At 38.9% G+C, this 144,179-nt stretch overlaps 7 protein-coding genes, 1 long non-coding RNA gene and 2 other non-coding genes across 14 annotated transcripts in view; 7 read left to right on the forward strand and 3 right to left on the reverse strand.

Moving 5' to 3' along the window:
* The first annotated feature begins 1,806 nt into the window (after nt 1–1,806).
* Nucleotides 1,807–57,202, forward strand: abcg4a (ATP-binding cassette, sub-family G (WHITE), member 4a). Its single transcript, XM_017701744.2, has 15 exons — nt 1,807–2,520; nt 16,801–17,038; nt 42,693–42,810; nt 43,330–43,462; nt 44,011–44,061; nt 44,267–44,412; nt 45,565–45,688; nt 47,201–47,315; nt 47,687–47,832; nt 49,344–49,442; nt 50,705–50,873; nt 51,117–51,217; nt 52,930–53,088; nt 53,828–53,946; nt 55,017–57,202. The coding sequence occupies exons 2-15, from the start codon at nt 16,810–16,812 to the stop codon at nt 55,240–55,242; spliced, it is 1,935 nt and encodes a 644-aa protein (XP_017557233.1). The 5' UTR covers nt 1,807–2,520; nt 16,801–16,809; the 3' UTR covers nt 55,243–57,202.
* Nucleotides 52,949–93,144, reverse strand: LOC108429754. Its single transcript, XR_001858030.2, has 3 exons — nt 93,102–93,144; nt 74,954–75,123; nt 52,949–53,082 (listed from the first exon to the last, which is right to left on the reverse strand). It is a non-coding gene; the product is annotated as an uncharacterized LOC108429754 (long non-coding RNA).
* pdzd3b (PDZ domain containing 3b) lies at nt 68,504–92,747 on the forward strand. 3 transcript variants are annotated; one of them, XM_017701746.2, is made up of 11 exons: nt 68,504–68,565; nt 73,066–73,093; nt 74,600–74,661; nt 74,883–75,094; nt 77,363–77,567; nt 78,438–78,574; nt 79,701–79,905; nt 81,378–81,574; nt 82,266–82,505; nt 88,313–88,537; nt 91,472–92,747. In XM_017701746.2, the coding sequence occupies exons 1-11, from the start codon at nt 68,544–68,546 to the stop codon at nt 91,514–91,516; spliced, it is 1,578 nt and encodes a 525-aa protein (XP_017557235.1). In that variant the 5' UTR covers nt 68,504–68,543; the 3' UTR covers nt 91,517–92,747. The 3 variants fall into 3 exon arrangements, with proteins under 3 accessions (XP_017557235.1, XP_017557234.1, XP_017557236.1); XM_017701745.2 differs by having other exon boundaries at nt 68,529–68,565; nt 74,597–74,661; XM_017701747.2 differs by having other exon boundaries at nt 68,544–68,565; nt 74,619–74,661.
* Nucleotides 76,492–76,545, forward strand: LOC119262309. Its single transcript, XR_005129539.1, has one exon. It is a non-coding gene; the product is annotated as a U7 small nuclear RNA (small nuclear RNA).
* Nucleotides 93,145–93,452: 308 nt separating the features above from the next.
* Nucleotides 93,453–95,303, forward strand: atp5l (ATP synthase, H+ transporting, mitochondrial F0 complex, subunit g). Its single transcript, XM_017701742.2, has 3 exons — nt 93,453–93,611; nt 94,482–94,642; nt 95,110–95,303. Exons 1-3 carry the CDS (start codon nt 93,560–93,562, stop codon nt 95,206–95,208), a joined length of 312 nt encoding a protein of 103 aa, XP_017557231.1. The 5' UTR covers nt 93,453–93,559; the 3' UTR covers nt 95,209–95,303.
* On the reverse strand, nt 95,267–98,275 carry ift22 (intraflagellar transport 22 homolog (Chlamydomonas)). Of its 2 annotated transcripts, none has more exons than XM_017701741.2 (5): nt 97,957–98,275; nt 97,778–97,860; nt 96,980–97,069; nt 96,003–96,205; nt 95,267–95,853 (listed from the first exon to the last, which is right to left on the reverse strand). In XM_017701741.2, the coding sequence occupies exons 1-5, from the start codon at nt 97,993–97,995 to the stop codon at nt 95,705–95,707; spliced, it is 564 nt and encodes a 187-aa protein (XP_017557230.1). In that variant the 5' UTR covers nt 97,996–98,275; the 3' UTR covers nt 95,267–95,704. The 2 variants fall into 2 exon arrangements, with proteins under 2 accessions (XP_017557230.1, XP_037389110.1); XM_037533213.1 differs by having other exon boundaries at nt 97,778–97,876.
* Nucleotides 98,276–100,806: 2,531 nt separating this feature from the next.
* On the reverse strand, nt 100,807–109,187 carry ftr82 (finTRIM family, member 82). Its single transcript, XM_017701740.2, has 7 exons — nt 108,310–109,187; nt 106,363–106,458; nt 105,703–105,936; nt 104,937–105,096; nt 103,224–103,283; nt 103,030–103,098; nt 100,807–101,740 (listed from the first exon to the last, which is right to left on the reverse strand). The coding sequence occupies exons 1-7, from the start codon at nt 108,904–108,906 to the stop codon at nt 101,220–101,222; spliced, it is 1,737 nt and encodes a 578-aa protein (XP_017557229.1). The 5' UTR covers nt 108,907–109,187; the 3' UTR covers nt 100,807–101,219.
* On the forward strand, nt 104,117–104,170 carry LOC119262310. The gene has a single exon (XR_005129540.1). It is a non-coding gene; the product is annotated as a U7 small nuclear RNA (small nuclear RNA).
* A 17,295-nt stretch (nt 109,188–126,482) lies between the features above and the next one.
* Nucleotides 126,483–136,349, forward strand: ftr83 (finTRIM family, member 83). 2 transcript variants are annotated; one of them, XM_017701739.1, is made up of 8 exons: nt 126,483–127,197; nt 128,796–128,891; nt 129,725–129,958; nt 131,323–131,482; nt 131,645–131,701; nt 132,206–132,292; nt 134,139–134,211; nt 135,445–135,526. In XM_017701739.1, exons 1-7 carry the CDS (start codon nt 126,622–126,624, stop codon nt 134,198–134,200), a joined length of 1,272 nt encoding a protein of 423 aa, XP_017557228.1. In that variant the 5' UTR covers nt 126,483–126,621; the 3' UTR covers nt 134,201–134,211; nt 135,445–135,526. The 2 variants fall into 2 exon arrangements, with proteins under 2 accessions (XP_017557228.1, XP_017557227.1); XM_017701738.1 differs by lacking the exon at nt 134,139–134,211 and having other exon boundaries at nt 135,445–136,349.
* A 2,534-nt stretch (nt 136,350–138,883) lies between these two features.
* The window catches only part of ruvbl2 (RuvB-like AAA ATPase 2), a 12,717-nt gene continuing 7,421 nt past the window's right edge, over nt 138,884–144,179 (forward strand). Inside the window, exons 1-7 of the mRNA XM_017701649.2 lie at nt 138,884–139,006; nt 139,700–139,754; nt 139,947–140,002; nt 140,144–140,285; nt 141,502–141,631; nt 142,070–142,136; nt 143,084–143,190. Coding sequence (XP_017557138.1) covers nt 138,995–139,006; nt 139,700–139,754; nt 139,947–140,002; nt 140,144–140,285; nt 141,502–141,631; nt 142,070–142,136; nt 143,084–143,190 — 569 coding nt within the window. The 5' untranslated portion in view covers nt 138,884–138,994. The remainder of the gene's footprint in view (nt 139,007–139,699; nt 139,755–139,946; nt 140,003–140,143; nt 140,286–141,501; nt 141,632–142,069; nt 142,137–143,083; nt 143,191–144,179) is intronic.

Raw genomic sequence — 144,179 nt, forward strand, 5'->3', positions numbered from 1 at the left:
GACTCTTATGGGTAGATAAAAAGAGGACGCTGACTGTGGAATGATCCAGTGCATTTAGAATCACTAGTCACCTGTTCAACCATTAGGATCTTTTATACTGTAATATCGACCCATTTTAAAAGCCAATATACATTATAAAACCAGCTTGAGCCAACAGATACATTTAATGGTTTCTATGGGTTTTCCTCAGCAGGGCTAATATTAGCCTTCCCTTCATTTTTATTTGGTTTTGAAGTAGCTAGGTAATTAACATTTTTATGTATTTTCACTTGATAGGATGATTAAAGAGAGCATTCCAGCCCAAACAAATCAATCGTACAGTCATTGTTACAGTATGCAAAAGTTTGAGCACCCCGTGTCAAATTGTATGTTTAACTGAAAAAAAAAAATAACACAGCCAGTTGGGACAGAATAAAACAGGAAAAAGGCAACAAGATTTAATACTTCACAATAGGAATTTGTGTCATGCCTCCCAGGAGAGTTTCATTTTAAAAAAGCAGCCACACCAACTACAATAAAAACTGAGTACTGAGCACGCATCTCAGTCACACTTATTTATATTGAGAACACAATTCCAGGTGTTATACATTGTTTTAATGCTTTTTCACTACAACACCCAGCATGCACTACGCAAAAACAGGACAAAACTATTGGGAATCTCCACCATGGCAATAAAAACTCGGCTGTGATGTGGAGGCTAATAAATACTAGCTTGATATTTGACTTCCTTTAGGAACATTATGACACTTTCTGCCCTCGAGTGTCCAAACAGTTGTTTTTCCTCAGTTGAAAGTTCCTCCCACCTTCTAGGTGTGTCATCAGAAGGGGGTTTCTATTTTTTAAACCTAGTGAGTGACTGCAGCACCACTCTAGGATGCTAAGAGGCATGTTTACAACAGATGGTTCTTCAGTGAAGGCAGTTGTTCTATTTAGAACTGTGACAGAGCTGCCCGGACCATCACAAGAACCATGAGTTGTATGTACAATCATTTCATGCTTAAGTGATTCTTTGCATGATGGAATGGTTCTTCAGTTTAAAGGAGAACATGTAGTATATGGTTCTATAGACTTTCTTGAAAATGACTCAGTAGAACCAATAACCTCTTTCAAAAAGGTTCTATTTAGAACCATATATAAATATGCTACTACACAATCTGAAGAACCATTGCATCACGCAAAGAACCATTTAAGGATGGAACGGTTCAATATAGAACTCATGGTTGTAAATTTATAGAACCATATACAACACAGTCTGAAGATCCATTTCACTATGCAAAACACCACTTAAGCATGAAATGGTTCTTTGCAGAACTCACGGTTCTAAATAGAACCTTGGGTTCCTTTTAGAACCTCAGACAACACAGTCTCCATCAATCTGAGGAACCATTTCACCATGCAAAGCACTACTTCAGCATGAAATGGTTCTTTATAGAACTCATGGTTCTAAATAGAATGGCGAGTACTTTATAGAACCTTACACAACACATTTTCCACCAAGCTGAGGAACACTTTCACCATGCAAAGAACCATTTAAGCATGAAATGGTTTAACATAGAACTCATGGGTAAAATTTCTAGAACCATATACAACACAGTCTGCATCCATCTGAGGAACGCTTTCACTCTTTAATGCAAAAGTTAAGCATGGAATGGTTCTTTATAGAACTTGCGGTTCTAAATAGAACCTTGGGATCTTTATAGAACCTCAGACCACACAGTCTCCATCAATCTGAGGAACCATTTTACCACGCAAAGCACCACTTAAGAATGAAATGGTTCTCTGTAGACCTTATTAGAACCGTTCCCTTCACTAAAGAACCTTTAAGAACCACCTCTCCGAAGACTGTAATCGTATGCAGACTGGTGTGATTAGTGTCCGTGTTCAGGACCTCGCTGTTCGGCTTCAGTCGGAACGGAAGTGACCGGAGGGAAAACGCCACTGCGCGCGCCAGCGAACTGCTGCGGTTAGTCTACACTCGCACGCACGCGCGCGCACACCGTCCGGAGCAGCGGAGGAGGGAAGCAGCGCGCTATAACGGGGAGGTGAATCGGGAGTGCACGCGAGGCCTCTCGGTTTAGCGCACGCTGGACTGTCCGGTATCGGGAGCGAGCGTCTGAAACCCCGCGCGGGACCCCAGAGCGTGGCGATGGAGAAGGATGCTGCTGCATCTGCTTAATTATTCATAACTGTCATGCCCGGGTTTGGATGGGGAGCGCTGCGGTGCGGAGGGGTAAAATGAAGGCTGGAGTGGAGCTGTGGGCTGTGGTGGAGGAGAAGAAGGCCCTGCCCGTGCCCGTGTCCGTGTGTGTGAGTGTGCGTGCGCTGAACGGAGCCTGCTCTGCGAACTCTGATGCTCGCTGCTTTTCTCTGGACGGGACTGCTGAGGGTTCCTCTCCTGTTGCATAGGCGTCTACCTAGGCTACGTGCTGCAATTGGGCATGAACCGGATATCTCCATAAACAACAGCATCAGCCGCTGGAGACGAGCAGACTCATCTGGATTTGACCAAAATAAGACAAAGTAGGTTTCAGCACTCCATCACTATGTGCTTGTTCTGGTGCCTGTAAAGAAAAAAGCCCAGTTTTGAATTAATACCTAGTGTTGAACTGACAGTGTTATATGAACACCTGTCATATTAGATTGGCTCTTGCAGTGCTAAATTAATCCCAACACTGCTATAGTCAGTCGTACAGTCTCAAAAAAATAGCATCTACATTATTGTTTCATACAGAGCTAATTCAATACATGCATCATTAGACTGAGTCTCACAATCTGAAACTAACGCCCACATTGTTAGATTGTTAGAGTGTTTCTTAGCGTTAATCCAACACCTGTATCGTTGGGCTTAGTCTTAAATGAACACCCACATTGTTCAGATTGTCTTTTACAGTGTTTAGTCGGCACAAATGTCATTCAACTGTGTCTAACAGCCTTCAGTTAACACCTACATTGTTAAATTTACTCTTACAGTGTTAATTCAACATCTGCATTGTTGGGTTGTTTCTTCCAGTTTTAAAAGAACACCCTCAGTTTTTAGTGACTCTCACAATCTTAAAGTAACACCTACACTGTTGGATGGACTTCACAGTCATACATTAATACCTACAGTGTTTAATTTAACACCTGTGTTGTTTGATTGAGTCGTACGGTCTTAAATTAACACCAGCATTGTACAGATTGACCTTTATAGTCTTAAATGAACACTTACATCATTGGATTGTGTCTGATAATCTTAAATGAACTCCCGCTCTGTTGAATTTACTTTTCCAGTAATAATTCCAAACCTACGGTATTTGATTGATTCTTCTAGTCTTAAATTAGCACCTATGTTGGTGGATTGTTTCTTACAGTGTTAATTCAACAGCTGTGTTGTTGGTTTGAGTTTTACAGTCTTAAATTTACACACGCATTGTTAGGTCGTGGGTAACAGTGTTAATTCAACAATCACCTTCAGTGTGGGATTGACTCTTACAGTCTCAAAGTAACACCTACACTGTTGGTTGGACTTTAACAGTCATAAATCAACACCTGCAGCTTTAGTTTAACACCTATGCTGTTAGATTACCCCTTACATTGTTAGAATTAACATCCACGTTGTTGGGTTGTTTCTTAAAGTGTCAATTCAGCACCTACAGTGTTGGATTAGGATGTACAGTCATAACATAATACCTACAGTGTTGGGTTGTCTCTTACAATATTAAATTAGCACCTGCAATGTTGGTTAGATTCTTACAGTGTAAATCAACACCTGCTGTGTTGGACTTGATCGTATAGTCTTACTTAGCTCCTACATTCTTACAGTGTTAATTCAGTGTCAACCGTGTTGGATTAGGATGTATAGTATTAAATTAACATTTATGGTGTTAAGGTTGACTCTTACAGTCTTAAATCAACACATATACAGCTGAAATGACTCCTAGATTCCTAAAATTAACTATAATGAACATCTAGAGTGTGATTTACTCTTGGGATGTTAAATTAACACCTGTAGGGCTGGTTTCTCAGACTCAGATTAACCAAAAATCTAGACTAAGAGCGAAAAGGATGAAACACCATTTGCACTGCAGTGTAGTCCAAGACTAGCTGTAAAACCAGCTGACAGTGTTTAAATGATTCCAGTGTTCGTGTCCAAGATACACACGCTGGTGATTTTGCTGTGTGTCCTTGTGTAGAGACACTTGTAGATGCTCTCTAAACAAGCTCTACAGGGCACCCAGATGAAGGTTGTAGTGAATCATCATTATTTCTGTAGACTACCAATACTGGTAACAAGGTTACACTAAAGCGAACCTAAAAAGAGCCACTCAAATGGCATGGTTTTGACACAGCAGGTTAGATGAGGAATGAGACTGAATCTGTTTTATGCCTATATGTGCCACATAAGGCTGTGTTTGAATGCCCATATTGATGGTTCAGCGTAGGCTCTAGTAGCTCTCCATCCCACTGTAAGAGGCTGAGCGGTAAGCACCCTGCCTGCATCTGACTACCTGCAGTGTGGGAAAACGTGGCTTAGCAGTAATGGAAGCCCTCTAATGGCAGGTCAATCAATACAGTCCCTCAACTTGAACTTCCCCTACCACTCTCACCTGGGATTCACAAACACACACTGCACTATGAATCTTAAAGGCATATCATGCTGTCGGTAGCTGGGCAGGTGGATTTATTGGTGGATTTATTGCTTGTGTTTCACGTATGAATTCACCCAGATGATTGGTGGCCTGCTAGAGTCTGCTAGAGTTAGAGTCTGTTTTTCGGTTAGATGCACCAGCATGGCTGACACTATAAGCTCAAGAGCGACATGGCTTTTGTTTTGCTCAGTTACAGATTGCATGAAGCACCGCCTGTCTTTGTATAGAGCCTAAAACCTGAACTGTCATGTGAGTCAACCAGCCAGCCAATCTCTCTGAAAAAACATGGCTATAAGAGCCCTATTCAGCACCAATGGGATTAGCATGTGTTAGAATGAGGATTTTAGTCCTTGAAGGGTTAGTGCACAATAGTCTCTTTAAATCAGTGTTTTAAGTCAGTCAGTAAGTAAGTCTTCCTTTTGCCTGCCTTAAAAACATCTTGACTATGTCTCCATGCACCATGTCTTCTTTAATAATGGTGGCCGCTACAGTATATTAGCCAGTAATATGATGTGTTACCTACTACTCAAACAACCTTCATGTGAAAATGCTGAGCTAGCCTGATAACCTCCCTAATACTGTTTCACTTGAAAATACATCATGTTATCTTTTCTGATTCACATTGGCTTTAAGTGCTTGTCTCTTAAGAAATAAGAACATCTTCAAGTTCTTGGCCTGGGGCCAGATTCTCAAAACTTCATGAAAGCTGCTAACAACAGCTATCCTGGTAAGCTTATGGCCCTTTTATCCTATGACCCTTCTTCTCAAAGGAGGAATAGGACATGATACATACTAAGATACTAATTGCTAAAATGCTGAAATACATGCTAACATTTAAAGGGAAGGTGCACATCAGTGCTGGGGAGAGCGTGGCACAACCTAACACGTCTTGTTTTTTGTGAAATAATTTTTGAAATGTTTTAATACAAGCAGCATATACATCTCTGCTACATACAAGCACTTGAACTTTGTTTCTAGCATCTACCATTTATTTACACTTCCACTGAAATGGATGACTATTGTAACAGACAGAGGGTTAGTTGTAACGCTTGCTAGATAAGTCTGATGAATTAGTGCAAACAACGCTAATTCAATATATTTCTATGTTGTAAGAAACAAATATATTTTCCAACCACACTGCATTATACAGGGTGCTTCAAAAAGATTAATCTGATTTCAACATGATTTATTTCACTTGTAAATTATTACAGAACAATGCAGTAAATTATAAAAGGTTTAATTGAGCATAAAGTTTATTATGTAATTTTACAAGTGCTCAATATGAACCTCCTCCAGCTGTACGCACAACATCAATGCCATAGTCAATTTATCCCCTACTCGATTGAGCATGTCGGGTGTCACTGTACTCAAGGCTCTTTCAATGCGATTTCGAAGATCATCCAGTGTTGTGGAACCAGTGACGAAGGCTCTGAGCTGCTGGAGGTTATAATAATCACGACAATAATCACATTGCATACTAATACTAAGATACTAATAAAGTAGAAGAAAATCCCTGTTTTCAGATTTGTTTCTCGTTTTCATTTTAAAATCTGTGTAAACACGTTGAACAAAAAGATACAGTTTACCTTATTTGTGTTTGTGTACTAAAGGTGGCTTAGTTGTAACAACTAACCCTGCAGTACGATGTTGGTACTTAAGCCAAGTTAGCCCTTGCTGTGAGTTTGTCACATGCTTCAAAATGGTGCCATGTTGTAGGCAATAAGATGGTGATTAAAGTAAGGTAAGCGTGGATTTTGTGATTTACACAAACAGTAACCGTAAAATACTTGCATGCACTGAAAACACTCATATCTCTGGTGAATTTCATGCTGCTTCATTTAGCGCTCATAAACATGTGGTCTACCATGATAGGACTGTTCTGAGGCGGCGCTAGATTTTAGCACATTTACCCCCCAGATAAGATGGACGTGTGACAATATGGTGCCTAGAATCTCTTAAGCAGCCAGTTATGAGAGCGATTTGGGAAATATGATTGTCCTAGCAGATTATGGATGTCCTATATGTTTTGGGAATCCGGCCCTTGGGTTGTAGGTGAGTTAGGAGTGGGTGATAAAGCACAAGTATTATATCACAATTCTCTTAGACATTTCCATGGTACATAATACATTTCACAATAGTTTAATACAATGCACTGTAAGTACAATGATTTCCATTTAACATTGTACATATTGTACTGCACTAAATCCAATTAAACAGGACTAATTGTACTTTAATGAAACATGCAGTTGGTCCACAATATGCCCAGAAAAGCATACTGTTGATCACAGTATCAATAAAATATCATCTTACTGCACACCTCTAGTGAGAGTCTTACGTCATTTTGTAGTCTTCTTGATATCTTGAATGTTGTAGTCTGGCTAATCAGTGCTTTAATCGGTGCTAGCTGGCAGTGTCTTTTATATGCACTCTTCAGAGCAAAAGAGTTGAGGTGCTCTTTAGCACAATTGCAGGAACTGCTTTAGACTGTGTTGAGGCCTAAGTGCATTGCTATCGATGCGCATCACTATAACACATTTGATGCTGTGGCCTCTTCAGTGCGGTCAATAGTGTTTTCCCCAGTACTGCTTCTGCCTTTGTTTTCCTTTTGCCATGAGATGGAATATGTGGTCTGATCCTATGTGGTTGCTTCATTGTTTTTACTCTGGAAGCTATGTGAAAAGAGAATTGCCTGAGAACCGAAGAGCTGTGGGTTTTGTGCTTTTCTGGTGATGGCCCATGCCTTATTTTCATGTCACGTTTGTGACCTTTTCTGCAGTGTCTTCCTGCTGTGCTCTCATCTGGGTGTATAGGCATTCTATGTTCTCTATAAAGTTGTTGTGAATCAGCACTATGAGGATGTGAGGCTGTAATCGGATCCTCGCTTTTCACGCAACGCTCCTGGAATTACGACCAACGCACTATAACATACCGTTCATCTCTCGGCAGCAGAGGAAATGAGCTCTCACTTGTCTGATGTGTTCTTCAGTCGAAAAGCTAAGACCGCAACTCTAAATGCTAATTGCAGATTGATCAATCGGAGAAGCGTCTATATGGGTAGATGTTTTTTTTTCTTGCAATGTTTGAAAAATGTCAAGTAATCTGATAATTTTACTTAATTTTGTTTGACAAGCATACACAGTACTTGAATTCAACTGGGTAACTGGCATTGACATATGGTTGTGCTAGCACTTGCGAATGAGATCTGATGCAAATCAATTCAGGTTTGTTTTTCATAGTATAGGAGCACATATGGTGGGGTTTTAGTGTTTGGGCCTTAATCGACCATTTGCAAAGTTCTAAGAAGTCCTGCCCCCTCACCCCTCTTCTTGTTTACTGTTGCTAGGTCTGTCAGACTATTGGCTTACGCTACCTGGTAGCATCTGTTTTGCTTGCAACAAAAAAGACAAAGAAGTTGAGCAGCACCGTGGAAAATTTAAGGAGGAGTACACTTTATATATTTCATACATTCAGAAATATGGTGGCTTTACAGGATGTTCTTGTTTGTCAGACAAAATATAAATGTAGACCAATTTAGAACATTCATGTATTTATTCTGTTAATTTACAATTATCAAACAAAGGAAATCTGTTAGCCACTGAATGTTAAAGTAAGAGGTAAAAACAGATATTATATGCCCTTGTACTTAACTGGCCAGTTTGACTAGAAAATACATTATATATATATATATATATATATATATATATATATATATATATATATATATATAAATATATAAATAATTATATATGCTCTCTGACATTTGCACAGGATTGTGGATTAATTCAAAACTTTTTCATCACCTTCTAGATGATCAGGATGGCACAGGTCTGAATATACATTCATCACCAACACCTATTCAGCTCTCATAGCTGAATAATAATAATTATAATAAAAAGTAGATCTTAGAGACTATTGTGATAGGCAAAGTAATTGGTAACTGCTGAAGCTGAGGATGAATATGGGTGTGTGGTAAATTATGGTCAGTGTAGCTGTTTATTGAGTTTTTTCTTGGTTACTTGTTTGCTAACTATCTAACTTTGAGTTTATTTGAGACAAAGAAATTAGGTTAAGTTAACAGTAACGTTAGCTAGCTAGCTGACAAACCAATGATTTTAATCTAACATTTTGAGCAAGCAAGCAAAGTTTATTTATATAGCGCCTTTTACAACAGGTGATGTCACAAAGCAGCTTTACCAGAATGAGTGTTGCCAGTGGCGACAGTGGCAAGGAGCATAAGAGCAAAAAAAAGAAACCTTGAGAGGAACCAAGACTCAGAAGGTGTACCCATTCTCCTCTGGTTGGCACCGGATAGCAAACATTGTTAGTGTAAAGTATCATAGTACAAACGGGGAAAATAGGTGGAGCAACGATTATTTAGATTAAAACACACAGAGAGTTAGTTCTGTAAAGAGTGACTGATCACAGATTACAGTATTAACAGAGCAGCAGAGACTCCATCAGGTCTAGTTATTACAGCCCTTTACTAAAATGGAGAAACCAGACGGTAACAGAGACATGAGGGTTCCCTGAGATGTCAGCACCCCTCCCCTCTACCGTCAGCAAATTTGAGTGAAGCGGGATGACAGCACCAGCATTCAAATTTTACCGTAATACTCTATGACCATGAACCCCCATATCTGCACCTTTTATCTGACAGGGAAAACTAATTACCAAAGGCTTGACTAAACAAGTACGTTTTTAGCCTAGACTTAAAGACTGAGACTGTGTCTGAGTCCCAAACACTGACAAGAAGATTATTCCAAAGCTGGGGGGCTTTGTATGAGAAAGCTCTTCCTCCCGATGTAACTGTATTAATTCTAGGTACTAATAGTAAGCCAGCAGCTTGTGATCTAAGTAGGAGCGATGGTTCATAGTAAGAGAGAAGTTCACTCAGGTACTGAGAGTGTAATGAATGGGAAACATAGAAATAGTATAATCTACAACTTTATTTATTTATTGTTTTTATGTATTTGGAAACCGTGTCACCAGTATTTGCCATATATTGTTGTTTACAGTAAGTTAATGTCAGTTAAGGTTAAACATAATGCACTTTGACCATACTGATCATTGCAATTTTATATCCCTCAGTCATTTAGCATGTAGATGGAAATTTAGAGGTAGCAGCTCAAAAAAATTAATCGATTGATTTCCAGTTATTTACTTGAGTTTTTGAAAATGTCACTAAAACCAGAAATTCTGCCACCTAGCTTATAAGACAGTCCCACAGAGCAAAATCACACTTTTTGTGATTGCACCAACTGAGACTGAACTGAATAATATATTTAGGACCTTGCAGATTATGAGGGACACCTGGGGACAATGCCCCCAGAGCCCCCTAGTACAGGCTTAGCCCCCCCCCTTCCATGAACCTCTAGTGACTTTGGATTCAGCCATGTGTGCATAATTCTACACTGGACACAAAGTGCAGTATTTGGGTGTACAGGGAGCAGTGAGCCGTTTAAGATTCACCCTTAAGATTTTCCGAGGTGTGACCATGGATTTTTAATATTGTCCATTAAGGGGATTTTTTTTTGCAATGTTTAGCAATTTACCTGCTTGTCTTATGTAAAAAATGTTAAATATTGCAGAAATTGGGTCCACTACATGGATTTGTTTAACTTTGAAGCACAAAATGACCATTGGAGTCATCTGCTTTTGGCAAAAAACAAAACAACAAAAAAAGAAAATTTAAGTTACCTGTATTTTATTGTTATTTTATTAAATCAAAATTTATATTAACTGAAATCCACAATAAACAAATAGGATTTATCATTTATTTATCATTAAAATGGAGATCTGTTTTTGCAAATGAATGTATCTTTATGTGGAACACAGCCTTTACATTGTGTCATGTATCTTCATACTCAGAAATCTCTTTTTCAAACATGGTTCTTTAGGGAAGCAGAAGTGGTTCTTCTGAGCATCTCTCAAAAAACCCTTTAAGAATGTAGAGGACTTTGAAGTATTAAGTACCAGTGGAGAGAATTATCCTTCACTTTCCTTTATATAACACTACGATCTTTTTTTGTAGAGACCATTTAAGCATTTCTGCTGTTGACATTGTCCCATGCATTCAGTCACATCCAGTTTAGTCTGCATTAAGCCAATGAGGTCGCACAGTATTATCAAATTAGGATTAGCTGAGTAGGAGTAATATTGAAGAACACAGTCACTAAGACTCAGACCTGGAGCAAAAGTAACTGCCTGAGACTCAAATGAAGTGTCTCAAATTAAGTATGTTGTTCTTTTGTGTTTTGTAGCCATAATTGTTCTTTTTCTTTTGCCATCTCCTCACATACATACAACACTGTCTGTGAAATGATGTCTTCTTTATATTAAGTTGTTAGCTCACTCTGGGATGTCACTTTGTATAAATTTTTACTATGTTTATGTCAATTTGCATTTATCCTATATATAATATAAAAGTTGGGATGGGGGCCCCCGGAGAAGAGGAAGATGATGGATGGATGGGGGCATGTTTACCACTGTGTTTCATTACCTCTTCTTTTAACAATACTCTTTAAGCATTTGGGAACTGAGGAGACCAATTGTTGTTGTTTTCAAAGGGATGATTTGTCGTTCTTGTTTGATACAGGATTTCAGCTGCTCATCAGTTTGAGGTCTTTGTCTTATATTTCATTTTATAAAGTGCCAAATGTTTTCAGTGGTGGTCAGTTTAGCACATAGCCTCTTTTAATATGCAACCATGATGTTGTGATACATGCAAAATGTGATTTGACATTGTTTGAAATAATCAAAGCTTTACCTGAAAAGACGTCATCTGGACGGCAGCATATGTTGCCAAAACATATGTCATTCAGCATTAATGATGCCTTCACAGATGAGCATGTCACACATGCCATGCACACTAATGCACAGTTCAAATGTTGATTCGTCAGACCACAGGACACTTTTCTACTTTGCCTCAGTCTAGTTTAAAAGAGCTCAGGCCCAGAGAAGTTGGCAGCGTTTCTGGATCCTGTTTATTTATGATTTCTTCTTTGCATTTAAGAGTTTAATCCTGCATTTTGTGGACACAGCGACAAGCTGTTTTCACAGACAGTGGTTTTCAGAAGTGTTTCTGAGCCCATGCAGTGATTTACGCTACAGAATCGTCCCTGTTTTTAATGCAGTGCCGCCTGAGGACCCAAAGATCAAGGCCAGCAAATACTGGTTTTTGGCCTTCTCCCTTGCATACAGAGATTCCTCCAGATTATCTGAATCTTTTAATGATATTATGTACTGTAGGTGATGAAAGGCAAAAGTTTTTTGCTATTTTATGTTGAGAAATGTTATTCTTGAATTATTGCACTATTTGTTCAAGCAGTTTTTCACAGTGATGAACACTTCCTCATCTTTACTTCTGAAAGACTCTTTTTTAAGCATTACACAACTTACTAAGCATTACTAACTTTCCCAATACATATACATACATAACCAGAATAAACAATGTGCTGATCAGTGTGCTTAGGTCTGTAAGAAGCTTTCACAGTATTGTAAAAATAAATTATATCAGTCGATATTATCAGTTATCAGTTATTGGAATTTTTTAGCCCCTTTAAATTGGTATTGGAAATTTCTGTATCCAGTCTGGTCTATTTGAAATAGTGATCATTTCATGAGATCAAACCAAACAAAGCCCAAGGTTCTTGTGGCTGTCTCACTCTTACACATTCTTCTGTGAGATCAAATTCGGTGCTTCTCGCTTCACATACATCAGTTTTGTGCCCCAAATGCTGCCAATCTGAGAGCCAATAGCCATCATAATTAGCACCTTTTGTGTTTGAGACTTAGCATTAATAGAACTGCTGCAAATCCGAGACCACAGAGGACAGAAATATTTAAAACTTCAATCAAGCAATTTTCTCTCGCTTTCTTTCAGATGAATTGCCGGCATAATTGAATTTTGTTCGGGAGGTGTTCGACTCAAATGTGGCGGGGTCCTCTTTCATCACTGAAAATGATAAACCCGTTGGACGACACTCTTATCTCTCTGCTCCTCGTCTTCTTCTCTTGGATCCCACGTGACCTCGCAGCTGTGGTGCTGTAGATTCAAGCACGCACTCAGAATAACTCATTACTCATCAGAGTTCTGCCCCTTAGAAGAGTGTGTGTGAGATGTACAAACCCAATTCTAAAAATGTTGCGACAATATGTGAAACGCAAAGCAGTGATTTGTGTATCCACTTTATTGACCTTCAAGTCAGTAAAGGCTGTACAAAGACATCTTATCAAATTAGTTGTTTTGTAAACACATGCTTGCTCTGAAATTCATGCCTGCAACACTTTATAAAAAGGTGTGAGAGAGGCAGTTTAAGACTAGGAGTGTTGCTGTAATTATGCAATCATGCTTTGGTGTAAAAGCATCCAGGAAAGCCCTTGTCTTTAGGCGCATGGATGGGTCAAGGCTCATAACTTTGAAAAAGCAGTCCAACTGTTAACACCCTTCCTCAACAAGTGTTTGCATGGATTTAAGGTATTTTACCCTCTATGGTGCATAATATTGTCAAAAAAGAATCCGGAGTTGATATTTTTCTGTGATGGATATCACCACAGGAACATGGGAATATGTTGTCAATAAACACTGTTTGCCGCTGCATTCACAAATGCAAGACCTTTAGCACTGTCCTATGCACAGTGGAAACCATATATCAGCAACGTCCAGAAATGCTGCCAACTTCTCATCAGCTCATCTGAAATGGACTAGAAAAAGTCAGGGTGTGTCATGGTATGGGGGGTATTAGTGGGTAACTTGCATATCTGTGACAACACTATTAACATTGAAAGATATATTTTTTTTCGCAAACTGTACTTTTAGACACAATCTTTTTCCTGGACACTCATGTTTATTCAGACATGACAACGGCAAGTCACATTCTACATGTGTGTAACATGGTGGGAGACGAGCTGCAAGTAGGAGCTGCAAGTTTCATTTGTGTCCGTAATAAAGGCAGCACAGTTAAATCTGAAACTAAAAAGACAGAAAACACACTAAGAACCTAAAAGAGCTACTACAGAAAGTAATGAAACAGAACAGAACTGTAGTAATTCTATAAACAAACTAAAGGGGTATAAATACTGGGGGAATGAACAAGAAACACCAAGGAAAAATTACAGAGCAAGGCAACAGATCGTACACACATGAGGGGCAAAGCAAAGGTTCGAAGCCGGGAAGGAGCAGAAAAAACAAAAGAAAACAGTGGCACATGGCCAGAAAAGTGACGGGAAAACAGGGCAAGACATGATGTTACAGTGTGTAATAAAATTGTGGCTGTGTAATCAGAGAGTCAAGTGCTAGACTGGTTTCCTGTCTTCTACTGAAAATATGTGCTACATTATTAAGCGTAAAATATGACAATGAAGACCCCCATACGTTTGTGCAACTGAAGACTTGTTTTGGATGAAGAATGGCAAAAAGTTACACTTCCATTACTGGATCAGTTGGTGTTTTCAGTCCCCAAAATGACATTTAAGTACTGGTGAAGTGAAATTTGATGTAATACAGAAGTACATATGCTCCTGTCCCGGCTTTTATGGGGGCTGTTGCAGGCATCAAATTTAGAATGTGCATATAGTAAAAAAAAAAGCATAATGTTGTTTAGGTAAAATATCAAATATAGTGATTTTGTACTGTTTTCAACTTTGTTAGAGTTGGATTTGTAGTAGTGGACAACAAACACAACTTCTGAACTTGAGTGAAAGATTAAAAATATTGGTAACACTATATTACACAAATTAAGATTGTTTAGTTACATAATTAATTATCTCGTTAATAAGTCATTAACTACTCATGATTTATCTAAGAAAAAAATTGATGCCTATTATGCTTCGCGTCTACATATCTATGAGCAATCTGCGCAGACATATAGTCATCAGACAAAACACACTTGAACATAATTTGAATATGACCATCCAATATGACCAAATCCAATATGTTTGTCTGTATGTATTTTCTACAGAACGTTGCCAGATCCATTGAATTACAATGTTGTTAAGGAGAAGAAATACTGCTACATGCAAGCTAACACTGCTGTGTACTGAATTGAGATCATGAGCCTGGCAACCTCACCAAATTACCCCACGCAAACCTGTAAGCTTTGTCAAATGTGGTCATTAAGTTGCTTTGGCAGCAGCAGCCAACAGGTTAAGTAGCTGATGTTATATAATAGTGCTTCGGTTAACCTCTTATGCTCCAGGATATATGACCACATGATCACATGACCAGATATTAAGGCAAATTATTCAGTAACTGCATGAAATAGATGCATTTTTAATTTAATTTTATTTATTTATTTATTTTGGTAAAAGCTCCCCTCAAATTAACAGAAAGTGTGTTTTATGATCACACATAGAGGTGGGAATCTTTAGGCACCTCACGATTCGATTCAGTTATAATTCAGAGGGCTGTGATGCGATTATAAAACGATTATCGATGCATCTTAATGCATGTTTTTTGTATATACAGGATTTCTATTTTCCTAATGTCTGAGGACTTGGTAGTTTTAAAGCAAAGTATTTGCAATGACCTATGATGAATTTACTTCCAATATCTTTTTTTAATAAAGCAAATGGAAGTGATGTGGCAAATGAACTGGAAGACTCTCATTCACTGAAAAGCTGAAGCCACTCATCTGCGATAAAATGTGCTGTTAGGGTGAAATAAGATCCAGTGGTAATGGATGTCCATGCAGCACGTTACAGCCATCCTGCCCGTTTTCTTTAGTGATTTTATGACTTTGGTTTTGGTCTTGTTGTAGAGAGGGTGGGTTTGGATGGGGATGTGACTTCAGGCTGGTAAACTTTGAGAGACATTTTACAAGAAACTTCTAGTTTTGAGGAAAAGTTTTCTGGTGGAGATGGAAGAAAAACTATAGCTGAGCTGACATTAAAGTTTCAAGCAGAGCAAAGTAAATCTGTGCTCTCGATTATATATTTTAGCCTATACTAGGACATCAGCACATACTGAGACATACTGGATATTAAATGCTGTGGCTTCCAAGGTGGTTTGACTTTGTTGAAAGGACAAAATATCTCTTCTTAACATTTGGGTTGTGACTCCTGATCTAACCTGATCTTTAAAGCAGAGGGAGCTGGAGGGATTTTGCACTATAGAAAATCAATTTTTGACATTTATGAGTCGATTCAGAATCATTCATGTCCACGTTGCGATGCATCTAAGAATCGAGTTTTTCCCACACCCCTTATCACACATATTGCTATATGCTTACAATTTACTGCTGAAAGCCAAAAATCTGTGACGCTCTTTGTATTATTTTCTAAAAATAATTTTTACAGAGTAGATCACTGAAGAGACACCATCTGTTTATAGTTTATAGCCCAGCTTTGTGGAAAAATGGGTCGACTTTCAGTAGACAAAAAAAATTGTGAGTTCAGCTTCTTTTATTATAAGCGTTTAAATTTACATTACCCATCTATTTGACTGGAATGAAGACAGTTACAGCCTCTTATAACACTCACTTTTGGAATGTAGCTTATGAAATATGAAAGTTATGAAGAAAATGATTAAGACTTTCATGCAACGTCATTCCAATACGCAGTGGTAATGGTAGCTTGCTTGTAGTATGTATAATCTATTTCTTCTTACTTAGACTGCCTGTTTTCCACAGGGTGCCTAATTAATTTTTCCATAGATAAATCTGCTTCAAACCCAGTTACCTAATATAAGCATTAACCAACTACAGAATGACTTCATTCCACATTTTGTTTTAACATTGAGAAGATCGTTTTTATTAATATTTTCAATATCACACCTCTTCTGACATCCTATCCTGGAAATGCTGCATTTGATTTTTGGCCAGTTCTGATTCAGCTCACGTATTGTTTGGGTCTCTTTGGGAATGAAGTGTAGCTGACATTTTTGGAGGACTGCACAGTGTGGCCTCTGCGAGCCTCTGTGAGCACGCTTACCCATAAACCCATCTTGACAGAGATATCTTCACAGGCATATGAATCAACCTTAAGAGGGTGTCAGTGCAAAACAGTGTAATGGACAAACTTCTGTTCTGACAACATGTTGTGTTATCGTAACTGTTAATCATGTAAAACCAATGCTTGCTTCCATTCTTTTGTCATGCAGTGTACTTTCCCATTACATCTGATTATGCTTATTAGTAAAAGCTTACTCACGATCACCTCACTTCCTGTTTTTCAGGTCGTTGGTATGGCAGAGAAATCTTTAGAGCAGGGCTCGGTCTCCATCCCCATGGAAGAGACCAGGCGAGCTGGAGGAGCCCCTCCAGATGCAGCCCTGCTGACCCACCTGAAGAAGGTGGAGAACCACATTACAGAGGCGCAGAGGTTTTCTCATCTGCCCCGACGTTCAACGGTGGACCTGGAGTTCACAGAGCTCTCGTACACCATCCATGAGGGACCCTGCTGGAGAAGGAGAGGTACTGCAGCAGTTTCCCTTAATATAATTGAGGGCTTTAATGGCTGCAATTAATCCTTTGAACTCTACGAATGTGTCAGTGCGTCCACACTTCAGTTCCTCACTGCGTCCACACTTCAGTTCCTATATAAGCTACATATTAGTTTCATAGTAGTTACTGAATAATTGATGGTTATTGAATAATTAAGAGTTAAAATCCAAGTGAGAACCTGCTGACATAGCCACATTGGTGGATTTATTGTTAGGGAGTATAATACATATGTGTAAAATGATTCAGTAAAAAATATAATTTACACCATTTGTCACTTATCCCAAAGCAGCGAAAAATATATTTTTGCAATTTTGTTCCCTTTCCCAAACCATTGTACAAACTTCAATTCTAAGTCATCATTAAACTTAATGGATAGAAATGAACAAAAACAGGAGCAAAGTTCAGACTTCATAACTGCTACTACTGTTTTTGGCAGTGCAGTGCACTTTTGTCCCGCTAGATAAGTCTTGCCCTTCAATAGCTGCCAATTATGGGGGCACTGGGTCAGGGCACCACCCTTACAATCATAATGCAAAGCAGGAAAAAGCCATTGTATACCATGTGAAACTGCACAGAACCTCCTGCAGTGCAACATGCGTTTGTCCCACTGGCTAGGTCTCTGGCTAGGTAGTAGTTTAAGGGGTGAACCAGAATATATCTGACGCTCACTGTGTAAAAGTATTAACTGTATCTCTCATACCAGACAAACAGAGTCCTCCTTTTATCCACATTTAAACTGAAAGCAGTGCTTTTGTGTCTTGTTTGATCTACAATATTATCAATTCGGCGTGTTGTGCGAGTGACGGAGCGCTGCTTCAAGTTAGTTAGCTGGAGGCAGGATTCAGTGTTGCAGCATTATTTTTATTCACCCAAATAAATACACACAAACCAAACACAGCACTAAGATATGCTGGCCACTTTTCAGTGGCTTAAGCTAGAGTTTTCAGTTTCTGTCTCGAGCTTTTCAGCTTTTTCAGTCTCTACTGCTGCTCGTCCCTCTCTCGCTCTGCTCCCTCTCAGCTCATTTAATTTTTGAGCATCAGAGCTGAGAGGGAACGAGAGCTCACCACTCTGCCTCATCCATTACCACCCCCAGCTGGCAGCTCAGCCGCCTGGGTCGAACATAGTGGCCTCGCTGCATAATAGGGGGCAGGGCTCGGGCATGATGCTCAGGACTCGCTCCTTGCTTTGGTGCCTCTCATGGTCCTCCTAGCTCCCGCCGTCACTCCTGTGACTCGTGTCTGTCTGGGGAGCTCAGGCTTTGCGCTCCGTCCCTTCCACACTTGCGGCTCTCTTCCCAGCGTCCTCGCTGAGGTGCGTCACCGCTGAGTGTTTGGGCCTCGCCTTTCTGCCGGCTCTCTTGGCCGTCATCGTCGGGGCCCGGGGGGTGGGCGCATGCCACAGCCTGGAAAGAGCTTTCTCTTGCTTTCCAGTGCCGCTACCTCGGTTTACTTTCATTTAAACCAGGGCTGTAACTCACGTTAACCCACTGAATTCTTTCACTTTCATTGCTCAGGAACGCACTAATACTAAAATATGACTGAGCTCTGTAATACAGTGTTGGAGTTGTGTGGTGCGGACGTGATTTAACACTGCTAAAGCTTGTTAGGATGTAAGGAAAGAGGTGAGTTCACTGTAGGTCAGTACTGTTACTCTACTTATCACTCAGACTTGGTCACAGGAGAACAGATCGCTGGGCACTGCACTGAAACAGGGAATATATAAGTCCACGTTTCTGCCGTTGCTAAAATATATTGCGACCCATTTTTTTTACTCGTAAATTGATCAAAAATTATCATAATCATTTTATCACCCAGCCCTAATTGAAACACTTTTTTTGCCCAGCAGTTGGTGTCCTATGCAATAATGCAACTAAGCTTAGGTGAAGGCTAGTGTGAAGCCAACACCACATCTTTTTAAACTGCTGCTTACACAAACTCACTGGACAGCTCAACATGCTTAGAGAAGAACACTGAAAATTCTAATTCTATAACTTCAAAAATTCAACTCTATAACTTCACGAAACAGACACCCACACTGACTAATATCACGCTAATATCATGGTGCTGGCAGGACCTATTCTACCCACCCAAAGAGAGCCAGCTATACTCTCTTGGACTCCTGGCCATGGATGGCTGTGGCATTCCCAGAGATTGAATCCATAATCTTAATGAATGAAGGCCAATGCTAGGACATATGGTGGACCATCAGAGCATTCTAGGCCTTTAGAGAAGGCCTAGTAATTTCTGGGAAGTAAAAAAAAACATGCCTCTAATTTAGTTAATAAAACCATGCATATATTTAAACTCTGCCAATATGACAGTACTACTCGTGTTTCATTAAGTTTTGGAAGAAAAACAAAAGGGTTAAATTTTAGAAATGTCTAGGTGAAATTGATCAAAGATTATTTGTTTTTGTCAGTGGTATCTTGGTAGATGTTGCCCACGTCTTTGATATAGCTAAGCTCTCTCCTATCCACCTCATTTTTCACAAGATTGTGGTATTTCAAGATTATAGCCAACACATCTGGTCGGGAAACAGAAGCATTGTTCATGACTGTTTTAGCCAAGCCATGGAAAATATGATCATTTGTAAGTTATCATTATTTGTCATTTTATTGTTAAGCGTTTCTGAAGCGTGTTTGGGAGATTGTGCTGTTTTTGGCTGGCATGACAGCCAAGTAAATCTGAAACTATAGCAATAATGTGGATGTTATGAGAAGGTTGATTGCCAATTGAACACAGATTGCTGCTGGCGGACTCCATTTAACTTGTTTACACCTCCATTCTTTGTAACTGGAACCAGGCTGAGTAAGTTAGGAGAAAGCTAACAGGCTAATGCTTGGATAATGAAAGACAAATTTCGAGTTCAAGCCTTAAGAAAAAGACTTACTTTAAAACTGAAACACAAAAAGTACAAGGTATAATTCTTACTTGCCTGTTATGAGCTCAAAATGTCTTGATTTAAACTGGAGCTGACATCAAAATCAACACAATGCTGAGCTAACCCTGCTAGCTTGATGCTAATATAACATATGAGAAACTTTATCTTAGTACTGGCTTTAAAAAAAGCAAAATAAACAGATTTTACATAAAGCATTGTTTTTTGTTTCATGCCTGTACTTAAAAGATGTGAACAAAATTAAAAAGCTGGAATGAAATGATTTTATTAAGATAAGTAAATGTTGGCTCTAAACAGAATCTTCGGACTAAAGTGTTTCATGTATGTTTAGGTTTCTGGACAGATTGATTATAAACAATGGCACAAAAGCATTTGAGCATCCCAATACTAAAGATTATTTACATGTTTTCCCCACATTTATATGATGTTAGGATGTCATCATCATTAAACAAAAATGCCCAGTTAATGTTTTGCACAGTTCTGTCCTCATAGATGTTACAGAGGCCTTATAAAGGAGGAGACCAGTCACTGGTTGAAATATTTGAATGGGAAAACTTGTTATACTCAACGTGGAGTCTGGCTGTGGAGAACATCCAACCCTTCCAAGAAAAGGGCCGATCGGCTTCCTCATTACGTCGCATCATTGTGGAGATCTGCACAAACGCAGTAGCCAGAGCATCCCAAAACTGAGAGCATACCAAACACTACAAATTACTCATGAGGTTCAAATATACTTTTTGACTTTCAGTTTCGACAATTTTAGTTTCTCCCCATTTAAAGAGGTAAGACTCTGGTCTTGTATGTCTGGAAATAACTGCCCGGCAGCGTTTTAAAGATGGCAACAAACAGTCTTTCTTATAAGGACTTTGGTTCAGACTTCAAGAGCCTAAGAGAAGGACTAACGCATTAGATTACCCATCAGCATAATCATGAAGAGGAATCAACCAATCGTGTTTTGATTTACAATGGATGGGAGGAATTTCATGAGAAAATCATCACTGTAGGCCTGGAAGTTCTAGATATGCCACTCACTATGAATATGAGCAGCAGCCTAATTGAAAGATTATTAAAAACCGAAAAGAGCAGCAGCAGCTCTATACCACTGCTACACTGCTAATATGTCACCAGCAAATAAAACATGTCTTTTAGAAGCTTCAAATATCTGTATTTAATCTATAGCTACACAATAGAGGTTGACGCAGCATTAGAAATGCAGCCCTCCAGTTTATTTCAGTTAGGACACTGCGTCAGCTCTGTCTGACTAAAAATGAATCTAACTGATGCACCGTTTAAAGTGGAACAGACATTTTGAATAAGAAACTAACTTTAGCCTCATCAAAAAGTGTTTATGTGAATCGCTGCTGGAATTCTGTAGCAGATGTTGTGGTAAGTTTTGCCACTTGGGAGATGTGGTAGAAGCCACTTTGCTGCTTGAAATTAGTCTGTATTTCTGTCCATTTTTTAAAAATAACAGTATGCTATACAGAAACCACAGAGCCCTATTTGAGACTAGATAACACCTTCATGAGATCTGGGTAATGTGTAATAATATAGGCATAACGTAGTATGCAAGTTGTGCACATTACATATTTTGTTAATGTTCTAAAAATGAAAACATGTGAAACTTCTAAACACACTTCTTTACATTTTAAAGCAATATTACTGTTTATTTGCTGAATTTATGACTGGGAAAATTGAAACATAAAATGCAGCCTGTCCATAAGTTATGGCACGTTTTATATGTTATGCTTTATTTTTTCCAAAAAGATAAACTCAAATTGTGCATAATATTTAGCCATATTTTAGTGTGCTCCCTATAATATAGATGGGGTTAACTCATTTTACTCATACTTAGACCATCAAAAAAACATGATTTGATCTGGAGAGTGCACAATGCAAACTGATGTACATACTCTTCCATTACCCATTAGCTACTTTAGCCTCGGCATTCAAATGTAAAAGAAGTCACTGGACAAATTATGAGTGGGCAATTGTGAATATTTCTAATTACTTTTTACATTAGCATTTATTAAAATTCAATATTAATAGGAAATTGTAGTGCCTTTTCTTTTCATACTGAGCTAGCTGAGCATTTTTGCTTAGTTAATACATGGGCTTGATGATGGTAGGCATGAAACATGATATTATTGTTTTTTTTTTGTCATTTGACCAGGAGTGTTCACACTTTTGCATTCTACTGTATAAGTAAAGAGTTTACATTTACAAATATGTATGTGATATAACTGTTTTGTTCACACTAATATCAATGACAAATAATAGCACAGAGACTAATATAGCAATTAATTTAATGAGCTGCATTGTTTTATTTATGTGGCTTCTCTTTGGTTCAGTGTTGCTCTCTAGTATAGTTTCAGTGTAGTTTTTATTGCTTGTGAGACCTGTTTCGTCCCTTGTACTACTAAAACTGTCCACATACCAATCCCCAATGGATTGTTTCTGCAAAAATACTGTTCCTGCTGGTACAAGTAACCTGCTTAAGTTAAGCCAAAAAGCATCTGTCAGAAAAAAAGGTGGTGGTAAAACATCATTTTCTTGCAGCGACACAAAGTAAAGGCAATGTTTTTGCTTGCTCCCTACTGAGATCAATACTAATGATTTATTGTGCATCTCTCTCGCTCTTTCTCTCCTTCTCTTGGTCTCGATTTCTCATGCACTTGCAGCTTGCTGCATTTTCACACATACAGACTCTGAGTCACATGCAGGATTAGATGCACGTTCACACACAGCCTTGTGTTTTCACACTCTTACACATTCACCATCCTGCATACACCCTCGTTGCTGGGGGGTCTATGTAGTGCTGCACTCAGCAGACTTTCGACATGGTAAATAATTCACTCTCATTCACCAACACTGAGTGCTGAGCTGTCTGCTGGACTGCTTAACTAACACTGGCCTGGAATAACCTGGCCTATTAGCCATTTACTTACATACATATACTATATACACACATATGTTCATTAAAATAGGATTCTGTATAATTCAGTAATTGAGATGTAAACAGACTCATTCAGACTGGATTGATGTGACATGGTTCATTTCAGAAACTTACTGGCTCAGATTTCTTTAGTGGCGTTGATAGGAACCAGGAGTCTCAATGTCTGCAATACAAATATGGATCACTCTACTGAACTGGTTCAAAGTCAGAGTTCAAATCACCTTTTGGACTTTTAACTGACTTGGACTTTAGAAGACAAACAAATGAATTGAACATGCATATTTTGTCACTACCAAAACAATCATAAAACTACCAAAACTTGCCCAATGTTTCAGTATGACTGTTTACAGTGCTGGAGATAGGAACCAACTAACATTGTCACCGTCGTGACAATGTTAGTTGGTTCCTATCTCCAGCACTGTAAACGATAAGTAAATACGTTTCTTTAGTATGGAGCATTTTGCATCAAAATTGTTACTTCTTAATGGTTGAATTATACAGATCAGTATCTCATTGGACTATGTATATATATATATATATATATATATATATATATATATATATATTTTTTTTTTTTTTTTTTTTTTTTAACTTGGCCTGATCGAGAAACATCCCTAGAGCACATAGCCTTGTCATTTTTATTTAAAGCAGCACTATGTAAAGATTTTTTGTTAACATTGGAAGAAGTTGCATTACTAAGTCAGGAGAAGAAAACACAATAACGTATGGTTATAATAATAATAATAATAATAATAAAAAATTAAAAATCAGAGGCGTCAGGCCAGATTTTGCGAGAGTTTTTCAGACTGTGCAAGACTAGTCTATACATATTAACATTACAATGCACAGGTTCAAAATAAGGTCCATCTCGCTGTTTAGGTCTCAAGTACAAATCCAACATTATTTTAATGAAGATTTGTTGACAATACCAGATAATTCACGTACACCTTTTAAGGCAAAGATCCTTCACAGTTTTGACTGAGTTCTCTTTGCATACTCTTTCTTCTTTTTATCATCAGATTCATCCTCTTGAGGAAGAGGTTCGAAACACAGCTGACATTGTGAAATGTTCTTTCTCATGTTGTGTGCAATTACACCTTTCCACCAGAGAGGTCTCCAAATCTCAAGAACTTCTATAGTGTAGCTTTAGTATAACTCTGCAAGTATTTTAATTCTACTCTTATTCTGTGGTTAAGTTTTGGTTGGAAACAACAGGGCTAAATTTGTGAAATACCCAACAGATTTTTTTGTTGTTATTGTAGTATCTACAGTTGTATGCAAATGCAGACAACTGACCTGTTTTCTAAGTGAAAAATTATTCTTTAAAAGTCTGAAACATGTAACTTTTGTAAGAAAACACTTTCCAAAACTAGGGCAGTTTTTTTGTAGATAAGCTTGGCTTTTCACTGTTTTTTCTACAAAGTGAGGACATTTTTATAAATGTACAAAAACAAAAACACATGCACATGCTCATGTCTTCAGCAGCAGACAATACAGGCTGGTGATTGGAGTGCTGACTTAATGGTGGATAAAACCTGCACACAAAGTGGCTGCTTTAGCTCCCGGCTATCCTGCAGCCAGTGCAGAATAGTGTGAATAATGCCATGTCATATAAGCCTACACGTAAAGACACAGACATCCATATTCTCTCTCTCTCTCTCTCTCTCTCTCTCTTTCTTTCTTTGTCTCCATCCATCTATATCTATTGCTGTATCTCTGCAATGCACAGTATGTGTGTGACACACTGTTTACAATCATAACATACGCTTTCTCTCTCTCTCTCTCTCTCTCTCTCTCTCTCTCTGTCTCTCTTGGAGCACCTATTTGTTTGTTTACCAGTTTAGTATTCATGTATTCATACTGTATGTGTATTTATTTGGCAGCTGCCTCAGGGTGTGTGTGTGTGTGTGTGTGTGTGTGTGTGTGTGTGTGTGTGTGTGTGTGTGTGTGTGGCTTGCTTGAAATCACCCCCCTCTTGATTTGTGGAGGGCTTTCTTTGATTTGTAGACTGCTATTACACACCTATTAGTAAGAGGCCTTGCTTCAGTATGTTTTCCTGTCAAGCAATGCTCTGAATACTGAAATATATCCTCAGAAAGATACAGAAAGCTGTTTGGAGATTTTAGTACAATTGTCTCAACCTCACTGCATGAAAATAGTCCCAATTCAAACTCTCATTACACTCATTTAAGCACATATTAGTTTCTTAAGGTTTGTTAGTAGTTCTTATGTAAACACAATGATAACTACTACTACTACTACTTCTAATAATAATAATAATAATAATAATAGTAATAATGATGATGATGGTGATGATAATAATAATAATGTAATTATTATTATCATCGGTAGTAATAAAAAATAAACTTGTTGACCTATGTAGCATTTTTTTCTACCTGAACATGAAAATTGAAAAATATTTGTTTAAAATAGTTTAATATTTAGTTAGTAAATCTAAAGTACTGCCTTAGTACTGGAGACACATGAAATACAAATAAGCAACTTTATATACTGCAAATTGAATTGTGCGAGACCTAAAATTTTAGTTAACAAAAAGGTTAATACAATCTGTATCTTATGTTCAGTAACTTTATTAGCTGATGTTGGAATTTAAGTTAGCAATAACTAACTTCTAACTTAAGTTAGGAAATCTTTTTTTCACAGTGACGTTTTTGGACACAGAAATTAAAGTGGTTTCAGGGGTTCCCAAGTACTGTAAGCACTGTCTAAGCATTAACCCACTTGTCAGAAGAATGTGTGCTCAACCCCCAGTGATGCCACAGCTATCCTGAACTAGTCCAGAACTAGACCAGAAAATGCCTGTTGGCATTTTGTGATAGGAAGAGCAGTGTTAAAAATATGGGTTAGAATTTTAATAGGAGTTTTAATTAAACTAAGTATGAGTGGGGTCAACTCTAGTGTCCTCATATTGAGTAAACTCACAAGACGCAGTGTAATAAGTTAAGCTGACATTTTTTACAGGACATCAGGCGGAAGGCAGGACACACCCTGGACAGGTTAATATAAACACATACAATGTTATTCAATATTTTATTGTAGGATACTTTTAACAGTAGGATTAAATGGGACTTTATTGTGAAAGCACTGGTGATCCTGCTAATGCAAATGCAAGTTAATTATTGGCTAAATGAGTATTAATTCTAGATTTCAGTATAGTAATTTTATAAATTCCATCCATTTCTTAATTCTGACATGCTGTATCTATAGCTGTGTCCTAAATGAGTCCACAATGGCAGATTTAACTTACACTCAATCTAAACTACAGTAATTGCTAAATTTGTTATGGCTAAATTACAACCTTTCCCCCTTGCATTTTTTTTTTTTGCATTAAACAACATAAGCACCAGCCTCAGTGCTCTAATAATCTTGTAAATGCCTTGGTAAATGTTTAAATAGCATGTTTCAGTTTTTTCCAAAATGTTAAGTTCAGCAAATAAACAGTAATTGTGCCTTAAGATATGCAGAAGTATGTTGCATATAGGGAATGTGTATTTATTTTAACCTAAAAAAATCCATAAAAAATGTCATTTGACCAAAGATTCCAAAGTTTTGCAGAAGACTGGATGCGCTCTGCAGGCTGGTAATTTGAGACCCCTACTTTAGCACTATCATGCACACTCATATAACAGACACATACAAATACACACACATGCGCATAAACACAGCCTGTCACTTCTGTTGATTCACACGTTGCCTCATTTGCATTTTCTCATGAGCCAGGCTACAAACACAGTCTTGCGCAGTGCCAGCCTGAAAAAATTTTGCCCATCCAAGAATAAACACTGTTACCATTAAATATTAAAGTGATGATTAAAGTATGACAAACATTGGTAAATTTTCCCTTTGCACTAAACATAGTAGATCAGCCATGACATGCTTGGTGTCTAATGCTTGCTTCTGTAGTTTTGTGCTGGAGCTATGAGTCTAAAGTGCCTAATAGAAGTTTGTATATCATGAATTTGCATCATGTAATGCCTTTTTCTGACCCTAACATAATGTTCTCTAAAAAGTGAATAAATGTACAGAGAAAATTCAGGCTTCAAGAGGCCCGTTACTGCTGTTTTTAACTATGTGGCCTACTTTCATCCATTATAGGCAATATTCAATAGGTCATACTAATTCAGAAACCACATAAGCAAGTCTATTTACCTTTTTCACCGAGAAAAGCTCTTCTTTTTAGCTAAGCTTTAGTAGCATTCCATCGCTTTTGCCCCAAACAACTACAGTAGATGGAATATGACACTGCACATACATAGCACAAGGCTCAAACACCAACCTATAAAATACACTGGAAAAAAATAGAAATGCAATCATTTTCTGGTGAAAATGTTTTACCGGTGTTGTAGTATTTACGTCCAGTGTCAGAGTTGAATACTATATGAACCACTGAGGGTTTTTGTCTGAAACACTGCAGACAGGTATACTGGTGCTGCAAAAAGGGAGCCAAACCAGAAGTGTTGTATTTATATTTTTGTTCATTATATTTTAGTTTTTGTGCATTTCCAAGTGCCACAAATGGTGGTAGGAAGAAGTGGATTCAAGCAAGTCAAAGCTCTTAAATTTATGCACAATTAAATAGATGTAGGAGAATCACAAAGCATACATACTACAAAACATGGAGCATTCTAGGTCTAGTAGGACATATATAAAAGAGGAAGTGTCTAGTGAATGAAGGTTCTGTGCTCATAAATGAATAAATAGGTGCATTCATACTTTTTTAAACAACCTTTGCAAAAAAAGTAGCTTAGCAATAAAAAATTGATAGTCAAAAAATGTGAGTACAATAAAGTGAGGTAAAAAAGATATTAAACTGAGAGGATAAGGCATGAGAATTAAGACTTTCTGCTCTCTTATTCTGGACAAACTTTATGCAAATGAGCTGAGTGGTGACCATTTAGACTGTTCATATGCAGACTTAGGTTGGCCTATAACTCTGCATAAGTTTTCTTTCTTTGAATCTCAACCTGCATGTTTGAGTGTTGCACCTGCAAACCAACCAACAGTTTCACTTAAACAGTGCAGGGCTACTGCAGATTATGGAAATATAAAACACATAAACTCAACTTTAAAACACATGAGTTTTGGGTCTTTACTACCCTCAAATTATTATAAAGTTCATAAAGTTTTTATTATTATTATTATTATTTTTGGTAACACTTTCTATGAATGTCACATTTGTAAGCATCTATAAACACATTTCTAACATGTTATAATGCATTCATAAGACATTAACATGGTTATAAATATTTATAAAAATGAATAACATTGATTTGCACATTATAGCCATGTTTATTATACATTATGAATTGCTAATATAATGCATTATAAGTAGGGTTATTAATGTGTTGTACTGTCAGTGCCAAAGAAGTCAGTCCCAGCGTGGAGAGCATATAGGGTAAAGACAAATACAATTTTTATACCCTGGGATTTATAATATTTCATTTCTCAATACAGCTGGTTCTGTTAGAGCTGCATCTTCAGGGCTTCAGTCCTGAATATTCAGATGCCCTAGACAGGCTGTCCAGCCTAGAGTCATTGCTACAATGTACTTTTCTTAACCAGCACTCTCACTTTCAATGTTTCATCACATCACAGTAAGCCAAGCACCCATGAGCCCCACCACTGAACCCCCTCTAACATCACACTGAGCATGAAGTTACTGTGGAGTGAAGGCCTGGAGAGGGAGATGTGAGATAGTACAGCACTGTCATTGTAATTTGTTCCCTCACTGGTTCAGTAATGCTAATTTCTGATAGCATTCTATTGGACATGCAGTGTTAAGTTAGTGTTAAGCTAGCGGTGGTGTACATTGACTTTCTCACATTGGGTAAACTTACTGCAGCATTAGTTTAAAATCTCACATTGCGCTTTGTTCTATTTTTTATTGTTTCAGTAAATTCATCAGTAAAGACTTGAAGCTTGACTTGAAACTTGAAGCTTCCCTTTAAAACAATAGGAGGCTTTAGTACAGTATGCTTCACTTAGCTCAGAGCAGACTAATACAACTTACAAGCTCTTATAATTTGTTATGAACAGTACTTATAAAGCACTATGTTAACAATTCATAATGCATAATAAGTATGGCAATAATGTGTAATGCATTTTTAGAAATATTTATAGCCATGTTTATAATGCCTTATGAATGCATTATAACATGTGAATGTGTTTATAGATGCTTACAAACATGGCATTCATAAAAAGTGTTACCATTTTTTTTAACAACAGTAGTATTGAAATCAAGGGGGTGCTGCAGACAAGTGGATCTATACTTTTAATAGCCTAAACCATTTTTTATTGTTCTAAAAGACACTTCTGGTTTACTTGAAGCATATTAATAACATATTAGCATTTATTTTACCTTGTAGCAGTTTAACATGGATTTAACCCTTTAGTTTCCATTTAAAATCTTACAATGGACTAATAGTGGTACTGCAATATGTGCAGAGTTTAAATACAAATATGATTCTGTTGAATTAAATCTTAAATAAAAGTTACAGACATTTTTTTTTAGATCTCAGAAATCGTTAGACCTTCTGTGAAAGCTTGTAAGGCCCTGAGAGTTCCTCTCTGGATATAGCAGTGATCATTTGAGGCATACGGTGGTAATAATGTCACAGTGCAACGGTCCTTGATAATGAACCTCTAATAAGAGCCCCATCACTTTCCCATCATGTACAGATGGTCAAACATTTTACTTTCATCCAACAATACATTGAGCCCCTGTGTGCAAATATCATTATAGTGCTAGCAATTTATTAGTTGCCTAATATTTGGACAAAATTGAATAGTACAGCACAAGTGCTGCCATAAAGTGCAGGAAATTATGAGAAAGTGAGAGGAAAAGAGCTAATTTGCCCAATATAACATTTTTATTTTATTTTATTTTTTTTTTAAAGGAGCATGCTTATTTGATCCAAACATCTGGAACTGTTAAAGCGTCAACAAGGAGAATGCCACCTTACTCAGCTGATTCTGATGCTGAGCAATGCATATCCTGCATTGTTTAGAGTGAAATTGTGTGAGAATGTTGATAATGGACTTTTTTGTTAAGAGCCCACAAACGTTTTGAAATGCCACTGATAAAATTTTATAAACTCACTTACAGGAAAGGTTTACTGAAAAAATCTAATTTGCAAAATTGACCTCCTTATCCCAAAATGTTTCAGTCAGCCAAAGACATTTATTGTCTAAATTTTCCTCCTTTAGTTTTGTACTAGAGCTGTGAGGCTAACATAGCTAACATGTAATGGAAGTCTATGTCACCTAAAATCTTTCTTGGTTTTTGGTTATGTGGACTTTGGTTAAACCACATTTTTAGATATTTAAATTTCAATCGAAAGGCCATTAGCTATTTTTTTCAGCTTTTCAGTTACTCAGTTATTTTAGACAGAAAAGGATAATTTATCAGAATATTTCACCAAAGCCTCAACAACTAAAAATAAAATGTATTTATCTTCCTCCTTCTGTAGGCTTGCTTTTAATGAATCTGCAGGGATGTTTTTCCACACCTCCAAAATTTAGTTTTAGAAATTGGTTGCATTCTGCTTCTAAATAATTCCAGATATTTTGAGATCCAGGCTCTGAAGTGGGCCATTGTTGCATCTGAAGTCCATTGTTCTGAGAGCTTCTTTCTTTGATTTGCAGATTATTTTTTCTCTTTGCTTTATTGTCTTTTCTCCGTAATGGCATCTCGACAGTTACACATCCGTTAACACCGATAGCACTGAACTGTCTTCTCGCAGTGGAAGAATGGACAGAAACACCTGTGGATTTTTTCAGTTGTAAAGCCACTTGATGAAAGCTTTACAGACTGTTTAGCTGATGGTGAGGGTTTTGGTGGTCTACCAGGTCTTGCATGGTTATTAAGAATCCCATTTTCTCTGTAACTTCAATTTTCTGAGCTTCAGATCTAGAAATTCCTGTTTTTTTAACTTCTTGCTTTTGACTCTCCCTTTCCTTATGCAAATGGAGTACTTCATATGTAATATGCAATATCTTACATCTAATCACCTCAGACATAACTTGTACCTAAAGCTCCTTTAAAAAAACAAAAAAAACAACGAAAACCAACACATTTGCATATACCTGCCCACTGTCTACAGCACTGACACTGAAGCTATGAGGAATATTTTAGTTTGGACTGAGGCCAATCAGAGCAAAGGTCATTTACATATATTAGTCTATAAGGCACAGAAAGAAAAACAGCCTGTTTAATTGTGTTATAGGAAGGCTGGAAAATGTTTATATAAGAATGAATTATGACTGTTTTTGTACATAAATGCACACCAGAGTTATGAGTGGACCTCAAGGAGACAAAGAAAATGAAAGGTAAACGTCGGCTATGGGCCACTTGATGGCCATTTTATCTGGAAATTAAATAAATGAAGGGTGGTCTCTGCTTTTTGCAAATTGCTGTATATTAGCCCTGTACCTCCAGTGCAAAACTAAATGAGTCAGGCACAAAATATGTCTTGATTGAGGGACTAAATATGGATAAGAGGGGAAAATTGTGCACATTTGATTTTGCGGTGAAGCATTCTTTGAAATAATAGGGAGCTTTTAATGTCAATCACATGGGTCTAATGAAGCAGGTCTAATTCTCCTCAGTGTCTGTATTTTTGCCATGTGAGGTTATACTGTTGAATCACAAATGCACTGTGGGCATCATTAACGTCTCTGGATTTGTGCCTTAGCCTAAGCCCACAGTATCCCACACACAGCTGCTGCCATTCATGCTCTACAACACACACACACACACACACACACACACATGTGGGACTGTCACATTTCTCGGCAGCTCCTTATCATGAAGTGTGCTCAATTCAGTATGACATCAGTTCATCCATTCAAAATTAATTCAAATTATTCCTCCGAGTCACTGAATCTGGTTATCTCTATTCCTTTAATTTATTACCGTAAAATTACATTCCAGAGATCTCATCACGTAAGGATTTCATCTCCTGTTCAGAGCAACAGACTAAAAGCGATGGGAAGGATATCATGATATCTCCGTCTTTTGTTTCTTTTCCTTTTGAAAGTGCAGCTGAACACTTACTAAAAGTCCCAGATCATTTCATTTTATATTTTATGCTGGCAGATAGTCAAAGGGTGCCACTGTGACTTTATTAGGTTAGATACTGAACATGTTTAAAATGAGCTTGATCAGATTTAGGACTACAGTCACTGCATGAAAATGTCAGAGATTTTCCAGTAACAGTTTGGCAAAAAAATCAAGTTTACACAATTTTCTCATTAGCCCAGATAGCATCTGCCAAGATACACTGTATGCTTGGATGTATCCAGACACCTATTCTGATGAGGGAATTCAGCTACTTTCACGTGCATCTATTGCTAAGACAAGTCAAGTTTATTTTTATGGGTCATTTCACTAAATTGGTCCATTTTGGACTTTTAACTGACTTTAACTTTAGACTAAAATCCTGTTGCTTTGAATGACCTCATATCTTAGTTATGTTTATTTTATTAAAACAAAATGATTGAACATTCAATTTTATGACTACCAAAACAATAATAACACTACTGAAATCTAACCAAATGTTTCAGTAGTGATGTTTCAGTAGTGACAACTTTCTCATTTTGAGCAGAACTCAGAAACGCTGTCACGGATTCTCCCTATGTCCCTCTGAGTGTCTGTTTCTTCCCCTCTGTTGTAGCCATGTGCCATTGTTTTCTAGTGCCATGTGTTTTTGTTGCTGTTCTGTGTCTCCTCCCTGGTCCTGCCCCCTTGATATCTGCTCCACCTGTCTGTGCTCCACCCCTCATTAGTTCCAGGTGTTTATCATTTTTCCTCAGTGCATTTATACCCCTGTGTTTGTTCAGTCTTTGTCTTGCATTGTGGATGTTACCTTGTCTTGTGTTTTCTTGCATCTTATAGTTTGTTTTTGTTGTGGACATGTCTTTTTTTCCAATCCTCTGTTATTTTGGATTATAATTTCAATAAAAGCAACCTGCATTTGCATCCCGCCTCCATGCCTCAGCCGTTACAAACGCTAACCAGTATTTGACTAGCAAACACAGCTTTTAACAGTTGTATGCACATAAACACAAAACACAAAACATTTACCTAATTACAGAAAATATGTGTTTCAGTGGTGATAATTCTTAATATTACACAGTGATTTTCAGACTTTGGGACACATTTAATTCAAAACAATGGTACCAAACTGCTCACCATGTGGCTATGAGGGACAGAGATGCAGTCTTACTTCCTGCTATAAAACACAGGAGTGTGGCTAAAATAAGGCCCCATCTATAGTCTAAAACTCTTTGCATTTTGGTGACATGCAAATGCGGGACAGCAGTTTTTAGTAAATAATAAATAAAGTAAATAAGCAATAAACTTTTTTTGCTGTAGTTGCTGCAGTTTGAACTAATTTGGTAGAATGATCCATATAGCATATTTCATAACTATAACATAAAATGTAATAGAAATGAAAATGGACATACAGTATCTCACAAAAGTGAGTATACCCCTCACATATCTGCAAATACTTTATTATATCTTTTCATGGGACAACACTATAGAAATTAAACTTGGAAGTAACTTAAAGTGTACAGCTTGTGTAGCAGTGTAGACTTACTGTCCTCTGAAAATAACTCAACACACAGCCATTAATGTCTAAATAGCTGGCAACATGAGTGAGTACACCTCACAGTGAACATGTCCAAATTGTGCCCGATTGTGATATTGTCCCTCCCTGGTGTCATGTGACTCGTTAGAGTTACAAGGTTTAAGGTGTGAATGGGGAGCAGGGCTGTTAAATTTGGTGTTTTGGGTACAATTCATTCATACTGGCCACTGGATATTCAACATGGCACATCATGGCAAAGAACTCTCAGAGGATATGAGAAATAGAATTGTTTCTCTCTACAAAGATGGCCTAGGCTATAAGAAAATTGCTTATACACTGTAACTGAGCTATAGCATAGTGGCCAATGTCTTACAGCAATTTTCCAGGACAGGTTCCTCTCAGAACAGGCCTTGCCAGGGTCGACCAAAAAAGTTGAGTCTATGTGTTCAGCATCATATCCAATGGTTGGCTTCAAAAAATAGATGCATGAGTGCTGCCAGCATTGCTGCAGAGGTTCAAGAAGTGGGAGGGCAGCCTGTCGGTGCTCAGACCATACGCTGCACAGTGCATCAACTCAATCTGCATGGCCATCGTTGTACCAGAAGGGAGCCTCTTCTGAAGCTGACGCACAAGAAAGCCCACAAACAGTTTGCTGAAGACAAGCAGCCCAAGAACATGGATTACTGGAACCATGTCCTGTGGTCTGACGAGACCAAGATAAACTTCTTTGGCTCAGATGGTGTCCAGCGTGTGTGGTGGCACCCTGGTGAGGAGTACCAAGACAACTGTCTCTTGCCTACAGTCAAGCATGGTGGTGGTAGCATCATGATCTGGAGCTGCATCCGTGCTGCTGGCACTGGGGAGCTGCGGTTCATTGAGGAAAACATGAATTCCAACATGTACTGTGACATTCTGAAGCAGAGCATGATCCCTTCCCTTCGGAAACTGCTGTGTTCTTTTGGTGCTGGTTACACTGTTGCAGAAGCATTCTGTATGAGCTGCAGCTGTTTAATGGTCTTAATGGAGAATTCCAAGTAAGAGACCATTACAGTAGTCCACCCTCCTGGTGATAAAAGCATGGATGAGCTGTTCTAGGTCTTGTTGGGACACCAAACATTTGATTCTGGCTGTATATTTTAAGATAACAGAAGGCTGGCGAAGGTGAGATCTGAGTCTATTAGAATTCCAAGATTTCGACTTGCACTGATTAAAAAGTCTGTTCTCTTTCTTCTTGCCAAGCACAATTATTTCTGTTTTGTCTTCATTTAACCTCTTAAATAGAAGGGTCTGCTGATGGGCTCAAAGTTTTATCACACATTTCTATAACCTAAGAAAAGCTCACGTAGTTTGCACTGAAGTCCCTGTAGTTACTGAAATATAGACCTTAAAATGTAATAAGTCTTGAATTTTAAGGGGTTAATTCAAGAAAATAATCATCTAATAAAAGAGCCAGTTATATATGTGTATCATCTGCATCTAATAAGGTTATCAGTGTTGTTGTTCTGTAGGGTTTTTGACAAAGCGGATAAACAGATTGAACAAAAGGGATCTGAGAACTGATCCCTGGGGAACTCTGCATGTCATAGCCACCCTGTCAGGTTTCAAGTAACTCTGGCCTTCTTTATAAGAACTAATTAAGGACTGTTCCAGAAAGTCCAACCCAGTTTTACAACCTGTCTATAGCATTCAGTGATCTACAGTATCAAATGCAGCATTACGAGCTAGCAATCCCAGAACTCTTACTTTACTAGAGTCAATATTTCGTATATATATCATTTGAAACCATTAAAGGTACAATTTTAGTACCGTAGCAGGGTGAGACACCTGATTAATATTTGTGAGAATAGCCATTTAAATTTGGAAAATGCTTATGTGTTCAATTGTGCACACACAGCTTGTATAATCTTCATAAAAACATTGCCCATAGAATGGGAACTCCTCTGGAGTGGCCTCAAATAAACCAAGGATCACTGTGCCTGATGCCAAACATCAAAGAGAGGGTTATAAAGCCTCCAAGCAGTGAGCTGTGAAACAGTAGAAATGTCTTCTTTAGAGTGATGGAGCATCATCTAGTACCTCTGGGATGAGTTAGATTGAAATATGTGATCTAGAACTAATCATCCAGCATCATAACCTGACCTCACTAATACCCTTGTGGCTGAATGCAATAAAATCTTCAGTGCAATGTTTGAAAATCTATCTTTAAGTAAATCCAACATTTCAGTTTTGAGTAATACATAGAAATAACCAGTCTGGTTAAATAGAACTTACTCAGTTTAGTGTGATTTACTTGAATTCATTAACTACATATTAGATCAAGTACAACTGCATCACGTATCTTAGAATCTACTTAACACAGTTAATTTTTAAGTAAAAACATTTTATTTTTTTAGTGTAGTGTAAAGCTTTTCTAGAACAGAAGAGACTGTTCATGCAGCAAAAGGGGACAAACTCCCTGTTAATATCCTTGATGAAACCATGGATGAGTGGATGTCTACAAACTATTGGACATATTATTGATGCCTCATTAGTTTTGCACTGGGGATGTTATTTATAAAAGTGGACAAGAGTACAGATAAAATCCAGGTTTCAAGATGGCTACTAGCTGTGCAGTGTACTTATGTATTATGTTATGCTGTGTCAGAAATTAGGTAAGATGGTTTGCAGTTTGAAGCAAGTGTCTGATGCAGTTTGAATGATGGTAAATGATCAGGTGTATGCTTTTGTTTGCATGACGCTGTTGATGAGGAGGAAATCGTGCACTGTGACAGCACTTTTCTTTTTAGCAAATCATCCAGCCATCCAACCCAGTGTTTTTATTTAATGACGTCCCCTGACTCTGCCATGTGACTGGTACACTGGCTGACAGTTTCCTTTCAGGCACTAAGCTAATTTTGCATGTGTATGCTAACTGATTAAATGTGTTCTCTTGACTTTACTCAAATCCTAGCTAAGTGTTCAGAAATCATAGAGGAGAGAAGAGTGTAATATGCAGAATTGGAGATTGTCATGCACAGCGGTTTCACTCTGATCCCTGCAAATCTGCACAACTGAACTTGACTTAAAACATAAACACAACTTGAATTCTGCTCTATCTATCTAGATAGATAGATAGATAGATAGATAGATAGATAGATAGATAGATAGATAGATAGATAGATAGATAGATAGATAGATAGATAGATAGCAGTTCCTTGACTTTAATAACTGAGTGAACCTCCATTGGCAGCAATCACCAAGTGCTTGCTTCCTGTAGTTGTACATCAAACTTTCACATTCAAGAAGCTCTTGCATGCTTACATGTACACACCATAGTTTCATCTACATACTGATCCGTTCTGTTTTTAACTATTTTGCACTATAAAATTATTTTACATTTGTCTTAATTATCTATTAGTAAATACATATCACTATTGTCAGAGGAGAACCTCGTATGTCCAAAATGATAACTTTACAGGAAAAGGAAAAACCTACTTTAGCTTCAATGTAAGTCAATCAAACCAGAACAAATGGCCCAAAACGAAAAAAAGTCTTTTTCGATTGACTTACATTAAAGGGCAATGAAAGGGCAACAGACACTTTTAAATGGTCAAAAACTGAAAAACGCCAAAAATGGAGACGATATATTAAGATTAAGAGACCTTGTTAGTCCCACAATGGAGAAATTTCACCTCCGCATTTAACTCAGTGAAACAACACATACACCCTAGTAAGCAAACACACTAGGGTGAAGTGAGCACACTTACCCAGGGCGGTGGGCAGCCCTATCCGCAGCATACGGGGAGCAGTTGGGGGTTAGGTGCCTTGCTCAAGGACGCCTCAGTCATGTACTTTCGTATCTAAGGATCAAACCAGCAACCATCGAGTCACAGGGCCAGTTCCCTAACCTCCAGCCCATGACTGCCCCATATATTTATGGATCTATGGAGATTACACAAGCTCTATGCGCAGTAGTGTTTGCCTGTGTCAGCAATGGATGCACAGTGACTCTGGAGGTGTCCGGATACTTGTGGATATAGACAGACAGATATAGTCAATTGAATAGTTAGACAGAGAGAGAGGGAGGCAGAGATAAAGACAGAGAGAATGCTTTTACAAATGCAGTCAGTAGGATGTCAGGCTGAGTGACATCATCCTGAACCAGAGCCTAAATGAGGATATTATTAGACTTTATCAGCTGCATCAGAATGCAGGGCATGTAGCACAAGGGTGGGCCATCAGTATGCAGCACACACACTGTACCGCTGAATCATCCGCATGCAACGTAACACACGGGAAGTTTATAAGGATGTATGATGGGTAGAGGCATGGGTATCTCTTTTTTTCTCTCTCTGCATATTTAACAGCAAAAAGAGAGAGACAGAGGCTGTGGAGAACAGTGAACACTCACACAGCCTAATTAAGGCAGCCGACATCGCTGGCAGCCTGAGCAGCTGTCTGAAAGGGGCTTATGAGGGGAAGTGTTCTGCACCATTATCACAATACCTATGACTCACTGTTCTGCAACATGTGTCCTATTTTTAAACTGCTTTGAATTTAAAACTCTCCTTTGGTCTCTATACAGCAAAATGAAGTACATACAGGACAGCCATAAAGGGCCAATGCAAGGGGGTGCTGGGGTAGGCGTTATCTTCCTTCCAGATCTTGCCTCTGTCCATCCCCAAGTACAACCCCAATTCCAATGAAGTTGGGATGTTGTGTAAAACATAAATAAAAACAGTATACGATGATTTGCAAATCCTTTTCAACCTATATTCAATTGAATACACTACAAAGACAGGACATTTAATGTTCAAATGGATAAACTTTATTGTTTTTTGCAAATATTCACTCATTTTGAATTTGATGCCTGCAACACATTCCAAAGAAGTTGGGACTGGGGCAACAAAAGACTGGGTAAGTTGAGGAATGCTCAAAAAACACCTGTTTGGAACATTCCACAGGAGAACAGGTTAATTGGAAACAGGTGAGTGTCATGATTGGGTATAAAGGGAGCATCCCTGAAATGCTTAGTCATTCACAAGCAAGGATGAGGCAAGGTTCACCACTTTGTGAACAACTGCGTGAGCAAATAGTCCAACAGTTTAAGAACAACGTTTCTCAACATGCAATTGCAAGGAATTTAGAGATTTCATCATCTACAGTCCATAATATCATCAAAAGTTTCAGAGAATCTGGAGAAATCTCTGCAAGTAAGTGGCAAAGCAGAAAACCAACATTGAATGCCCATGACCTTCGATCCCTCAGACGGCACTGCATTAAAAACCGACATCATTCTGTAACGGATATTACCACATGGGCTCAGGAACACTTCAGAAAACCATTGTAAGTGAACACAGTTCGTCGCTCCATCTACAAGTGCAAGTTAAAACTCTGCCATGCAAAGTGAAAGCCACATATCAACACCACCCAGAAATGCCGCCGGCTCCTCTGGGCCCGAGCTCATCTGAGATGGACTGTCGCAAAGTAGAAAAGTGTCCTGTGGTCTGACGAGTCCACATTTCAAATTGTTTTTGGAAATCATGGACATCGTGTCCTCCGGGCCAAAGAGGAAAAGGACTGTCCAGATTGTTATCAGCGCAAAGTTCAAAAGCCAGCATCTCTGATGGTGTGGGGTTGTGTTAGTGCCCATGGCATGGGTATCTTGCACATCTGTGAAGGCACCATTAATGCTGAAAGGTACATACAGGTTTTGGAGCAACATATGCTGCCATCCAAGCAACGTCTTTTTCAGGGACGTCCCTGCTTATTTCAACAAGACAGTGCCAAGCTACATTCTGCACGTGTTACAACAGCGTGGCTTTGTAGTAAAAGAGTGCGGGTACTAGACTGGCATGTCTCCAGTCCAGACCTGTCTCCCATTGAAAATGTGTGGCGCATTATGAAGCACAAAATACGACAACAGAGACCCCGGACTGTTGAGCAACTGAAGCTGTACATCAAGTAAGAATGGGAAAGAAGTCCTCCTACAAAGTTTCAACAATTAATGTTTTCAGTTCCCAAATGCTTATTGAGTGTTGTTAAAAGGAAAGGTAAACATGCCCCTGTCCCAACTTCTTTGGAACGTGTTGCAGGCATCAAATTCAAAATGAGTGAATATTTGCAAAAAACAATCAAGTTTATCCGTTTGAACATTAAATATCTTCTCTTTGTAGTGTATTCAGTTGAATATAGGTTGAATATAGGTTGCAAATCATCTTTTTCTGTTTTTTTTTATGTTTTACACAACGTCCCAACTTCATTGGAATTGGGGCTATACAAGCACTCCTTGTAATCCTCCTCTATTCATGTCTCTGGTATAAGCTCCATGATTCATATGAGCACTATATATATACATTTTTATTTGCATTCCATTTCCTCTCAACCATTAATAAAAGTATGCTTTTGGTAAAATTATTGGGCCTCATTCAACAACCATTCTTAGGAAGAAAGTTCTTCTTAAAATGCACTTACACAGTATTCACAAAGATTCGGACGTTCACCAATTTAGGTAAGAGCAGAATCTACACACACTCAAGAGCAGAAAGGTGCAGACAATTCTGCAATTTAAGAATATCTCATCACTCTGACAGATTTTTTCTTAAGACTTTTCTTAAGAATAAATTTAAGGAAGAACTTAATTCCTCAGCTAACACTACTGTAGCACCTAGCTCCATCAGCCAGATAGATGTCCATGTTGACTAGCAACAAGCTGAGTAATTGGAGGTATGTGGCTAATTATGCTCTCTAGGAGCCCTGGCTATGGATGGCTGTGGCATCGCCAGGGATCGAATTCACACTTTCCGGGTAATGGTGTCAACGCTTAGAATACAGCCATCTTGAAGACATTTGAATTAATTTTTGTATAGTTCATGTAGGTATCACTATGTCAAACGTTGTTTGATGTTTTGCTGAACTGTGTGACAAACAAGCAACTGGATGACCTCAAAAAGTCTTCCATCAATCAAAAATGACAAAGGAACATAAAATATAAGCAAAGGGTTAGTACAGACAGTAGTTAGACAGACAGACAGTCAGACAGACAGACAGACAGACAGACAACCTGCAGTATACACTCATTGCCTAAAAATGTGCACTGGAAAAATGATGAAGGCCATTACACCTTCAATGACCATTACTCTCCTCTGCCTCCCTGTATAGCACTTCATAAAACAGCAGTATCATCTGCTGTGTTGAGCTAACTGTTTCCATTTAGGGTGGACAACTGTTAGAACAAGCACTCGTCCATTTCAAGTGACTGCATTCAGTGTTGACCAAAATTGGATATGATTTATTCTGCACAGGTAGTGGAAAGAGTTAGAGGGAAGAAAGGGGTAGTTTATCCTAGATGTTGGGAGATCTGTGAGAATTGTTATTACTAAGACTTTTTTTGGTTTCGTGTTTTCCCATAAATTTTTTAACATGCCAGAGGGTAGACCCCTTTACAAAGCACATTGAGTATGAGACGTTAGCACAAGGTAAAGGTAACCAATGTCAAGTTTGAAAGAAGAGAAGAACCCTTTTTGGTGCCATAGAGAACCATTTTCAAAAAGGTTATTATATTGTTCAATATTATTATATTGAACCATATACAGTATTTTATTCATCAGTCTGAGGAGCCATTTTACCAAGCAAAAATCTATTTAAGCATGAATTGGTTCTAAATAGATCTTCTGAGTGTAAATAGAACCATTCCCTTTATTAAAAAACATATTTTCAAAATTGATTATAAATTTCTGCACTATGTAAGTTCTGGGGATTGAATTTGGAGACCTCTCTGGTGGGCATGTGTAATTGCACGTAACATGTGGAAGAACATTTTCTACACCACAGTTGTGCTTTGGACCCCTTCCCCACGATTCCGATGATTCCGAGTGCTTTGTAAGAGTATTCAAAGAGATTTCAGTCCAAATTTGGTTAATCATGTGTCTTCTGAGGAAGTGAATTATCTACTCTTGTCATCATGTCTTCACCAGCACAATTTTGATTTTGCATTTGAGAGTTAAATATTGAGCCAAAACTTTTATTTGAGCCTGTACGTGTAATGTTAATAAATAAAGATGAGTGACATGGTCTGAAAAACTGAAAAAACACCTCTTATTAATTTTAACTACAAACTACTTTGATTGGAAAGGAGTTAAAACAAAGAGAAATGAGAAATAAATTGAGAGTATAAGTATGTGGAGAAATATAAAAAGTTAGCACTGCAGAGACGCCCTCACCTGAACTGCAATTTAAAAGGGGCCTCACTGCTCTAATTCGGTCTCAGAACAATGGGACCCATTCATCTGTTTTTAGGATGACATTTCTTTTTAAAACTCACAAACAGTTTTTATGAAGATTTCAACATTCACTAATGTTTTCTTATTCTGTATTTGTTATTAAGCAAAACATAATGTACACACACTCAAAAGTACAAAGGTGCTGTAATCTGATGTAGACGTTTTCTTAGGACCTTTCTCAGGAACAATTTAAGAAAACATTTTGGAAGATATTGGACAATGACCCTAAATCAGAGTTCCTAAATCAAAGTCAGACCTCCTCTTTAAGCCAGTGCACGGGACGGTAATACATAAAAACATATTACATTATTAGCTCTGATTTTTAATATATTATTCCAGGTCTTACAGGCCATACATAGTATAGCAAAATCAGCTTCTTAAAAACTTTGACTTGAATATTTTTCTCAAGCACTATTCTAATTCTTACTCAAACTGTTTTCCAAAAAGGTGTCTTTACTATTTACACCACTTCTGAATTATGAGTTATTCTGTGTATTCATTTATCATAACTTCCACACATTATTTCCAAATTGGTAGTTTAAAGAATCTTACTAATTCTAATTTCTTTCTATGGTGGTAAAAGGAACAGTGTGTCTTGAGGTCTACAACGCAAATATTTAGCCAGTATATTTATTACCTGAGAACCTACATCTGTCTTCTGAGATTTTATATGTAATGTTGATCATGTTAAAATCATTAAAATGAATAGAAAAATAAAAAAGTGTTCTCTGGGGACTATTTCACCTCAATTCCTTTTTTGAAACATCCTAACTTCAAGACTAGCATATTAGAATCATTATGTACATTTTTGTGCAGCCAAATTGATTTTATTGAATTTATATTAATTCTAGACTGTTGAACAGTAGTGTATATAACTAAATTTCTGTGTGCAGGATGTAAGGCACTGCTGAAGTGTCTGTCAGGCAAGTTTTGCAGCCGAGAGCTGATCGGGATCATGGGGCCCTCGGGGGCCGGCAAGTCCACCCTAATGAACATCCTTGCTGGCTACAGGTGAGTTCAGGTATATGTATGAAAGGAATTAAGAGTCCTAGAAAGAGAAAGGATTAATATTTAGCACTTTGCCATAGCTTTTTGTGTCTTCTCTCAGTTTATGTTCTGGCTGCACCATTACGTCATTCATTTTCGTACATTTTAGAATACATTCATACATCTATTCATGTGCATATTTCCCAGAGGGTGGCTGCACCTGTAGACTTCATCCAGTTACCCCCGTAACCACTTAATAATCATTATCAGACCACCACACAGCTGGCCTCCCCTTCTGTTGTCTGTTTTATCTCTCCTTTTCTGTCTCTCTCTATTTTCCTCCTCTCCTTTCTGGCATGTCGCTTTTGTGACCTTGTCATTTGGTCTCTTCTACTGCACCTTTCTTCCTTTCTTCCTTTCTTCTTTGAGATACGTCTACTCAGCCAAAGTTAATGTCAAATCACAAGCCCATTCAGAGTGCAAGCGGTACAAAGGCTTACACCCTCTCTTTTCTTTTTTCTTTTCTTCCTCTCTTTTTCTCAGAGAAACGGGCATGAAGGGTCAGATTCTTGTAAACGGCCGACCCCGTGACCTTCGCACCTTCAGGAAGATGTCCTGCTACATCATGCAGGACGACATGCTTTTGCCACACCTCACCACGCGGGAGGCCATGACGGTGAGAAGTCCACACACACACACACACACACACACACACACACACACACACTTGTCCGGACTAAGGTTATCATCAATAAAAAATAATAAATAATAATTCATTTAAATAATAAATTCAGGCATAATATTAATTATTATGTATTTTGTTATTTAATCAGGTCATTCTAAATAATTGGCTAAATTGGGCTAAAGAAAACAAATAGCTGGGGTGTCTCCATGTCCAGAGATGCACTTCAGCAGTTCTCAAGCTCTTAAATTGTTGGTGGCTTTAAATATGGCATCACTACAAACTAAACAACTTTTTAACAATTTGTATTTCTTGACACCCTTTGTTTACGAACATATTCATTTGGTCTCTAGTGTTTGAATGACCTGATGGACTACAAAGACTATAAACACAAGAACTTAACCTGCATCTTAGTTTGCATGTACAGCCCTGCCTTCACCTCTATCCTTTATTTAGTGCCAGTTGTTACGTGCTACAGCCTGTTCTTACAGAATAGAAGAAATATTATGATGTAAGAGAAGACAAGCGCTGCTGTCTTACAGGTTTCTGCTAACCTGAAGCTGAATGAGAGCATGGAGGTGAAGAAGGAACTGGTGAGTATGGTTACTAGCATTTTAGCAAGTAGTGCTCTAACATTTTTCCCCCTTTTTTATTCTTTTGTTAAATGAATCTGTTTTTTCGTCTGTTCGTTAAATATGTATAGACATACATTTTTGTGTACATTTTAAGTAATGCTGGTAGCACTATTTGTTTTATGTTTAATTTGACATTCTATTACATTGGTTACATGGGTTTCAGGTGAATGAGATCCTCACAGCTCTAGGCCTGCAGGAGTGTGCACACACTCGTACACACTCTCTCTCTGGAGGTCAATGCAAGAGACTGGCTATTGCACTGGAGCTGGTCAACAACCCACCTGTCATGTTCTTTGATGAGCCAACCAGGTGCTGTTCTGATTCATGTCTGTAAATGCAAATGTTTATAGAAATCAAGACTGATGGTATGAAGCACTACTAAACCTAGTATATGTATATGTGTATACATATACATATATGTATACACATATACATATGTGTGTGTGTGTGTGTGTGTGTGTGTGTGTGTATATATATACACTGAGATGCATAACTATCAGCACATTTGGTGTTGATGGGTTAAAAGAGTCATAAAAGTTCTATTGAAGTAATTAACACCCCTAGTAATTATGTACAAAATGCAGTTGAGGCATTTTCCCATTTATATTTAAATCAAGTATACAGGATCTCTTAAGTGGTCATCTATGATTTCCTTTATTTATTCATAAATATGATGCCACACAGGTGCCAATTGCCCTTAATTCATTAATGTGGGTAAGATTAGAGAATGCATAAATGAAATTAAATTTAAGTATCCTGACCTGGCTAGAAAAAAAATGACATTTTTGGGATCACCTTAGTCTCCAAAGCTACAATTAGATGTTACCAAGCCAAACTACTTGGAAGGAAGAAAGCCTTTCCTTTTATCTAACCATTATTTAAACATAAGCACTATGAGTTTGCTAGATGCTATTAGAACTGACCTTTCTATGGTCAGACTAACAAACACTAAAAAAAACTAGTTAGAATATGTGACATACTGGATTCCACAAAGTACCAGGAGATTTTAATAAAAATCTGTCTAGATTTGCTGCTCTGCATTCACTCTTATCAAGCATTCCCAGAAAACACTCTTTGCATATATGTTGGTAAAGGTACGTTGCATAAAGTACTAAATAAGGATGGCAGGAATGTAGTTTTGTAAAATATATATTTTTTACATTTTTTATGTGTTTTCTGAGACTAACTTCCGTTAAAGGTCAGATTTCACTCATATTTTTACTATGAAATTGAGACAATAAAGCACAAATTACCCATTATTTCCAGGGGTTGTACTAATTATGGTCAACTGTAAATAAAATATATTTGAGTCATTGTTTCATGATATTTAGCATTCTTCTAATCTTATTAGTATTGACCTAGACCTCTCTCTGTGTTTGTGTGTGTGTGTGTGTGTGTGTGGGTGGGTGTGTGTGTGTGTGTGTGTGTGTGTGTGTGTGTGTGTGTGTGTGTGTGTATCAGTGGTCTGGACAGCGCTTCCTGTTTCCAGGTGGTTTCTCTGATGAAGTCTCTTGCTCAGGGAGGAAGAACAATCATCTGTACCATCCACCAACCTAGTGCTAAACTCTTTGAGATGTTTGACAAGGTACCAGTCAACATTTGCAATCTTGGAGCTCTGTAAAAGCTCAGGGGCTTATCTATTCACTAAACAGTATCTATACATAGCAGCTAAAGCTACAGCAAGTCATATTATAAATGTGCTTTGTACCTCATGTCACATGAAATAGCTGTAGGGGGTATGCCATTTCTCATTACAATAGATTCAATAGCAATTAATACATTTTTATTGCTCCAATTACCTGTGCATAACTCAGCTCAAATGAATCAAATTGCTTGTAATTAATTTTAAATTTAATTAGATAAATACAGATTCATATCTAGTGATTTTAATGTGCAGTTTGAGTATGGGCCACTTTTCTGGTCTAAGACTAAGAGTAGATCCTGGTTGGACAGCATAGTGGCTAACAACATTACACACGAAAGACTGAAGATTGAAGATACCCAGCTGAAAACTTCACAGTTTCAGTGGAGATCTACCACCTGGCGATCTGTCACCCTGCAGAGTTTAGCTCCAACTCTAATGTAACACGCCTAAGCCAGGCCTACAAGGCCATCTAAATTATAAAGACAGGCATGTTCCTGAACTTTCCAGGATAGTGGATCTCCAGGACCAGGATTGGGCAGTCCTGGTCTAGAACAAACTGATATGGCTAAGGTTAACTGGTAGGTCTAAGGTTAACTGCTAGGACCAAGATTAAGCAATGAGCAGGGGGCATGGAGTTAACCAGTGAGTCAGGGGTTAACTGGTGGTAGTACGGTTAATTAATGAGACCTGGTTGGAACCTGGTTAAACAGCGGGTCTAGGGTTAACCACTGCACCTGAAGTTAACGGAGTAAGGGTTAAATATTAAGTTAACATTTGGGACTAGGGTTAACTGGAGGAAATAGTATTAACTTTTGGGACTAAAGTTAACTATTGGGACTGGGGTTAACTACTGGAACTAGGGTTCATTTGTGGGAGTATAGTTAGCCAGTGGGACTACAGTTAACCACTGGGACTACAGTTAACCACTGGGACTAAGGTTAAACACTGTAAGTAGGGTTAGCTAATTGGATTAGGTTTACGCAATTGGCATTAGTATTACCTGGTAGGATTAACCGATGTGAGAAAGTTTAACTGATAGGATTAGTGTTAACCTATGGAATTAGGGTTAAAATGTATGACTATGCTTAGCCAAAGCACCTTGAGTGAACCACTGAGAATAGAGGATTAACCTTTGAGACTTGCATTGAGAGCAAGGTTAACCAAAGGGACTAGGCTTAACCATTGTGACTACGGTTAACCAATAGGGCTAGAGTTAACTGACGGGACTAAGGTTAGCTATTGGATCTAGGGTTAAGTGGTGAGCTCATGTCTGGAACACTGTCTAAAAGTATCTGCCTGAAGTTGTTCCCTTGTCAGTTATCGTGTTATCAGTACAAGGATGCAGCACCGGCAGCAAAACTGCCAACTCTTATACGAAACCTACTGTAACTTAATCTAATATGGTTTTAATCTAATCTCTAACCTACTCTCTCTCTCTGTCTTGTGTTGTAGCTGTATATTCTGAGTCAGGGGCAGTGCATATATAAGGGCACAGTTCCGTACCTCATCCCTTATCTGAAGAACCTTGGCCTACACTGCCCCACTTACCACAACCCTGCAGACTTCAGTACGTCTACTGTGTGTGTGTTCTGTGAGAGAGATTCGTGAAAAACAGCTATGTGTGAGAAATCCATAATAGAGAAATATACATCTGCTTAGTCTCTGCATTTGAAAAAGTATACAGAATATAGAGTGTTCATATACAATGCAAGTACATTCCTTGTGGTAGTTAGCTTCACTACTTTATGAGAAATGTGACCATTTTCTTTCAGGGCAGTAATATATATAATGTATATATAGTAATATAATATAATGTAATGTAATGATACATTCTTTGTTTCATCTAAGTAAATGATTTTTGATACAACAAAAGAAATCATAAATTAAATCTGAGCTTCTGCAGTAATTTCTATGTGTTCTCTTTCTGTTTGTCGGCAGTAATTGAAGTGGCATCGGGAGAGTACGGAGATTTAAATCCTGTGCTGTTTGAGGCCGTGCAGGGCGGTTTGTGCTCAGATGGGGTCAAGAAAAATTCCACAGACAAAAGCGACCCCACATCGTCCTGCCCCACTCAGTGTAACAATGTGAGTGGCGCACACGCTACTGTCACACAATGTATTGAAAAATGTTTTTGATACTACAGTGTGGTACAAGATGTTGCAATGTTCTGTACAGTTCTTTATTTAAATAAGCTAACACTGTTGTTGTGTTTTGCTTACAGATGTACTCATTAGCATATCTAAAACAGGTGAAGTCCAAATTTAAAATGCAAATTTAAAACCATTTATCTGGGCAGTGAGTGTGTTTTTGATAGTAGGAGCCACAATATAACATTTAAACAAATGTAAACAAAAAGTAATGCTTTAAAAGGAAAGGACTCATGTTTTTAAAAAAAGTGGTTCATATATTACGTAGTTAGAAGAACACCATCACATGGATTACATCAATTCCATCACCAGCACACCTGATTTATGATTAATGAGCCAAACCAGGTATTAGATCCACAACAAAGAGAGATTTGAAAATGGTTGTTTGAATACACTGACATACATGAAATCACTACTTATGTTGTTATTGTTATGTGTATTTTGTTCTAATATCTGGGTTTTTGTCTAAGTAAATACATGTTTACCACCTAGATGTTTTTGTTTTTTGTTTGTTTTTTTTGCCCATTACTGTAAATGAACTTACACTGCAAGAAACAATCAACATAAGGCAGTACTCTTGTATTAGCACAAAACATTAAGATTTTTTCTTCTCATCATCTCTTCAGAACATGTTAAATAAGGCATTGTTCACATGATTTGTTTTTTTACTTTTTTGGTACTGATTTTAATTTTGTACTGATAAAAAATAACCAACTGGAAATCAGATCTTGTTAAGCTATAACAATTTGAACATTTGTCTGGGTTCAGTGAGAATTTGGTGTTGTCTTTTACATTTTTTCTATATATTATTTGGTTATAAGCATTGCGATACTACAATATTATGGAATTAATTCTGAGCCAAAGGTTTTTTAAAAAAAATGTTTAAAATCCACAAGTTGTAAAGCACATTTTCCCAGGGGGAGGGTCTTAGAAGTGGACAAACACTTGTATTTTCTATTGGTTAACTGATTCTGAATGATAGGTCTTCTGACACATAGCTATGCCCACTCAACTGAGCGGTCAACCGCTCCTAACATGGTTGAACACAAGCACTGAGTTCAGCCTTATCTGATATGTTCTGCATTTTTAAGGGTCATAGAGTGTCAGAAGACCTGTCACTCCAAGTCAGTGGATCAACAGAGAGTGCACGATCAGAGAGTGCAAAGGAATGATCTCAGAAGCAAAAAGCTAGAAGCTTTTTGGAAAAATAAGTTTGACCCAACTCTCATTATTTGTAGTTGCATCATATTGCAGACATTTTGGTATTTAACACTTATACACACACACACACACACACACACACATATATATATAGTGTATTTTATTATATTACTTTTATTGGGACCTCTGGCACAAAACTAAACGCCATGCCAATTCATATTGATATTGAAGTCTAAAATCTACGCTGTGTCTAAGCCGCCACTTGTGTTTTTATGTGTTTTGTGCAGGATTCAGGATACATTGAGAAACACACTTTTGCCACCAGCACCCTGACACAGTTCTGCATTCTCTTTGAAAGAACCTTCATCACCATATGCAGAGATATGGTGAGTTTTCTGTCACTGTCTTTAAATACACTTCCTGTGTGCCAAAGCATGCTTTTTAAATTCCTTAATTGTCCATCTTTTTCAATACTTTACAAAAAAAAAACAAAAAACAGTGCTTGATGCGCTACATTAGCTTGTTTTTGTGTCACAAGTAAGCCTAAGCACATCATATCTATCAATATACTAAAATATGCTTGCAGATATTACAACATGGCGACTCTACAGAACTCTCATATACAGAACATTTCTAATGTACCTAACTTAATATTTGTTAAGTTTGGTCAATGCAGTAATCAGTTTACTGAAACAGATAAATAAGGAGGAAAAATGGCAACTGTGTCAAGTTATTGTTCCACATTTATCCAATAAACGTGTTATATGTGGATCATTAAGCTGTATTGCTCTAATCAGCACAAGGTGCTAGCAGGACCTTACCTAACTTGTAGGCTAACAGCTTTACGCTCATAAGTCCAAATAAATGATATTCCCATGACAGACATTTGGAGGATAAAGACTCAAAACTGAGTGAGTGAAATTGACTGGTGTTGGAGTAATATAAAGATATAAAGAAGAATTATCATGTTTTGTTATATGTTGTGCTGATAGCATCACAACCAGCTCCACAGTACTGTCCTAGTTAATAGTGTTAAACATTTAGCAACTGTTGCTGTTAAATTTCATTATTTATAATTTCTTGGGTGATATACAAGAAAATAGCTTATTTTGTAGTTAAATGTAGTTTATTTGCTGCAAAATATAAAATAAATGTATTTTGCAACATCACTTTACCATTTTTTTTATGTTCGCCTGAGGTAAAAGCAGAGTGTGCAGGTCTAGCTGGACTGTGCTGGTTTATGCTTGTCTAGTGCTGGTTTAGCTGGTCACCCAGCATGGTCATGCTGGTTGACCAGAGTATCAGCATCCAAAACACAACAGCATATTAACTTCCATTGCTGCTGACCAACATACCAGCATCCAAAACAGGACATATGCTGAATTTGACGTGTGAATATGTATGTACGTTTTGGAGTAGTTTCTTGGGTATTACAATAAAAAATAAAAATATTCAACAATTATTATTCATCATAGTTCTTTATGGTTTAAATTATAACCTTAGCTGTAATTTTAAGAAAGCCAAAGAATTTGTTCATGCACATTTTTAAAGGGTTAAATATTTAATCAAGATTGTGGATTTATGGCTAATATGACACAAACACAAAAAAGGAAATATGTTTGAGGATATATTATTTGTGTATATATAGGTGTTGACCCACTTGAGGGTGATGTCACACCTGTGTATTGGCGTTCTGATTGGCCTGCTGTACCTGAACATTGGGAACGACGCCAGCAAAGTGTTCAACAACACTGGCTTCCTCTTCTTCTCAATGCTGTTCCTCATGTTTGCTGCACTGATGCCCACCGTCCTCACATGTAAGAGAATGTGTGCACTACCTGTGGTGATCAGTACAGGAAAAATATGCATTTGCTGCCTTTTGTGTGTTGCGGGTTATGTTTGTGTGTATGTTTGTCTGTAATTATAACATAACTGAATCTCTTGAGACTTAGAGAAGAACTACAGAGGCAAGAATGTGGAAATGTGTGATTGGATTTGGAAAAGTATTATATTTAGTACAGTGATTAGATCAGTAAAGCAATATTATTCTATTTTGCCAGTTCCTCTGGAGATGTCGGTGTTTATAAGGGAGCATCTGAACTACTGGTACAGTTTGAAGGCTTACTACTTGGCCAAGACCATGGCTGACATTCCATTCCAGGTATGGCATGGCAATATTATTTTATTGTTCCAGGTGTTATTTATTGTTTTACTGCTCCCTTTCTTATATGTGCATCATACAACCACTTTTTTTTAAATCGATGGTCTAGACCAAATGGAGGAATTCAACCTTCTCAAGCATTTCTCAAGCATTTAAATGTTTCTTGCTCTTTTTCTACCAGCACATAAGCACATTTGATAATTTGATTTGGCACAATGCCAAACATCAGCAAACTGATTAAATTCAAATTAACAGTCCAATTGATCATGAAGAATCAGAAATCAAGTAAGGATTATTTTTTACTGCTTTTACCTTCATACATGTAGATCCAGGCTTCTCAATCCCAGTCCTGGTGACCCTACACTACGCATATTTTTATGCTTTTTTTCAGGATGGGGTCACTGGGGTCACTGGGATTGGAGACATCAGGCATCTTTGTTTTCTTGCAGTGTAATGGGTAGAGTGATATATTCATATCAAGAATATACACTGATGGATTGAAACATTATGACCACTCACAGACAAAACGAATAGCACTGATCATCTCATAACAATGTCACGGTCTGGGATTTATTAGACGGCAAGCCAAAAGTCGATTCTCGTAGTTGATGTGTTGGATGTGAAGACTTGAGCAGCTTTGACTAAGGACAGATCGCTATGTCCAGATTACTGGATCAGAACATCTTGGAAACAACAAGGTTTGTGGGGTTGTCCAACCAGCAGTGATGAGTATCTACTGAAGTGGTCTAAGGAGGGACAAACCACAACCCAGTTGCAAGGTGTTGTGTACCCAAGACTCGTCACTGCACAAGGGCAAAAAAGGCTATCTTGACAACATGGCATAAGTTACAAATATTTTAATGATGGTTATGGGAGGAATGTGTCACAACACACAGTGCACAGCTCACTTCTATGTAGGGTGCTGTTGACTCATCCCATGAGTGTCCACTGTCAAAAGCACCTAAAATGCACACAAGAGCCAAGAAAATCCCAATTCCCTGGATTTTAATCCAATCAAACATCTGTGACGGGGTGTCCAATTTGTCCGCAGTGGGTCAGTGTGGTGGCAGACTTTCACTCCAAAGAAGCTAGAGCTCACCTGATTCCACTTGGTCAGTTTTACTGCTTTGTTGGAATTAAAGCCTGCAGCCACATCAGCCCTTTGTGGATAAGATTGGACACCCCTGATCTGGAGAATGTGCAGGAACAAGTCTGAACCCAAACTCTGATGAAGACTATAGCAAACAAACTAGGTGTAAAAAGAGCCTGAGACACATTTAAAGGAATAGTTTGTCAGAAAATTGAGTCAATGCATAATAATTCAGTCGTTAAAATGGGGCTGCTTCTATTTTTAGCTATATATTGGGTTTTTTTTTTTTTTCATTTAAAAAAATTACATTTTGTCATACAGTGTCAGAAACCACATAAACAAGTCTATTTAAGGTACACAAAACTAAAGAGGCAAACTTTAAACATGTCTTGGTTGACTGACTACATTTGATACAAGAGGGAAAGTGTAAATTGGATTTTTTGGCTATTCCTTTCATTTCAAAAACAGTGATATCAAACATAAGTAGCTTTGACCATTCTCGTCTTCCTTGCTATCCCCTATAAACATAAAATATGTCATTTTTTGTTGCCTGTATATTTCAGAGTTTTCTACTTTTTCACCATCTCTTTTGTCTCTGTCTCTCCGTTACACACACACACAGATCATATGTCCCATAATGTACTGTAGTATAGTGTACTGGATGACGGAGCAGCCTCCAGAAGCAGGCAGGTATCTGCTCTTCATGGCTCTGTCCACCTCCACTGCCCTGGTAGCCCAATCTCTGGGGCTTCTCATTGGAGCTGCTTCAACCTCCCTGCAGGTATATAATCACACACATACCACTTCCATTCAAAACTTTAGAATCAATGTATAAAAGTTTGAAATCAATATCTTCAAGAATTTTAAAAGAATATATCCTAATGTGTTATGAAGTGAAAGGATGTACAGCTGTCAAAAAGCTGTTGCTGAGAAAAGAAAATAGACAAAAAAAATTAACAAAGTTAGTGTTCTCAGAACAATAGACTGACCACCCTAGAGTCCAGACCCTCAACATCATTGAATGTAAGAAACAAAAAAAAACAGAAAAACCTCTAAGACTGAAATTGAAAAATGTGAAAAATACCCCTGTTGATTTCTTTGAAAAACTGAAAGTCTCCCAAAAAGAGTGGATCTGTAATAAAGGTAGTTTTGACACACTAAATGCTGAGAAATTTGATGTCAAGCTGGTGAGGCATCTGTGTGTTTTCTGCTTTTTTCATAGTGTTGAAAAATAAATAACTTGTACTTGAATTGCTGATTTGACTAGGAATTAAGTAAATGAAGAGGTTTCTTTTGCACAGCACTGTAGATAAAATTACAAAAACTACAAAGTGATTACTTTGTATTATTATTTTGAACAGTAGTGTACACATCACTCTAGTATGCATCATGGTCACTGTTTATTGAGAATGAATAAAAAGCTTCAGCTTTTTCTACTTCCACATATTTTGCCTCTCTGAATAATGTTTCCTTATGTTTTCCTTATGTTGAATAATGTTTTCCTCTATGCATGTCACCAGGTGGCCACATTTGTAGGCCCAGTCACAGCCATTCCAGTCCTGCTGTTCTCGGGCTTCTTTGTCAACTTCGACACCATCCCCAAATACCTGCAGTGGAGCTCTTATGTTTCCTACGTCAGGTCAGCAGCAGCCTTTATGATGACAGTGCAGAATCATCACAGCATGTTTTTCCTCTTGAAATTCATTAACCATTTTTGTGTGGGTTTATGGACTATATACAATAGTAATTTAGTTTGACACAATCATGTTAGAACCTCTCTGTATCCCTTAGAAGTAAACAGACTGTTTTTGTTAATACCTCTTTAATGCCTGATTCATGTACATGACTTTTGATTGGCTGGCCCCTTCACAAGTCAAAAATAACATTCAGCCACTCCTTTCAGATGTCTGGGTCCTTTAGAAGCAAACGCAATAACCAGTTGTACCGTGGAATGTTTCATAATTTTCTTATGTTCACTAACTCCACTAGAGACTGTTTGCAGTAATATGCAGTCATATGTACATATGTGACATCACAACCATAATGAACTAAAAGATGATTCTGCATTTTAGTTTCCATTTATAGACTGTGTGAGCAAAGTTTATTTCTTTAACACACAAAGAAATTTCCTGAAATGTTGTTTATATTTTTTTTTCTTTGAGGTACAGTTATAACATTTATGTGGTTTTTTGTACCAATTACAGTGATAATTCATTGCACATGGTCATTTTCCATCCTCTCTTTATCCTTCAGAATTAAACATGTTTATGTGTCTTTTATAATTTATGTATATATGTAAAGATATGTAAATTAGCTCTTTTCTGATTGGCCAGCATTTATTATCCCTCATTCATAAAGCAGTCTGATTTAAACACTCATTATAACTTTAGCGTAAATGGGCAGGGGTAAACAAAAACTAAAAAAGGGGTAGGCCAAATATGCAGACATTTTAAATGACATCACAAAAACAATAAATTCATTTTGAACCATTAACAATGTTTACAAATTACATCAGAATCTTTTATCTTAAAAATCGATACCAACCTCCTCAGTTTGATGGCCATCCCAGATCTAACTGTGATGATTTCACTTCCAGTCCTCTGTACAAACATGGAAAACCTACAGTAACTTCAACGCTGTCAAAAGGAATCAAAATTAAAATCCTTAATCGAGTCTAACGCTAACATAGTTTTCCCCTTGGTCCCACAGGTATGGTTTTGAGGGCGTCATCCTGTCCATCTATGGTATGAACCGATCTGAGCTGGAGTGCCCAGGCATGGTATGTAAGTTCCAAAAGCCAGAGGAGGTGCTGCAGCTGCTGGACGTGGAGGATGCAAAGCTTTATGTGGACTTCATAGTGCTGGGGGTCTTCTTTTTGATCCTTCGGCTAGCCACCTATCTAGTGCTGCGATACAAAGTCAAGTCGGAACGTTAGGAGCTACCACACTTTTGTTAACTATCACTACCATACCTGTTTTCGCTTGCACAAATGCACATGTTCAGACAAATGTACTTCTGTAATTACATATGCTGTTGGAGGCAGACCTCTCAAATCAATGCAAATGCATTTTTTGTTGTTTTGCACATGACCATTCCTCTTAGGTTTTGATTACTTGAAGAATCACTACTTGAGTTCATAGGCATAACAGGTCAATAGCTGCCAATCGAGATCTATGAGACTTTTTTAAGTTAATTGTTATGTTTGTTTTCTGACTTGTTCCAAACAGTCTTGTTGTATAGATGCATTGTAAAATGATGTCCAAAGTCCTACTTAACTAACAAGCATGATGGATCTGAATGGAGCTTGGTGAAGCTGTCCAAACCGACAATCCCTCAGTCGTCCTCTGTAGTATGCAGACTGTCCTAACATGAACAGCCTGAACTACATAGGCAACTTCAAACAGAATCGGAGTGTGTGCCTGTCAAACAGCCAAAAGAAAAGGGTTCCCTGAAGTAGCATTCCACTCTAAATCCTTCCCTTGGATTAGTTTTCAGTTAATACTTTTGAATGCTGGGGGAAACCTAAGGACTCGCAGGGAATCTGATTTCAGGTTACACAGTCACAGCAGCCCTGCACCATATTGTCCTTCGTCTGGACATTGCAGACTGTGAGAAAAGTTTAACCAGCATACCTGCAGCGCCGTCTTTGTCTTTTCAACACTGTAGTCTTCCCAAGACACATCGCGTATCTGTAGACCAGGCTGTCATGTATGTGTTTTTAGACTGCCTTTCTCACCTTGACCTACTGTGAGGACACCTCACCCATCATAAGTCCATCTGTGGTCACTTCTGGGAAAGGGATCTGCATCGGTTTCCTTCCATGGCCTACATATGACACAAGGAACTGCAGTAAGTGCTCTTGATGTAAGCTGCCTGTAATCTTTTCCATTCACTCGTTGACGAGGTGGGATGTAGGTTGCTCTGTTAGCAGCTCTTTCAGCAGCAACATCAGCAACAATTATATCTGTGCTGTCACCTTGTATTTTTCGACTGCCACTCTTTAAATTAATCCAAGTTTTGGAGGGTTCGTTGCTTGTGCTTTTATTGTCTGGATGGATTGCTGGACAGCACCCTATGGTACTGCTTCAGTATGCAAAACATGACTGGCTTCCTACGGTGGACATGACAGGACTGGAATGTGGATTTGGACTTTGGAATATAGTATAAAGACCTCTGGATGTGATTTTCCTTTAAATTCAGGATCGAGAAAAAAACAAGATGTCAGTGGAACCTTGACCTTAACCTCCAGTATTAGGAATATCTGCTGTCAGCTAAGCTTTCATGTTAAGGAAGGACCGAAACGTGTTCTTGACCCTTTCCCTAATGTGTGAGTATGTGTGTGTCTGTTTTGAATTGGGACTCCTGTTTCTCACTCCACGCTCTTGTGGAGCTCATGCAATCTAGTCTACATCGTTTTTTGCAGTCAATCCTACTGTCTGCTGAACAGTGGGGCGACCTAGACTGTCAGAAGTGTCTGTTACCGGACACCTGAAATGCTGGACAGACAGTGTGTGCCTCCTTGATGGTATAGTTTATTGTATACTCCTTGATGAACATTAATGCCTATTACAAGCACCTCCCTGTTCACATAATTATAACTGCTTTTACATGTAAGTCGTCCTCCTCAATACTGCAATGCAATGCGAACGTTTTACTTGATGATGGGCTCGATGTTACTCTGAAAATGTTTTTGATTCCTGCCATGTGGTATGTCTGCTCATATGCTGAATTATAATAACCCAAGTATATACATGACAAAGGTAGATGTGCAATGCTGTATGCAGAAATTACCTTTTTTTGAGATCTGTTTGTATTTAGTTTTATTTTTATATGAATATGATGTGCAATGCTAGAAACGGATGTGTAAATGTAACTCGCATGGTGATTCTGGAATCCAAAAAAAAAAAAAAACGATGTGTAGGAATTCATGTTGCTCATGAATTACTGTAAGAGTATATACTCCTTCAAGCTTTATTTTATTTCCTAACTAGATATTCTAGTTTTGCTCTGTTTTGCTTTAGCTTTATCTTAAGCAGGCAAAAAAGTGATCATCTCCTTTGGATAAATCCAAATACGGTACTGAAACAAGCAGAGACGTCAAAAGGAGAGAAAGGATATGGAACAGATTCTCCATTACAGCTAACTTTGAGTTCAACTGAATTAACACACCACTGAAAGCACTAGGTTCAGCTGGACAGGTACATATTGCTAGCCTTGAGTTCCACCTAGCACCCACATGACTGCTAACAAATAAGTCAAACTAAACTGGACCAACACATTACTGCTAAAATGGATATGAAATGGACTAGCGCATTTCTACCAGTATTCATTTTTAATGGTCTAAATCATTGCTGCTAGTACTGAATTTAACTGGACTAACACATTACAAATTGAGTTCAACTGGAGTGACACAATACTGCTAGCACTGAGTTCAACTGGAGTGACACAATACTGCTAGCACTGAGTTCAACTGGAGTGACACAATACTGCTAGCACTGAGTTCAACTGGAGTGACACAATACTGCTAGCACTGAGTTCAACTGGAGTAATGCATCACTGCTATCATTCAGTTTAACTGGAGTAATACATTACTGCTAGCATTCAGTTCAACTGGAGTAATACATTACTGCTAGCACTGAGTTCAATTGGAGATGTACATTACTGGTAGCTTTTAGTTCAACTGGAATAAAATATTACTGCTAGCATTCAGTTTAACTGGAGTAATGCATCACTGCTATCATTCAGTTTAACTGGAGCAATGCATTACTGCTAGCATTCAGTTTAACTGGGGTAATACTGCTAGCATTTAGGTCAATTGGAATGCATTATTGCAAGCATTGAGTTCAAACAGGTGGGTCATCCCTATGATGCCTAGGGTCTTTTATTTGCTTATTGAAAACAGTAGGAACCACCTTTATGTTTCTAGGGCCCTATGTTCCCCAGGCCCTGTGTTCCCTCATTGAAATTGTCTAGAAAACAACTCTGTTCCCTTGAATCCATTTTTCAGGCTCATGTTGCTTAAATCTCATTTCCTCGACATAATAAATAAGATTAACTTCCATTACTCTGGTATAAACATCTTCTGATGTTATATATTCAGTAAATTATATCTATTTGGTTTTGGACATAATGCTTCCAAATTCGGCCCCTTATAAAAAGACAGTGACTAGATAGAATACTGCACAAAAATAATGAAATTTATTATTATTATTATTATTGTTTTTTCTCATGATTTTATTTGTACAAAATTAACAACATTAAAAGCGCTACCAATGGCAGTCATGCTAATAATGAGCAACAGTCTTTGAGCAATGGCCATGTTAGTACTGTTTTTAACATGCCCTCATCAACATGCCCTGTGTATTTCCCCTAAGAGGGAATCCCTAATGCCATTTTAAGGCCTGTTCCATTACTGTGTTAGATCATAAAAATAGACTTCAGGAGTGGAGCTCTGAAATATTTGACATAACATCCATTTTGTAATTATAATTTGGAACTATATTAACAATTGGGGGGCAGTCGTGGGCTGGAGGTTAGGGAACTGGCCCTGTAACCGAAAGGTTGCCGGTTCGATCCCCAGTGCCGACAGTCCATGACTGAGGTGCCCTTAAGCAAGACACCTAACCCCCAATTGGATAGGGCTGCCCACCGCTCCAGGCAAGTGTGCTCGCTGCCCCCTAGTGTGTATGTATTCACTAATGTGTATGTGGTGTTTCACTTCACGGATGGGTTAAATGCGGAGGTGGAATTTCCCCGTTTGGTGGATTAAAAAAGTCACTTAACTATAACATATCATTTTGCATACATTCAAACTGGGCATCCTGTAGTAAAGCACTCCATCTATTATACATGTCCATTAATAAAAGTGTATCACTCTGCTAGCTTGCTAATTAGCAAGCTAAAGGCTACTCAATGATGGCAAAAAAGGACATTGTGTCACACTTAAACCAGACAAGTACTACATCCTGGCAGCTCAAACATACAGTTTGTATTGCAAAGTTTGCTTAACTAGCTGACTCCAGGACTTGAAACATGACTGGAGGTTTTCTTGATGTATAATATTGAGGTTTGATGTATCATATAAAGGCCTGAGGGAATATACAGCCCGGGAACAATGGTTAATGAGAACATAGGACACTGAGGAACACAGGTACGCTCCCGTAGCACATTACTGCGAGCACTGGATTTAAATGTACTAATATATTATTGCTAGCATGGAGTTCAGCTGGGCTAATATGTTACTGCTAGCACTAAATTTAACTGAACAGACTTACAAATTACTGCTAGTTACTTACAAATTACTGGGCTAACATAGTACATCAAATTCAATTGGAACAACACATTTCTGCTAATTTTGTATTGAACAAAACCAACACACAGTACAGTGTGTAAAGTCATGATTACTCTAGAACAGTCTCTGCTTGCTGCTGCCTCACAAACAGCTTTAAGGATCGTCTCTGTGGGCCATTGTGCAATAAATGATAGAGGAAAGACATGAATGTATCTTAATGGATTCAGGGTAGGACCCTGCGTGAGAAAGCTTTTCCAGGATCAGTACTGACACAGATGTTCACAAAGACACCTGTGTTTTAAGGGAAAGTAATGCTTTAGAATGGGGAGCACTCTTTGGACAGCTATAATAGCAACCTATTACCTGTGAAATCTCTTCATTCAGTATTCATTACTGTAGCATCACTAGTCAACCACCGGATTGCTCCTGTTAACCCACCTTTACAATGTTCCCTATTCTTAAGTGTTGCTGGGCAAGGCTAGAGTGTTGAAAATGGTTCATAATCAGAAATGTAGTGTTGCACATAGGATTCAAGGAGATTAAAGAAAGTGTTATGTTTAGAATGTCTAGAGTAGAGAGTTGGGTAATACCTGTCTCTAATAGCAATAGTATTGTTCTGTGCCTAGCGTGTGTTATCTCTTCTCTTATTCTCCAATATTCATGGTATTTTCAATAGTTGTCAGTCATTTCTGAATGGCAACACTGTACTCGTACTGTGTGTGGTTAGTCATGTGTGCGGTACCATGTCCATTATGAGAGATGCCAGCACAGCGATTCATTTCCCTCATGACTGGATTTCTTGACTGATACATTACTAATATTGCATTTGTTTGTATTTTGTTTGTCTTTTGCCATATCAGTGCCACTTCACTTCATTTGCAAATGCAGCGTGCATGCCTTAAAAATATACAAAGTCTTCAAAAAACATTTCTTAAATTAGATAAAGATGTGCTGCTGACTGCTGAAATAACCAAACTGCAGTTTGATTTCTGTGGGTGAGAGCTATTTTGGTTCACAACAGCATGCACAGCCAATGTGTGTGAAACGGTGTACACAGAAGACAGCAATTCTCACATTTCTTTCCCAGTCCTTTTGTCTTTGTTTTTCTGGATTATGTCTATCCCATCAGAAATGCAAGATATGTGTACTGGACTCTGTTCAAATTATTATAATAAATGCATTTATATATTACCTACACCTACTTTCTGTCTCTAAACAGATGCTCTAACTGTGCACTCAGTGAGCCTTGAAGCTGTAGTTTGATCCACTTTCTCCTTAGTAATGAAAAATGTAGCTAACAATGGGAGCTTATGTACACCAACCAGCATCATGCAAACTGCTCTTTGAACAGACATTCCAAAGGTGGGCACATACAGATGTTTCACAAATTAAAAGAAAATCAACGTAAAGTGTCTTGGTAAGGTGTTGGGCTACCGCGAGCCATCAGAACAGATTAAGTGCATATATGCATAGATTCTACAAGTCTCTGGAACTAGAGGGATTTCCATTCTTCCAAATGATAGTACTTCAATCAGTGTTTTGATGCTGGTGATGGAGAGCACTGACACATCAGGTGAAAGTCTCATATAGGTGTCATTTGGGTTGAGATCTGCTGACTAAAAGGCTATCATTTTCACAGTTATCAAACCATTCAGTGACCCCTGATACCCTGTAGATGGGGGCATTGCCAACCTCGAAGAGAACACTCCCATCAGGATAGAAATGCTTAATTTCAGGAAGGTGATCAGTCAGAACAAATCTGTGTTGATTTGTAATGACCCTTCGAGTGGACCCAAACAGTGCCCCACAGCATTACATTGCCACTGGGTCACCCCACTGAAGAGATCAAGTATTCAGGCCTGTACCTGAGTTTTGGTGGATGCTGTGCTTGCACTTGCCCACCTGTAGAGAACATGGGGAAGGATGACTATCACCTTTCTTGCCTTTCTGACCAGCTGCGATGACTTCTCAAAGATTTATTCAGCTCACATCCTTCACTGACATTCTCAGTCACCTGAGGAACTGTTGATCTGTTTTTCCTTACATTTCGCACTATTGCACAAGCATCACGGTCACTGAATGTATGCTTTCGACCACACATTTCCTGAAGTCTTTCCCGTAGATCTGTTACTTTACTTACTGTTCCTATTGAAGCAGAAGCTAGTTTAGTCACTTAGATCTTTTCGTAATGCCATCTTGATCTAAAATTGAGCTCAACCGGGTCTAATTAGCATTTTCAACATACCTCAGAGCATGGTGGGATGTTGATTTTGTGGTGGAAATCGCTGGATGACAAGTAATAATGATGGTCTCTGAGTCTGGATCAAGAGTGAGTAGCAAGTTTATTAAAAGTGATCATAACAAAAAATGTATTCTCTCTCCCCTACCTAATCTCTTTCACTGTGTGTCTTGCTTCTTATAGCTTTCTGTTGTTCCCCCGCCCTTACGTTCCTCTAATGGCAGTAAGCATTAGTCAGCATTGTTCTCAATCGTACACCTTTCTCCTACATGTTTATCTTATACGACCTGTTTACAGCAAGCAGCCAAGCCAAAACATCCAGATTCGACCCGTAGCCTTGTGGCTAGGCGCCACTGCCTTGCTGCATCTATCTTCACACTCTGCTTCTGTTCATAGCAAGGTCACTTCCACTTATCTCCTGAGAGGCAAAACAATCCCGCTACCTCTCGGCCACTGTGACATTTAGAATCATCCTTAAGCATAAAAGCTCAAAAGTCATATTTCAACACTATTAAATACATTTTCACGACAATTCCCCCCTTTGATTCTAAATCAACCTCTAAACTCTACTTTCCCTCATTAAATAATTGTTGCAAGTTCAAAGAATCAGAAGAAGGGTGATTTTCATCATCCACAAAGTCCATCTGTAACATGTGATATTGAGCAGTAAAGGAGCGGGCAACCATGGCAGAAATGCAATTAGAGATGCAGGGAGCAATACATATCACAAGAAGTAACACACATATAAATGGTATTAACATAGTAACAATCCAGTGTCCCCATGGGCCCCTCAGAGATGTCAGCCAGCTAAACCAGGAGTCATCTGCAATTGGCATCCTTAAGCATAAAAGCTCAAAAGTCATATTTCAACACTATTAAATACATTTCCACGACAATTTCTTAATTGTGCGTCAGCACTATATTTATCCACTGTTTTATTTAAGTTTTCCTTATGTTTGTCATCTTATGTTTTGTGATAGTGTGGTAAAAATAAAATTTACTCATTTTTCATTTCATCCCATTTCCCAGCGCATGAGAAATGGAAGCTTAGGCTGATTTTATGGTCTTGGTTTTATCAGGAAAAAGGAGTTTCCCACCAGGAGACACTACATGAGCACCCTTCAAAGTTGGATGCTTAATTCAGGTACATAGAAATTTTGACCAAGTGATATCAATGGGATTTTCATCATGGTGGAGGATAGAATCAAACAGTCTAACAATGGAAAGCAATCAGCTGTACAAGTACAGTGGTGCTTGAAAGTGTTAGGGTTAGTGATTGGCAAAAGTATGTGAAACTTTACTTTCAGTATCTGGTGTGATCCCCCTGTGCAGCAATAACTGCAACTAAACGTTTCCGGTCACTGTTGATCACTCCTGCACGCCGGCTTGGAGGAATTTTAGCCCATTCCTCCATACAGAGCAGCATTCAGATCCTCACATTAACTGCTCGCTTCAGGTCCTTCCACAACATTTCAATGGGATTAAGGTCAGGACTTTGACTTGGCCATTCCAAAACATTAACTTTATTCTTCTTTATCCATTCTTTGGTAGAACGACTTGTGTGCTTAGGGTCATTGTCTTGCTGCATGACCCACCTTCTCTTGAAATTCAGTTCATGGACAGATGTCCTGACATTTTCCTTTAGAATTCTCTGATATAATTCAGAATTCATTCTTCCATCAATAATGACAAGCTATCCTGGCCCAGATGCAGCAAAACAGGCCCAAACCATGATACTACTACCACCATGTTTCACAGATGGGATAAGGTTCTTATGCAGGAATGCAGTGTTTTCCTTTCTCCAAACATAACGCTTTTCATTTAAACCAAAATGTTCTATTTTTGTCTCATCCGTCCACAAAACATTCTTCCAATAGCCTTCTGGCTTGTCTACATGATCTTTAGCAAACTGCGGTTGAGCAGTAATGTTCTTTTTGGAGAGCAGTGGCTTTCTCCTTGCAACCCTGCCATGCACACCATTGTTGTTCATTGTTCTCCTGATGGTGGACTCATGAACATTAACATTAGCCAATGTGAGAGAGGCGTTCAGTTGCTTAGAATTTACCCTGGGGTCCTTTTGTGACCTCGCCGACTATTACATGCCTTGCTCTTGGAGTGATCTTTGTTGGTCGACCACTCCTGGGGAGGGAATCAATGGTCTTGAATTTCTCCATTTGTGCATAATCTGTCTGACTGTGGATTGTTGGAGTCTAAACTCTTTAGAGATGGTTTTGTAACCTTTTCCAGCCTGATGAGCATCAACAGCTCTTTTTCTGAGGTCATCAGGATCGGGCCATGATACACGTCCATAAACACGTGTTGTGAAGAGCAGACTTTGATAGATCCCTGTTCTTTAAATAAAACAGGGTGCCCACTCAAACCTGATTGTCATCCCATTGATTGAAAAAACCCGACTCTAATTTCACCTTCAAATTAACTGCTAATCCTACAGGTTCACATACTTTTGCCGCTCACAAATATGTAATATTGGATAATTTTCCTCAATAAACAAATGACCAAGTGTAATATTTCTGTGTCATTTGTTTAACTGGGTTCACTTTATCTACTTTTAGGACTTGTGTGAAAATCTGATGATGTTTTAGGTCATATTTATGCAGAAATACAGAAAATTCTAAAGGCTTCACAAACTTTCAAGCACCACTATATGACAAATGGTAATAGGAAAGTAAATTTTAATAATGTACAGTAACCTGACATTTTATTTTTGCTTCACACTTGTTCAAAATACTGATGAAAGAGGCCTAAGCTGATAGATACCAGCTAGCTAATGAGCTACACCAGATTTCCAATTTCACAACTTCAGTGCAGTATTGTTTCTAACAAGTCTTTCAAAAAGGATGTAAAATGCAAAAATGCAATTACGACAATTTCCTAAGACTTTTTAGGAACACATACTTCTCTATAATTGTACAGTAGGTCACTCAAGAACTTGCTGCTATGTATCGACTAGGCTGGACAAGTGCCACAATTCAGACAAAGCCTCCAGACATGTTTGTGTTTGTTATGACAGAGACCCCTAGTGGAGATTTATGGTAACTCACAAATACAGTAAGATACTATATGGCCACCCAGGACCCAGTAAATCACGTCAGCTTTGGCTTCTGTGTTTTCCTTGTGTTTCATTGTGCTTACAGTAGCAGTGTGTTTTATATTTTACTTTATGGCATTTACTAATGTAGAAATGTTTATTAGAAATGAGTACTGGGGCACTGCAATAGTGGGCATCAAAAGTTTGCAGACACCTTTCTTTTCAAAATGTTTTCATTGCAAATGAATATGTCTGCTTTGTGGACTTTCTTTAAATACTCTGCTATACTAAAGACTCACCAGGGTTATTTTGAGGAGTGCTGAAACTTTTGAGGTGTTTACAAAAGATGTTCAATATGTGATTCTGAAAATAGGTTGGAAAAGAAAGAATTGAACATGAAGTTGAGTACTGAATAATACACCCAAATTCATGTTAGCAAATAGTTTTTTGTAGTAACAAAGCCTTTGCAGGTATTTTTCTCACTTAATTGAAACATTACATTACTAAAATAAGTTTTCCTTAGCTGTGGGATTGTTTTGCAGGTGTTTTTAGTGTACTAAATTGCCTTGGATTTTTTTTTCCTCTCTTTTATTTTAACCTCATGGGCCTATGCACCAGAGTAACATTAAATATATATATATATATATATATATATATATATATATATATATATATATATCTGATCTGTAATCACTTTTTATTGTATTTGAAACTGGCAGTCAAAAAACTGAGCACATATGCATGTCATACACTGATATTTATCAACTGTTTATCCTGTCTACATAGTTAAAAGAAGAAAACCATTGCAAATGACTGATATTCCGACGAGACAATGTGAGATGTTACACGGTTCATTAAATGAGCAAGCAATCTCTCTCACTGGTTAGGACTTCAGGAGCTGAACTTTAGGCTTGACAACCTCTGGTGTCAACAGATGCGCCCATACATCAAATTCCATGTTTCTCTATGTTTGTATATGTGTTTCATTATCTTTGCGATAATACAGCACAGAAATACAGTTCAGACATTTGCTGAATCTATAGTCTGACTTTCACCTTATCACAACACCATGTGTGACACCCATCCGCAGCTGTGAACCCATGGAAAGGAGTTGAGATGCATATCATCTAATGGGTAGATTTGTGTGTCTGTTTACCCTTTCTGTGAAGCATATTGAGAAACACATTAGGTCAGTAAGTCAGTTGATAGAAATGGAAAACAGCAGCAGCAATAAACCAGGGCTGTTTACTGATTCACTAAAAAAAGTGATACACATGCAGTGCATGTTAATGTTAATGTTACAACCTACAAATAAAAGATGAAACGTCTTTTACAAGCTTCAAATGTCTGTGTTTAATCTATATGCTATCATAACATACTGTTAGAAACCATATTACTACCCCCCACAGAGGTGGTAGCAGAAGTTAGCATTATCGTTGTTAGTTTCTTGGGTTTTTTTTTTTACAGATTTTAATTATGGCCCAAACTGAAGTCCTAGCTGTAATAGTCCTGATTCACTACTAGTCGTGTTGGAATATCCATCTGTTGTTGTTGTTTTTCTTCACATCATAAACAGCTGCTAAACATCAGCATATGAAATGTGCATATGAGCAATTACTTTTTGACGGCAGGTGTAATAATGTATTGTAATATGTATTTTGTCGCTTTTAAATTTTTCTACAAAATCTGAACACGCCAGCTCTTTACATTGTGTGAAAATGTTATGATGAGTGGACCAAGGCTATAAAATGATTTGGATTTTTTTTTACATTAAGTTATGAAAATTAGCTTTAATGTAACTAATCAATACATTAACATTGAAAGTTAAGAATGGAGGGTAGCCAACCCTCATGTGAAACAGTTGTCAGTCATTTCTTAAGCATGGTTCTTCTGCATGATGACATTAGTTTAGATCATATTATAGACACTCAAGACACTGGCTATGTCTCCTGCAGCTCTGCCTTTCTTCATGTCACTAGTGTGGCCAGAGTAATCAGAGTGGTGTGATTTTGTGTAGACCAAGGAGTGGCTTTAGAAATCTGAAGTATAGGGTTGCCTTTCTCACTCGAAGATCACTGTGACACCACTCCATCCCACAAGGGGAGCATCCCACTTAAAAAGCTAATGATTGAGCAAAAGCTGACAACCAAGCAAAAGCTTACAACCAAGTAAAGGTTTGTTTATCAGTAACGTTATAGCATCAACCTAATGCTGAGATTTACTTCTTATTCTAATTTTCTGTTCCCCCTGATGTGGTCCCCCAGTTTCATCCTGGTGCCCATGAGGCATTTGTGGGGAGCTAGTTAGCTACTTCCAAACATGATTACTATGATAACTCCTCTTAAGGATATTTAAAGTTTTATTCCATTAAATGTATATGATTAGATATTAAGCTTGAGTTTGATGTATGTGGTGTCTATACCCCTCTTATGTAAGATGTGTATGGTGAATTTTGTTGCAAATATACATTATAGACCCCTTTCATGAATTTTATTGTAATATCATAAACTAAAATGGTTATAAATGGATATACAGCATTCTAGAATGAAACCTTTCATTTGTAGGGGTTGCTCCACTCATTTCTCCCCACTTTGCTCACACTGTTGTGTTTAGTACTGTTTCAGTATATCCGGCTGGTAGCGCTGATTGAGGAATGTCAATCAGTCATGCTCACTAGAATACTAGGACCATACCCAGACTGTTCCCAGACAGCTCTGAGAACAGGTTCTGTTCAGGCTTTGAGCCGTGTCTTATTAGATTTCTTTCTATATTTCTTATATAACTTGCTTTCTTACTTCCACTGGATGTTTAAAATAACACTAAATTTGAGTGTTTACTTACATTTAAAATATTTTATGTTCCCTGGGTTTTTAGGCAGCATGCACATGATCACAAAGTTTCACACAAGTTTTTGCACACATATTTCTTTCAATTCCTCTCATTAGTACTTTGCTGCTTTGAGCACTAGAGTAGTTAAATTTTGCCACTCCTCAAAGTGACCACTGGTGCATATTTTTCATGATAATAACACAGCTTTATTTGATGCTTGGGAACAGCACAGATTCCTTCTCCTGCTTCTCCTGTACATGCAGTCTCTCTCCAGCTACCTAAAAATCTCACTCTGGTCAGGTACGCAAAGGTAGCAACCCTAAAAAGGTTTTCTTTCTCCTTTAAAGTTATTGTTTTGGATTGTTTATTGATAGGATTTTGTATTACAAGATATTCTCCCTTTTCCATGTAATGTAGAATGTACTGACCACAAATAATGACATTTTATTTTCATAAGGGAAGCTGCCACACTGTATGGCCATATGTGACAACAGTACCATACTTAGTTGCCCACCCTAAAGGCTATGTCCTTTTACTTGCTGGCTTTAACCAAGAGAGCCTGCATAAGTCTTGTGAGTGCATGTGTAAGTTAATGCTATAGTGGAGCAGTACGTTTTTTCTGAGATGATACGTGTGTATGCGTGTAGACAAGGGTGTGTATGTGTGTGTTTAGGGGGCTTTAGAACAGTATGACCCTTTATCGTGGGAACACACATTCACACAGGGAGAGAGATTAACCATTAAATAACTGTTGATGTGGAAAGAGGAGGTCCTTTCTGTCCATCTGTCACCTCCTCTACTCTGAGCAGGACACAAACTCCAGGCACCATGAGAGTAACGTACTTCCCAGGTAATCTCACCTCTTTTTACCTTTCTTTTATCATTTGTTATGAGCAATGAGGTGCTTCTCTCTTCCCCTGCCTCAATGTTCCACACTATATGGCTCAGAAATATTATTATTGATTGGATTGTTTAATGTCTTTCAAATCCTGCTGAGTCAGAGCACATTTGCTCCTTCTTCTTCTGTAACACGGTGTCAGCATGATGTTCCTAGACTGTGTATGTTGTAAATGTATTCAAGACAGTGGCTTCCCAGTTAAGTTAAGCTGAAGCAGTAATGATAAAGCTATCCTACATGTTTCTTGTCAGTATCCCTTATGTTATCAGATTGAATTAAACAGGCTGTTTTTGTTACTGTTTCTTTAAGAATGTATATGTAAATCAGCACTGTTTTGATTGGCTGCCCTGTATTGTGCCTCATTCAACAAGCAGTCCAGCTGAAACACTTCTTATAACTTCAGTGTGAGTGGGTGGGGCTAAATGTTGTCAAAAAAGCAATGAATTCAAAACAGGCTGTGTTTCAGCTTAGTTTCCATATATGGGTTGTATGGGCTGGAAAGTAGACAATATACTTTGAAAATTCAAGGAAGTTGACATACCACATTATGATTAATTTTAAAAAAGTAGGGCTTTTAAAAAGGGGTTAAATAATTAAACACAGTGTTATGTTCATAATGTTTCTAATAGCAGTACTGTTCACATATATATTCGTATTCTTCAATATTCACAGTACTTCCTGTAGTTCTTAACCCAATGGTTCATGTCTTAATGGCAGCACTTTATTTCAACTCTTCCAGGTGCTAAAAGGGTTCTTTGGAGCGATGCCATAAAAGAACCACTTTTGGCGGGCGCATTTGTGCCATCTGTGCTTAAAAGCTCTAGAATCTCTTTAATCTACAGTTGCCACAGTTTCTTGGTAGCTAGTGCAAGGCTAATATGTCATGAAACCTGTATATGATTACACCCACTTCGCATTCTGCATTTTAAGCTTTATGGTTGAGGACGTTTTCTGTTAACTAAAATCATGGCTAGCATGGTGTGCTGTTGGCACAAACTCCTTCTCTTTGGGGCATTAAAGTGGTGGTTTTGCCAAAAATTAAATGTAATTTTCTCTTTATCCCAAATGTTTTTGATCAGTGAAGACATTAAGACACTTTTGGTATATGAAGTGTCCTTCTTTTGAGACCAAAGTAGCTAAGAAATGATGAAGGCTCATACACCACTAATTAGCATCAGGCTAATTAGCAACACACCCAAATCATGAGACAGTCACTTCAAACCACACTGAGTTGTTAGGAATTCTTGCTAATGTGGCTTTTAAGACTGTATGATATTATAAGAAGTTTTCTGAAAAAAAAGGGACAAAAGTAAGGTCAAATTTCTAAATCTATGTGATGTACTTTTGTCCATATTTATAGATAACAGTACATTATGCAGTGCAAGTATGTGATGATTTAGGCATGGTGGCACTTGCTGTCCTGGTGACTATTAGCGTTCATTACTTATTAGCTACTTTAGCCTCAGCACACCATTCCAAAAAACTAGAACTTTAGACTTTAGATACCAAAACATGTCTTGGCTAACAGAGAGCTAGACTACATGTAGGTGAAGAGGAAAACTGTGCAAATTAGATTTTTGACTAAATTTTTACTTTACTACTCAAGTTTTGGTGGGTTAAATTAATTAAGGATTCATTACCTTCAATGTCTTTAATCAAAAACTTTTTTAAATGTTGCTTGTCATTTATATATTATTCTGTAGAGCAGCTTTGCATTTCTCATCTCCATTGACTTGAACGAATTCATGATTTTATGTCCACCTATGTCATACAACAAATCCTGACTGCAAGCATAGCCCCTAAGATAATAAATACATGTGATATTCACACTTCTTAGGAGTATCGCTAGATATCTGACTTTCTTTTGCATTTTCTTTCAGCAAGCCAGCAAGAAAACGAGGAAAAAAACAGTCCACCTTAAAATGTGCATCCTAAGCGTTGTGTTTTAAAGTTCCTCCTACCTTCAAAATACATCATCTGAGACTATAGCAGAACTACTTTACAATGTGGTTAGGTTCCTTTGTAGCAGCTGTAGTGATGACTACATTTTTCACTTTGGCCAGAGTGTCATTTTAAACAGAAAATGTAGTGCATACATCCCATGTATGAACCTTTCCTGACCTGGAATGTGGACAATTTGGAAAACCAGCTCATTACCTGAGACTCACTGTTGTCCTTTGCTGGTAACAGACACATTTTATATAAGCTTTCATTGCCTCATAGTCACTCTGGATTGCAAGGAATTCTCTGTACCTCTTTTGGAAACACAGTGTTATGAACAGGGCCTTTATTTTGGATGAATGCGAATGTGCTTTATCAGTGAATTCACACGATGATTGGCTGGCCAACTGAGCTCTTTCTCTATTATCAGTTCAGACTTTCAGATATGTTAAAGTAACTGTGTGTCTGTTACCATATCTAGCCTTACAATGAACTGCAAGAAGCTATTCTTTCTACTTTGGCACTCCTTGTGTAAAGTGTGATATTTGTGGTTCCATTTACTGTCCATAAATGCCCCTAAAAGTCCCAAACTTTGACTGTTAGGGATGTTCTAATGCACAGATAAAGGTCCACTCCCTATTATTCTTGGTCAGTTTGGCCTTTTAACATCAGGTTAGGTGTAAGGACAACCCAGAATGTTACATTTTCAAAACATTTAGCAGCTCAGGCTTTTAGATTTTGGAATAATGATACAGCCTTTGGTCAATAAAAGGAAAAATGTCTTAAACTTAAGCCTCAAAAGGGACAAAACTCTTATGCTTTAGTCAGCTGGAATGTCACATATTAAAGTCAAATGTTACTTTTTTACCCTGTCAGTGTACCTGATCATATTAACCACAATCCATTTTATCATTTAAAAGACAAAATTCTTGTTTTCTTTTAGTCTTTGTTTGAAGTGTAGTGACTTTTTTCTGCCAAAAAACATCTGATTTTTGTTAACATCACAGTGCACCAGCGGGTGGGTAAAAATAATATTAACCAACGTATCATATCATGTTTCACCTTCCCCTCTCACCACTCCTACCATCCGTGTTTCCTTTTGAAATACTGTCTTATGCAAAGGTTTGGTGTCAATTACATGTTTAGTTCATTTTCAAAGTAAAAATAAATACAAATCCACTACAGAGAAGACACTTTTGCACAACATTTTAATACACAGTGACTGAAAAAAATCAAGATAAAATGTGGCATGTGCAAAAGTTTGTTTCATTTTTTTCCACATTTGTTAAACTCAGTAAATAAATCAAAAATGTGTGCTAAAATTGTCAGAAAAGTGCCATATTAAATTGGCTTTAAAAAACAGAATTGTTGTTCTTTCTTCTTATGATTGTTCTCTGGTCAGTAATTTACAACGCTTCTCCTCCTAGAGCTTTCGAGATAGAACCTCAAAACTTTGAGGGATCATATAACCTAAATCTAAAATAGGTTACTATTGTTTTTTTTGGTTTTTTTTTACTGATTCGACTCACATTGTTCGTATAAACACGGAATGAACAGTTGAATGCTCAACAACACTTCCTTATATATAAGGTGATATATAATACTTATACCTGTACATATTACTCACATTTTTTGCCAAATATTTTGGATACTCCTCTAGTATTACCATCATATAAGTAAGGTAGCCCTAGCAACCATCTGGGATACTAGAGCATTGGCCTAACAATACCTTAGCAACCACCTGGAATACCATAACAACATAGCAACACCTTAGCAGCCACCTAACTACCATCAAACAGTACCGTAACAGCAAGCTGAAATACCAAAGCAACCTTGTAGCAACAACACTACTGGGAATTATAATATAAACTCTATTAAGTTATCAAAAGCAAAACTTTTTAAGCTTTTAAGCCAACAATATTTGCTAATGAACGTTTGCTTTCTAGTTATATTTGTTCCTTGTAGAGCATATGTTGACAAATTTTCCCTTTATAAATATCATGGAAAGAAAATTATTAGTCACATTGACTTTCACATGGATGCTGAGGGTGACTTAGTTACTTACAAAGCAGATATAAATGGTGCATTTGAGACTGTGGACAGGACACCTAGTCAAAGCATGTTGAACTGTGTGTTTGACCAATGCCTGGACAGAGCCATGGACAAATATTGTTTTGATTATTTATGGCTTGTTAACACCCTGGCACAGTTTGGTAAGCAGGCCTAGCTGGCATGAGTTTGCTCCATGGCTGACCAGACAAAGAGGAAGTCCAAAGGCACCTCCGGCTATAGAGTTTGCATGAATGTTTGCACAGGTTGACTGATTTAGGATCAACATACGCAAATGAAAGCACATTACCATTGAAGCTCCAGGGCTAAACATTGACCAGTTGTAAAAGTGTCCCTTAGTTCAAAAAAGTAAGTGATAACATTGTGGCCAGCATATTCCTGTGTGGTTCCTGCCTGTTTTCTTGTTTCCTCGAACTTCTAAATTGTTTCTGTTTTCTTCAGTGCTGGAATATGCCATGGAACTGACTGAGTAAGTAGCAACTTTATTTATCTTTTATGCCTATATATGTATAATACACTTACACATCCAAAGATTTGTTAACACCTGCCCATCCAACATTTCTTCTGGAATCAAGGGTATTGATTGGGAGTGTGTCTCCTTTATACTGCTGAGCTTGACAGAGCTCCAGAATGTCTCATTCTATTGGTCAGTGCTTTTCTATGGAAATTATACAACTACTGTGCACAACTCCTACATCTGCAGTGGGTGTCTCAAAGTAGCAGGGGTATCTGGATACTTTTGGACATATAAGGTATGGCTGTATAATACTATATAAAATACTGTATAAAAGTTAGAGACCATCCCTCATGTATTTCATTTCCAGTCAAAACAACCATCAAAAACAAATTATTAATGTTTTCGCAGTGCAGCAAATAACAGAAAACACATGTATAAACAAAATTACACGGAAGCCTCAACATCTAAATGTATTAAATATTGATATAATTGTTTTTAGTATTTAGTGTCCTCACTCTTTACTTTCATTACAGCTTCCGTTCATTTTGAGAGACTTGCTTTCAGTTTTTCAAAGGGATATTTTTTTCACACCTCCAAAGTTCAGTCTTAGAAGTTGTTTGCATTTTCTGCTTCTCACAATCCAAGTAATCCAACACATTCAGTGATGTTGAAGTCTGGGCTGGTCAGTCCATTGCTCTGAGAACTCCGGTCTAATTTGCATATTTTTCTCAGTGAGGCTTCTTGACAGCAACACATCCTTTCAGACCCATAGCACTGAGTTGTCTTCTCACTGTGTTTTTTTTTCTGATCTGAAGCAAAAGTGGATACTGATGTCCTCCTATTTCTTATAGATGATATGTGAAGTTCTGTTTATCGGAGTATGACATTTCTGGTGGTCTACCAGGTCTTTCGTTTTCTCTATATATTGAATTTTTTTTAACTCTACATTGTGAAACTTCTGTTATATCACTTGTTTTCCTTTGACTTTCCCATTCTTTATGTGAGTGGATTATCTTATTTCTAATATCCTCAGAAACATCTAAGAAATCAATCATTTGTGTTTGACTGGCAATTAAATAAATGACGGGTTGGTATCTAACTTTATGAGTAGTATATATGTAATAAGCAGAACCCTAACCTTTACTCAGTAACCAGAAAAAGCAGTTCACAAAGGTCAGGACAACTGGTCCTGATATTTTCAGTTAGCCCTTTTTTCTCTATTTTCCTAAAAAGTCCAGATATTTTATTCTTATAATGTGCAACAACAAAGGAACACTTTCTTAGGCCTGTACTCTCTAACTGACCCTTCAGCTTTGAACCCTCTGCCTGTGTGTGAACTCGTGCACAGTCAGCTGTATTATGCCTAATGTCCAATCCAGGGCCTGCTTATGTGCAGCTAATTCTGATGGCATTTAACTGCTTTATGGTTTTATGGATCCATTTTGTATTTCATTGGCTCTTAGTAGGCAGACTGTGAGATCTTATCAGGTGGATTTTCTTTTAATGTACACTAAGCAGATTTGTCTTCAATCTGAAGGAAGGAATCGACAATCCAGCCATGGACATCGCTGAAGATGCAGGTATGTAAAGTTATGCATATCTTTTCTGCTAGGAATGTTCTTTGGGTGTGTCTGTTCCTTTTTTTTTTTACATATTCACAAGCAAACTTTGCTTTAGAATGAAGTCATTTGGATCCTGATTGTACATTGGACTGTATTTAATGTCATATATTAGTCCAATGTGTTCTATTATATTTAGCATGTTGCATGCTATGCTAACTGAGAATGGTCTTTAACTGTAGAGAGGGTGTCCGACCCCTTGCCCCGGGTGTGTGTGCTAAAGAGGGAGGAAGGAGAGAATTTCGGCTTTCACCTGCGTGTGGAGAGAGGTCTACCAGGTCACGTGGTCAGACATGTGGAAACATTTGGTGTGGCGGAGAAGGCAGGCCTGAGGAATGGGGACCGGCTCCTGGAGGTCAATGAGCTGTTTGTGGATGACCTTGAGCATGGGGAGGTGGGTCCTGACCAGCGCAGAGGTCCCTGCTGATGAAATATAGACAAAAATCTTTTCACTATGTATTTTTTCTTATCATTTGGTTAGTTAAACCCTGAATAAGAAAAGCTTTACCCACCCCATTCAACACCATACAGAACATGTTGCCTTCTTTGCCCCAATCTCCTCTATTTTAATGACCTTTCTTAACCGCCTTAGTTTCAAAACAGAAAATAATTTGGTAGCTATTTTGTAAGCAAGTCCTTAAAAATAGGGAGCAAAACTGCTAAAAATAATAATTGAATATATTTTTGGTCTTTCAGCAAATTAAAGATCTATCTATTTATCTTTCTGTGATTCTACAGCAAATAGGCTCTTGGCATTAGAACAGTAGCACTAGCTGAGTGTTGCCTGATTGGCGAGCTGATCACCTCACTGGCCGCGTAAAGCACTACACACTCAACTGGAGTTGAAAAGCATTAAAAATACGACAGCAGAGTTGAAATATGTGTATTAATTTTATGCTTTTCTATGTTGCAAATTTAGACCTCTGTCTCATAGCGTCCTCTGGTGTCTGATAAACCCAGCTGAAATTATTGGGTGGCTGTAGTTCTCCTTACTACAAATTCTCATGCTGTTGTGAGTGAATGGCTAGACATCTTCTCTTTCCACATCTAGTCAATAAAATGTGCACATCACCTCCAAGTTCAAGCCCTTGCTGCTCATACTAGACTGAGGTATATAACATATTATGACCCGGTTGATGGTCGGGCTGTAAAAGAATGGTGTGGTGTGAAATGTGTGCTTTAAGAACGTGCGTGTAGTGTATAACAATAAAAATGGTTCTTAACAGCAAATTCACAGTATATTATACAAATGCACATTGCAATTACTAGTTCATCTTCAGGTTTGGCCAAAACAACAAACAGAACCCACACTTACTCCAAGATAGATACTAACTAGTCTTAACCAAAACACAAGAATAAACAAAAGACAACCAGCTTACCTAACTCCCTGACTGACTCAAAACACAGACAAAACCCAAAACTCAAACAAAATGGCAGTCAAACCCTACACCTAAAGCTGTTTATGAAATATAGTAAAGGGTAATCTATATACAAACTATATAACAAACTATACAACAAGCTAGTAGGTTTACATGCCCTAGGCTAAATCAAGGTCAGAACAAAACTGTCCAAAAGGCCAAGAAGTCAGACATTAATCAAACCAGTAAGAAGAATCATGTGAGCAAGCTGTTGGTGGAGCTTTTTTCTTCCCACCTGATGATGTCATAACCAGAATTTGAACTGGAACAAGTGTTGATGAGTTGAAAACACTAACTGCATCATGGCTACAATTGGGAAGACAGAACAGAGGCACATACAAAACAAATATGAGCACAACACAGCTTAATTTAAAAAAATTGCTCTTTTAGAATTTGTCCAGTAGGTTTCTTCTAAAATGAACCCCCCTCAATTTTCAGCAGTCATAGGCTGGAGTTTAGGGAACCAGCCTTACGGCCGGAAGGTTGCCGGTTTGATCCCTTGAGCTGACAGTATGTGACTGAGGTGCCAGTATGTGACCTAACCCCCAAATGCTCCCTAGGCACTGTGGATAGGGCTGCCCACCACTCCAGGCAAGTGTACTCACTCCCCCTAATGTGTGTTTTTACTAGTGTGTATGTGGTGTCTCACTGCATGGATGGGTCAGACTGCGGAGGAAATTTCCCCGTTGTGGGACTAATAAGGGTCACTTAATCTTATTTTAGCGAAAATATATCAAACGTACCCCTTGCATGTTGACAAAATTATTGCGTTAATCATGTAGTGTCTAGAAGAAGAAAGGGAAACTGTGCATGTGGGCAAATGCTCTTTTATTGAACAGGCGACAAGGGAAAACTGCTGCCTAGTGCCAACTAAGCAGGACTTTAGCAGGACAATGGACTTTCACTTCATCGTAGACACTTAGACCCTATCCCAAAGCCCAACACAATAAAGCACAAACAGCACATAAACACATCTCAAAGTGAACAGCAACAACACTAACATTAACTGTCTTTCCTTATCACAAGCGCAGCACCCCCCAAGAGCCTATTTGCACAGCCACATTAAATGATCATTCCTCCTGTGCTCCTATGGCAAGTGATGAAGTTAGAAGAAGCCCAGTGAGCCAGTTACAAAACAGACAGATGTACAGCTCAAAAACTGACTACTAGCCTAGCCATATTGTCTCTCTCTCTCTCTATCTCTCTCTCTCTCTCTCTTTCTCTCTCTCTCTCTCTCTTCTCAGGTGGCCCACAAGATCCAGGTGAGTGGACCTCAGCTGTGTCTGCTGGTGCTGGACGGGGAGGAGTATGAGCAAGCTGTGGCTCAGGGCCGAGACCTGAAAGAACTGGCCAGTGCCCAGCGGGGGGAGGGCTGGAAGCCCCCACGTCTCTGTCACATTACCAGAGACCCAGGGACTGGCCTGGGCTTCAGCATCTTGCCTGTGGAGGGTAAGGTTGATCAACCTCTTCTTTATTCAGCATAAAAGTATAAGGAGCCATGCTTACACTGCCCATCTTAAGTTCGGGTACACCTTTTTTTTTTATAATATTGGTTTGTAATAGTTTAACAGAGTAAATAGAACGGATTTATCATTTGTCTTTGTAAGAACAGCAAAACTAAAGAAAAAAACTGAGAAAATAACTAGTTTGGATATAATGAATCTGCTGTTCATAATAGAGACAGCACTTTGATGAATATGAAGCTGAGTGCTACCTTTTTTGATATACTAACAAAACCAGTCCATGAGCATTATACTTACTTTAAAATTCAGAAAATAATATATAAAGAAGCATGTTGTCAAAGTTTTGATGGACTGGTATATATAGTTATATGCAAAAGTTTGGATGCCTAGGTCGGATGACCTGGTTGATTTTCTAAGTGAATATGAGGTAACACATCCTCTACAGCAAACACACCTCAGTACATTTTAATGCACAGTTACTGTTAATTTGCTGAATTTAACATATTAAGTGAAAAATTCAACATAGTGAGTCCTTGTGTAATAATTATGGCATATTTTATATTTTATGTTTTTTTCCAATATGTTCAACTCAGCAAGATTACAAATTGTGCAATAAACTTCCAGAAAAATGCTATATTCACATTTGTTTTCTTTAAAGGCTGTGTTAACTTATTTTCACTTTAACAAATGAATAAAATGAACAAATAGGCGTTTTTAATCCTTTGCATACGACTGTATATATTAATTTGGCATGTGTTGCATGGATATATGGGGCATCAATTTTTCACTTCATGTCAATGAAGGACTTTCGCATCTTTGATGCCTTATATTCATACTGTTAATTTTGTGTCTGTAGGTGAAAAAGGCAAATTCACCATAAGTCCAGTAACTGGAGGGCCTGCAGAGAAGGCTGGAGTGAGAAAAGGAGACCGGCTGATCTGGATCAATGGCGCCATGGCTTGCGAGCTTACACATTCTGCTATAAGCAAGATGGTGGGCATGTATAATAACTGTTTAAAGCTCAAGCAGGAATTTCTGCTACTGGCAAATTAACAATCAATATCCAGCAACAGGCTTTATGAAAATCATTGCATCAATACATTCATTTACATCATTCCATGTTAGTACGTTCAGAGCTAGGACCAGATTGGCCACAGTGTGGTTTCAGCAATTCCTAATTTGATTTAATGGTTCAAAATGTACCATTCACTTCTCATTCCATACAGTCCATATATGGGCACTAATCTACAAAAACACCCTGAATTTATCATGGCTGTGAGAACACAACTGTGAGTGAACTTACATATGACTCCCACAGCCTACACTATTCACATTTGCCCATTCATGTTAAGGTTGTTACTGCAGAAGAGTAGAAGAGTTACAGAGCCAAAAGATATGGGGAATTTTTTCAAAATTTCTGCATGATTCAGTTGCTAAGATGTAAACAATGTCTTTCTGAGTGGTTTGAAATGAAATGGTGCATTATAAACTCATACTCAGATTGCTTTACAGTGGTGAAGCCAGGAGTCACGATGTCAAATGCAAATACTGCCATTTTACTTACTATCCAAAACCTACTCATGTCTTCCGGTTTTTTATATGTATTGTTGATAATGATAAAACAGTTTTTCTTCCAACAACCTGCATAATGTACACTGAATGAATAAAAAAATATATTTAGGCGAAATGCTTATCTCAGGCCTGTTGTAAAACAATATCTCAGGTATCAGACCCGAAATACTGTTTTTACAACAAATAACATTCTGTGAGGGAGCTGTGAACAATTATAAGATGGTAAATTTCTCTTGAATTGAGTATTTCACATTTAACCACTTTGAATGACCTGGTTTACACCGCAAATGTTTAATTAAGCAGACATTTAGAAAATTTGGTGGAATTTCCCTTAAGAGATTGCCTGTGCCACTGTAACCTTTCAAAGCAAGTATATTTTTTCCAAGAGTTTCTTCCATGCATTTCAGCCCTGACTGCTTAATGAATGTGATGTGTCTCATTTCGCCTAAGAAGATTCCTAAACCACCTGCACAACAAAATAAACCAAAAACAGAAAACAGAAAAAAATCATAACTGTTGCCTTTTGATGTTATCTGTACCCCTTTAGGTGAAGAAGTGCAGTGATCACATGACTGTGCTGGTTATAGACAGCGAAAGTGAGAAGTGTTACGTCCGCAGGCGGATGCTCATTCTGCCTGCTATGGCCAATGCACAGAGCATGCCGTACAGACCCAGGAGACTGCACCTGGAGCAGGGCCCAGATGGCTATGGCTTCTACCTTAGACAAGAGAAAACCTCAGCAGGACGCTTAGGTGAGAGACACACACGCTTGTGCAAATACATCCATGTGGGTCCGCTGTAAAAGCCCATTAAATTTAGATAGATAGATAAAAAATATCAATAGATAAAAAATATTAGCTGGACGACTATTGTTATTCATATATGTATTGCTTGTATTGAAAACATAATCAAATTACATTTATATATGCAAATGATAATAAGTCTGCTCGTGGGAGTCCGAAGCACAGCCAACCTTCCAAAATGTTCTTCTATATGTTGGTTGCAATTATACATTTCTTTTAGAGGGGTCTCCAAATGTGCAAAACTTACATAGTGTAGCTTTAAATATGTAAATTTGCATCTAAAAGCTCAAATTGTGAAAACAACTACTCATTTATCATTTAATCTAAAAAACAATACTGTGCACTGTTATAAAATGTTTTTCAGGTATTTTTTGTCCATTATAAATGCAGCTATGAACAAAATAACAGTTAATTCTTCAGAATATTGTTGGCACTATGCATGCACTACTGTTGGGTAGCATTTTCTTGGCATTTGCCAAATTCAGATTTCACCATCAAACTGGCAGTTAGTGAATTGCGATTTATCACTCCTACTCCTTTGAACACGTATTCACTACACCAAAGTCCAGTAGTGGCATGATTTAGATCTCAATAAGGCTCCCGGCAGTTTTTGGTGCTGATGTTGCTTCCTGGAACTTTGTAGTGATTAATGCAACAGAAAATAAGCCATTTTTATGCACTGTATGCTTCAGCATTCGACTTCCCTACTTTGTGGGTTTACATGGTCTGCTACTTCGTGGTTGAGCTGTTGTTGCTCCTAAACACTTCAATCTCACAATAATACCACCTACAGTGTATTTTGGTGATAAACAAATTTACAGTATTACGGTAGTGGGACTTGCCATTTAAAAACTGCATTTGAATAAAAAGGCCACAAGTGGGCACAGTTGGGCTTCAGCGTGGAACTACATTTACTGCACTGAAAAAATAGTGGCATCACAGATTTACCTTGACGTCACTAGTAATTTTCAAATTTGAATTTACATTTTTTAAACATGAGAAAATGAACATGTTGTTTTACAGGACATACTAAAACATTTTTTTTCCATAGACTACTTCCTGTTCAAGGATGTTGTTAGTTTTTCAATTAAATTAAATTAAATAATTTTCTGTTGGGGTGACTTAAAATTTTAAGGTATTTGAGCTTCAAATAACAAGTTGACTGGGTGTGAAACAGATTTTTGTTATGTTTTACTTAACTTACTATTACAGGTTAATTCAAATTTAAAGGCAGCTTCACCAGTATGTTTTTAATTTAAAAGCCCAACCTGTTTACAATGTAGTTACAAGCCAGTACCACATGGTGCTTCACATCTAACAACGCACTAAACAACACAGCACGGACAGAGCACGATTAGGCTGAGAGGAAATAATTATTCATATTCCATTCCACGTATTTGTCTTTGTGTCTGTTTGTCTAGTTCACATGCTGCGAGATGTGGAGGCAGGTAGTCCTGCAGAGCTGGCAGGTGTTAAGGATGGGGAGCTTCTGCTGGAGGTGAACGGAGTGTCCACAGAATGTCTGAGTCATGAGGATGTGGTCAGCCTATTCAGACAGAGTGGACAACAAGTGACAATCACCACTATGGCTCTCCATGGCCAAGACTTCTACACTAAAGTGAGAGAGTTTGAGGGACAGTCAGAAACGTAAAACATGAGGTGTTTTGTATGTCTCAGTGATGTAATCAGTAACTCAAGATACAAGCTCATCATCACTATAAGGCCAGACAGCTATGGTTAAGCTGTATGGATTACGTAGCTTTACCTCACCCTTCCCACCTGTAAAGCAACCCTGAGGAAGGCATTGCTGTATATGCACTGCTTATAAGTCTGGAATTTTGACATGGTAAATTATATTACATGATGAATAGCATTGATATTTAAATAATAGTATATTATACAATAAAAACTACAAAGATACAGATTATCTATCTCTATTTTAGAAATGCAGGGCATTTGAGATTTAAATATAATAGGAAATAATCTATAATATTATAATATATAATAACAATTATCTATTTACATTTCGTAACTGCCTCAAGAATCTGCCTTTGGAAGCTGTGAAGGTGCCCAAGGCTAGCATTTTAGAATTATTTTACACATTTATCCAACACCAAATTTCTTCTTTATTAATGAAAGCATAGATTATAGAAGTGTTGAATGGGCCTTCGGAATTTATGAAGGATAGTTTTTAAATTAAAGGATTTATTATTGATTAATGCTGAGTCATTAGAGAATGTGAGACGTGTATATGAACCTCTCCAGCTACTTGTACAAATTACTTCTTTTCACTTTACATTTTTCCTCAGCTGGGTTTGTCTCCTCTGCTCTTCACTGAGGAACATTCACCTGCAAAAGAGCAGAAAGAAAAGCTTGCTTCACTAGAGCAGAGTGCAGCAGTGGTGATGCTGGTGGCGTCCCCAGCTGAAGCTCAGGAGGAACTGTGGGTGGAGCCTAATATCAGACTATGCGTGGTACAGAGAGGCACTGTTGGCTTTGGTTTCCATTTGGGCTGCATCCAACAGAAACCTGGCACTTTCATCAACCAGGTATAGCATCCCTTACCTCTCTAACAAGAGCTTTCCCTTTGACCACACAGACCTTTATACACTACAACTTCTAGCAGGATAATAAAAAGCTTTGTTGTGCAATAGATAATTACAGGACACTCCAGTCATTTGTAGCCCAGACTATATCAATTGATAATGGAGGTAACACAGAAACCTTTAACTGTATGTGAAACCAATGACTTAAGTTAACTATGTTTTTTTGGAGATACAAGGTTTGTTCTGACAGTGACAGTTCTATCAAGTATGTTGTTGCTTATATCTCAGTTATTGCTCTTTATACAACCCCATTTCCAAAAAAGTTGGGAAGCTGTGCAAAATGTAAATAAAAGCAAAATGCAATGATGTGCAGATCATTTAACCCTATATTTCACTGCAAATAGCGCAAAAACAACATATCAACTTTTGAAACTGAGAAATGTTATTGTTTATTGCAAAATATGCCCAGTTTGAAATTAATGCTAACAACATGTTCCAAAAAGGTTGGGATGGGGGCAACAAAAATATGGTAAAGTTGTGTAATGCAACAGGCGAGTAACATAATTGGGTATAAAAAGAGCATCCCATGAGTAAGGCTGGGGAGGGGTTCACCACTATGTGAAAGACTGCATTGGCAAATAGTGCAACCATTCAAGAATGATATTTCTCAAATATCATTTAAGGATTCAGAGAATTTGGAGAAACCTCTGTATGCAAGGGACAAGGACAAAAACCAGTATTTGCTGGACCTCAGCTGGAACTGCATTAAAGGCAGACATGATTCTGTAGTGGAAATCACTGCATGGGCTCAGGAACACTTCTGAAAACCATTCTCTGTGAGAGCAGTTCATCACTGCATCCATAAATGCAAGTTAAAATGCTAAAACGCCGTATATAAACAGGATCCAGAAATGCTGCCACCTTCTCTGGGCCTGAAGTCATTTCAGATAGCCTGAGGCAAAGTGGAAAAGTGTCCTGTGGTCCGACAAATCAACATTTGAAATTCTTTTTGGAAATCGTGGACACTATGTCCTCCAGGCTAAAGACCACTCAGCTTGTTATCAGCGTATGGTTCAACAGCCAGTATTCATGATAGAAGTGCATTAGTGCACATATGTGATGTGCACATCTGTGAAGGCACAATTAATGCTGAACAACTACAGGTTTTGGCAACATCTGCTGCTGTTCAGATAATCTCTTTCAGGGAAGGCCTTGATTCAGGGAGACAATGCTGAACCACATTCTGCATGTATTACAGCAGCATGGCTCAGTAGTGAAAGAGTCTGGGTGCTAAACTGGCTGGCCTGCAGTCCAAAATCGAAAACATTCGGTGCATTATTAAATGAAAAAGACAACAACTGAAATCCTATATCAAACAAGAATTGGAAAACATTTTACTTTCAAAACTACAGCAGTTGGTCTCCTGTTCGTCTCCTGATGTTAAAAGAAGAGGGGATGAAACACAGTGGTACACATGCCCCTGTGCCAGCTTTTTTGGAAGGTGTTGTTGGCATCAAATTCAAAATGGGCATATATTTTACAAAAAACAATACAATTTCTCAATTTCAACATTTGTTATGTTGTCTTTGTATTTGTAGTATTTGCATATTATTGCATTCTTATTTTATGTACATTGTGCATTGCATAAGAGCTTTTTTGAAAATTGCATTATGAAAATTGAAAATTGTATTATTCTGTGATATAATTTGAAAATGCCAGCTGCATTTTAAATTGTGTGAACATTTAATAATGAATGAACCAGCAAAAAATGGCCAGAAACTACTTACAGCTTGTTACATTAACTTACATTACAAGTTATAAGGCTTCTTTCTGTCAGCAACAATGTATTACACTTAACTAATCTCAACTTTATGTATATAGCACAAAATGAATAATTAACTCTGTAAATAAAACTGTGTCAATGCATATATTATATTATATTATATGATATTACAAACCTCACTTTACAGTTCCATCCATCCATCCATCCATTATCTTCCGCTTCTCCGGGGTTCGGGTCGCGGGGGCAGCATCCTAAGCAATGAAGCCCAGACCTCCCTTTCCCCAGCCACTTCCACCAGCTCTCCAAGGGGGATTCCGAGGCGCTCCCAGGCCAGCTGGGCGATATAGTTGCGCCAGCGTGTCCTGGGTCTTCCCCGGGGTCTCCTCCCAGGTGGACTCGCCTGTGACACCTCCCGAGGGAGGCGTCCAGGAGGCATCCTAACCAGATGCCCGAACCACCTCAGCTGGCTCCTCTCGACGTGAAGAAGCAGCGGCTCTACTCCGAGTCCCTCCCGGATGACTGAACTTCTCACCCTATCTCTAAGGGAGAGTCCAGACACCCTGCGGAGGAAACTCATTTCAGCCGCTTGTATTCGCGATCTTATTCTTTCGGTCATTACCCAAAGCTCATGACCATAGGTGAGGGTGGGAACGTAGATCGACCGGTAAATCGAGAGCCTTGCCTTATGGCTCAGCTCTTTCTTTACCACAACAGACCGGTAAAGAGCCCGCATCACTGCTGACCCAGCACCAATCCGCCTGTCAATCTCCCGCTCCCTTGTACCATCACTCGTGAACAAGACCCCGAGATACTTGAACTCCTCCACTTGAGGCAAGAGCCTATCCCCGACCCAGAGAGGGCTCTCCACCCTTTTCCGCCTGAGAACCATGGTCTCGGATTTAGAGGTACTGATTCTCATCCCAGCCGCTTCACACTCGGCTGCAAACCGATCCAGCGAAAGCTGAAGTTCGCGGCCTGTCCCCAATAGGACCACATCATCTGCAAACAGCAGCGATGTGACCCTGAGGTCACCAAACCGGACACCCTCCATCCCTTGACTGCGCCTAGAAATTCTATCCATAAAAATTATGAATAGAATCGGTGACAAAGTGCAGCCCTGACGGAGTCCAACTCTCACTGGGAAAGAGTCTGACTTACTGCCGGCTATGCGAACCAAACTCCAGCTTTGTTTGTACAGGGCCTGAATGGCTCGTAGCAAAGAGCCATGTACCCCGTACTCCCGAAGCACCTCCCACAGAATACCCTGGGGAAGACAGTCGAATGCCTTCTCCAGATCCACAAAGCACATGTGGACTGGTTGGGCAAACTCCCATGAACCCTCCAGAATCCTGGAGAGGGTGAAGAGTTGGTCCAGTGTTCCACGACCAGGGCGGAACCCGCACTGTTCCTCCTGGATCCGAGGTTCGACTATAAGCCGGACTCTCTTCTCCAGTACCCCTGCATAGACCTTGCCAGGGAGGCTGAGGAGTGTGATTCCCCTGTAGTTGGAACACACCCTCCGGTCCCCTTTTTTAAAAAGAGGCACCACCACTCCAGTCTGCCAAGCCCTGGAGCCTTGCCACCAAGGAGCTTCTTAACTACCTTAGCGGCCTCAGTAATGGACAAGCCTATTCCCATGTCCCCAGACTCAGCCTCCTCACTGGAGAACGTGTCGGTGGGATTGAGAAGGTCCTCAAAGTATTCCTTCCACCGCCCAATGACGTCTTCAGTCGAAGTCAGCAGCACACCATCTCCACTATATACAGTGCTAGTGGCACACTGCTTTCCCCTTCTGAGTCGCCTGACGGTTTGCCAGAATCTTTTCGGAGCCGACTTAAAGTCACTTTCCAAGGCCTCACCAAACTCCTCCCATACACGGGTTTTTGCCTTGGCGACAACTGAAGCCGCAGATCGCTTGGCCTGTCGATACCTGCCAGCTGCCTCTGGTGTCCCACAGGCCAACCATGCCCGGTAGGACTCCTTCTTCAGCTTGACGGCATCTCTCACCTGGGGTGTCCACCACCGGGTTCGAGGATTACCGCCCCGACAGGCACCAACTACCTTACGGCCACAGCTACAGTCAGCCGCTTCAGCAATGGAGGAACGGAACATGGCCCATTCTGAGTCAATGTCCCCCACCTCCCCCGATATCTGGTCAAAGTTCTGACGGAGGTGTGAGTTGAAGATCAATCTGACAGGTTCTTCTGCTAGACGTTCCCAGCAAACCCTCACTATACGTTTGGGCTTGCCTGGTCTGACCGGCATCTTCCCCCACCACCTGATCCAACTCACCACCAGGTGGTGATCAGTTGACAGCTCAGCTCCTCTCTTTACCCGAGTGTCCAAAACACATGGCCGCAAGTCCGATGACACGACTACAAAGTCAATCATTGAACTGCGGCCTAGGGTGTCCTGGTGCCATGTGCACTTATGGACATCCTTGTGTTCGAACATGGTGTTCGTGATGGACAAACTGTGGTTTGCGCAGAAGTCCAAAAACTGAACACCACTCGGGTTCAGATCAGAGAGGCCATTCCTCCCAATCACACCCCTCCAGGTCTCACTGTCATTGCCCACGTGAGTGTTGAAGTCCCCCAGTAGGACAATAGAGTCTCCAGGAGGAGCACTTTCAAGCACCCTTCCCAAGGACTCTAAGAAGGCTGGGTACTCTGAACTGCTGTTGGGTGCATAAGCACAGACAACAGTCAGGACCCGTTCCCCAACCCGAAGGCGTAGGGAAGCTACCCTCTCGTCCACCGGAGAAAACCCCAACATACAGGCACCGAGTCGAGGGGCTATGAGAAAGCCCACACCTGCCCGCCGCCTCTCACCATGGGCAACTCCAGAAAAGAATAAAGTCCAGCCCCTCTCAAGGAGATTGGACCCAGAGCCCAAGCTGTGTGTTGAGGTGAGCCCGACTATATCTAGCCGGTATCTCTCAACCTCGCGCACCAACTCAGGCTCTTTCCCCGCCAGTGAGGTAACGTTCCAAGTTCCAAAAGCCAGTTTCAGCAACCGAGGATCAGAACGCCAAGGCCCACGCCTTCGGACACTGCCCGATCCACAACGCACCGAACCCCTACTACTGCCCCTCCCATTGGTGGTGGGTCGATGGGAGGGGGGACTCATGTAACTCCTTCGGGCTGGGCCCGGCCGGGCACCATGAGTAAATGCCCGGCCACCAGACACTCGCTGGCGAGCCCCTCCCCCAGGCCTGGCTCCAGGGTGGGGCCCCTGTAACCCTGTTCCGGTCAGGGTACACAAGTCTTGCTTTTGTGTCTTCATAGGGGTTATTATGGATCACACTTTGTCTGACCTGTCACCTAGGACCAGTTTGCCATGGGAGACCCTACCAGGAGCTTTTGCTCCAGACAACATAGCTCCTAAGATCATTCAAGCACGCAAACCCCTCCACCACGATAAGGTGGTGATCCAAGGAGAGGCACTTTACAGTTGGATAGTAATATGTGAAAAGCTAATAAAAACAAAAACAGTGATTATTTAATTTTGTTTGACCTTTACTAAACTTTACCATTTTTGTAAATATATGCTCATGCGTTGCACGGCATTCTAGAAAGGTTGGGACAGAAGCAAGTTCATTTCTACGTGGCACCACTTTTTCTTTTAAAAGCTCTTATTAACTGTGTGGGAACTGCTGTTGCAGAATGTGCATAATGAAAGATGTAGGCAGCATATATTGACATTGTGACTTTGTAGTGTTTTCATTTTAATACCATCAAAGTGGATTTACAAGTCACAGAATTCTTTTTCATTTGCATCTCACATACTGTTTCCCAATTTTGGGGCTTTGCATGCCATGCAGTTGCAGAGTTTCTAGCTTCTTCAGAGTTCCTGTTTTCCCTGCTCTGACACACCTACTAAACCTGGCAATGAACAGAAGTGTTAAAGTAGGTATGTTTAAGCAGCAGGAAAACTATCAAATTGTGCTGGATTGAAAGAATTGTGCTGAATGAAGAAGCTGGTGTATAGTGTTGTATTGTATTGTATATGTCTTTGTAATGCACAGGTAACAGCAAGGGGTCCAGCAGAGAGTTCTGGTCTCCTGCAAGGTGATGTGATAGTGGAGGTGAATGGGCAAAATGTAGAGGATGAGTGTTTAGAAGATGTGATTTTGCTCATGAAGAAAGGAGAAACCACTCTTTCCTTGCTGGTGGTGGACAGACCAGGTTATGAATGCCTGAAAAAGAATGGGAAGCCCATCACTGCTGAAAAAGTAGTAAAGGCTTCAGAGGTATGAAAAACAACATACACCTGCACACACACACACACACCAATACAAAATCTCCCAAAGGTATTCAACTGGGTTTAGATCATGTGACTGTGAAGGCCAAAGCATATTATATACCTCATTATCATACTCATCAAACAGTTCAGTGACCCTTGGTGCCCTGTGGATGGGAGCATGGTCACTGTAGAGGACAAGCAATCATTCCTATACTGTACTCTTGGTGTATGCCACACATGCATTCACCCAATGATGAAGGAGAATATGGTGAAGGATGACCAATGCATATGATTGTTACACCACTGAACTCTCAAATATACCTTCATCTTCCTAGTGATGGGTTTATGCACTGCATCCCTAATATATCCTTCATCTCTGTGTAGCTGTAGACTGATTGTTCTTGCTGATCACGTCCTGCTTTGACATTCTCAGTCACCTGAGAAACAGTTGGTCCTTGCTCACAGCATTTCTTTCCATGTTTACTGATGTCTTTTCCATAGATCTAAATGCAGATGTCACTTCAGTCACTGTTCCATTTGAAACACTAGGCAGTTGAGCAATCTTTATGGCTGAACTGCCATCCATGCATCAATGATAAGCCCTCTTTCAAACTCAGATCTTTTCATCCTCTTACCATTTCATTCAAAGTTGAGATCAGCTGAGCCTACTCAGTATTGTAATACATGCCACAGAGCATAGTAGGATGTCATTTTTTTTATATATCACAAAATACATTTATATGGAAGCATCTACATGTGTTGTGTTTCTAAACTAATTTAAAGCACAGCATTATATTTTTGCCTTTTCTAGGACATCAGCACATTCTTAGACATGTCTATAGGCAAGATTGTAAAATGGACATAAATGGTGTGGCTCCCAAAACAATTAGATTTTCATTGAAAGGACAAATTGGCTCTTCTCTATATTTGACTTGCTGAACCCTGAATTAGACAGTTAGCATTTACTTGCTCGGTATAACACTTACATTTGACTGATGTTCATTTTATATTTATTTCCAGACCTCTCCTTGTGGCAGCCCAGTTTTATTTAATCTATGGCTACTCAATACTTTTATGTCAAATTAAGGGTGCCGGTGATGGACTTGAACAAATTCAGGAGAAATCAAGAAAATATTTGGAATCAAACCTTGTTCTATAAACTAGCTCACAAGAAAACAGCTACTTTTCTGAAAATAAGAATTTGAAATTTTTAATTTTAACAATTTTTACTGTATGTATATATACACTGTGTGCACAATTATTAGGCAAGTGAGTATTTTGACCATATTATCATTTTTAGGCATATTTTCTAACTGGATAAACTTGAATGCTTAATGGATTTAAGCATAGCAGGTGATGTGTATCTGTGTAATGAGGGAGGGTGTGGCCTAAGGAGGTCAACACCCTATATCAAGGTGTGCATAATTATTAGGCAGCTTTTTTTAGGCAAAATGGGCCAAACAAGAGATTGAACTGACTCTGAAAAGTTAAAAATTACCAAAAGTCTCTCAGAGGGATGCAGATATTGGGGCGTGATCACAGAACCATCAAACGTTTTGTTGCAAATAGTCAACAGGGTCGCAAGAAACGTGCTGAGAAAAAAAGACGCAAATTAACTGCCAAGGATTTGAGAAGAATCAAGCGTGAAGCTACCAGGAACCCATTATCTTCCAGTTCTGTCATATTCCAGAACTGCAACCTACCTGGAGTACCAAGAAGTACAAGATGTTCAGCGCTCAGAGACGTGGCCAAGGTAAGGAAGGCTGAAACCCGACCACCACTGAACAAGACACATAAGCTGAAGTGTCTAGACTGGTCCAAGAAGAATCTGAAGACAGATTTTTCAAAGGTTTTATGGACTGATTAAATGAGTGACTCTTGACGGACCAGATGGATGGGCCCGTGGCTGGATCAGTAATGGGACAGAGCTCCACTTCGAGTCAGACGCCAGCAAGGTGGAGGTGGGGTACTGGTATGGGCTGGTATTATTAAAGATAAGCTGGTTGGACCTTTTCGGGTTGAAGATGGGCTCAAAATCAACTCCCAAGCCTACTGCAAGTTTTTAGAAGACACTTTCTTTAAGCAGTGGTACAGGAAGAATCTGCATCTTTCAAAAAGACAATGATTTTTATGCAGGACAATGCTCCATCACATGCCTCCAAGTACTCCTCTGCATGGCTCGCCAGTAAAGGCATTAAAGATGAAAAACTTATGACGTGGCCTCCTTCCTCACCTAAAATGAACCCAATTGAGAACTTGTGGGCAATTCTTAAACGGGAGATTTGCAGTGAAGGAAAACAGAACACCTCTCTGAACAGTGTCTAGGAGGCTGTGGTTGCTGCTGCACAAAAAGTTGATCGTCAACAGATCAAGAAACTGACAGACTCCATGAATGGAAGGCTTATCACTGTTATTGAAAAGCAGGGTGGCGATATTGGTCACTAATTTTTTCTTTTTTTATTTCTCAGAAATGTTCATTGGAAAGCTTTGAGTTGTTTGTTTACAATTGTCACTTGAACAGATGAAAATAAAAAAGTGAGATGGGATAATGTCTGTTTTTCATTTAGCTGCATAATAATTCTGCGCAATAATAGTTGCCCAATAAATGTGCACATATAGATATTCTCCTAAGAAAGCCAAAACCTCACTTTTACTTTCTTAAACATTCATGTTTGAGGTTTATTAACTAATGCATTCATGTTTAGCAATGCAACTGAGAGCACTGTAGTTGGTCAACTGTAGTTGGTCATAAGACTTGCCTAATAATTGTGCACACAGTGTGTGTATGTGTGTGTGTGTGTGTGTGTGTGTGTATATATATATATATATATATATATATATATATATATATATATATATATATATATATACATACATTATTTATATTTAGTTATATGTGTCTTTATGTAACTCTAATGAGAACAAACTTTATTTACTGCAGGTAAAGGACGATGTGAGCCCATCTCCCATACAGCCAACACTCTAATCCCTGAGACAAACGCAAGTCACTTCCTAAGGCTTTGTGAAAAAGCACTGGGCTCTGTGCTGAGAAAGTGACTTCACTGGGCCCAAATGTAACCAGACTGGGGATTGAGATGAGCTCCTTGACAATGTTGTGGCAATAAAAATGAGAACTGTTTTTTTTTTTTTTTTTTCTCTCTGCAAAATAATATGTCTGGGATGCTCATGGATTCTTTTCTAGCTGATCTGAACTCTGTCAATGCTTGGCAAAGAGTGCAGGCTACATGCAAGTGGAAAACTGTGATTATATATGCACCATTATAGAAATCTCTGTTGAAAGAGAATGCCATTCAAATCAATAAATAGGCAAGTAAGAAAGTAATAAAGAAAAAAATTAAGTTATGTGTCACTGTGAATATACTGAATATAAATATAATCCATAGTTGTGATATCATTTCAATTACATAGAAGCATAAAGATGTTTCCTTAAGGGTATAGTTAGAACTTTTAGAATGGAGTGGCCAGGTGAGACCCAGAGATTTTAATTGGGGTGGCACCCTGCCAGGAAAACAATAAATAAAAGCGTTTATTAAAGTGTTTATTAAATGAGATAAAAAGTGATTGTTTTTTTTTTTGTTCTCTGTACAAAACTATGTCTGTCCATGATTTTCATGTGAGTAATATACAATACAATTTTTGCCAGAAATAAACTAAAAGACAAAACCGTGTCATGTATTTTGGTCATGCATGAGGAATTGATGTATTTGAAACAAGTAAATTAAGTCCATCACTTTTATTCAGTGCACAATGTTCACTTTAATAAAGGCGTTTCATATAGACAGGCTATAGAAGTTATGAATGAAGACTGTCCTTATATACATACATGAGCCTAGTGATTAGAAAGCTAGCCATACAGCACTGTAGGAGGAAATCATGGCAAGTGTTCAACTGTAAAAAAAGTAATTAGCATGATTAAGAATTATAGCTGACAATTTTTTCATGGTTAACTCATCTTACTATCGCACATCCTACTTTATAATATAGCTTACGGAGCAGCATTGCTAAAGGGACCCAGTGCACATTCACTCACTGGATAACAGCAAGATATACTAATTGTTAAAAAGGAATACCAATTTTTTGCTCCACAAATTAGCCAAAACAGATGCACTACCTATTAAATGTAATGTGATCAGACTCTAATGACTGATTTGTAACTACCCCAATGGTAGCAAAAATAAAGTTTAATTGATGGCTGACTCATGACTGTTGTCTCATTTTCTATTACTGAAATGGCCAGAAAGGTTGCTTGCTAGGCTGGCGCTGGCCTCCCCACCCCTTGGTTATACCTCTTCACTTCTCTTAAAAACTGAATTGATTTTTGTTTTTTGTGTTTTCTTCACATCAGAGATTGAGGGTGATAACCTGAAGTTGAACATGAAGTTGCTTATAATATGAAATGAACTATGTATGTCATTACAGTGGCAAAAGCCTGCGTACCTAGCTACATAACCAGCCACAGACCATTGTTTCTTTGATTTAACACACTGCAGTTAATGCAACACGTGATAATAACATGTTCAAAGAAAGTAAAGGAAAGACAGGAGTCCGACCTGATCTGTGCTCACGTTTTGGCCTCACGTAGGGGGTGACTTTCAAACGGATTTAATCTCAAACGCATCCCTGCCCCCTACATAGCGCACTAGGTGGGTAATGAAATAATCTTCCTCGCTCCAATAGGGCACTACATGTCGATTTGGGACTTCCCCTGACGGGTCCTCGATCGACACTGGTCTATACTCATATTAGTACGCCGATTTTACGCCATTGACTGCATCGATATCTCTACTTATTTATTATGTTGCTGAAATGTGTCGCCATTTTTAAAACAATTTAAAGACATTGTTTACCCGCTGTGTTTTTTTTTTTGTTGTTGTTGTGTTTGCAATTTGCGTCAGGCTCCTCTTTAGCTCGCTGTCTCTCTGTAGAGGTCCTTCGCTGTAGGTGACATTCATTTGAAGGGGCAGCGACTGTGGAGACGAGGCGAAAAAGATTTGTCTAGCGAGCAGCCATGGCCCAGGCGGTACAGAAACTGGTTGCCAAAGTACCAACTTTGGTTGGGGGTAGGACTCCTTGTGTTTTATATAAGCTAAAGCATGTATATTAAATGTAGCGGCGGCTGTTTACCGGCGAGCTAACCGACTAGCTTCTGCTTGTGCTAAGAAATGGCCGCATCGCCCATGAGAATGTCAGAGCGAGTTGCAGCCCAGCAGAAGACCCAGAGCTACCACCCAATATTTACTAAAACTATACATATAAAACAGAGCAGGCTGTGACGATTTTGTTGTCCAGCACTGTTTAATTTCCCATTGTTAGCTAGCTAGCTAGGTTGACGACATGGCGTCTTTTAACTTGCTTTTTTTTCCCCACCTAAAAACGTCAGGTATGGGTTTGCAGTTAGAATTACGTTTTCTAGCCACGTTAGTTAGTAAGCCTAAATGTGCACTAGATCGTGTTTTGATAATATTACTAACAAACTTTTTAAAAGCGTTCGGTATTTGTTAGCTAAATGCGTTTTAGCTGTCTGACACTTCATTTATGGAACCTCCTTTAGCCGCGGGCCCAGCGAGAGATGGTTAAGCTCCTTTCACTGGAGGACATGGGTTTAGTTTTGATGTTCATCCACTGAAAAATATAGGACATAGCAGTACACGTACTCACACAAAATATCACAGAATTAATAATGAAAATAAGGTTTCTGCTCTGCGCTGCTGACCCGTTCCTGAGTGACCATGCTTCTAAAAGCAGAGTGCAGCATAAACATTTTAGTGTTGCAGTAGTGGAGGTTGGCAAAATGTCATATCACAGTGCGTAGCCCATACTTTTACGATGCACAGTTACAAACCTCTGAGATGTTCAATAGATGTACCCCAGTGTTTGTGATGGATGTTGGTCTCTTCTCTTTAAAACTGACCCTTTTGTTTGTCTTTCAGCTGCCGTGACCTACTCAAAGCCCCGGTTAGCAACATTCTGGTATTATGCCCGTGTTGAGCTGGTGCCACCTTCCCCAGCTGAGATCCCCAAAGCAGTGGCTGGTTTTTCAGACCTGTTGAAAGGTTTCCAGTCTGGACGCCTCGGTCAGACCACTGTGAGGGTGAGTGCTCTTGATCAAGAAGTCTAACAGAATGCTGTTATTGGTGCTGCATGACTACAAACATTTCTAGTAAGATAAATTATGCCTTATATTTAAATCAACCCAGTGATCAACTATAGATTTATTTTGCTACCTTAGTCATGAACAAAGAAAAATTACACTAACTGAAGGAAATGGATATAACCACATCTCCTGTCCTACAGATAAATAGCTTCCTTTCCCATCTCTTAACTGGTTCATAACTCATACTAGGAAGATGGAAATGAGTGAATTAAGTCATGCTTCTATATAAAAATAAATAAAACATAAAAATTACATACATGCACATACCCTGTATAGTGGTCGAATGGCATCAGCTGCATTGATTTAATTTGATGCTAAGCAGAAGTTTAGAAAACTATTCTTACTTAAAGTTCATAAGGCTGATGTGCTTTACAATGGACCATTGCATAATTTTGTTTTCACAGGATGCTTTGAGGAATGGTCTTGTTGCCACAGAAGTTCTGATGTGGTTCTACATTGGTGAGATCATTGGGAAGAGAGGCATCGTGGGATATGATGTGTAAATGTGGACTGTCCTTATTGCTTGTTCCCTCTTTTGTCTTACTTTAGAGCTTCTTGGAATCCAGGAACTAAATAAATGTTTATTGTTAAACAATAAGTCTGTTTGCTTTTACATGCAGGACAAAGGCAATGTCTTAAGATCATCATTAACTACAATGTACACTTGGGTCATCATACCAAGTCACTTTGGCTTACCTTGAGGACAGTTCTTATCTGAAGTGGCATGGATAAACCCACAATTGGGTTAACAATTGGCTACTTTAAATTTAACAAACTCAGTATCATAGAATAACAGTGGAATCCTTAATTAGTCCAGTGGTCTCCAACCTTGGTGCTTTAGATCCGTATTCCTGCAGAGTCCAGTTCCAATGACGATCTGCCACACCTGCTCCAGGTAACTAACTTCTGAAGAGGTCCTTGATTGGCTGGATCAGATGAATCCGTGTTATGAGAGCATGTTAAATGCAGGTTAGTTACCACTGGAATAGTCTTAAGAGGTTATGCTATAATTGACATTTCTTCACGTTCTCGACTTTCCGACAATGTTTTCACAACGTTTCCCAGATATCTGCGGAACTCCTGACGCACCTCCTCAGCATCTTCCTCCAGGTTGGAGTGTATGAGGGGTAGCTTGTTCAACTGAGAAGCTGCATAGAGCAAAAACAATAGACAGCACCTATATTTGTCAAGCTCATTGTGATGTTCTGTTAAATAGTAAACCAAATTAAATTATAATGTGTTTCCAAAATAACAAATAAAGTTGACAGGTTAGTAAACTCTTTACTTTCAGTCTTACCTAACTGAGGGCGTGATGTATCCGCACCACTCCCAGGCTTGTGATGTGCTATAAGCAGGCACTGGCCTGGTAGTAGGCCTTGTGAGGTAATGAATGTAGAGTACCAGGTTTCTGCTTCCTTAAGATGACTTGGAATGTCTGGGTTAAATACGATGACTACACCATTGGAGTCTTTCATCAAAGCTGGCCAGCATGCCTCAAACCTGTATCAGTGATGGAAAGACTATGAAACAGCCATGCCTGATACTGGATGTAATGAGAACATTGCCAAAATGTTCCCTCACAAACATCAAAGACTACTGAGAAACAGAGGGCCTATATTTTAAATGGCTCACACATTCTCATTCATCTCCCTGAAAATGTTTAGACTGGTGACAAAAAATTTAAATTATCCCTAATTACTTGATCATTAAGAGCCTCTCTGATGTAGTCATGGTCAAACTGGAGTATAATTTGTCAGTATTCTCTTGACATTTTTGTGTAAACACTGCCAAAAAACAATCACCTCAATAGACTGAACAGCACTGTAATGAAACAGAACACAGATCCTGTGCAGATGTAGAGTCTGTCCACTTGCTGCATTTACAGCCTCTATGCTTCTGGAAAGGCTTTACACTAGACATTGCTCTGAGGATTTGGTAACATTAAATCTTAAGAGCACTGGTGACGTCAGACTGATGTTGGATGATTAGTTCTGTCTCCCAAACATCAGTCCAACTCATTCTGGACGGTACTCCAACACTCCAAAGAAATCTCCACTACTCCACAGCTCACTTTTACAGAGAGCTTTTTCAGAGAATCTCCATGTATTTCACAGTGCTTTTCTGTGGATTTTACAAGCTATATGTTACCAATGTTAACAATGGGCTATAAGTAGTATTCAATAATAAAAAGCCATGTCTGGATACCTTTAGACATATACTTCTTAAGAAACCAATGGAGAAACTGAATCAAAGGAGGGTGGAAGGAACACTCACTTGAAATCTCCAGCACAGTCCCACAGTTCCACTTCACAGGCAGAGTCTTTGGTCCCACTTCCCAGGTTTTGTGACTCAAATTCCAGTATCCTTACAAAGACAGCAGCAAATTTGTCAATTGAGAAAGAGATTAGGGCTGCCACTTCATTAACTAAGCCTGCTTGTTGTCGATTTTATCAGCTCCACTTGCCACATAGGTGCACTTTGTAATTCTACAATTACAAACTGCAGTTCATCTGTTTCACTGCATACTTTGTTAGCCCCCTTTTACCCCATCCTTCAAGGGTAAGAACCTCCACAGGACCATCATCCTGTGACCACTAAGGACTAGAGGATGACCAACACAATCTGCAGCAACAAGTGAGCCACTGTCTCTGACTTTACATCTACAAGGTGAACCAACAACGTAGGTGTGTGTAATAGAGTGGACAGTGAATGGACACAGAGTTTAAAAACTCCAGCAGTGTTTACTGCTGTGTCTGATCCACTTGTACCAGTGCAACACACTAACACAGCACCACATCAGTGTCACTGCAGTGCTGAGAATGATCCACCACCCAAATAATACCTGCTCTGTAGTGGTCCTGACCATTGAAGAATAGGGGGGAAGGAGGCTAAAAAAGGATGCAGAGAAACAGATGGACCACAGTCTGTAATTGTAGAATTACAAAGTGCTCCTTTATGGTAAGAGGAGCTGATAAAATGGACAGGACAAGGTAGGTGTGGTTAATGAAGTAGCCAGTCTCCTTACAGTGGATTTCAGTTATTTTAGACGGCCGGTTTTCATATTAACCTTACCTCACTCCTTGTGTCGGGCTGTAATCTGCCCCAACCGTCTCCACTGTATCCGAGAGGAAATTTGCCAGGACTGTCTTTCCACACTGTGAACAACATTAGCTACATAATTATTTTACCGCCTATTGAAGTAGGAGCAGCATGTTAAGCACAAGTTTAAACTAAAGACATTCTTAACCTACCTCGCTCGGTCCAATTAAAAGTATTTTTACTTTTAGCATTTTGAGAAGTTACGACGAGTATCACAGAGACGGAAAATGACCAGGCTGTAGTTCAGTGGACTAACCATTAAGGTAACTTAATTATGGTTAAATTGTTTACTTATTTATTAGATGAAGTCTGCTGTTGGGATTATCTAACAAATGAACCCATGCTGAATTAAATGAATACTAGCTAGCTGTTATCTACGGAAAACAGAGCATGCTCGAAATACACGGTATTATATGCAAACTGAGCCATTAGCATTAGCCACAAGGCACGCTAACATACACATCCCGTTGTCAAGGCGCTGCAGTGCAAACTAATCGCGAATTTCACACCCACAGATTCGCGACATGCGTAAGACGAGCAGAGGATAAATGTGTAGAGGATAAATGTAAATTCGTGAAATGTTCGTGAGTAAGCAAAAGGATACCCCGCACAAGTAGCATATTACAGCATTACCGCGTAATTCTGGATTTGAATATGAGCTGAAACTGTTTATGTCAACATGCTGACATATTATGAAAACCAAGTTACTGCTACTGCAATACAAAAGCCAAGACAACAGGGGGCGCACTGTGGAAATGTAAGAAGGATCGGTTGAGTTACTTTTTTTTTCTTAATTTCTTTTCTTTCTTTTTTTTAATTCTCGCATATTTTATTGCGGATAACTGTTTCTACAAAAACCGAATAACAGTTAAAAAATAGATAAAAGCTAAGCAGGAACAGGAAAAACAAAAGAAAAGAAAAGAAAAGAAGAGAAAGAAAACAAGAACAAAAACCATAAAAAAACTCATTTAAATAAAACTGAAAACACAGCAACAGATTTACAAAGTTTCTTGTTTTTGTTTGTTTGTTTTTTTGTTGTTGTTGCAGGTGTAAATTCACTAGTGTAGATAAATTACACAGATCTGTGTGTGCAGATCTGTCATATGTGAAGGTGTTTTCCTGCCAATTTTAATATAAAATGCAGCTATTATTATGATCAAGTAAATGATAAGGGACTCATTAGAGTGAAACAACTGGTCAGCAAAAAGTAATAAAGAGCATAGAAATATCTTTTCTTTCCTGCTTTCTTTCTGTCTGTCTGTCTATGGCTGGTTACACATATACAATTGCCCCAGACAACTTTACCACTGGTAAACTTTAATGAAGCTTTTTGGGGTGCTTCATGTGTTACTGAACAAGATGATAATTCAGAGACAAACACTTGTAGCACAACATCAAACTGATGGTAGCTTCGACCACTGAGGTGGATACATCACTGTCTGAGGCTGATCTTCTTGGTGAGCTTGTGCTCATTGATGGGATCACGAACTCAGAAGTGTACAAAGGCATTTTGGATGTGAAGCTGTAGAAGCCTGAAAAGAAACTGCTCAAACGATAATGATCTGAAACACACCAGCCGCCTTTTGAAGGAATACTTTGCCAAAAAAAGATTACAGTCTTGAAACGGACTGTTCAAAATAAATGGCGCTTGGTTTGACATTTTGTTTGCAACACAATGAACCGAAAACATTTGAAAGTATGGCATAAACGTTCAAATACTTTTTGATGCCACTGTAACTTTCTGTCTTTGCTGGGTAACATGATGTGTACCTTTCCTTCTTTCTCCCTTGCTTGCTTTCTCAATGTCTTGCTGATCCCTGGCTGTATCAGCCTCCTTCTCTCTTACTTGAAGGGGAATCCTGCTGAATTTTCATTAGAATTGAAAAAAAAAAATACATTCAATCATTGACATATAAACAGTTATTTAGAGCAGTTTGATTTGAAGTTGAGAATCAGAGACAAACGTACTGACTTGGTTTCGTATGTGCAGTGTTTTCCAGGCATCAACATTGCAAATATAGCCATTTTATTTACTGTTCAAAATGACCAGTGAACCTACATATGAGGTTTTGTATGTAATCCCGATGATGGTAAAATAGCAGTAAATCAGAAAAAAAAGGGTTTTATTTAGGGATTATTTTTGCCTTACAGTGTCTTGCATGTATCACTCTGGATAAAAAGAAGACCTTCAAAACTGTTGTAAAACAATGTCTCAGGCTTTAGGCAGTGTCTTTGTGACCAATCTGTGTCAACTTTCTATTAAATAGCTTTTAGAGCCAGTAAATGTTTCAGATGCCAAGTTCCTATCACCTCCACTGTTTCTCGCTTTGTAACGTTCTCTAGAACTGAGTGTATCTACAGAAGCATGTAAATCTCAGTCCTGTCCTTGGTTGTGTCAGTTTTTATGCCTTCCTTGCTCAAACAAACCTTATTTAACATACAGATGTATATGTGAGAGCCTGGACTGCATGGGATCAGGGACTGATAACCGCTGTCCTGTCTGTAAGTGCAAATGCTGCAGTGGTTGTTCAGCAAAGAGGGGATTCAAAAATTGCTTTTACTTGAGAGGCTTGTTCGCCCCAGCGCTGACGTGTCTGCAACAGTAAAGGAAGGGTTTGGGAGCATGCTTCCTTCCTAAAATTCATAGACACAGTGCAGACTGGAAGAAGTCAGTGGCAAAGAGCCAGATGTGAAATGGTGTTTCTAGATTTGCCCAGATAGAACAGTTCTTCAGTGTTCATTCACACGTGAATATAATTTAGAGAGAATTTGTGGCAACACAGCATAAATCTGACATGGTTTTAAGCTGCGTACGGAAAGTATCTTCTCAATAAATGTTATGTAAATGCAGTATATTCACCTCTAATCTTTTTAAATCCCGCAGCCCTGACGAAGAAGCGGCTTGGAAAATGGATGGATGGATGGATCCTTTTAAATGGAATTTCTTTAGATCTTAATCGACTTGAAGGCTCTATTTAGCATTTACAAAATACAAACACACCTTTTACATAAAAAAAACTTTAATTGGAATATCAACACGATATCAACATTGAATAATGTAGCATTTCATTTCAAATACGGCTGTGGCACTTGATGTTTGGATAAATACAAGGTTTAGTATTTCAAAACAATATTATTAGACACATAAAAGCAGTATAACATGGCCGGTTTGAGTAGGTTTGCTAGGCCTAAATGAACTGCTGCATTTTGCAAATCAGATTATGTTCTTTAAAAAGATTTAAAATAAACAAAAAAACAAAAGTTAAAAAGAAATGGCTTCCATGATGGCTGAAAAAACATGACATAAAATATAAGAAATATAGAAAAATAGAAAAATAGCAAATGGAAAACACAAACACTCCAGAAAATACTTAGTCCTTCATTTGGGACTCTTTCCATAAATGTGAATTCAGGTTCATTTCAGCTGGCAGATTTTGACTGAGGTTCCGACTCCAAACCCGGGATAGAGAGCCTCGGTGAAAGTGGTCTCGAAGCGATGCAGACATGTCATGGTCTCACCAATGCTGTAGAAGGCCAGCAGCCCTGCATTGTGGTCTAGATAGACCCCTATTCTAGGAGAGTGGGGGGCGCTGATGGCTTTGTCCACCCTGTTATGCCAGGCTGAGTAGCCTGAGTCGGAGCAGAGGAGGCTCCAGGATTTATCATTATACCCCAGCAAGCACAGGGAACCTTTGCCCTTGCGGCTGATGCCCCGATAGGCCACTCCCACAGAGAACTCTCCGCTCCACTCAATCTCCCAGTAGAAGCGTCCACCAGACAGGGCTTCGCGACACAGCACCTGGGCGAAGCTGTCGAAGCGCTCCGGGTTGTCCGAGTAGGGCTGCAGGTTGCGGGTTCGTGTCACTTTCCTGTTGCTCTCAGACAGGTACAGCTCTTTATAGGCCGTGCTGGGATCCAGTCGGAGCTGACAGAAGTCTGCAAAGACAAGGGAATTTAGTCACGTCCGGTCGCTCATAAGCTCTAATGGTTTTAGTTAATACCTCAACATTGCAAAGAACAGGGCCTGACTGATATGAACAATGTTTGGCCAATAGAGATGGAGGCTAAATTTATTTTTCAGCTGTTTTAGGCACTATGCAAGTTTTGGTAATTTGGAGACCTCTGTGGTGGAAATGTGTAACTGCATGCAATGTTGATAAGAATATACTGTAATGCTGGTTGTGCCCCAGACCCTTTCTCTGAGCGGATTAGTCTGATGATTGTGAGTGCATTAAGATAACTCAGTCAAAACTTCAAGCCAGACCTTCTTTTGAAGCCTGTGCATGTGACATTAATGCAAAAAGATGTATGACATGGTCTGAAAAACTCAAATGAAGGCTGACCCGACACTTTTAAATGATTATTTCAGGCTCTGCAGGGTCACTCGTAGCACCATATGTTAGCATGTTTTGTTTTTTTTCTGACGGAATAATACTACGTCTTTTCATTTTAACAAAAAAAAAAACTTCTAAAGTATTTCACTGACAGATATAATTGTCAGTTCTCAACTGAAACACTTCTTAAACTCAGATAAACAACAGAAACTTAAAGTCCTATATAAAATAAGTACAGTAGCCCTGGGGAGTGGAGCTACTCAAAATCTGCAGTTTTGGTTTCTGCTAATTGCTACTTATTTTTCTTTTTTTTGGATACATTTTATGTTTTTGCTATACTGACAATGATGGTGTTTTATGTTCAGATTTACCAGTTTAGCCTGTATTGTTGTCAAATATTTAAACAGGAAGTAACTGAAACTGGGTTCCCTAAACATTTAAGGCTTTGCCTTATTGCCAAGACATTGTGAGATTATATCCTTGTCAACAGCAAAGTTGCTAGTTATTGACAATGCGTTTACTGAAAGGGAAGAAACCACAAGGTGTTTCCTTACTGGCACTTAGCGATATATAGGTTAGTCCTTAATGTAGTAGTTCATTCAATGACTATACATTTCAAGAACTATACATCAAAAGATTCTTTAAGGAACTAAGGGGGATTCTTCAAAGGTACCACTTCAAATAATCCTTTTAGGCATGGCACCTTCATTTGTAAGAGTGTAGAATGGTAATGTGAAGACCACACAGGTCTGTTGTATACCTATCAGAGTACTATTGTCAGAGGAAGTCAACCAAGATGCCTAGAAGCATGGTGAGCCAGTCATCTGAGAGGGAATAGACTCATTCAGCCTAAAGAAAGCATTCACTGATATAATAAAAAATCCTACTTACATTTCAGAAACTCAGACCGGCTCCTGGGCTGTGAAGGAGGGGCACTGTCCACTGTATGGGCCTCTTTAACTAAAGACAGAAAGAAAAACAAAGTGTCTTTACTTTCATATGAGTTTCATGTGAGCTGGGTTTCACATTACCATGTCTTTGAATAATTAAACATTATTCAGAATTGATATTTTCTGATGCCTCACCTCGGCTGCTTTTCTCTCTAACGTTTCGATTCTCCAGCGTGTACACAGGCACTTCGTTCACTGTTACACATGAAAAAAGCATGTCAGGAACTTTGGAATCACAATTGATTTGTATATTGGTTGCAATAAGAAGTTGTTGTAAGGCTGCCTAATCAGCAGTTCAAATCTCATTACATAAAACCTCTTCTGGGACTAAGAATGTTTGCATGCTGCTTGCTTCACCCAGTCGGAGAGGTTTCCGCTGTGTACCACACACTAATCAAACTTCCAAGTACTGTTTACTTTTTCAACACGATCACATGATAGTTCTGCGATGGCTACAGTTTGTATCATGCGTGCTGTGTGGCTGGATGAAATGTCCTTCTCATACCAGATGCTTGTGAACAATGTAACAATGCTTTTTAACTCACCCCAGCAAAAATGGCTAGTTAAAATATTTTACTCTCCATCTACTCTTTATTACCTATATAGGTAATAGTAGGATTAGACCCCTTTTATCATAGTAAGTCCCTATGAGGGTGGGCAATATGGCAAAAATCTAATACTACAAAACTTCAAGACAGATGATATACATCACAATGTTTTGTTTCTAGAGGTTTATTAAGTTGGGACAGATAAAAAGATGCAATAGTGCCACATTCAAAAATATTGTCAAAAACTATGAGCACCATATATAACACCACATATTATATTATACTAAGCTGTAATGTAGTATAGTATGTATAATATAGCAAAGAGTTATAGTATAAAACTATAACCATGAAAAAATTTCATTAAACCTTTCACATACTGCACTGCATCAAATTCAATTAGATGGGCCTAATTATGCAGTTGTTCTTCATTCTGTTTATTCCTTTATTCTCTTTATTTTGAAATAAAGGAGTTTAAATTCCAAATTGCTCTTTTAGAATTTATCTTGTAGGTTTCTTCTAAAGAAGAACACCTTCAATTTTGAGCAGTTGTGGACTGGAGGTTAGGGAATCAACCTTGTGACCGGAAGGTTGCCAGTTTGATCTTGTGAGCCAACAATATGTGACTGAAGTGCCCTTGAGCAAGGCACCTAACCCCCAACTGCTCCCCAGGCACCGTCGATAGGGCTGCCCACCGCTCCGGTCAAATGTGCTTACTGTCCCATAGTGTGTGTGCATTCACTAATGTACAATAATATGTTGTGATTCACTGCATGGATAGATCAAAATGAGGAGGTAAAATTTTCCTATTGTGGGACTAATAAGGGTCACTCAGCCTCTTCAGCCTTTTAGCGGTTTAGCCCCGCCCGTTTCCACTGAAGCTATAAACAGTGTTTCAGCCTGGATTGATTTTTGAACAAGGCACAATACAGGACATCCCACCACAACAGAGGTTCAGTTTTAAAGGCACAAAAACAGTGTTTAATTCTAAGGGGTAAAAAGAGAAAATGGCCACATATATAGGAATGAGGACCATTTTGGTACATATAAGTACAAAATGGTAAAAAAAAATAAAATTAACCTCAAGGAAAAAAATGAAACAGAAGAAAAATGTAGATTATGGGCTGCTGAAGTTGCTCTGGATAGAAGTGTCTGCCAAATGCATAAATGTAGATGTAAACGATCATGTTGCTTTCTCAGTGTCCCAGTGCAGTGACATGCTTTATTCTCTATTCATGCCACACTGCTCAGCACATTTCCTTATGTTTATTTCAGCAAGAGTTGTTGTTAGAGGTGTTCTGACCTGACTTTGAGATCCTCAGCAGTTCTTCTCTACCCAGCTCCTCAAGCCTCTCTTTGATCTCAGCTACAGCTTTCCTGGCAGCACTGAATGAGAAGTCTGGGTTCAGAGACACTTTAGGAATGAAGCCATCATCAGTTGGGGTGCAGAGATAGTTGAAATTCTGTAGTGAATGGAGGAAAACAAGTGGTATTGGTCAGAAGAATGTAAGATCTGTCAGTCTAAAACCACATTGGCTGTTTAACTGTCTTACATGACATTTGTTGATGTGTAATAACTTTTCTTGCTGATAACCTTGAAAGCAGATTATGTGCCAGTAGCCTAATTTGGGTGCTCCAATAGTGGCTATGAGTCCTGCAGTTGCGTCCCTTTTGTATGGTGGTGTCCTTGATCTAGCGCACCTGATCCAGCTAATTAAAAAAAAACCCTCACTGGGTTGAAGTGAATGAGATCGCACTAATATGTTGCTGCCTTGTAAAAAAAAAACAAGCATCTCCATTTATTATATTTTTTTATGCATCATTTGAGCACAGCAGCTGCACTTTAAATTACGAGAAAATTTTATGATGAGTGGACCACAAAACTGCTTAGAAGAAAATCTCTTTGCATTAACTTATATTAAAAGTAAATAAGGTTTTTGCCTTCTTCTGTAAAGCTGCATTTTGGAGATACTTTTTTTCTGGACAGTGACGATATGCACTCCCTGATCAAGGTCAGGAACCACTTCAACAGTGGAATCAACAGTGGAATTGTTGGTTTCTTCCTATACCTGCAAGAAGTGGATGTGGTCCTCAGTGCTGTAGAGCTGCTTCAAGCCTGTCTCCTTCTTCTTGAGCTCCTCAATCTCCTGCTCCAGCCGTTCCATCAACCCTTCAGCCTGACTGAATGCTGCCTTCTCATTGATGTTGATCAACTTGCTGACCTCAGATCTCATCCTCTCGATGGAGGTGATCATCTCGTCAAACATCTTCTTGCTCTCCGCCATGGCCCTCTGAGCCGAGCTCTGTGGCACATTAACAAAACGTTTTATGAAAAATGGGCTAATAGCATTGACCCAAAACATCAGTCTCAGCGTCTTTTGTTTTAAGCTTATCTTGCACATTTTTACCTGACCTTCAACATTGTGCCCAGACTAGGAGTTTCAGGTACATTGTGTGAACAACTGGTTTCTATTTTATCACACAAAAGGACAATTATGACCGAGCCTCAAGGTTTATTTGTTTTCTCTTGCCCGAGGCAGTTACAGAGTTACTAAAGAGATAAGAGTTCACCCCCAGGTCACTGTCATTCTTGCCTGTATAAAGCTAAGGTTTTTTTTTGGTTTTGTTTTTTTGTTTTTTTGCCTGGTCTGATATCTGATATGTTACTTCGCTTTTGATTTGAGCAATGGGGGGCAGTTCTGGAATGATGCATTGACATTGTAGCCTACTTTCAGTGAGTCCACAGCCGTCTTCAGTTCCTCCAGTTCTTTGGTCCTCAGCTGGCATTTTTGTTTGATCTCCGCTTGAGAGACACCGAGAAGTTTCTGTCAGAAGAAAACACAAAAAAGAAACTCTTTGATCACTGTTTGTGGCCATGTACCTATATGGCCCCTATGTTGATTACTTACATACAATATATATTTGGTGAAATAGACGCATTCAAACTTGGAGCAATTGCACTTTACTATTATTTGGAAAGCCTGCTTAATATGGGTGCCTTTATCGACGAAGGCAGAGGGAAGAAAAGGGAGCACGGGAATGCCAACCACGTCAGGAATGCGAAACTGGCCAGGCCTGCCTTGTGGAGAGGCATTTCAAGGTGCGCATGCCCTGGCCCCTTGGAGAATGAAGAGGGGCCTTTAGGGCAACATTTCAGCAAAAGCCCACCGAACCATTCTTCAAGATAAGCTTGAAGGAATGTGGAGAATCTGGGAAGGGGGTGAATAAAGGGGTGCGTAATGTGATGTGTGTGTGTATTTGTGTGTGTGTGTGTGTGTGTGTGTGTGTGTGTCTGTGTGTGTGTCTGTGTGAGGGAGACACACAGAGAAAGACATGAAAAACAAGGGGTCTTAAATCTGGTCCCTCTGGTTCCAGCAAAATAAACAAACCATTTGCAGTGAGTACCTGCTGGTCCCTGCTCTGGCACAGGATCATACTAAGCATTACAGTTCCTCCAGGGTTTAACAATACAGTCCTGCCTGGCTTTGATAATTAAATAATGGAGGTTATCAGTACATTATCAAAGCCTGGAAATGAAAATTTATCAAACGTTTCCTGCTCTCCTCTTCACAAAGCCAGGTATCACTTGTTCTGTACTTCATAACATAGAAACTGGAAACATGTTAAGGTCTATTTATAGTTTTCTAAATCTCTCCCACATTTCCCACTTATCACAAACCTCTATCCCACTATATAGACCAGAGATAACAGCATTAGACTGTGTGGAGCTATTAAAAGAGAAATTCCCAAAGGAAATTCTGAATGAGGTGGTCATGTCTCCCAGTGGTTCATGTCTGCTGAGGTGGGTGATGGCTTTAGCAGTTTAGCAGGAGGTCAAAGTACAAAAAAATCTCTCTCTCTCTGATAGCATGGGGGGGATGGGGGGTGTGTAAGCTCCCGCCTGATCTCCTCAAGCACACATTCCTTTATCTATGGGATCTGCCTCTCCCTATACCTCTCCCTGACTATTCTTTTCCTATCCCATCCCGCTCATTTCCAACAACATAAGAACTATTCTTCTTGGACATAAAAAAACAATATACAAAACATATCCAGTGTGAAGCCCACTCAAAACCCGATTTCACTCACTTAACCTTTGGCTAACATGCTGTAGGGACACTCCCTGTGTGGTTTTGAGCTGTCCGACAGGGTGTGAAAGCTTTATTTGGCGGTGAGTCTCAGTGACTTTTGTTCCAGTACTACTGTCTCTTTTCAGTACATCTGGTTTCATCATTTCCTACGCCCTGTGTGCTACATTTTGATAATTTTTTTTCTCACAAACGTACTCAAATAGCATACCTCAGAACCGGTTTGACTGAAAAGTCACTGGAAGGTTTCGTCAAAGACAAAACATGATGTACACCAAAATTTGAGATAAGCCTTTCAACTTGAACAAATCTTATTAGACACCCAGCACTCTCCACACACTTTAACACTACAAGGCTTTTCCAGCTACATAGTATACATACCAGTATTACAATGAAGTAATTACAGTGTAATTTATAATAGTCACCAAATAATAAATCTTAAGTTGAAAAACTGAATAATAAGCCTGCAGTTTAAGGGATAGCGTCCATAGTCACACCTCAGTGGTTGCTATTGTAAATAAACCACTCCTGCACTTCTCAGTATCAGTTTTGTGCCTGAATCACAGAGATTTACACCAAAGAACTCACCTGTTTCTCGCTCCTCTCAGCTTCAGCAGACACTATATCATGTCCCTTGTGCTCGCTGACAGTGCAGATGGCGCAGATGCACATCTGGTCGGTGCGGCAGAAGAGCTCCAGACTCTTTTGGTGCTGCGGGCAGATCTTTCTGTCCAGGTTGCCAAGCTCGTCCACCAGCTTGTGCCTCTTGAAGGTGGCCGACTCGTAATGGGGCTTCAGGTGCTTCTCGCAGTACGAGGCCAGGCAGTTGAGGCATGACTTGACGGCTTTGAGCTTCTTGACTGTACAGAAGTCGCACGGGACATCAGAGGGGCCAGCAAAGCTTCCGTTAGTGGGGGGTGCTGGAGGCAGGTTGAGGTTCAGGCCTGTCTTCTTGATCTTCTCTGCCACTTTGGTCAGGGTGGCGTTTGGACGCAGCACAGGCCTCTGCGTGAAGGTGATCCTGCACTGTGGACAGATGTAAATGCCCGTGTAATCTGCCTCGTTCCAGTAGCCACTGATGCAGTCCATACAGAAGCTGTGGCCGCAGGGGATGGCCACAGGGTCTCTCAGAAGGTTGGCGCACAGGTGGCAGCTGAAGTAATCCGGAGACATGGGCTCAGCCATAGTTACCTTAGGCAGGCACGCACAAGCACAAGGGGTCCAAACACCTGTCTGTGAAAAGCGGAGGAAGAGCCCAAAAGCCTGGAAGCTTGTAGTCGGTAAGCGGGGAAGTCGGAGACAGGACCTTCTTGTATTTTGGAATTCCAGGAGTTATTGATTGAAAGCAGACAGAGCCCTCCCCTTCCTGCAGGGAGACAGAAGGAGAGAGAGTGAGAGAGAGAGAGAGCGAGAGAGAGAGAGAGAGCACAGCCTTGTTCAGGTTCAGACAAACAAGTTGAGCCAGGACTGCCAGAGCCTTAAGAGAGAGAGAGAGAGAGCGGGAGAGTAGAGTGGGTGGAGTGAGGGAAAAAAAGGGCAGGGCTGTTGAGAATGAGTGAATTGTACTACAAGGGAGACCTGAGAATGCCTTAATGAACAGATACACCAACTGCTAGCTCAAGAGTGGCTGAGCCATTTCACTTTCTGTAGAGTTGAGCTGGAAGCTAAAGGACACTCTCAGTAATCTGACACCAACCACAACTGGTTAATTATTCACCATTGTTTGCACTAGTTTATCAGTAACTTTGATACACTCATGTTTGCTGCAATCTATCCACTGTATTCCTTCACAGCTGTCCATCTTCTGTTCAGTGATTTTGGCTGAGTAATGTCCAATGAACACCTTTTTGTTGTGACAATCAGGGCCGTTCCTTGCTGTAAGCAGAATGAGCAGTCCCTTGGGGCTCCTGAGTCAACAGGGGGCCCTAGTATGTACAGGCACAATGAGTGCTTGTTTACTGTTTTTTTTCCATTCTTTTTCTTACATCCAAACAACATGACTGGGGTGAGCTGAGTGAGTGGGGTCCTCCCAGTTTCTACTAGCTGTATGTAAAAGTTTCACCACACCCAGTGAAATGATGTTGTGTTGATTTTCAATGTGAAAATAACTTCTTTACAGGGAACAAACTTAAATATGAAATTTCCCGTACAAATATTTTAAATTTCACAATATATGTATTTGAAATATATGACATACATTAGCATATATGGATAAAATTGGCTATTTCAGATATGTGACATATATTTCAGTCATAAGTCAACACAAAAAACATGTGTAACACATATCACTGTTATCGGAAGAAAACCTTCAAAACCTTCAAAATGGTAACTTTACAGTAAAAGGAAAAAAAACTACTTTACTTTTTCCAAGTGATTTTGGGCCATTTCTTTTGGTCCATTCCTCCTGGAATTTATATACAATGTAAAGCAAAACAGGCAAATTTTCAAATTGTGTCAAAAACTAAAAAATATGAGGTTATCTTTAGATAGCAGCGATATATTTCACAGTATATGATTCATGTATAGATACATTCATATATAGATGCCAAATATATCACTCACAAATGCTTCACATTATAAGACTTTTCTGCATCTTCTCCATACCTTTCACATTTTTCCTGAATGAAATTGAAATTTAGTATAATAGCAACATAACTAAACTCTAAAACATGTACATGTAAGCTATGCAATGAAATCTTTTAAACATGAAATGAAAATTTTGTTTCCTGACACTTTTAAATAATTTAATATTTAAAAGCAAAGTAAATGTAGAAACAATTACAACTGTAATGGGACGCATTCAACAACATATCAAACATATGTGTATGATCCAAATATTACGCAGATGTGTCCAATAGTGAAACCTACATATGTGCGCACAACATATATGTACATATATTTTGAAATGATGATGATATTTCCTAATAGTATATAATATAATCCTAATCCTAATAATAAATAATGAGTTTTCTGATAATATTAAAGAAGAATTTCTATGTATTCCTGAGTTTAACATGTTGAAAAAAATCTGGCATAAAATGTCAAATAGACAAATTTTGCACAGCCCACATTTTTATTTATGTTGTCTTTTTTCCCAGTGTGTTAAATTCAGCGAATAAGCAGTAATCGTTCATTGAAATGTGTAGAACATATGCTAACTATCCATCCATCCATTTTCTAAGCCGCTTCTCCGTCAGGGTCGCGGGGGGATGCTGGAGCCTATCCCAGCAGTCTTCGGGCGGAAGGCAGGATACACCCTGGACAGGTCGCCAGTCCATCGCAGGGCAGACAGACAGACAGACAGACACAGACAGTCACTCACTCACTCACTCACTCACTCACTCACTCACTCACACCTAGGGGCAATTTAGCATGTCCAATTGGCCTGACTGCATGTCTTTGGACTGTGGGAGGAAACCGGAGAACCCGGAGGAAACCCACGCAGACACAGGGAGAACATGCAAACTCCACACAGAGAGGACCTTGGCCGCCCAGCCGGGGAATCGAACCCTCCTCGCTGTGAGGCAACAGCACTACCCACCACGCCACCGTGCCGCCCATATGCTAACTAAATAAAATTTAATAAAACATATCATTTGCCCAGGGGAGCCCAAACTTATGTATACGAATGTACATTAAAAGTGTTCTACTCCTATTTAAGGAATATTTTTGCTATGACATTTACGACTAGAGCTAACAGGGCCAGAAGCTCACACTGAAACTAGCTTATCTCACACATAAAGGGGTGTGGTAGTTCTCATTAAACTAAATAAGCACTAGTAATGCACAGTGACTTTTTTAAGCAGAGAATTTGAGTCATTTACAAACTGTTGCTGGCTGAACTTGTTTCCTGCAGTTGTTGAGCAGGTGTGAATAAATATCCAGTGAAATAATTGTGGAGACAGCAAATAGTTTCTACCTGTTAGTTCAGCTTTTGTCACTGAATCATCACGAGACCAGAGTGATGGTACTGGAGGCGGCGCTGCCCTGGTTTTGGTATCTGTTACATTGTATAACATAATCTGAGACATTGGGTTATTTGTAATTTGAATGGAATTCAATGACTTACAAACCTTATAGAACAATCAGTTCTAAAACTGACAGATGGGTCTTCTACTTGCTTTGTATTACAGTCTTGTAAAGTTCTTTAATGTAGCTGTACAGCAGTCTCACAGCTGTAGTCTTACAGATAAATAAATGGACTTTGGACATGAGTTTCAATGTCCGAAAACTGCTGACATGCCGCATAGCCTAGAATGACGTAGTCCTTGATTTAATGAATTTGGGTAGTTGTGTAATGAGTTTCACTCAAATAAACAAGTATAGTGATGGGGATATTAATATAGCTGAATAAAAATGTGACCAATCTGATACTGGAATGAATAAATACTGATACAATCCTGAAACAAATCTGTCCTGAAATAGCAAACACTTACATTGTTTTAACTTGTCAGCTGTGTCTTTCTTCCTGTGGGGGCATTGTATGAGCATGAATACCCACTTTTAGATGCTCATCTTAAGTGAAGTGCTTCGTTTAATCATGGTTTTAATACTGGGGCTGGACAATAAACCAAATATTGGATTAGTGTAGCCATGTTTTCATGTTGTATGTTCAATATCTTGTATGAAACTTGTCCTATGTAAAAAGAAATAGAGCTGTAAACAGGTGAAGGCCAACATTTTGCAAAATCAGAACAGTATAAGAACAGTGGATTTATGGAAGTTCCCAACGTTATTGGCGATGAGAAATGACGACAGTACTTAAATGGAGTTTAATAATATTTTGCTTTTTTGTTGTGTATGATTTTCATTCATAGGTACATACTGAATAGTTGTATGTAATTGTGAGTGCAGACATGTTGACACCACACTCATGGTGAAAAAATGATACTTGCAGGACTTTATAAAGATCATTTATGAACAGAGTCCAAAGATGTGAAGAAAACAGTTTATGGCAACAGGAACAACATGGAGATTTTGTAGAAATGGTGGACATGAAAGAAGGATCTAGCAGTCAAGAAGTGTAACACCAATTGGCAATTGAAAGATCTTAACGTGTGATGATGTGTCTTCACATCGAAAGATCAGAATTGCCCAGACTATGGCTTTTTCTGTGGTTCTTTATAGATGTAAAAGCTGGACAGGAAAAATGCCATTAAACTTTGATGCTGACAAAGGCTTTTTAGTGTACCTTGAACAGCAAGAAAACAAATGGATTGTTGACCAAATGAAGCCTCATCTTTCCTTCAAAGCCTAGAGAACCAAACCAAAGATGGTATTTAGGACATATTCTGAGAAGAACCAAAACATTGAAAAAAAACTTTCCAAGTTATGCTTGGAAGACATACCAGCAGCAAGATAGATGGATACAATCAGAACAGAGCTATTCATGAACAAACCATTTAGATGCCTGAAGACTCTAAAAGAAGACGTGTGGAGGAATGCTCTCTTTATGGTCACCAGGAGTCTCAATCAACTTGTTGGCACATCGTAATAATAATAGTCATATGTAGACATTTGTATTTTGTCTGCTAGTGAGGTGGAAAACCACATGGTGCCACTTACTACACATAATGCTATCTTACATTCTCTGCATGACATGGGCATAAATTCCAGACATGTTTACTGATCTTTGTTTTTTTACTGTGTACGCACATATTTCACATGAATGCAGTGGAACATGAATGTGAGGAATGACATCCTGTAGCAACGGAATAATGTGTAAGCATACATGTCCAGGTCATTGTGAGTTGCAGCATTGCAATCAAATGTCTATTATGTTAAGTCATCTGATATGACTTTCATGCTTTGTTGTTGCCAGCTCATAGATGTCGCCCTCTCCCTGTGGTAGAAGCCTACTTTCACCGCTTGACACATACTTCCTTTTGAAGGTAAAGAGATGAATGACACTTTTACACAGGCTAGGCAATGCTTCTCTGCCATACACGCCTCAGGAGCTTTTAGTTTCAATGTTTCACCTTGCATTTGCATAGCCATAGAAACAACAATGTGTCCCCAAGGCTATGGGCCTTGTTTGTGTTAGGAGCCAGCCACATTACTCCAGGTGTTTTTAGCCTCCCTTATAGAAAAATATTTCTTTGCATGTTGTAAATACATAGAAAGCAGTTAGAGTGTAAATATAGCCCTCTTAGTAGGTGCATGTTAAATGGGAATCTGGTTTCTCAAGAGTTCTGCATCATTAAATTTTTAAGATGTAAACAAAGGGATTCACATGAAGTGCTCCATTCTATAGAAACTTACAGAATCAGAATTGTTTACAGTGGTGACAGGAACCAGACGTCCTCACAGAAAGCTTTCACACGTGGTTATGCCACCTGATACCTGAGACGATAGTTTTAAGATAAGACTGTAGCCTAAAACATACTTTTTAAAAGCTGTTAAGGGTACATGCAGGATGTTGTAAGGCAAAAATACTATTTTTTCCAGATGTATGTCTATTTTACATCATCAATATTAAATGTAAAAGTCAGAAGACATGTGTAGCTTCACTGGCTGTTTAAGATAGTAAATAAAATGTGCTGTTGATGTTGTAACCCTTGGTTCGTGTTACCACCACTGTAAAGAAACATGAGTCTGTAAGTTTCTCACCAAGGCACCATTTCAACTCAAACAACTTGGAATGACTTTGTTTACATCCCAATGAATTATGTAGACATTTGAACAATAGATGAAATTTCCCTTTAATAAAGCAGTATTATTGACGCTAATTCACTGGATAGATGCAGGGGGCACAATCACACTGGGGCCCATGGCATATCTTAAATAGGTAGTCTATTTATCTTAACATTAAATGCTAGCGAGTGGAGATCATCAACATAACATGTAACAGTAGTCAACAAGCAAAGTAAAGTAATTTTTTATTTATTTAAAGCCGTTCTGAATGGGGGCCCATTAAATGTTTTGCACTGATGCCCATAAGATCCTAGTTACATTACTGACATCAGACGTCCAGTCAGGGAGTGTCGAAAAGTGCAACACTGCAGCAATGCTTTTCATATTTGTCATCATTTAACCTCTTAACCCCTTAAAATACCAGGCTTATTACATACTAAGGCTTATTATTTGCTTATCATTAACTACAGGGACTTTAACACAAACTGGCTGAGCTATTTTTAGATTTAAGAAGTGTGTGATAAAATTTTGGACCTGCTAGTGGACCCTGGCTATTTAAGGGGTTAATCGGCACATGTTCCATTCCTAACGACCTTACTTACTCATTAGTTTCACAGTGCTTACAATTCATAGATGCTACTCACTTTTAAGCCTGCAGTTCAAGGGGTTAAAAAGGCTTTAGTGCAAATTGTAGCTGAGCAGGTGACAAACACTGACACTTGTTAAACTTTGACTGGCTGGGCCAGACCAGTTTTCTTAGCTCCAGCCTTCCACGCATATCTTACATCATTCCATAGATGGTTTCGCCTCACTCCTTATTTGGTGTAGTTTCTGATAAGCAAGTTTCTCTTTCCTTCCTCTTTTTTTCACAGTTGATCGGATTCCAGGAAAGCCTGCAGAGCAGAGCTTTTCCTGTGATTGTCTGAGAGTGACTACTGATTAAACGGACAGAGAGTAAGGTGAAGCTTTCTCAGGGTGGAGGCCCTTCTCCCCTACTGTAATACATGTGCTGTGGTGTGCCTTATAATGAAGGTAAAGTTTGGCCAAGGCGGGTGGGCCTTATGTTAGTGTCAGCCGCCTTATTGTTAAACTCTGGTGACCTTGCCGGTTCTTGGTGGTAGAGCGGACGTGTGCTGCAGTAGGAGGTGGGTTTTTGTGGATACAGAGCAGGCAATGAAGCAGTAGTGGTGTAAATAAGACTGCAGATCCACTTGGTTGCACTCTTGCAACCTTGGCATGACCCCACGCAGTTTGCAGCACTTTACATGTTCCCACTCTTAGGCCCAAGCAGGCAGGAAATCTTATACTTTTTTGTGTAAAGTAAAGGTCACAGGTCAGTGAGTAAGGACTGTGAGTGTGTTTGTGTTGTGTTTTTGGGTGGGTATTTGTGTGTGGGGGTTGGGGGGGTGGGTATTTGTGTGTGGGGGTTGGGGGGGTAGGTTGTGCAAGCAAAAATAGGTTACCTATCTGGGATGCAGAGCTAATTGTTTCCAATCAGATGTTGTTGAAGTTTGCTGAATAAAACCACCATGACAGCTAGTGTGACTGTAATGTTCTTATTAAAGTTTTTATGAATATTTCCTTAAAGCAACTTCTGCATTTTTTATACAAAGCATATTTTATTGTGTAAATATAATTTCTAAACGATAAACTGTATATATGTACATATAATTCTGGCCACAAATTCTTAATTTTGCCAAAATAATTAATGACTTCATGGCCTCAATGGCCAGTGCAGATGTTTATATGGATATTTCTACCAAATTGGTTCAAAGGACTTTTAATTTGGAATTTTGGCTAAAATCCTCTGCTTTGAGTGATTTTATTAAAACAATTGACTGAACATTGATTGTATTTTAATAAAACAGTGACAACATAAACCTTTTGCAGAATGAAGTGGATTTTGAATTTGAATTCCTAAAACTGGAGTTCAATAATTGTTAAAAAACATGCAGAAACCAGGACTCTTAACAACCATGCAGACCTTTGAAGAACACCAAAACTCCACCATCACATGTACCGTACTTTAACTTTGAGAGAAAGATGAAAGTCAAGCTCCATTCTTGCTTTAGATCCAAGGAAATGCACAGGTGTTTCTGTCCATCCTTCAACTGTGAGAAGACATATCAAGATTATGAGTCTAAAAGGATTTGTAGCTATTAAGAAGCCCTTAGTGAGAAAAGGAAACAGGCAAAAAGGAAGAAAATTTGCAAATCAAGTAATGAAGCTGTGGTGTTCCCAGAACAAGGGATCGAAAACAAATCTCCTGAAAAATGTGAAGCTGTAATAAAGGCAAAAAGTGGAAACACTAAATACTGAAAAGTATTGATATTAGGTGTGTGTGTGTGTGTGTGTGTGTGTGTGTGTGTGTGTGGGCGTGCAAAGATATGTGTGATTGTTCATGCAAGTTTGTTCAACAGAGAGTGACCAAGTACATAGAGTGTGTACATGCATAATGTGATCGTTCATAATGTAGAACTGAAGGACTTGCTTCTGTCGTTCGACTGGTCAGTGCATGGAGACAAGGTATTTACAAGTGTTTCCCTCCAACAATGGTTACCTTTGTAAGTCTTGGCTGAGTTGCAGAATGCAGGGTGTGTGCGCTGCTAGATGTTTGGAGAAAGGCCAGGTGGGAGTGAACAAATTGTGAAGAGTGAAATTGCAGGAAAACCTAAACTGGAGAGAGAGTCTGTGGATGCATGGACTTATCTAACGGAGTGGTGTTGTGTCAGGTGCACTGAGGTAATGGAAAGAGAGACACTGCAGAACAAAGTGCATTGTAAAATAAAAAATCTTAAATATCTATTGTCAAAAGCTGTTGCAATAGTGATGAAAATTTTTCCATTGCATGACTTTGTAGGAACGCTGGTGCCGGGTCCTGCTCCGCAATGAAAGAATAATGACATTAAACATAATGGGGATACGAATTATTAATTCCCTTATGATTAATCAAGTGTGATATGGTCATGCAGTGTAACTATAAAAATGACATGAAGTGCAGTCTGCCGGCCAACAACCACACTGTTTATCTTTTGCCATTTTTGGCAAGCTGCTTCTGTTTAGGTGTGAAATGTATGTCATATAGTGTAACTATGAAAACCAATACATGATATAAAGTTCACTAGCCAGCTGATAAAGCTATTGATCTTTTGCCAATTTTGAAAAGCTGCATAATCTACCTAAGCAGAAAACTCCAGTCATATAGTGCAACTATGAAAATATTTAACTTCTCTGTGGCATACAGTCCACCAGCTGACTAAGCCAACTGTTTGTATTTTCCCATTTTAGGCCAGCTGCAAGACTGCCTCTAATCTAATTAAGCAGTGAACACCAGTGGACCGTATGTCATATAGTGTAACTATGACAATATGCAAGTACTACAATATGTCCATCGCCTGTTAAACCCCATCTTTTGCCGTTTTTGGCAAGCTGCAAGACTTCTATTCTGCTAAGGTGGTAGAGGCCAGCGGACAGTATGTCATACAGCGTAACTATGAAAATACGTAACTACTACATCACATACAGTCCACTGGCCAGCTGACTATACTGTTTATCTTTTGCCATTTTTGGCAAGCTGCAAGATTGCATCTAGTCTACTTAGGTGGTGGAGGTCAGTGAACATATAGTTTAACAATAAAAATATGCATGTGCTACATGGCATACAGTCCACAGACCTTCACTGACAAAAAAGATTAGATGCCGTCTTGCAGCTTGCCAAAAATGGCAAAAGATAAACAGTAGGGTCAGTCAGCCGATCTGTTCTCTTACACTCACCTCTACTACTGTTTGAAGGTGTCACAGTGGGACGAGAAACAGCTCCAGTTACGCCACAATCAAGAGAGACAAGAAGGAACAGGCTAATTATAAACACCACAACACTTCAGTTACGGTGCATGAAAATAGACCTATGATATAAGACCTTTTTAAATATGTTTGTGTAGAGTAACAAGGCTGATCATTGACAGTGTATTTTGGTTTAGGGGAGGTTTGCATTACATCAGCCAAAGAATATATTCTGCATTTGCATCAAGCTCCTTTTTCACAGTGCGCATTATCTCTGCGGGGATATGCAGAGGTATGTTTATCACTGTGGGAATATGCTTTAATAGCCTGTGTAAACGTATGGTGCCTGGCAGCCATAAATTACATCGCCCATGAATGTGGTCATGAATATTTGACAAGTGCAATTAAAATCTTTGCTGTTCACAACATTAACATGGTATGAAGGACGTGCTGACATTGTACTGGAGATTTTACATTGTTTCCTCTTTATAACATTGAATTGTAGTTTAATCAAACATCCTGTGTGGCAGCGCGGAAGTGATTCAACAGGGATGTGAGCCTCCAGCCCTCTTCCTCCACGTTGTACCACCTTCCTGAGTGTTCCCCAGCTGTGAGTTGTATCCCAGGACAGTCAGGACTGAGCTGCATGCCATGCAGCTGCAGAGGAGAGGAAGTAACAATAGTGTCACCACTCAGAAACAAGCCTCGGTTGTGAAATACTTATGAGGAAATACTAAAGGGGGGGATAAAAAATGTACTTGAGATGTACTTCATAAGTGTGCTTGAATAAATTATTTAATCTATTACAATGTTACTGTTACTTACCCAACCATGTGGCCACTAAGTCATCCCTGGTCAGTCGGTCAGTGACTTGATTTTTTTTTTTTTTTTTGCTAAATTCAATCTTTTTTTTTTTTCACTAAATTCAGCAGAGTGGTAGCTGTGCTCACAATGCAGAACCTAATATGAACATAAAATGCTGCCTAGCATTTTATGCCATCAACAGTGCTCCTTCCCCCAAAAAATAGCGCTTAGGTATACTACTCTGAACCAAAGGAAGCAGTTTAATCATCATAAAAAATACATATGAAAAAGCTTGGATTTTGTGTCCAAGAACAGAAAACCTGGACAATCCAGAGATGTCCTGGATTTTGGGGGGTTTTATGTCCCCATTAGCCATTGCTTGGCTAACTTGGTGACCATCCCATTCTATTGGCATTGTTTTACAATGGACATTACACAAAGCTGTTTTTGGGTGACGAATGTACCTTAAAATAGCTGAACATACTTAGAAGGAGCGATAGGACACTTAGATATATAGTGTAATTAGCTGACTGGTTAGCTAAATCTTAGTTAAACAGCAATCATGTTCTTTTTATGTTGTTGTTTTAGAATAGCAATCAGGTTAGTTCTCTAATAAACACATAGCTATTGCTAATATGCCTGTGCCCGTTAGCCACAGCTAATTGAGGCTTTGTTCAACCTTTTGTTCGGTTAAGCTAATGGGCTAGCTTAGTTAGCTAACGAACACAAAAAAAAATCTTTCTGTAAGATGAATTGGTTTAAAGTCACTCAACGTAAAAGTAATTTCTCAGTAAACTTATTAGTTTGTCTGTAATGTAGCTTTCACTTGTAGTGAATCACTACTGAAGTAATCCCTGTAATTATAGGTTTTAAGTTCTCTTTATTCTTTGTCAATGTTAAATTGTTTGGCATGGTTTCTAGTGTCTGGTGGGCTGCAAATACAAACAAACAAGCAAAAAAAAAAACAAAACAAAAAAAACTCTTGTATGGTGCAAACATTTATCTCCATGGACCCCCAGTTTTTGACCCACTGTTATCAGACTTATCAGGCCAGGGTGCATTCCTGCATCTGACCAGCTAAACCAGCGTCAGACCAGCACAAAACAAGCTTAGGCCTGCTGTGCTTTTTCTTCAGTAAGGAAATCAAAGAGGTTTTCGAAAGCAAAGAGTTGTTAGATCAATGATACTCATAAACCCAGTGATAAACATTGTGTTAATTGTCAATAATTCCACACATTCACATTCATGAGTTAAATTTTAAAAATGTAAAATAAAGGAGTTTATAGTTGTATGTAAACATTGTCAAAATTTTAAAATGTACCACTCACTCCATCACATACACTATATTTCCAAAAGTATTCACTCGTCTACCTTCACACGCATATGAACTTGAGTGACATCCCATTCTTAATCCATAAGGTTTAATATGATGTCACCCTTTAAAGCTATAACAGCTTCAGATCTTCTGGGAAGGCTTTCCACAAGGTTTAGGAGTGTGTTTATGGGAAGCACATTTGTGAGGTTAGACACTGATGTTGGACAGAAAGGCCTGGCTCGCACTCTCCACTCTAATTCATCCCAAAGGTGTTCTATCAGGTTGAGGTCAGGACTCTGTGCAGGCCAGTCAAGTTCTTCCACACTAAACTCGCTCATCCGTGTCTTTATGGACCTTGCTTTGTGCACTGGTGCACAGTCATGTTGGAACAGGAACGGGCCATCTCTAAACAGTTCCCACAAAGTTGGGAGCATGAAACTCTCCAAAATCTCTTGGTCTGCCGAAGCATTAAGAGTTCCTTTCACTGGAACTAAGGGGCCGAGCCCAACTCCTGAAAAACAACCCCACACCATAATCCCCCCTCCATCAAACTTTACACTTGGCACAATGCAGTCAGACAAGTACCGTTCTCCTGATAACCGCCAAGCCCAGAGTTGAGGCAGCGCTTTACACCCCTGCAATCAATGCTGCTCGGCCTTGGAAACTCATTCCATGAAGCTCTCTACGCTGTTCTTGAGCTAATCTGAAGGCCACATTTGGAGTTTGGAGGTCTGTAGTGACTCTGCAGAAAGTTGGTAACCTCTGCGCACTATGCGCCTCAACATCCGCTGACCTCGCTCTGTCATTTTACATGGCCATGCTGTCGTTCCCAGTCACTTCCACTTTGTTATAATACCACTGACAGTTGACTGTGGAATATTTAGTAGCAAGGAAATTTCACAAGTAGACAGGTGGCATCCTATCATGGTACCACGCTGGAATTCACTGAGCTCCTGAGAGCGACCCATTCTTTCACTAATGTTTGTAGAAGCAGTCTGCATGCCTAGGTGCTTGGTTTTATACAGCTATGGCCACAGATGTAATTGGAACACCTAAATTCAATAATTTGGATGTGTGAGAGAATACTTTGGCAATATAGTATATATAAATAATGCTGCCAAAACAGCCTGTTGTATATTCATTGTTTCTGTGATGTCAGGGGAACCAATTCATTTACATGTATCCACTCAGTCAGCCTCGCCCATTTACACTCAATTTCTAGGAGGTGTTTCAGTTCTGTTGCTTTCTGGGTGAGGCACAATACAGGACAGCCAATCTGAAAGAGCGCATTTACATTTATCTGTCTTAAAGGCACTGTACCAAAAAACTGCTGTTTAAAAAACTTTGTGTTTGTTGCTGTTTAAAATGAATGAATACAGAGGGGTGGGGAAAAAGGTCACGTAAAATGAATCATGCACTCATCTGGGAAGCTTTATATAAGATTTTGGAGAGTGTCTGTAGGAATTTTTTGCCATTCATCTAGAAGATTATCTGTGAAGTCAGACACTGATGTTCGACGAGAGAGTCTGGCTCACAGTCTCTATTCTAGTTCATCCCAAAGGTGTTTGATGGTGTTGAAGTCAGGGCTCTGTGTGGGCCAGCCAAACTCTTTCACACCAAACTCATCCAACCATGCCTTTATGGACCTTGCATTGTGCACTGGGGCTCAGTCATGCTGGAAGAGAAAAAGGCCCTTCCACAAACTGTTCCTACAAAGTTGGAAGCACAGAATTGTCCTAAATATCTTAGTTTGCTGAAGCATTAACATTTCCCTTCACTGGAACTAAGGGAACTAGGCCAATCCTCAAAAAACTACCCCATGGCATCATCCCTCCTCCACCAAACTTTACAGTAAGCACAGTGCAGTCAAGCAGGTAATGTTCTTCTGGCATTCACTCATCCATCAGATTGCAATGTAGAGAAGCATGATTCATCACTCCACAGATTATATTTCCACTGCTCCAGGGTCCAGTGGCAGTCGTGAAGCTTCCGGCAGACAGTTTTTTGCTGATGTTAATGCCAGAAGAGGTTTAGAGCTCTACTGAGTCAACAGAGAGTTAGCACTCAGCACTTGATGACCCTGCTGTGTAACCTCACATGGTTGTGTTGCTGTGGTTCCCAAATGTTTCCACGTTTCAATAATACCACTCACGGTTAATAGTAGAATATCTGTGGGGGAAGAAATTTTGTGAACTGACTTGTTGCTGCAGTGGCATCCTATTACAGTACCATGGTTGAATTCAGGTGAAACACCTCCAAAGAAAGTCTAACACATGTCTAAGACATTTAAGAGCAAAGAGAAAAAAATGAAATTCATAATGATTTCCACAGATTTGGATTTGCCATATCTGATATGAACATGAAAAAAGATTTTTTTAAAGGCCTTCATATTACAGGGTGATTCTACTTTAGCTGCATGCTCAATAACAACCACTTGAAGCCCATTTGCTTTCATGCAGTAGAGATTCCGCTGGCCCAGCAGGAGGTATGTCTACAAACACACATTTCCGCCTTTCTTTGAACAAGGATAAAAGCTAAGGCCACTCCAGAAAGAAGGGGCTAGACATAGCAGGAGACGAAAAGGTCCGGTAAAAGTTGACTTTTCACTTGTTATTCACAATATCAAAGCTTTCCTCAAAACAATCAAAGGTCAGTGAACATTCATTTTAAGCTAGGGTTGAGGACAATTTAATGCCATTATAACTTTTTTAGCCTCTGCTACCACAAATTGGTTTTGCCCTGCTTTATTTGCTATTTTGAGGCTTTTAGCTCAGGGAAAACTCCAGTCTAAATGTGAAACACTGTTACCTTGATGTAGTTTATCCTCAGGTTTTGACAGCATGTGCAAGACATTCATAGTGTCTCTACACGCGAAGTGGACACGCATCATGGAATCCTCCACAATACGGCATGCCGTTAAAACATCCGCTAACAACATTAATGCCCTACATTGTGCATCCACTAACAACAGGGGCCCCTTGAGAATACAGTTACAGGGAATAGCAAAAAGATGAGGTCATACTTCACTCAAAAACTTAACCCACTGTGGACAATTAGTCAACAATATCAGTGAGTCATAGTGGATCAACTATTTGCTAGACTGTGAAGTGCACAGGGTTGGGACATAACAGTGAGTGAGTATTGAATATTAAGCATATATATTCAGACTACAGAAATAAAGTGTCTGTATTCAGTCTATAATGCATTTTGATAAAAAGCAGGATTTAGAATAGCACTGTTCCTCTTTTCCTAAGAAAAAAAAGTTCTAGTGAAAAACAGCACCTGGAGCTTCATTCAAATGATAAGCAAATGTTTTGGTAACACTCGATTTGGATAGTTCAATATAGATGCTTTATAGAAGCTCAGTCTATCTTTGACTAACATTCAACTAAATATTTATTGAATGCAATTGAGTTTGAAGTTGAATGTGGAAGATTCTATTAAATCTAACCCTTATCCTAAACTTAACCCTAACCTCAAGGCAAAACCTACACGCACTTCTAGACCTAACCCTAAACTTAATGATGTTCATAATCACCAGAAAGTCTGTTAATAACAAAGTATGTGTAGATCATCTAGAGGGAACCATCGAAATACAGTGTGACCCATTTTTCATGAAAAATATTAACAGAAGAATTGCATGAAGAAAACTGCCAACCAGTAACAGCAGGAACAACATTGACCCCTTAAAATCTAGGTCTTATTATATACTAAGGCTTATTATTCAGTAACTGCAGGGGCTTTATTACAAACTGGCTGAGCAATTCCTAGGTTATAGAAGTGTGTAATACAACTTTAGGCCTACAAAAACATGATTTTTGAGGTTTACCCCATGAATTTCTAAATATATGCTAATACCATGAAATTTTCTGAATATACGCGCATTCCATGAAAAGAGCACGATTTAAATCCATGATATCCAATGCAAAATACAAAAATTTGCTAACGAAAAATCACATGTTTAAATTTGTTATGTCAAAGTTCATCATTAAAATCGTATATGAAAAGAGTAAATGCAATTCATTTCAAATAAAAATGTTTCCATTTATAAATTTATTAAGACTACATGCATTATTACACATCAACCATTGACGTTCCATCTTAAATATCACTAAACACCAAATTCCAATTAGCATAAAACTCTGGGCATACTTTCCACCTCCTCAGAAAAATATTTAGCCGTAAGAATGATGTACTTTCACATTAATGCCACTTCCAGAGATTTGTCAACATTTCTGCATAATTCAATAGTTTAGATGTAAATTAAGTCCTTCAGATTGGTTTGATGTGAAATTAATCATTGTAGAAAAATTGTAGACTTGGATTTCTGCACAGGGTCACAACATAAATATAGCAATTTGTTTACTATCCATAATAACCAGTGAACCTACACTCTAATCTTTTAAGTATCTTCTAAGTGTGTTTTATGTGTGACGTTGATGAGTAAAATAGTTATAAATCTGAAAAATTCAGTTTTCTATTTTGCCTTACAACACACTGCATGTATCCCTCTACCATGAATGGATTAAATTGAATAGATTAAAATATGCTATATGTTAAAATGTCATCATAAAATATTGTCTCATGTACCAGGCAGTGCATCTCTAAACATTTTGTCTAATAACGTTTTGTGAGGGAGTTTTTAGAGGCATTAAGCTCTTCAGATGTCTGGTTCCTATCACCACCACTGTGAGCAACTTCAGACTTAGTTCAGTACATTTCTCTCCAAAGAACCACGTTACACCAAACCACTCTGAATGACTTAGTTTATGTAATGTTCATTAAATTATGTAGAAAGTTTGAACAATCCCCTTTAAGTAACATAATGAAGAGAAATTACACTAAATACTAAATTGAAAAGCTGGTGTTTATTCAATATTGATAACTTGTTTTCAAGCAAACTGTTTTTAACCCCTTAACAACTGGCTAGCCCTAAGGTTTATTACACACTTCTCTAACCTAAGAAAAGCTCCATTAGTTTGTATTGAAGTCCCTGTAGTTACTGAATAATAATCCTTTGTATGAAGTAAACCTGGATTGTTAAGGGGTTAATTACATTTTTGCAATATTTTTGCAATATTCAAAGGCAAGTTATGTCATTTACTGTGAGTAAATTAGACATTACAAATTTAGCCTTGATTAAAAGGAGTGTAGCAGCCAGCGTGGCCCCATTATGGTCCCCTCTGTCACACATGAAGTATGTTTTTTGGCACAAACATTTAACCCTTGTGTGGTGTTGAGTCTGTGGGACAATTTTCAGTGTTTCCCAAAAGAAAAAATGATTATAATAATAGGTAGTACATGTAATTTCTTATTATTTCAACCCCAGATTCTTTGGCCCTTGCTCATTTTCTGTAAAGAACATATTAAAAAAGCACATTTTCAGTGACTTCATGCTGAACACCCCCTACACATTTATATTACCCATGTTATGTTGGGGTGAACCTGTGGGGAATAAAAGTGTAGAGGTGCTGTGTCCCTTCACTCTGTTCTCGTCCTACCCAACTTGCTATCAGTGCGTGTGTGTGTGTGTGTGTGTGTGTGTGTGTGTGTGTGTGTGTGTTTGTTATAGTTGTTTTAATTGTTATAGCTGTATTGATTGAAAAAAAGACACACTGACTAACAAATACATCAACACAAGGGTTAAAATGTGTACTAAAAAGGGAAAATCTTTTTTTTTTGTAAGAGCAATATGTAAACTGTCAAATAAAAGTTCTTATATTATTAAAATACTACTTTACAACAATATACTCATATACTACAGATTTTATACTTATAGCTTCAGATGAATGGACACTAGACAGTGTAACTTTGGGTGTCAAATTTTCAGTCACAAGCTAACGTCCATTGCTGTTATGCTGGTTTGGTTATGAAACTGTCATAGTGACACTGATGATGCAAACTTAGAGGTTTGTGCTATTGAAATGTGCAGTGTTGACGGAAACACATACTTCACATTCAGCGGGACAACTGTCAAAACTAAATTGTGTAATGAGATCACACATTTCATTTATTCTTCTCACCTTTCCTGTTCATAGAGTGCTGACTGATTGATGACTGGCCTTTACTCTCTCTCTCTCTCTCTCTCTTTCTCTCTCTCTATAAATATATACATATATTTCTATCTCTCTCAGGCTCCACTCACCTGTGTCTCTCAGCCACTCCCCTGCCTGCTTATTAGTTTCTGCTCAACCAGTTTGTCCTCCCTCTTTACCCGCCTGTTTACTGTATATAGACTCAGACTGCAGTGGCGCCTGAGCCTCACTTTGCCTGAAGTTCCTCAAAGACACAATCTCTCAAACACTCCCGTCAGATCACAATCTTTTCTGAAACTCCTCTCCCGAGACTTTTCTTTTGCCTCACTCATGTCACTGGACCAGGACATCTGCTACCTCTGTAAGGAGGACCTACGGGACCCCGTGTCCATTCCTTGTGGACACATCTTCTGCTCCATCTGCCTCAAGACCTACTGGGATCATGCCGACCACACGGGTCAATACCTGTGTCCTCAGTGCCGGGTCACCTACAACAAGAGGCCTAACCCACGCCGCTTGCAGTCATCCCGCAGCTCCTACAGCCTCAGGCACTCAGAACCATCCCCACCAGCCCCTCCATCACCTGACTACAACTACGCGGGCCCCAGGGACGTGGCCTGCGATATCTGCATCGGCAAAAAGCTCAAAGCTGTCAAATCATGCTTGATGTGCCTGGCTTCATACTGCGAGAAACACTTGAAGCCCCACTATGAGTCAGCCACCTTCAAGAGGCACAAGCTGGTGGACGAGATTGGCCACCTGGACCGCCAAATCTGCCCACAGCACCAGAAGGGTTTGGAGCTCTACTGCCGAACCGACCAGATGTGCATCTGCGTGCTGTGCACTGTCAAAGAGCACAAGGGCCATGACATGGTATCAGCTGAGCAGGAGCGCACCGACATGCAGGTAGGATAACTTTCATCTGTCCGGAGAGAGTTGCATCATGTGGCCGTTTTCACCTTTCAGTTTAAGTTAGCGTTATGATGGCTATTTTGATCTTATGTACATTGGTATATTCATGCTCTGGCTACAGATCTCTTCTTGTGTAGCTGCATTCTAAGGCAAAACTGTTACAGTATGTAAATTTAGAGTGTGTGTATTCATTTAAATGCTATTCATTGTCTGTGTGTGTGAAACATCACATCATTATGGTAGATCCAGTGTCGTTTATATTGTGTAATTGAGGTTTTTAGACTCAAAAATCTGTTAGATAGAAGTTCAGCGGCCTCAGCACTTTTATTGTCAATAGCTGGGTAGGTTAGGGCTGTGTCCTTCTAGTATGGCTAGCATAGCAAGTTATTCTAAGGCAGAGTGTCTTGGGGCCCATGGCTGTGGTGGGTTGAAGGCCAAAAAGACTAAACAATATACAAATAAAGAAGGTATATAGGTTTCAAAATGTATTGAAAAATCACCTACATTACATATATACATTTTTACAGAACACATATAAATATAAATATACACACATATAAAAAATATGTTTGCTCCGGCCAAATCAAATGAACCAAATTTGGGAAGTTATGCTCTAAAGGATTTGCTAATAACATTTTCCCTGTACTTGCTTTATATACAGCCTGAAAAAATAGAAAGTGGGACAATATGTCACAGCAAGCTAAAGCAGAAGAATAGCATATGTGTACCTCAATTAACATAAAATAGCAAAATAATGTTATATCATTTGAAATGAACACAGAAAAAAATGTTCTGGCAACAACTTACCTATGTGCTTCAATTTCTCATTAGTTTGAAAGGGAAAACTTGTCCAAACTTGCAGCAACAGCTCTGAAAGAAATGTGAAAACACATTTTTGATAATGCTCTAACTGAAACCTGGTCGAATTGGATTGGCTACTGTATAAAAAATCTCTAAACTGTACTAGACTTAGGCCCTACAGAACTGGATGGATACCCCCTGACTTAAATCACAGTGGTTCACATTTCCTTTGACTCTGCAGAAGCTTATTGAAATCAATCTTCCATTTCAAATCTCCCCTTAAAGTTGGTGTTTTGTCCTTGTATTGCTGTACATTTCTGTTGATAGGTGTATAGGAGCCACACAGGGAAGCAATTGGTCAAATTTAAGAGAAACGATCTATCCTCAGCCTGTCATCAAAGATGAATGGACAGTATTTATTGTTATTTGCCAAACCCCTAAAACAAACAGATCAATGTGTGATCTCCACCTGGCCAAGGCACAAAGAAGTCGTTTGTGCTGTATTATACCCAAGAGAAGGAGTGTACTTTTTGTGATAGCAAATGTTCTTTATTGTTGCATCATTTCAGTTGGTCCCATGACCTCTCTTTCATTTAAAAGCTAGGCCTAAAATCATTCTGCCACTAATGTACTTTTTCATATATAAAAAGGATTTTGTATTTTAGGCACTGTGAAAAATAGTGTGCAAAATATGGTGCACATGTACAAAGTGTGAAAGAGGTTGTTAAAAAGACGTAAGTCACTTATAAACAATACAAATTGCATATTGATAGTGTTTTGCTTCTTCTTAGCAACGTCTGGGTGCCACGCAGGCAGAGATTCAGGAGAAGATCCATGACAGAGTGAAACAGATGGAGGAGCTGAAGCAAGCTGTGGATGCACTGAAGGTGAGTGAATGATGAGAAGTGAATGAGGCAATGACTAAGCTTAGAATCGCAAAACACCGGGCTTCATAAGAGGTCAGCACTAGAGCGTCAGTGAAAAATCTCCCTGCACTGTTTCACTAAGAAGGTGTGGGAAACAGGGACATAGCTAAATGCTCTCACATTAGACCACAATGCACTGCAAGAAAAACAAGAGCTATTTGCATGTTAAATAGAATTTAGGCATTGATCAAGCAAATATCAAATACTGCATTTTTGTTTTAATTGTGGAAACTACATGACTTGTGTTTTCTTTTTAATGGACATATAGCACAATCTCTTAGGAGTGATTTAAAGACCACAAATGACTAAAAGAGTAGAATAGAGTAGAATAGTTCATAACACAATACAGTGCCATATAATAATTCAGAATAGAATAGAATAGAATAGAATAGAATATACAAGGATTTGATATACTCAATGAAGTTGAAAAAGACAAATGAGTTCATAGTATAATGTAATGGAGCAAGACATTTCAGAATAGAATTGAATGTAACATAACTGAACATGTCATTATATAAGAAGACTAAATAGAATAAGGGGTCCAAAATATAATATAATATAATATAATATAATATAATATAATATAATATAATATAATATAATATAGACAACTAAGAATATAATAGAATAAAACAGAATAGGTCATAACATAGCAGACTATAATATACTGAATAAACTGAATATGACAAAACAGTTTAGAAAATACTGGAACAAAATAGTACAGAATGAAACAGAATAGATTTGAATAGAATCACAAGTTAAAGAGGATAAAATGGAGCATGTTTTTTCTGCAGAGTTCGGCGCAGCGGGCATTGCAGGAGTGTGAGAAGCTTTTTGGAGACATGCTGCACAGCATCGAGAGGATGCAGCAAGAAATGGCCAAGCTGATCTCGACCAACAAGAAGATGGCACTGAACACAGCTGAGGGCCACATGGAGCGCTTGGGCCAGGAGATCGCTGACCTGAAGAGGAGAGACAACGAGCTGACCCAGCTCTCGCGCACTGAGGACCACATCCACTTCATCCAGGTGAACAGGCCTAGCTGGAAATGCAGGAAAGGCACTGAGTAAAGTCAGCATGATTAGCCAGACAGAGTGCTGGACCCTTCTGTTTCAGTGTGCATAGTCATTTGTTCTTAATTCGTTAAGGCTGCTAAATTGCTAAAAGTTAAAAGAATAGTTTAGCTAAAAATAAAATAAAATTTCCCCCTAACCCCAAATGTAGTTGATCAAGACAAGTTTTGTGCCCTAATTGGTGCTTCTTGAGTTTGTAGCTATCTGGAGCTACGAAGCTAATGTAGCTACTGCTGTATGACATCATTTTGTACTTAAAAATGTACAAATGTATGGACACAATAATGAAGTCAACATCAAAATCACAAACAAACAAATCCACTTGTGAGCATTTAACTACTTAGTGTGGTTTGAGGCATGTGTGTGATGATATAGCACTAAATACTGCATGATGCTAATTAGTGAATATGTTGGCTACATTAGCCTCATAACTCCAGTGGAAGTCAAAGATACAAACTGCAGACATCAAATATATCTTGGCTGATTAAGTACATCTGTGGATGGAATTCAATAACTGTGAATTCAATAAATCCGAACTGTGCTGGAGCTTCTACCATTCATACACATAAATATATCCACTGATCGGCCAGTACATTTCCTTGTATCTACTCTTACTGACCATTTTATCAGGTCCATTTACCCTAACTACTTTGTAGCTAGTCTATTAGACACTCCTACCTTGTTGGTCCACCTTGTAAATGGCAAGTCAGAGACAGTAGCTCATCTGTTGCTGCGCAGTTTGTGTTAGTCATCCTCTAGTCCTTCATCAGTGTTCACAGGACACGGTTGGCTGGATATAGATTGGTGGACTATTCTCAGCTCAGCAGTGACACTGAGGTGTTTAAAACCACCAGCAGTACTGCTGTGTTTTATCTACTCATACCAGCACAACACACAGTAACATGCCAACACCATATCAGTGTTGTTGCAGTACTGGGAATGATCCTCCACTTAAATAATACCTGCTCTGTGTGTGGGGGTCCCGACCGTTGAACAGGGTAAAAGAGAGCTAACAAAGTATGCAGAGAAACAGATGGACAACGGTCTATAAAGTGGTAAGTGGAGCTGATAAAATGGACAATGAGTGTAGAAACAAGGAGGTGGTCCTTTCAGTGTATGTACACTTATATTTGTATATAATAAATGTATAGTATAACTGTCAATCAGTGTACATGCAAGGTAGATGTAACGTACCAAAAAAAGTGGGAAGTCAGTGTATATAACGATATTAAAGAAAAAAGAATATATATATATATATATATATATATATATATATAAAGCCAAGAGATAAATAAATCATATTGTTTCTCCTTCTGCAGAGTTATCACATGCTGTTAGCTCAGACAGACGCTGAGGAGCTGCCCTCGGTCAGTGTAAACCCTTACTTCTCCTTCGGCTCTGTCACCAAGACTATCTCGGAGTTGAAACAGCATTTAAATGAGTACAGCAATGAGGAACTGGTCAAGGTGGCCACCACAGGTCAGTACACTTACTGCAGTGTACATCGGTCAAGGCCTATTATTTTCATTCAGTCTCATTTCAACATTTTAAATCATGCTGTTTAGTAATTTATTCTTGAACAGCACAATCTACTTCTGTAGTGGTATATACTGTTGCTGACGGCTCTAAATTCTCTTGCAGTGAACAAAATGCCCTTCTGTCAGCTGGACGACCGAAAGAGGAGGAAGACCATGAAGTGTAAGCTAATTAAAATGGGAAACGTTAGACTTCCTGCTGGAATGTTGGAAAAGTCAACACCAGTGTCGAAGACATTTTTTTTGGCTGGTCACTAAGCAACTGTTTGCATTTGCATTGATACCATGTTAATGAATATGTATTAGGCTCCTTTAAAGAAAGCGTGTGAGTAACACATGATCTTACAGTCATGACGTGAAACTATGTACAGATAATGTCCAGTAGATAAGTGTGCTCTGTTGGCCGTCACTCCCTGTGGGTGTCTTGCTTAGCGCAGAAGTTCTTTTCTTTTTTTTTTAACAGAAAGTACCTAGAGTTCCTTCTATTTCCCAAGTGTTATTTTGCCATTTACAGTAGCCAATATCAATTTCAAAGGCAGAATCGACCAGTTTTCTTTTTGGCTGACGTTGCTTAAAGTCTGTAAGGCATGTAATCATTATTTCTTGGTAAAAATGAAGATGTTTTACCTGAGTTAAGCCCCTTTCTCTATCTTTCCTGTGTCTCCAGCTGATGAAGTTGATGTGTACAAGACTCGAAGCCTAAATTCTACTCCCCGCAGCCTGGCACCACGCAGCCGGGATGAATTTCTCCAGCGTAAGTTTTTGTGCTTCAGTGTCTTTTAATGCACTCATATATACAACAAACAGTGATTACATTAGTGGACTGTCTATTTGAATATAGACTGAGGTCATAAAGTTCAAGGGCAAACTACTCAGTTCTTGTCAGTTCTTCTCTTTTGAATAATTTACAGCATTTTTGGATAATAAGTCTTAAAATGAATTACTCTATATTATACCTGCAGTTTAAGGGGTTAATTCCTTTTCCTAGACATGATTAACCAAAACAGATTAGTGGAAATCAGAGGAGTGTAGTATTTATCGGTGCTCTCTGATGTGTGCAATAGGATATGCTGGGACACATTAGTTGCTTCATTAGATATTACACAAAACTGAAACACATGCTGACCTTTGGCCCATTCTAGGGCAGGCTGCTGTGGGAGTGGTCCCACAGCATTCCTTAGATACAGGATTTGTGTGTGAGTAGACTGAAAAAACTGGCTCGATCTGTTAGGCAAGTGGGCGTAGGGCTTGTCAAGCGAGGCAGGACGTTCCAAGAACTTGGGCAAAATTTTTTTTACCAGCAATAGCATCATTTTCCAAACTCCCAGACACCTCTTTACCCCCTGGATCAAACTTAGCAACCTGCATGCTTGTTCTCCATTTAGCTGGGTGTTGTTTGGCACAACAAACATTTCGACTGAGCCTCTGTGTCCCTGAATGCGGATGGTTTGGGGAATTGTTTGTTGTTATTCTCCAGCTGGAACCGTTTAGCCCAAAACGCTTGTTGTTCCTGTCCAGCTGAAAGGTACAATAAAGCCTGAAAGCCACAAAGGAGAAATTGAGTGTTTCATCTATTGTGTGAATTTGGAGTAGAGCCCTGATTAATGCTGAGGAGGGTGGAGCCGTAAGCCCATCTCCTCACTTGCTTCACAGCATGAATACACTACAAAACACTGTTACTCGTGCAAATCAATCCATGGTGGTTCGCCAGCTATAAAACATTTCCCCTTACCCCAAATATAGTTAATCAGCCAAGACATGTTTGAATTCTGAGGTTTGTTTCTGTAGTTTTGCACTAAGCTACAAGGCTAACATAGCTAAAAGTACTGAAAGCTTCAGAATCAGTCATACAAACTGCAAACCACTAACTAAGTTCAAACTTCCATAAGAAGATGACACTCACTTGTGTAGCAGTATGGCTGAACATGGCTGTACAACAAATAGTAACACAAAGAGGACAGAGGAGCCTTTTCTAAACTTAAGTAAACTGGTTTATGCCGGTTTAGCTGGTCACCTAGCATGGTCATGCTGGTTATCCAGAATGCCAGCTTCCAAAAAACAACATCTGCTGGTTTTGTTGATGATCAGCCTAATAATTTCCATTGCTGCTGACCAGCATACCAGCACTGAAAACCCAACATATGCTAATCTATGTGGGTTTTTCTATCAGGGATACCAGCAAAACCATCTATAAATGTGATTTTTTCTATCCTTGGGTCCATTTGTTATCAATAATAGACTGTTGTACAGTGTCAGAAACGACATGAACTAGTCTACTTCAGATTACGTTACAATTTGACATGGTTTGAGGCAAATGTATGAAGATTTAGACATGCTAGATGTGGTATTAGCTTGTAGTACTTGTTAGCTTGATTAGCATTGTAGCTCCAGAGCAAAACTAAAAAAGCAAACTTCAGGAATGAAACAGTTTGGCAATCTTCTATATTTAGGGTAGGAGGAAAATTATGTAAATTCACAAATCCTTGACATATGAACTAAATATAGCAAATGTAGTACAACTCATTTCCAGTGAATTCTAACGTAACTGCCAAGGGTGTGCAGTCAGTCTGAAGTGTGTATTGCCACTCTCGGCCCTCTAGATCAGAGACGGTCACGTGGTTCCTCTGGCAGCCGCCACCTCCTAATGTCCAACCAGCTCTGAGAGCCGATGAGGTGGGCAGACTCTAGACTTCACCTGCATGCTGGGCCTTACCTCATTAATGGTCTTGTAGCAGTGCTGACCAGGGATCAGCTTTCTCCTTGTCTGTACTGATTAGTGCTAACCATTAGCAAAAGTAATCCCAGGTCAGCACTCCTACCATCTTTAGGTTCTGTTATCTTTGTCTTTCTTGTATGAAGAACTTGGCTATTTAACGGTGGTTAAATTTGGGGGATAACATGGTGGCCACAGCATTTGTTTCATCCATCTTTTAATTTCATCCATGCCTGTATGGAGCTTTGGCATGTATAATACATATGTTTTTTCATTAAAGAGCCCATATCATGGAATTTTCCTTTCTGCTTTGAAATAAAAGTCTCTGATAGAGAATGTAAACACTGTTAACATTTCAAAACACATAATCCATTCCCCAGTTCATGGAACCAATAAAGGAATAATAAGCTGCAAAAAAAATAGCTTTTTGTTATGTCACAGGAACCAAAAACTAATACTTTTACACATTTTTACTTCTACATCCACAATGCTTTTACAATTCCACGCAGCCAATCAGAACATAGGTCATTTACATATATCATTCTCAAATTGCCTTTTTAATTCTAACAGATAAAAAGAGGCTGGAAAATGTTTATTATTACACATAAACCTCAGAGAAAAATAAATGCAAGAAAAATATAAGATATGGGCCCTTTAAGTCACAAGAGAGGCACTGCTCTTTTAGAACTCCTAAATTCCAAAGCTCTAAAGTCACTCAGGGTTTTTACATGGATCAAGATCATTTGTGCATCTTTTAGCACATAGGTGGGCTTGCCACTGTCGTACACAATTAACCCCTTAACCTGTAAGATTCCACATTTCAATTTCTCACACTGACAGCCTTGCTTAGTTCTATTTTGCATTTACGTTTCAAAGAACTACAGAATATTTCAAAGTACTCCATACGGGAATACTCCAGATTTTTCTACCTAATGTTTTTTGCTGCATCTGTGGCATATGGTCAATTTCCATAGATGATAACTTCAGTGTGTTTTCCTGTAGTTAGAAAAAGAACAAAGAATCTGTTGATTCATGATACATCTTCACAATTGTAGTAGAAGTCAATGGCCAGATGCTTAAGCTACTTTTACTAATTGCATGGAAAATATTGAAATGATTGTCAGTGATAATTCCTTTTCAAAACTGAAACAGTGAATAACTCTAGCTCTGATTTCCTCTGCTCTTACTGATAGACGCCTGTCAGCTAACTCTAGACCCAAACACAGCATACAAACAGCTGTACCTGTCTCGAGGGAACAGGAAAGCAGCCCTGAAAAGAGATCCTCAATCCTACAGTGACAGCGCCCAGAGATTCGATTGCCTCCCACAAGTTTTGTGCAAAGAGGCCCTGTCTGGTGGGGCCTACTACTGGGAAGTGGAGTGGAGTGGGGAGGGAGCCTCCATAGGCATAACCTACAAAGGCATCAAGAGGACAGGCTATGGGGACTCAGCCAGAATCGGCTACAATCGCAAATCCTGGAGTCTTTTCTGCTCCGACGCCAGCTACTCAGCCCGCCACAGCAAAGACCAGGTGGAGATCAAAGCTCCCTACTCTTCCCGCATCGGGGTTTTCCTGGACTATGATGGCGGCACTCTCTCCTTCTACAACGCCTCTGATTCCATGTCACTTATCCATCAGTTCAAAGCTTCTTTCAGCGAGCCGGTCTATCCTGGTTTCTGGGTGTGGTATGACTCAGCCATCACTATTTCCCACCTGTAGAACTGTTGTGTTTTGGTGCTAGAGCTGTTCAGTGGATACTTTATTGTAGATAATTAGGGGGCATTATGAAATAATTCCAATATAGAACCTTACAATTTTTGTAGAAACTAATTTTAAACAAATTGCCTGTAAGTGAAGTTATTTACAGTATGATATCTGGTCGAGTACCTGTATTGTGATGATATGAAAAATGGTTTACTTTTAGTATATTTCCCAATACTATATTCCCAAGTGTAATCATAATTTGCATACTATGTAACACTAAGCTTTTTTTGTGAACATGACGAGAGCTAATGATCAGAATGTACAGTATCTATATGTTCAGAATTTTGTTTACGTGTGATAAAAAATCAATAAACTTTATGTTTGAATCTGAAATGGCCCATTATTTGTCAACTATCAAAGCAGCTACAGAAGAATGGATTTCCTCACACTTCAGTTACTGGCTCCTTCCAAACAAGTAAACAAGTAAATAAATGAATTAATTCATCTTCTAAGCCATTATCCTCCCGGATCCTATCCCAGTGCTCATTGGGCACAAGACCAGAAACACCCTGGACAGGTCTTCAGTTCATCACAGGGCAGATACACAGACATACACCTGGGGGCAATTTAGTACTGCATCTCCGATTGTCCTGACTGCATGTCTGTTGGAGGAAAGCCATGCAGACATGGTGAGAACATGCAAAGTCCACACAGAAAGGACCCTGTTCAAAAATTTTTAAATGGTTTAAAAATGGATGTAATCTTACAGAAATTACTGAGAAATTCCAGTGGTTTGATCTAAAATTGCACATTTTAAGTCATTCATGGGAAAATGATGTATGTATATATATCACGTAAATGAACTGAAGTGTCAGTCACTTTTTCAGGTCAAAACATTAAGAAAAACATTTCATGTAGACAGACCACAGAAGTGATTCAGTTAGGCTGCCCTCACTTCAGGTTATGTATAAGTGTAATGACCAGAAAGCTGGGCAGACAGCTGTTTAAGGTTACCTACAACACATGCATTTATTCACTTGTAAAATAATGGTTAATTAGCATGATAAATGATTATGATAAGCAGTACATTTTGATAGTTGACTCATCTTACCCCTACATAGCCTCCTTAATGTGGCTCACAGAGCTGAAGGGAGCCAGTGCACAGAGCTGAAGGGAGCCAGGGCACATTGTTTCACCTGATAACAGCAAGATCTGCTAAGAGGAATTCCACCAATTTTTCAAAATATCTGTATAATTCAGTCATTGAGACGTGAACAAATCATTCAGCGTAGTTTGATGTGAAGTCATTAACTGTAGGCTTAGATTTCTCTACAGTGGTGGTGAGAGGAACCAGAAGTTGTGATGTCTACAACTCAAAAACTGCTATTTTGTTTACTACCCAAAACCATCAGTGAACCTACATGTGTCTTCTGATTTTTTTCATATGTAATGTTAATCATGTTAAAAGGAGTCCTGCTGGTGACATCCAATATAAATAAAAATAATGCGTGGCCACGCCTTATTAACACATGGGAGCGAGATCCTAATGCATGACTTAGTAAGGCCATGACTTAATCATCTCATTCCCACGCCTTACTAAGTTGTGGCCACGCATTCTTTTTATTTATACAGGATGTCACCAGCGGGGACCCGTATAAAACAGAGGTAAATATGGAAAATAGGTTTTCTTTAGGGACTATTTTGATTCACAACCCCCTTTATGTACCCCTCTGCCATGAAAGGCTTTTAAATATACACATGTTTTAGGCCAAATCTTTACACACATCCTCGAAGCCTTTGTAAAACAATGTCTCAGACATCAGGTGAGGTCGTTTCAGAGGTACTAACACCTCAGACGTCTGGTTCCCATCACCACCACAGTGAACAATAATGGCTCTGTAAGTTTATCTACAGTGTTTCACATCAAACAACTCTGAATGATTTTGTTTGCATATTAACCTTAAAAAGGGTGAAGTGCAGCATCATCAGACTCTAATAACTGATTGTTAACTACCCCAGTGGCAGATTTTCACTATAATGTATAATGGATGCATTTTTGACGATGGCCAACGGTTACTTTCCATAACTGTGTTGACCAGAAGGGTCGCCGTGCTCCTTGGCCACGCCTCTGTTCACAACGCCATGCGTGCCCCTGTCCTTCATTAATGGATTTTTATAATGAAATGTATCAAAGAATTATCACAAAACAATGTCTCAGACATCAGACAACGCATTTATGAAAATTTTGTGTAATACTGTTCTGTGATGAGGCATGAACGCTTCAGACGTCTGGTTCCTATCAACACCACTGTGAACAATTGTGACTCGGTACGGAGCATTTCACATTAAACCACAGAAATGTGAAGATGGGTGGAGTTCCTTTTTACTCACAGAACAAGTGCGCCATCAAGTGGTCGTGTGGTCTCAGATACGGCGACGGTAGAAAGGAGCACAGAAGCGGGGAACGCAAACCGAATCCAGGGCTGAGTCTCAAATAGCTCCCTACTCCCTATAAAATGCACTAGGGACGTCATTACATTACGGTTTCTACACTCAGGCGGTGCATTTAATGATGAAAAGGAAGTTGTGTCACCTATGGCTGAAACTTAAATTAATTTTAATCAGATATATAACACAATATTTTGGCGTAAATATCGCTATTTCGTGACTTACATGGCGCACTACATAGCGAGGTGCGAGGCCAATTGAGATTCGGCGCAGCGCTGTCAAAATAACATGAGGGGTCACAATAATGCTTGCACGTTTTAATCTATGCCATTATAATCCTCTTTTTATTATTTCTCCACTCCTAAAACGTAACTAATTACAATGATAAATGTTCTTTCATCAAGTAACACCAAACAAACGACTAGAGTATTAAGTAAAGAAAATACAAAAACATTACTTACAACAAATACATGAATCTGCACGTCGTAACGCACAGTGAGGGGCTCTTGAGGTGGTGATGTGAAGCTGTTTGTTAGCCGGACGGATTTCAGCTGCGCTCCCATTCAGTAACATCGCGCCGTGGAGGGAACATGGCAGCACAGGTGAGAGAGCGGCATCCCGCTTAAATTGAACATTTTTCTGTTTGTTTCGTGTGTCTCAGCTGTAGCCGAGGCATATATATGTTTTGTATCATTACATACAACTCTTAAATGCGGTAGGTAAAACAAAGTGCGCTCTCAAACGCTGAAATATGATGGTTAGTTAGCTAGTTAGCTTTTCCTAGTTGCACATGTCTGCCGTGATAACTTACTGAATACTTATTTACGTAAACGCTCTCTGCTCGCTCACATTTACATGTATCAGGCATATATATCCGTTCTCCACTCCAGATATGTGAAAAGCCTGCTTAGCTCAACGTTACAGTTAAAGGTATTTGCTTTTGTTAAGTAGCTACTTGTCAGCTAGCTAGGTTAGCCAGCCAAGTTAGCCGGTTGGCTAACCCAGGAGTGTACTCAAGCGACGGCGTGCGAGCAGTAACGCAGTCGCTTTAAATACGTTCAGAATGTAAAACACCGTATGCTCTTGCAATTGCTTTGTCATTTATTTTGTGTTAAGAGTTTGCTGTTTGTTAGTTTTAATAGTCGGAGCGGGTAGCTAGTTAGCTAACTTAGCTTGTTCGGCAACTTTATATTGTTGTGGCTGAAGTGTCACTATGGCAACGTGAGCAGTTGAGGCACGGGCTTCACTGCTTAGTGATGAAAACCTGCTAATTGTATTCATTCTGTTTCTAAAAGATGGCAACCACGAAAGTGCCCGAGGTGCGAGACATCACCAGGATAGAGAGGATTGGTGAGTGATGTGGTGAACCTATATGGAGCGCTTACATATTATTCAGTATAACATTTGTACGATTCTTGATCACATGTTGGTCTGTAACCCAACTAGGTTAACGATATAGCGTGGTATTTTTGATACTTCTCCAGCTTGAGGCCTGTCTGTCGACGCAAAGAGAAAATTAGTTTTATACGTTTGTTTTTTCAGGTGCGCACTCGCACATTCGAGGCCTTGGGTTGGATGATGCCTTGGAACCGCGACAGGTAAGACTGCTTTCATTGCTATTTCTTAAGGTGTTATTCCAAGGATGAAAGTGAGACACAATGAATACTTCTGCTGAAGGACTGAATACAGGATGTGACCCTTTTTTTACAGTACATAATTTACTTCTGTTTGCTTGTCAGGTGTCTCAGGGGATGGTGGGCCAGCTGGCATCTCGGCGGGCAGCTGGTCTGATCTTGGAAATGATTAAAGATGGACACATTGCTGGTCGTGCAGTGCTTATTGCTGGCCAGCCTGGGACGGGCAAGACTGCCATAGCTATGGGTATGACTTATATTTAATTTATATTTTTTATATTGTTCTTTAGCAATTTACTTCATGTAATACTAGGTTTAAAACTTACTGAATCATTTATTTCAGTTGTAATCACTTCATAAATTAGTTCTGTGCAAAGAAATGACAAACCATTATTGTTCTCTAACAGTGATGCAGTCAGGCGCACACTGTGTGTTTTGAGAAATATTTTTCTTTAGTGTCAAGTTAATGTACGTTTGAGTATACTATTGTGTACAGGCAGAACCTATGATTTGTATGTTCAAAACGCTGAGTTTAACTGACATGCTACGTGGAACATAGCCTCTATATACAGCTCTGTCTATGAACAATTGTCACTAAAGCTGTTTCAGATTAACACATTGCACTGGAGTACAGGGCAGAAATGCTGAAAAATAGAGCAGCTTTGCTTGCCTAAGACACTCAAAAACAAATCACTATATTGAAGTTTATATTTCACATTTATATTCAGTCACACAGAGTAAAGTCTGTATATGTATCTGCAAATGCTGACTGTTCACCTTAGTTTTGGTCTTATTAGTCTACGTGTATCCAATCGTATTGGGGAAATGGTTCTGATTGTGTTTGTGTGTTTTTAAAAATGGGCTAAAATCGCACAGTCTGCTCCTGGAGGGAGTATGCCGAGGCTTAACGTTTAAAGTGACTGGTGGCTTTGAGTCTGACTGCTGTAGCATCTACACTGTGTGAACAGACCCTCGATCACTGCTAGCTTAAGTTGCTTTTTTCATCAGCATAGCAGTGTTTGTGTTTACGTTTTGGTATATTTATTGTTGACACATGGTAGCTGGTGGTGTCGGATGTTGGATTATTTATTTATTTGTTTGTTTATTTTTAAACAAGTATGAGTAATTGAGCACCGTTATTGGTATTGATTCATCCCTGTTCTCTAAAAATTCATAGCGCTGGAAACTGTTTACAGTGAATGCTGAAAGACTTGGGTTTATATGTAGGAATAGTTATTAGAACATGTCTTAATACTAGATTATTGATACAATCTCATTGAATATGTGAATGAAAAATAAAAAGCTATATTATATAAAACAGTGATGCATGAAATTATAGTTGGACTGCAAAATTGCTATTTAGAATAAGTTGGTGAATAACCAGTGTAGTGTAATTTTGTAAAAAAGTAATTTTGTCCTACCATGGGATATCTTTGTGAAAGTGTTTTGTTTTGCTTGGGCAGGCATTGCTCAGTCACTTGGTCCAGACACACCATTTACTGCTCTGGCAGGAAGTGAAATCTTCTCTCTTGAGATGAGCAAGACTGAGGCTCTTAGTCAGGCTTTCCGCAAAGCCATTGGAGTCCGAATCAAGTAAGTAAACCTACTATGGGTCGTTTTCAGTGGTTAAAGTATAATTTAACAACTACAAACAGAAAGTGTTTCAAATTAGTTGTATGTCTTTAACTCTGTTCTAGCTGTATATGATTTAGCAGAGGAGGCTCTGTAATTTGTAATGGACTTAACTGGGTGATTTATATCAGATAAAGCTTCTGTAATTTCCCAATTTTGGCCAGACTGAAAAGTCATATCTTGGATTTTCACGTTGGCGTGTGGTGTGGAGTGGATCGGCCTATTACTGAGGGAGCTCTAGGTTCAGCTAATTGCAGAAGGCCATACGTTCTACAGTAATAAATTGTACTGCCTCCTTTAGTTAAACTAGTCCAGGTTGAATAGGGCTTTAGAGAAATGGGGATTGGTTTGTATTGGTTTGTGTTGGTTTGTATGAGCGTGTGCATTGTGTTTGTACAGAGAGGAGACAGAGATCATTGAGGGCGAGGTGGTGGAGATTCAGATTGACAGGCCTGCTACGGGAACGGTATGTTTTCACCTTTGGATTTTCATAAATCATTTGCTTAATTGCATTAGCTTGTGTTCTCACATGTACTTTCCATGATCCCAAGACCTTCAAGCATTTCAAGCACTGCTCATCATCATTGCTGGTTATTATGACTATAACTAAGGATTAAAGCGGTGGACTTTGGTATTCTATATAGTGGGTTCAAAAGGTCTGAGACCACTAATGAAAAGGCTTCTGTTTTGCATCATTTAAAATAAAGCTTTTCCCCATTATATATCAACATAACAATGTGAAAAATATTTAGATGTATTTTAGAATTTCTTAACATTTAATATGACCCCATTTTTACTTTAATATCTTGGTACAAGCTGTTCATTCTCTTTAGTTTTTAAACTTTTAAAATGGTAAAACTTGGTTTATTTCCAGGTTTAAATGAAAATATCAGATTTCCATTGTGGTCTCAGACTTCTGGTCACCACTGCATCACTGTATGATTGTTCTTTTTAGAGTGAAGTACAAATGCGGTATTTGTCATATTGCCAATTTGATCTAAATCAGTTCGATTTACTATTTACAAGGAGTTTTAAACAATAAAAATATGCCTGTGATTGTGATGGAGGTAGCCTAGGGAAGCAGAGACTGATAAACTCCAGCACACACCTCTATTCTTTTAATACAGTTAATTTGTTCAACCAAAAAAAGGTTATTAAAGATATTTATCACAAGGTGGGGGAAATTAACTTCTTATCATGATGAACGTGACTGATGCATTTGTCGCTGCTGGGGTACAGCTGCATAAATGGACTATAAGCTGTTTCAGTTAAAATTCTAGAATAGTCTTCATTATGGCTCAGCATGTTCTGCTGAAAGTTATTAAAGTGCAAAATAATGAATGTCCTTAAATAAACCCTGTTAGAATTAGGCTATTGATTCCCTTGTCTCTTTCTCTGTCTCTCTGTGTTCAGGGTGCAAAAGTGGGCAAGTTGACTTTGAAAACAACAGAGATGGAGACCATTTATGACCTGGGCAGTAAAATGATTGAAAGCCTCAGTAAGGAGAAGGTCCAGGCTGGGTAAGTGAACGTAAATGACCAGCCCTATAAATGTCTTTATATAAAATGCAGGACATCTCACCTACTCATGATTATGTTGGGTTGTACTTAATCTTAGTCATCAAAGATTAAGGAAATATGCTAAGTTGAAATACTTGCTTCTCCAGCAACAGCGCTATAGTCTGTGCTCTCTTTTGAAATTTCCATCCCAGAGTAAAAAGTTTGTGTTTTGGCCGGTGATACCGCTCACTGCTCATTTCCCAGTACCATTTCAAAACCTTGGACTGCCAGACATGAAATAAATTTTCTGGTAAACACGGTGAGCTGCAGCCATGGAAGCAAGTAAACGATCTGTGTCAGCAGAGATAGCATCACATTCTTGGCATCCTTCTAAAAAGCTACATGACCAGAGACGTAGTAAAATGCGAGTAAATGTTGGTGATACATTTGAAACATTGAGACTGCTTAGAGTCCTTAAGGACTTTAAGCAGCATGCCAAGTTAGCTAATTTTGTCCTGAATAAACAAGTATTGAGCTTCAGCTAAGATTAGCTAACCTTAAATTGAGCAGTGTGTTATCAGGGCTTAGAAAGTAGTAACTCCAGTTCCAGAGTGTATATTATTGGAGCAGTGTGCTTTTGTATTGGGACAACAGACTTTGCTTTGGCTACTGTGCATAGCCAGCCATGCCTCTAGCTAACGTTGACAGTTATAATAATCCACATAAGCTGATTTGTAAGTTTGGAAACAATGAAAAAAAAATAGCAAAGAAATTTATTAGTTTACAGTGTAGGACTTGTCTCAGTTGTTCAATGTTATGTTCGTCTTGCGCTTGTTCGTGGTTCAGTGTCTTTAACCTAGCAACCTTTGTGAGGTTCGAGTCTCAGGAAGAGGGGTCCAGGACAGAGAACTCTCTCCAATATTTTGAATTTGGACAGCAGTACCCATTTTAAATGCTTACTGTCAGTATTACATATTCCTTTAATATGTGTAACAAGACTGATTGAGCTT

This window comes from Pygocentrus nattereri, chromosome 23 (genome assembly GCF_015220715.1).
Source record: "Pygocentrus nattereri isolate fPygNat1 chromosome 23, fPygNat1.pri, whole genome shotgun sequence".
Taxonomy (NCBI): domain Eukaryota; kingdom Metazoa; phylum Chordata; class Actinopteri; order Characiformes; family Serrasalmidae; genus Pygocentrus; species Pygocentrus nattereri.

Excerpts from the sequence above, each read along its gene's own strand:
- abcg4a (XM_017701744.2), top strand. The coding sequence starts at position 16,810 with ATGGCAGAGAAATCTTTAGAGCAGGGCTCGGTCTCCATCCCCATGGAA. Across the intron at positions 42,811-43,329 it reads AACATCCTTGCTGGCTACAG|AGAAACGGGCATGAAGGGTC; the intron begins GTGAGTTCAGGT and ends TCTTTTTCTCAG. Across the intron at positions 44,413-45,564 it reads TTCTTTGATGAGCCAACCAG|TGGTCTGGACAGCGCTTCCT; the intron begins GTGCTGTTCTGA and ends TGTGTGTATCAG.
- ftr83 (XM_017701738.1), top strand. The coding sequence starts at position 126,622 with ATGTCACTGGACCAGGACATCTGCTACCTCTGTAAGGAGGACCTACGG. Across the intron at positions 131,483-131,644 it reads GGTCAAGGTGGCCACCACAG|TGAACAAAATGCCCTTCTGT; the intron begins GTCAGTACACTT and ends ATTCTCTTGCAG. Across the intron at positions 131,702-132,205 it reads GAGGAGGAAGACCATGAAGT|CTGATGAAGTTGATGTGTAC; the intron begins GTAAGCTAATTA and ends CTGTGTCTCCAG.
- ftr82 (XM_017701740.2), bottom strand. The coding sequence starts at position 108,906 with ATGGCTGAGCCCATGTCTCCGGATTACTTCAGCTGCCACCTGTGCGCC. Across the intron at positions 105,937-106,362 it reads CGGCTGTGGACTCACTGAAA|AGCTCGGCTCAGAGGGCCAT; the intron begins GTAGGCTACAAT and ends AATGTGCCACAG. Across the intron at positions 101,741-103,029 it reads CCGGTCTGAGTTTCTGAAAT|ACTTCTGTCAGCTCCGACTG; the intron begins GTAAGTAGGATT and ends TTGTCTTTGCAG.
- atp5l (XM_017701742.2), top strand. The coding sequence starts at position 93,560 with ATGGCCCAGGCGGTACAGAAACTGGTTGCCAAAGTACCAACTTTGGTT. Across the intron at positions 93,612-94,481 it reads AGTACCAACTTTGGTTGGGG|CTGCCGTGACCTACTCAAAG; the intron begins GTAGGACTCCTT and ends TTTGTCTTTCAG. Across the intron at positions 94,643-95,109 it reads TCGGTCAGACCACTGTGAGG|GATGCTTTGAGGAATGGTCT; the intron begins GTGAGTGCTCTT and ends TTGTTTTCACAG.
- pdzd3b (XM_017701745.2), top strand. The coding sequence starts at position 68,544 with ATGAGAGTAACGTACTTCCCAG. Across the intron at positions 78,575-79,700 it reads ATTCTGCTATAAGCAAGATG|GTGAAGAAGTGCAGTGATCA; the intron begins GTGGGCATGTAT and ends GTACCCCTTTAG. Across the intron at positions 88,538-91,471 it reads AAGTAGTAAAGGCTTCAGAG|GTAAAGGACGATGTGAGCCC; the intron begins GTATGAAAAACA and ends TATTTACTGCAG.
- ift22 (XM_017701741.2), bottom strand. The coding sequence starts at position 97,995 with ATGCTAAAAGTAAAAATACTTTTAATTGGACCGAGCGAG. Across the intron at positions 97,861-97,956 it reads TTTTAATTGGACCGAGCGAG|TGTGGAAAGACAGTCCTGGC; the intron begins GTAGGTTAAGAA and ends TGTTGTTCACAG. Across the intron at positions 96,206-96,979 it reads GACTGTGCTGGAGATTTCAA|GTTTGAGGCATGCTGGCCAG; the intron begins GTGAGTGTTCCT and ends TCACTGATACAG.